The following is a 144,179-nucleotide window of genomic DNA, read 5'->3' as shown; positions in this document are numbered from 1 at the left end:
AACAAGAAAACCCCACAGTGAGCAGAAGGAAGGAGATAATAAAGATTAGAGCAGAAATCAATGAAATAGAGACCAAAAAAACAATACAGAAAATCAATGAAACCAAGAGCTGGTTCTTTGAAAGGATAAACAAGATTGACAAACCCCTAGCCAGGCTCACCAAGAAGCAAAGAGAGAGGTCCCAAATAAACCAAATCAGAAATGATAGAGGCAAAATAACAACAGACCCCACAGAAATACAAATGATTGTTAAACAATACTACGGGCAACTCTACTCCAACAAACTAGACAACCTGGAGGAAATGGACAAATTCCTAGAAAAATACAACATTCCAAAACTCAATCAGGAAGAATCTAAAAACCTCAATAGGCCAATAACTATGGAAGAAATTGAAGCAGTCATCAGAAAGCTTCCAGCAAACAAAAGCCCAGGGCCAGACGGCTTCACAGGGGAGTTCTACCAAACATTCAAGGAAGAACTAAAACCTACCCTCCTCAGACTACTACAAAAAATTCAAGAGGAAGGAACGCTTCCAAGCTCATTCTATGAAGCCAGCATCACCCTAATACCAAAACCAGGTAAAGACATCACAATGAAAGAGAATTACAGGCCAATATCCCTCATGAACATAGATGCCAAAATCCTCAACAAAATCTTAGCAAATCGGATCCAGCAGTACATCAGAAGGATCATACACCATGACCAAGTAGGATTTATCCCAGAGATGCAAGGATGGTACAACATCCGTAAATCAATAAATGTGATACATCACATAAACAAATTGAAAGAAAAAAACCACATGGTCATATCAATTGATGCAGAAAAAGCATTCGACAAAATCCAACACCCATTTTTGATAAAAACTCTCAGAAAGGTGGGAATAGAAGGATCATACCTCAACATAATAAAAGCCATATATGTCAGGCCCACAGCCAACATCATACTCAATGGACAAAAACTAACACCATTTCCCCTAAGAACAGGAACAAGACAGGGATGCCCACTCTCACCACTCCTGTTCAACATAGTACTGGAAGTATTAGCCATTGCAATTAGGCAAGAAGAAGAAATAAAAGGCATCCAAATTGGAAAAGAGGAAGTAAAACTGTCCTTATTTGCAGATGACATGATATTATACATACAAAACCCTAGAGACTCCATCAAAAAACTACTAGACTTAATACATGAATTTGGCAATGTAGCAGGATACAAAATTAACCCCAAGAAATCTGAGGCATTTCTATACACCAATAGTGAACTTTCAGAAAGGGAGATCAGAAAAACAATCCCATTTACCATCGCACCAAAAAAATTAAGATACCTAGGAATAAACTTAACTAAAGAGGTTAAAGACCTCTACTCAGAAAACTACAGGACATTGAAAAAAGAGATAGAGGAAGACATAAACAGATGGAAGAACATACCATGTTCTTGGATTGGTAGAATCAACATCATTAAAATGTCCATACTACCCAAAGCAATCTATACATTCAACGCACTTCCCATTAAAATACCAATGGCCTTCTTCAAAGATCTAGAACGAACTCTCCAAAAATTCATCTGGAATAAAAAAAGACCCCGAATAGCTGCAATGATCCTGAGAAAGAACAAAGTAGGTGGGATCTCAATGCCGGATATCAAGCTGTATTACAAAGCCACTGTTCTCAAAACTGCCTGGTACTGGCACAAGAACAGACATATAGATCAGTGGAATAGAATAGAGAGTCCAGAAATTAGCCCGAACCAATATGCTCAATTAATTTTTGACAAAGGAGGCATGAACATACAATGGAGCCAAGATAGTCTCTTCAATAAATGGTGTTGGGAAAATTGGACAGACATATGCAAGAAAATGAAACTAGAGCACCAACTTACACCATACACAAGAATAAACTCAAAATGGATAAAGGACTTAAATGTACGACAGGAAACCATAAAAATTCTAGAAGAATACAAAGGCAACAAAATCTCAGACATATGCCAAAACAATTTCTTCACTGATACAGCTCCTAGGGCAGTTGAAACTAAAGAGAAAATGAACAAATGGGACTACATCAAAATAAAAAGCTTCTGCACAGCAAAAGAAACCATCAACAAAACAACAAGAAAACCCACCTCGTGGGAAAACATATTTGCCAACGTCATATCTGATAAGGGCTTAATCTCCAAAATTTATAGGGAACTCATACAACTTAACAAAAAGAAGATAAACAATCCAATCAAAAAATGGGCAAAGGATCTAAATAGACACCTTTCAAAAGAGGACATTCAGAAAGCCAAGAGACATATGAAAACATGCTCAAAGTCACTAATCATCCGAGAGATGCAAATCAAAACAACAATGAGGTACCATCTCACACCTGTCAGAATAGCCATCATCAACAAATCAACAAACGACAAGTGCTGGAGAGGATGTGGAGAAAAAGGAACACTTGTGCACTGCTGGTGGGAATGCAGACTGGTGCAGCCACTATGGAAGGCAGTATGGAGGTTCCTCAAAAAATTGGAAATGGAACTCCCATTTGACCCTGTGATCCCACTTCTAGGAATATATCCCAAGAAACCAGAAACACCAATCAGAAAGGATATATGCACCCCTATGTTCATAGCAGCACAATTCACCATAGCTAAGATCTGGAAACAGCCTAAGTGCCCATCAGTAGATGAATGGATTAGAAAACTGTGGTACATCTACACGATGGAATACTATGCTGCTGTTAAAAAGAAGGAACTCCTACCATTTGCAACATCATGGATGGAACTGGAGAGCATTATGCTAAGCGAAACAAGCCAGTCAATGAAGGAAAAATACCACATGATCTCACTCATTCATGGATAATAAAGACCATTACAAACTTTTGAACAATAATAGATACAGAGGCAGAGCTGCCTCAAACTGATTGTCAAACTGCAGTGGGAAGGCCAGAGAGAGTTGGGGGGCAGGAGGGAGGGGAGTAAGAGATCAACCGAAGGACTTGTATGCATGCATATAAGCATAACTAATGGACATAAGACACTGGGGGGTAAGGGAGGGTAGGAGTTTGTCAAGGGCGGGGGGGAAAAAAGGACACTTATGTAATACCCTTTGTAATACTTTAAGCGAAAAATAAAAAAATAAAATAAAATAAAATAAAAAAAAGAAAAATCTCTAATTGCACATCTGCAGTAAGATGAGAGGTGCTTGCTGTGGAGGTCTGGTCATACTCTGCAACAAACAGGAATACTCAGGGAGAGAGTATTGACCGATAACTATTGGGAAGTCACTGCTGAGGAAAATGAAGCAGCCATGGGGAGGTGGAAAATGGCCTGGGAAAGCCGGCTTCTCTCAGGAGGAGGGAGTCGATCCCTTCTCTTAGTCTGGGCTGCGAGTGGGTGTTTAGCACGTGGCATGAAGAAGAGGCTGGGGTGGACCAGCTAGTGGAAAATACAAGATCAAACCTGAGAACGGCGCCATGTCCTGTTGGTCTGGTTTCAGACATGAGCCAGTTCATCTTCAAAGATGTGTTTCATAAGTAACCACGGTGGTTTCCAAATGGAAGTTAACACAGGTTTGGAGAGCAGAGGGGAGAGCAAATGAAAGGGAAAGTCTGGGGGCTGGGCCATCCCCTATCCTGTGTCTCCAGTCCTCCTTCAAAAGAGTAGCCCATCTTTTTGTTGTTGTTGCTGTTTGTTAATCCTCACCTGAGGATATTTTTCCCATTGACTTTTAGAGAGACTAGAAGGGAGAGCAGGAGAAAGAGAGAGAGAGAGAGAGAGAGAGAGAGAGAGAGAGAGAGAGAGAGAGGAGAGAGAGAGAGAGAGAGAAACATCAATGTCGGAGAGACACGTCAGTTGGTTGCTTCCTGCACATGCCCCAACCAGGGCCAGGGATTGAACCTGCAACCCAGGTACATGCCCTTGACTGGAATCAAACACATGGCCTTTCAGTGCAAGGGCTGATGCTCTAACCACTGAGAACACCAGCCAAGGCTAGAGCAGTCCATCTTACCTGTTTTACATGTTAGAATTTTGTGTCAGGTTTATTTAAGAAAAGGTTCCTTAATGAAAATAAATGAGTCACTTAACGATGGTTTCCTAGACTCCCCTGAAAACTACTGAAATAAAATCTCTCAGGAATTTATAGTTCCAAAAATGCTGCTCAATGGACCTCTTGATAGAAGGATAGATAGATGACATATGATAGATGATAAATAGATGAATAAAACACATATTCACAAAAATAGAACATTTAGAAGGATAAGAAATAAACATAATAGAGACTGTATTATTTTCTTCTTGCACCCAAGGGCTCATCTTGATTTCCCCTGATGTAGGCGCACCTTCACTAGGGCATTCTCATGGTCTTTCCTATCTGTGATAGAAAGACTGTGGAGAATAGGGGGATGACCTACCATTACTTGCAAATCTAAATCCATCTGTTTTTAATGGCCTTTGAGTCACTGAGACTGTGGTACTCCTCACTTCAGCCCATTTCCTACTCTTACCAGGGCTCGGGCCTGGGAGTAGAGTGGATAATGATGGTAGTTGTTTACTACAAGGTGGGAAAAGCTCACGTGTCTTTTTCCAAAGCAGGTGGAGTCTTCCTCCCGCTTCCCTTCAAGCACAGATGAAATGCAATTTAAGCAAATCTGGGGGTTCAAAACTGAACTCTCTTCAATCACCAGTTTAGAACAGTGAGTGGAATTATTGACATTGTAGCTGATGAAATGCCCTATAGCTCAACTCTGAAAGTCAGTCAGACATAGACGTATAGTCACTGGTATCTGGGAAGATAACTAGAGAAGGACCATCCCTTAAGAGGATCATCCCTGAGCAAAGTGGATGGATATCATCAGAGAGGAGATCTCCAGGCCTGAGCAAGCAAAGGCAAAATTCATTAACCCCCCAGGAATCAGGAGGTCTGAGACAGGCACCCGCTCTGTTTGTGTCACTTCTGTGACTCAGCTTCTATTTCAGCGACTGATAAACAAAGGACTGTTTCCAGGTATGCTATGTACGGTCAACCCTAAACTTGGACATTAATTATAGCCCTAAGTTACCAAGACTAACACTGCTCTAAACCACATTTGTTTCACACATATTGAATTAAAAAGAAATTAAAATTAGAAGCACGCACACAATAAAAAAAGTCTGTGGGTTTCCCACCCAATCTGCAAATCTCCCTTCACTATCAGCGCAGTGCAGAAGTTCTGCTTCTGTTTTGACAGCTCCTTCCACCCCAGAGACCCACTCTCAGTACCATTTCCCCAATGTGTTTTCCCACCTCTTGTTCATTCACATCCCCCCCCCCGACCCCCACCCCAACTCCATTCCCTCCAAATTCCCATGTGCCTATCTGCCCTTCCCACCCCACCTCCAGATACATGTACAGGCTTTGCCCCACGGCCTCCCCAGTGAGCAATATATTTTTCTGGGGAGAGTAAGCACTGACTCATTGCCTCCTTCTTACCACAGTTTCCAAAACACAGTCTTATTTTACCCTTGTCTCTACCCAGATCTTGGTTGGTCTGGGCCACTGGGTATGAAAACAGGCTCTTACTAGGAGGTTCCCTCCTCATCTTCTTAACATCTCTATCACTCCTCTGATGCCTGGTCTTCAAACATTCGGAAGATAGCAGTGTTTTAGGAATTGAGGCCCTTCAGGATCCATTCTTTCCTGTATCTCAGGCTTCTTGTTAACAAATGAAAACACACGTCCACTATGAAAATAAGACTCAAGATCCTTAGAGAAATGGCTCTGAAGAAGGAAAACAGACCACGGCAGTCAGGGTCATCTTAGCTTCGCCACCTGGGCAGGAAGGGGAAAACCTAATGATGAGCCATAAAGATGAGCCACTGTTTTCTCTGAGTTTGGTAGCTAAGTGAGTTTTACTCCTGTCCTCCCAGCCCCAGAAAGAAGCAGTATGAGATTTACCTGTGAGCAGTTGAAGACGAAAGTTCTCACATTTCTATGTTAAGTGTAAGTACTTTTATCTCTTTATCGGATCCATGCAAGGTAGCACATTGAAGACTCAAAAGTGAAGGTGATGAATTACAAAAGAGAAAGATGCTATTCATCAAAAGCAATCAGATTGCTTTCTTACTACTCCCAAGTTCCTATTTTGAGCAGCCTGCACTGGGTGTTCCTACCTCCCAACACTCTTTTCTCTGGATCAATCCTTTTCCTTTTTTTTTTTTTTTTTTAAAAAAGTTATCTTTATTGTTGAAAGTATTACAGATGTCCTTTTTATCCCATTGACCCCCGCCACCCCCATCCGCCCCTCCCAGGCCTTCACCAGACTATTGTCTGTGTCCACAGGCCATGCATCTATGCATATAAGTTCCCCCATCTCCCCACCCCCTCTGGAACTAGTCTTTAGATCATTCCTCAGCTGGAAAAATCAGTTTCCCAGTGACTCAGAATTAATGTAGAATACTCCCCCACACTCCTACCTCTCTCATCAAGACCAAGCCTGTTCCCTGTGGATTTCCAGCATCGACCCCCGCATGCCCTCAGGTGTCCCCTCTGCCAGGATGTGCATGGCTTTTTGATTCGGGAAGCAAGTGCAGCAGCCTGTGCCTTTAAAACTCTACAGAGCCGATGAGTCGCTCTGTGCCAGCCTGCGCAGAGGAATTCACTGAGAAACTCTTCAGTCCATTTTCCAGAAGAGGGAATGTCTTCTTGTCCTCTGGAACTTCTTCATGTCCTGATTTAGACTTTAGAGAAAATGCTATCTATAGGGTTTAGAAGGGATACCCATGCCTGCCCATTGCAAGACCGCTGGCATAAAACAGACCAAACAACAACAAAACAGAGGGTGTGTGAAACAGTTCCTTGTGGATAAAATGATGTTTCACTTGAAGTGATGCTGGCGGGACTATTGTTGGGACAGGGCCCCGGGGAAGCCTGCTTACCTAGACTGCAGGTCTCAAAGAAGAATTTGCTTTGCATAGGGCTTCCTGATGGTGCACTGCAGATCCCCTAATGCCTTGCAACATGTGCAGTCCTACTTGGGAATTAGTTTTTAACTCGGGGGAGTTTCTCAGGAGTACAGAAACCTCTTTCAGGGTTGAGCCCTGAAGATGATGTAGCCCAGTGCTAGACAACGAAAATGATTCACGAGACCATAGGCAAATCAAACCCTCTTCGGATTCTTCCTTCCAGAACTGATGAAGGAAGCAGAGCTTAAGGAATCAGGACTTCCAGGATCAAATGGTCTTCCCATCTCAACACATTTATTAGATAAAAAGTATTTTTGCTGTGAATTAAGACTCTGAGGCTCTTAGTTATATCATAATGATATACAGATAAGTAGGTACAGTTATTTGCAGTTTATGTTCTCCACCTGGGAAGGAAACTCCAAGGTGAGCCAACTTTTCTTTGAAGATTTCATTTATTCACTCACTCACTCACTCATTCATTCATTCAGTCAAGCAATATTATGTATGTAGTCATGCAGATCTGAGGATACTAGTAAACAGTCATCAATACCTACAACTCCTCTTACTTCCTTGGAGCACATAGATTATATAAGTTCCTCTGCAGCCCCCCTCCCCATTTTTTCCTAAAACCAGTGGCTTAAGTGAGCCATTGAGAATTTCTATATCCCATACAGAAGACTTCTGAGGAAGGTTAATTCACCTCACCTATGTTGTATGCTCCAAAGCCCTTAAGCACAAGCAACATAAATCAACCCTGGATTAACTGAAGTAGAAAATAAGTTTATTGGAAGGGTTTAGAGAAGTTCACAAAAGAGACAGGAAGGCAGGAGAGTGAGGCTTGGGAAAATGCAAAGACCAGAGCAGCTCCAGGGACATAGGAAATAAGAACTGTCAAGATCACATCTTAGGGCCTAGCCAGTTTGGCTCAGTGGATAGAGCGTCAGCCTGCAGACCAAAGGGTCCCGGGTTCAATTCCAGTCAAGGGCACATACCTTGGTTGCAGGCTCCTCCCTGGGCCAGGCCCTGGTTGGGTCGCATGCAGGAGGCAACCAATCAATGCATTTCTCTCACATCAATATTTCTGTCTGTCTTTCCCTCTCTCTACCACTCTCCCTAAAAATCAAAGGAAAAATATCGCCAGGTGAAGATTAACAACAACAACAAAAAATCACATCTTAGGAAGACATGCTGTGGATACTGCCAGTGGTGTAGCCATTGCCTCCTTTTAACACACTGTAAAACAGGTCAGTGGAAAATGGAAACCAGTGTGCCCCTGTGGGAAATGCCCTTGCCTCTGTGAGGTGGCCACTCCTCTCAGTACTTCCAAGGAAGGGGGAGGCTAACAAGGAAGGCGGGGTCAGCATGGGCTCTTGTATTCTGGTGGTGAAGGCGGTGCTTTGGGCTAATGGGTGAGTTTTTAGGAAAAGGGCTGAAGGGTTGGTTGGGTCCACGGGTATTCAGCGTGGCTAATATGTGTTCAGGACAAGCAAGAACTAGGCTGGAGTCATGTTGGGGATTGGCCGAGTGGCTAAGGCAGGACCACATCAAGGGGCTGGAGGAGGAACCCCAGCAGGCCAGGTAGTGGCTGATAAGTCATGGCTGAAGCCAAAGAAACCAACAGGGTAGCAAGGCAAGGATGGGGTTGAGGTCAGAGGACAAGGCTGGGATTTCATCTACAGATGGGCTCCCTCTGCCAATGGCCTCTGCCAAGCGCTGCTCTTATCAGGAAAGCTGGAAGGGGTGCCTTCCCTGGGTTAACCAAGTCCAGAGCACCCAGTATGGCAGTTCTGAATCTTCATCTACATATTATTCTTTTTAAAAAAATATTTTAATTGATTTTAGAGAGGAAGGGAGAGGAAGGGAGAGATAGAAACATCAATGATGAGAGAGAATCATTGATTGGCTACCTCCTGCACGCCCCACTCCCCCGACTGGGAATTGAGCCCGCAACCCAGGCATGGGCCCTTGACCAGAATCGAACTTGGGTCCCTTCAGTCCCCAGGCTGATGCTGAGCCAAACCAGCTAGGGCTACATATTATTCTTTAATCAAAAAAACCAAATGTTTCATTTTGAAACGAACCTTCCAGACAGTGAGATATGGTAGAAGAGAGGCTTGAGCTTTGTTTGAATCCAGCTCTTCCATGAACTGGCTGAGCGACATTAGGTAAGTCAAATTCCTCAGGGCCTCACCTTCCTGCTATCAAATGAGAAGGTTGGGCTAAATATTACCTAAAGACTCTTCCAGCTTCAGCTATGACAAGTCCACACAAGGGCTCAAGTGTATGCACAGGCACACCCACATGTGTACACATGTGAGCACATACATGCACCGTAGACATGCCCCAGGGGATGCTGCACATGTACTCCAAGAAGGAAGGCACAGAACACTCTCCTTGCTGTCCATCTCCCCTTCTCTCACACTGGCTCTAAAAGAGCCAACTTCCTCAAAACCACAGCTGTTGAAAAGGCCCCAAGAGAGTTATAATTAATTTCTGTTTCCTAACATCCTGAATGTGGGGCCCAGGACAACTGATAATGGGGTACTTCCCCCAAGTTACTAACCACAAACTGAAAAGGTGGAAACCAGGCTACTAAGGTCTTAGCCAGTGGTGGGCAACTGGCGCCAGAAATAACAATCCCGACCTGGGAGAGACCAATTCACAGCTTAAGAATGCACAGTGGTAGCCCAGCTAGGCTTTCCATTATTCCAAGACAAACCACGTGGGCTCTGATTATACGCTTGGTTATGGCTTCAATCTCCTTTGTTACTCATATCATTATTCCCGAGATTGCATTACACTAGTCGAGAGGGGTTTGGGGAGTCAGCAATTACTCATCCATTCTAACCGGCTGGCACTTACCAGCCTCCCCACTGAGTGATGAACGGAGCGTCTTGTGCCAGGCCCGCACCAGGGGTCAGGAACATCACAGTAAACAACATTGCCATGGCCCGGGCACTCATGGGACTGACAGTCTAATGTGGGAGATAGAAAATGCACAAATCAATACATACCTACAAGTGACATGAAAAAGGAAGCAGGTGCAGGGCATGGTGGAGAATAATGGGAGGAAGCAAGGGGGAACATATTTGCGTAGAGTGGTTAGAGGTCTCTCCATGAAGGTGATGTTAAAGGAGAGGCCTAATGGACGACAAGGAGCCAAGTATATGAAATGCAGGGTCAGGTTGGAGTAACATGCATGGTCTGTGTATATGTGTGGCATGTGTGCATGTGTGTATGGTGTGTGTGGTGTGTGTGGCATATATATGGGCTGTGGGTGGGTGTATGAGGTATGTTCATATGTGGTATGTATGTGTGTGGTGTATGTGCATTTGTGTGGTGTGGGAGTGTGTGTGGTATGTAGTATGTGTGTTGTGTAAGTGGGGAATGTGGTGTATGTGCATGTTTGGAATGTGTGTATGTGTAGGTGGTATGTATGTGTGAGGTGTGTTGTGTGTGTGATGTATATGGTATGTATAGCAGGTGTGGGAGGTATGTGGTGTGTATATGTGTGGTGTGTGTGCATGTGTGGGATGTGTGTGTGGTGTCAGTGGGGTATATGGTGTGTGTGTTGTATTGTGGGTGTGGGGAGTATGTGTATGTGGTGTATATGTGTGTGGTGTGTGGGATGTGTGTATGTGTTGTGGTGTGTGGGATGTATGTACGCATGTAGTGTGGTGTGTGTGGTGTGTGGGATATGTGTATGTGGTGTGGTGTGTGTGGAGAGGGAGAAGCACTAGCTTTACTGGCAGAGGAAGGAGTGAATTGGTAGAAAACTCAACTGATTCAAGTTGCTGAAAGAGTTCTATGTGGGTGAGGCAAAGAGGAAGACAATATGAGACAGGACTGGTGAATTTGGCAGAGCCAGATCATTCAAACTTTTTAAAAATCTGGTATTATGTCTTAAACTTTTTTTCTAAATTCAATAGGAAACAGTGCATTTTAGACAGAGGAATAACAATCTTAGTTGCATTTTCTGTTTATTTTGCTGAAAACAAAATAAAAATAGAAGTAAAATTTGGAGCAAGAAGGCCAGGTAGGAGACTAGTGTAGTTGAGTCAAGAGATAGTGAGAGCTGGACTAAGTTAGTGGCTCTCTGTCCTCCAGGGGGCACTTGGCAAGGTTTGGAGACACTTTTGCTGGTCTTGTTGGGGGTTACTACTGGCATCTAGTGGGTAGAGGCCAGAGATTCTGCTAAAGATTCTAAAAACTCACACCACAGCCCCACACAACAAATAATCCAGCCTCAAATGTCAAATAATGCTGAAGTAGAAAATCCTGGACTGGGTTGTGGTAGGAGAAATGGAAAGTAATTGGATTCAGGATGCATTTTTAAGCTGAAATTACCAGGAATTCCAAAGAGCTTAAATGTGGAAAGAGGAAAAATAGTACAAAGTGGCTTTCAGATTTCTGTCCTGGGTAGCATATCATGAAAATATGTTGGATGAATAGGTATCAACATTTTGGTGTAGTAGAGACTCAGTTGCTTAGCTTAAAATTCTATATCTACTATTTATCAATTGTGGGTTGAAAGATACATGAGCGATTTGTGTCTCAATTTCTCCATCTATTAAGTGGGATGATGGTGCACCTACTTCCAAAAATATGTGATGAGAATCAATGACTCAGTCATGTAAAGTGCTTCAAGTAGATTTGGTATGTGGTGAATAGTTGAGCGTAAGTCACTTTGGTTGCTGTTATTGTTATTGTTATTATTTATTTTTATTTTTATTTTTTATTGATTTTTTACAGAGAGGAAGGGAGAGAGATAGAGAGTTAGAAACATCGATAAGAGAGAAACGTCGATCAGCTGCCTCCTGCACATCCCACACTGGGGATGTGCCCGCAACCCAGGTACATGCCCTTGACCGGAATCGAACCTGGGACCTTTCAGTCCGCAGACCGACGCTCTATCCACTGAGCCAAACCGGTTTCGGCTATTGTTAATATTATTATTAGAATCTGGACCTCATAAGAGCTATCAAGGTGGGACATGTGAATTTGGGAGCCATCAACACAGAGATGGCTATGCCAACAGAGATGGCATTTAAAGCTCTGAAATGAATGTGTAGACATAGGGAGACAATACCCAGGACTGAACCCTGGCACTCTATTGGTAGAATATTGAGGGATGAGAAAAAACACCCAAATAGTGATGTCAGAGGAAGTCAAGAAAGGGAAGCATTTCAAGAAGGGGATGCTCAACTGGATTGATTGAAAGGATCAAAACATATCTCCTGAACTTCAAGGTCATGGATGACTTTGGAGTGGGATGGAAGTGAGACTGAAATGAGTTGAAGATAAAATGGAAAAAGATGTGAGACAGAATACAGGGTAAGAACTGGTGGAGGATTGTTCAATTTAAAAAGATGGGAATATTTTTCCCCTTATTTATATTCTGATGGGAATAATATGGTAGAAAGTGAAATATTAGAGATATAGGAGGGAAAGGAGTTAGTATCAAAGTCCGTGAGAGGATGAGAGGAGACAGGGCAGAGTAGCCCTGGGTTAGATGAGACACTCAGTGCTTTGAAACAAGAGGCTAGTGGAAGATGAATAGCATGCAGTGAGGTTTGCAGTTTTTACTTTAGGGAAATAAAGGTAATGAAATGAAGTTAGTTCATGTTTGGTCACTTTTTTCCTGAGTGGAGTACGGGGGGAGACACTCCCAGAGACAAGTAGAAGAGACTGTGTTTTGAGTACAGAATTGTCACCTTGGAAACTGGGAAGGCTGGACTTTTAGAGGGAAGTGGTGTGACTGCTGCACATCTTTTGAGACTCGTGATTATGAATTTTAACTGAAACCAGTGACCTTCATTCTTTGATTTTTCTCCTACAATGTCCAATTGTTCAGATATAAGTATAGAGAAGACAGAAGGCAGGATGTTGGATTCATGAAGGAGTTGGAGTTTTGCCACGTGAATAGGACACAGGAGGAGATGAGGGAGTTGAGGGTATTTTCAAGAGAATGATTATAATGGTAGGCCATGAAATCCATGCTGGGACAAGATGGAATATAAATTTAAAAAAGGGGCTGATGTGTGGGGAGAGAGTAGTGGGCGTCAACGGTTTTGTCTCTGAGTTAAAGTAAAATGACAGAGGAGGTAAAATGAAGTTGGAGGTGATGGTCTGAGAGAAGGGTGTTGACATCTAGATTTTGAAGGTCTACTTTTTGGAGAGGGCAGTGTCCAGGGAATGAACAGATGAGTGAGTGGCTGAGGTAGAGGGGAGGGGTTGTCACTAGACATGAGCAGATCAAGGAACCAAGGAATTAAAGAGCTGGACAAGTGTCCACCTGGAAGTAGAGTCACTGAATGACAACGGGATTTGACTTAGAGAGAAAATCAGAGGTTTGAGTCCTCAGAGAATGAGGTCTGACCAGCAGGCTGGGCATTGAGAAGCGGGATGGGGGAGTGAGAGAGAGGGAGCGGAAGAGAGAGAGTAGTTATAAGGGAGCATACATCTTAAAGGGATAAGAGGGAACCGTAAGACACTTCCACTTCCCCTGGACCTGAAGTACTAAGGGTAGGAGTGAATCAAGAGCCTCTGGTTGAGAGGCTGGGAGGTGAGTGGTGGACTCACAGGCTGCTAGGTCCCAGGAAGGCAACAAGGTGGAGTTCAAAGAAGAGGGCACCTGCCACCTTCATCCCCCATCTGCCACTTTTCTCCTCCTCTGCACGCAGCAGTCTGTTACACAATATGAGGTCCAATGCCTGCTTGGTCCAAGCCTTTCCTCTCCCATCCATCTCCGCCCCCCCCCCCCCCTCGCCATTTCCACTTCCAGAATAGAGGAGGCTTTTCAAAAGTTTACAGACTAAAAATAACCATAGACCAAGGTCATTAAGTGGCACCATGGTTTAAACAAAAGCCCCCACTTAGCGCCAATGTGGATTAGGTGGAGGCTGTTTTTATGAAATCCACATTGTTTTTGAGAGCATCCCTCCCTCCCCAGCAACTAGGTTCAAAACATACCTTAAAGTTTTATTTTAAATACTCAGACTAAAAACACCTTACAGGTATTGTCAGGAAAAGAGGACTTGTCCAATTAACCCCATGTTTGCTACTGCCTTTTAAATCTGATCCTCGTGCTTACACATCATGGACACCCCAAAGCTGTTCTTGGCAATTGTCCAAGGTCAGGGATAGCAGAGTAATAAACAGTTTACATTTACTGAATGCGGCCTGTGTCCCAGGCATGGTTCTAGGGAACGTTCCTCCGTTATTGCATTTAATGTTCACAAAATCTGTATGGATTTTCATGCCATTTTACAAATTAAGAAAATGAGACACTCAAGAAATAAGGGACTTATCCAAGGTCTCCAGCCATAGGGGTGGAGATGAGATGGTCTGCAGATGTAAAGTCATAAGTTCAATTTGCTGCTGGGAAAGTATTAGAATGTGAAGGGCTTAAATGAGCAACTCCAATACCTTAAAAAATGAAAGAGGAATTGTGTTTGAGGAACCATTTGGTGATATTGCCATGTGCTGAAAATATCCAGGGCACTGATCTCCCCTTTGTTGTCCAGAGCAGATACCACTGGCCCATCACTGAACAACCCCACGAAACTTGATCCCTGACCCGCTCCCATCCTATATAACAGGGGTCCTCAAACTACGGCCCGCGGGCCACATGCAAATACAAATATTGTATTTGTTCCCCTTTTGTTTTTTTACTTCAAAATAAGATATGTGCAGTGTGCATAGGAATTTGTTCATAGTTTTTTTTTAAACTATAGCCTGACCCTCCAATGGTCTGAGGGACAGTGAACTGGCCCCCTGTTTAAAAAGTTTGAGGACCGCCCTAACCAGTTTGGCTCAGTGGATAGAGCATCAGCCTGCAGACTCAAGGGTCCCGGGTTCGATTCCGGTCAAGGGCATGTTCCTTGGTTGCGGGCACATCCCTAGTGGGGAGTGTGCAGGAGGCGGCTGATCGATGTTTCTCTCTCATCGATGTTTCTAACTCTCTATCCCTCTCCCTTCCTCTCTGTGAAAAATCAATAAAATATATTTAAAAAAATAAAAAGTTTGAGGACCCCTGCTATATAATAAAAGGCTAATAGGCAAATTGCACCCTTGACCAGGAGTTTGACTGGGAGTTCGACCAGGGGTGGGCCAGCTGGCCAACCGTCCACAGCCCCTCCCCCCAGCCAGCCCTGCCCCAACTGCCCCTCCCTCTCTGATCGGGGTTGGGGTCAGCCAGACCCCATCTGTGCACGAATTTGTGCACCCAGCCTCTAGTCAGTTGATAAGTGTTAGCGCTTAAAAGGAAATCTTTCTACTTTTCCTTCTCTACATCCTCCTCCTTGGCTCCATTTTTCCTAGAAGCTTGTCCCTCCCCTGCTCCAAGTTTGGTTCTGCTTTGACTCTTACTCTCTACACTCAGCATATGGTCTTGGTCTCTTTCAAGTGTGACTCAGGCTGAGATTTTCCCCCAGGTCCCTCTGCACTTTTTCTGGTTCCTTCTTCTCCCCACCCCATCATAAGCTGTCTGGACCAGTGATTCGGTCAGTGTAGATGAGGCATTGGGCGGGGGGGTGGTTAGAGTAGGGGCAATAGGACGGAAGAGGGAAGGTCTCAGTGCAGATTCACCTTCAGAATCTGCTCTGAACCCTCTATAAAAATTTCTGTGTGAACAGTACCATCCAGAGCCTTAGATGTGGTATCAGGTTCTGAAGATCCTGCAGTTGGAGACGTACTACTGAATCACATATCCATGTCATTTAAAAGGACCCCAAAAGCCCCTCAAGTTTAGTAACTGAATCTGAAAACCTTTCAGTTTGGGAGGAAAGACTTAGATATCTGTTGTGCATTGAAGATAGCAATTGGGGGGTTGAATTGATAGCAATTGGGTTCTAAGTGGCTGCAGAATGCTGGGAAATCACTTGGCCTCTCTGGGCTGTGGCTGGGCTGTGAAGTGTGCTGATGAAATGTAGAACCTCAGTCCCTTTCAGTCCAGCATTCTGTGTCCATGTAGCCTGTGTTTCAGAGGTTCTTGTTCTTACCAGTTCTGCAGGACTACTAGCTGCCAGTGTCTCCCCAATTACTCCCAAGAGTCACCAGGAGGTGGCCCACCTGCACTCGCAGGAGTTCTGTCAGTTCCCACAGGTCAGATGGCATCTTCTCTCTCTTTCCTGCTCTGGCTCTGCCTTCTGTTTCATCCACTGCTATTTCCTGTGACAAACCTGAGTTGCTGGCTCTGTGGGGTCTAAAGTCTGTCATGTATCACCACCATCTCAGCCGTGGGGTAAGCATATCCTCATGATGACAAAGCCCCTTAAGGATATGTGCAGTCCAGCATTGAAACCGGAAGCAGGACTGCCAACCTCCGCCATCTGAACCCTGAGAGCACTGACTAAGAGGCGTTCTCAAATTACTGTGAAAACTTTAGAGGCACCACTCAAATTCTTGATGGCAGGTCACCCTCTTCTCCACTTCCACAAAGAACAGCTCGAGTTAGCTGAGCACCAAAGAACCATATGATAGAGGACTGCTGACCTCATCTGTCCCTGGAAACCATTGATATAAACCCATGATCAGAGAAGCCAGGGCAAGTTATAATTAGAACCGGGCGAGTCACAGCTCTTGGGAGTTAGCTCTGAAGTGTTCACTCATAAAACGGCACACCAGTTTGATGTCTACTAAGGCTCATTCTGGGCATCAGAATTCAGTCTCCTACAAGGACCGAAGGACCAGCTCAGAGACGAGTAAGATTCATGGAACGCAAGGGAATCTTTCTACATCCTGGGCCCAGCCTCCCCATGATAACAGAATATCAGATACAGGAAGTACAGACAAAGTGATAACAATTTTTACTAGAAAAGAAGTTCCCTTCATCAAATACAATTTCTCTTTCATTTTATAAGGTATTATAGTTGCTAATTTAAGCCCTTCACATCCTTTCCCAGCAGTGACCTGAATTTATGACTTCACTGTACAGCCTGGTGGATTCAGAAAGAATATGGGCTTTAAATTCCCAGCTCCATTACCAATTTACTGCTTATATGACTGCGAATGAAACAGTCAAACTTTCTGAACCTTAGTCCAGCTTATTTATAAAATAGGACTTTTGTGAGGATTTAAAAAAACCCACAATAATGTATGCAAAGCACCAGGTTCAAGAACCCAATTATGATGGTTATCCAATCACGGTCAGCTTCCTTCCTTCTGACTAGAAGTCGTCGGATGATTCTAGTTTCAGGCTTTCGGTCAGGCACAGAACCCGCCCTTCAAAGTGCTAATGCTGTTTCAGCTCAGCAGACACCTGGTCTCAGGAAAGCCATTAGAAACCCCCAAAGTACTATATTTTTCTCCTGCGAAGTAGCTCACTTCCCACAACTTCCTACAACTTTATATTAAGTGAACCCAACACATGAGTCACCCTACTTAACAAAAGCAAATTTGGGAGCCACACCCAAAGCAGAGGCATCTTGACTTTTCACAAGAAGCTGTCAGTACCACCAAAAGAAGGGCTTGGGGGAAACCACAGTTTAAAAAAGAACGCCAAACTTCCAAGCTACCTTCGAATTCGCATGCAAACCCAAGAGCTTACTTATTTTTTTTTCAGTGAATTTCTATCATTAAATATCAGCTGAGAATCATTGGACAACATTCAAACTTTGCCTGAACTTCCTGCTTTGTGTGGGGTTGCTGTAGAAGTCCAGGGGGTGGTGGATATAGCAAGAGGGTCCAATCACTTTCAATCTTAGGTTAACCAGAAATATAAAATTAAATTTAAAATAACACTCTAGAGAGTTCCAAAATGGCAGCAGGACAAGCGGAAGCTTCACTGACACTCTCCCAGGACCAAACTGGAATTACAACTAAAATACAGAAAAACCATCCTGACTAATCAGCTGGAGAGAACCCCAATAACCAAGGACAGGAAGTGGAGAACGCATAGAGACTGGTAGGAAGTGTGGAGGTGCCAGAGGGCTGCCCGGGTTCCCACAGACAGCAGCTGAAGTTCTGGAGGGATATCTCAGCTGTAAGGGGTTCCCACTGAAAACCCGGGAATCTCAGAGAGAAGGCGGGGGTGGGTGGGTGGGTAGGAAGAGATCAACCAAAGAATTTGTATGCGTATGTGCATAACCCATGGGCACAGACAATAGGGTGGTGAAGGCCTGGAGCGGGTTGGGGACAGAGGCAGGCTGGCAAGGGTCAATGGAAAAAACGGGTCATATGTAATACTTTGAACAATAAAGATTAATAAATAAATAAATAAATAAATAAATAAATAAAATAACACCTACTTCTTGGGCAATTTCGAGATGAAAACTTACTTATTGAAAGCATCTACCATAGCATTGAAAGTATGACTTTTTCCCCAGGAAAAATTTCAAGAATTTATTTATTATAAAAGTGCAAAAGAAGAAAGGGAGTCTACTATCTGCTAAGGTCATAGGTGAAGAAAAACGTTGCACTTGAAATATAAATAGTCCAAGTCTGTAGAAAACACTGGTGTGGTGATGGAATTTATACTACCTGTGTTGTATGGAAATCCTATCCAAGGAATTAACTTAAAAATGGTGTAGGCCTTAACCGGTTTGGCTCAGTGGATAGAGTGTTGGCCTGTGGACTGAAGGGTCCCAGGTTTGATTCCAGTCAAGGGCATGTACCTGGGTTGCAGGCAACATCCCCAGTAGGAGGTGTGCAGGAGGCAGCCGATCGATGTTTCTCTCTCATCGATGTTTCTAACTCTCAATCCCTCTCCCTTCCTCTCTGTAAAAAATCAATAAAATATATATTTTTTAAAAATGGTGTAGAACCATTGAAAGCCCTAGAAGCAGAAATTAAACAAATGATTTCTTTATAGACTTCTAAAATCCATAGTACATGGGCTTCCTGCATCATCAAAAGTAGTATAATAATAAACTATGACAGTAATTAAGAAAGAATCATGAGGCATCATGAACTAAAGAGTTAGCACCCAAAGAGCTGGATTTAGTATAACATTCTAAAAGTCAACAAATAAGTATGTTTTAAATAATTAAGGAGTTTTAAGAAAGGAGGAGTGGTAAATAAGATACAGCTGCTGAGAAAATCAGTGAACTGGAAGGTAAAATTGAGGGAACTACCTAGAATGTATCACTGAGAACAGATGGCAAATACAAATGAATAGATAGAAAATATGAAAACTAGATTGAGAAAATCCAGCACATATAAAATAAAGCTGTCATGTTGCACATTCTCATTGGTAGGACGTAAAAGAGTATTGCCGTTCCTCAAGAAATTAAAAACAGAATTACCATATAATCTAGCAATTTCATTTCTGAATATATACCCCAAAGAATTGATGCAATATAAAATGGAATTGTATTGTTACTTCCTCTTTCTGAGAATCCATTATTGGTGTATAAAAAAAGCCATCAATTTCTGGGTGTTAATTTTGTATCCTCCTGCATTGCTGAATTCATTTATTAAATCTAGTAGTTTTTTGGTGGAGTCTTTAGGGTTTTCTATGTATAATATCATGTCATCTTTGAATATGAGAATTTTACTTCCTCTTTTCCAATTTGGATGCCTTTTATTTCTTCTTTTTGTCTGATCGCTGTGGCTAGGACTTTCAGTGCTATGTTGAATAAGAGTAGTGAAAGCAGACATCCCTCTCTTGTTCCTGTTCTTAGGAGAAATGTTTTTAGTTTTTGCCCATTGAGTATGATGTTGGCTATAGGTTTATCATATATGGTCTTTATGATCCCTTTATTCTCACTTTGCTGAGTGTTTTTTTTTTTAAATATATTTTTCTTGATTTTAGAGAGGAAGGGAGAGGGATAGAAACATCAATGATGAGAGAGAATCATTGATAGGCTGCCTCCTGCATGCCCCCTACTGGGGATCAAGCCTGCAACCTAGGCATGTGCCCTTGGCCAGAATCAAACCTGGGACCCTTCAGTCCGCAGGCCGACGCTCTATCCAGTGAGCCAAACGGGCTAGCGCTCACTTTGCTGAGTTTTTATCAAAAAAGCATGCTGGATTTTGTTGAATGCTTTTTCTGCATCAATTAATCTGATCATGTGATTTTTGTCTTCCAATTTGTTTATGGTGTATCATATTTACTGATTTGTGAATATTGTACCAGCCTTGCATCAGCCTCTGAGTTTGATGAAAATGCCAGGCCCCCGTCACTGGGTTAGAGGAAAATGGAAATCACAGGTTAGGTGTTTATAAATTATGTGCAGTACACAGACTCTGCCCAATCATACTGGAAAGAGTGTATGGGAAGTATAGTAGTCATATGCAGTGGTTTTGTCAGTAATTGTATTGTATAAATTGTACAAATATTTGTGTATTTTATTGTTTGGCAACACTTTTATTTTGCAAATCCTTTAGGCAACACTGAGCCCCCAATTTTTTTAACTGAACTAAAAGTGTATGTTTAGTGAAAAATTAGGTACTAACCTTCTGTGTCTCAAGACAATTGATGAAAGTGTCATGTGCACACAGTAGGTTTGGCATTTAGTATCCAAATCCCTTGCTACCAAAGGTAAATATCCCTTATTTATTAAAGGGTGTCACAGCAATATCACCAACCGCTTGACAATCAGAAGGGACAAGTGTGCCACTGAAGAAGCATCAGCATCTGTTTAAGTCAGTGGATATTTAAAGAAGAATGTGCTCACAATGACGGCAGCTATGGAATATGCATTTACAAAGCCCTTCATAAACAATGGCTTTGCATGAAGACCAACTGCATATACCCAATTAATTTTCCTTCTTTCCAACTTACAAAGTGAAGTAAGTGGTCATTATTAACAAATGGTGACCATTGCAAACAGTTTCTAAAGGGTAAATTTTACATACCACTGTCACTTGATACTTCAACTAGTAAATGAGTTCAGTTATTTCCTAAAATTGGATTCGTGGTTTTAAAAATCCAACTCATGGCCCTAACCGGTTTGGCTCAGTGGATAGAGCGTCAGCCTGCGGACTCAAGGGTCCCAGGTTCGATTCCAGTCAAGGGCATGTACCTTGGTTGCGGGCACATCCCCAGTAGGGAGTGTGCAGGAAGCAGCTGATCGATGTTTCTCTCTCATCGATGTTTCTAACTCTCTATCCCTCTCCCTTCCTCTCTGTAAAAAATCAATAAAATATATTTTTAAAAAAATCCAACTCATGGAATCCCAGGAAAGCTTTGGGAGTTCATCCTGTCCAAAGTGAAACACGGCCTTATTTTATGTTACCATACATTTAAGTAAAATGTTTCACAGTGATGATAAACGTGTTTGCTCTTCCACTGATCACCTAACTGCAAATTTTGGTGATGCACAGCCACAAAGCAAAAACAATGTTCCTATTGAATGAAAACAGTGGAGCAGAACTGTTCTTAGAGTTGGTTGGGTACACACATAAGCTATAGATGTGTACAAACAAACAATACTGTTTTACCAATAAAAATAAAAGCTAGGGCCAGAACCGGTTTGGCTCAGTGGATAGAGCGTCGGCCTGCGGACTGAAAGGTCCCAGGTTCGATTCCGGTCAAGGGCATGTACCTGGGTTGCGGGCACATCCCCAGTGGGAAGTGTGCAGGAGGCAGCTGATCGATGTTCCTCTCTCATCGATGTTTCTAACTCTCTATCTCTCTCCCTTCCTCTCTGTAAAAAATCAATAAAATATATTTAAAAAATAAATAAATAAATAAAAGCTAGAGTTATCAAAATTTATACACACACACGCACACACACACACACACAGTAACTAAATAACTCAACTACCAAATTTTTGTGACAAGGCTAATGATGAAATAAACAACAACAAAAAAACCTTGTCATCGTGATATGAGCTTTATCTCCTTGCTTCGAATAAGCAATCAGATTTTAGACATTTTTAAACCTTTGAATTATTATTTTGTGAATCAACCTAAGTGTCCTACATGTGTTGAATTTTTATTTATTTATTTGATTGAATTTCATTTAAAAGCCATTGGAAATCTTTAATGAAAGTATATGATGAATGGAAAGCTCCCTAATGCAGCTTTTGAAGCTTACTGTTTTAAAACAGGAGCCACAGCAATGTTCTAAGCAAAGGCAATGAACAACCATGTTGTTTCTGAAGGAAGACACTTGAAAAAGGGAAATAATACCCATGTAGAATTCCCAGCATAATGCGGGAAAAATAAAGAAAAAGTCAGTTCCACTGACTCAGTTCCCTTGCTTGTAAAAGGAAAATATTTGTCCTAAAGTAGATCCCACAATCCAGTCTATGAGGTCTTAGGGAACACAGAGCCCCAATCTCTGAGAGTAACACTCAGAGACCTGCATTTTAAAAGACTCCCAGAGAGAGGAACCAAGATGGCAGTATAGGTAAATGCCTGTACTCACTGCCTCCCACAACCACATCAAAATTACAACTAAAATACGGAACAACCATCATCCAGAACCACCGGAAAGCTGGCTGAATTGAAATCCTACAACTAGAGAAGTAAGGAAGAAAGCACGGAGGCGCGGAACAGGTTGGTTTGGCACCCAAGTGGACCGCTTTTTAATTGGGAGGGAAATTGTTTCTGTGGAGGCCACCCAGAGGGGCAAGAGGTCCCAGCCCCACACCAGATCCCCAGCCCAGGGTCCCAGAGCTGGGAAAAGAATTCCCCATAACTACAGGCTGTAAAATCCAGTGTGGATTGGGGCTCAGTGACACAGAGGCTGCTGGGACCCAGCTGCCCCTCTTAAAAGGCCAGCATCATGAACTGAACTTACAAGGTCCTGCTTCCTCTGAACTCCAGCACCAGCGAGACTCTGGGGGTCACATTTGTCTGGCATCAGGGCAGGAACTTGAGGGAGGCTTTCTCCCAGACTGAGGTAGTAGCAGGCATCATTGTTCCTGTGCTGGGACCTCCCCCCCATTGCAGGTCTGACTGGTAGCCATTTCTGTTTGCTCCGCCCTGGTGATTCCCTAAGACCCCGCCTCATCCAATTTACAACCCCACCCAAGCTGCCTGCAGCAGCCTTTGCATATGAATGGCCTGTCCTTGAAAATCTCAAACAAGCTGCAGCTGGGTCAGGGAGCTCCAAACCTATCAATAAAAGGCCCAAGGCCTGGTACCAGCACTAGCCTGCCTTACTTCACAGCTGGGCCTTGTCTGGGCACTTCCAAACCGTATACAAAAAGGAGGAATCTGCAGATCTCTCTGTAGCTTCGGCTGGGTGGCCCTAGGCAGTGGCTGACTTTGCACCTCCCTGGAGACCCAAGAGCCAGTATATCCAGTGGTCAGTGGCAGACCATACTAGATTACAAATCTACACATCCATAAGCGACACACTCAAGGGGCAGACTCAGTGAGCACCAAAGTCCCACTGAAACAAGTTCTGCTCCATAGGGGTGTCTCTCACATAGCAGCTCTCCCACTGTAGTCGCAGCTGGTCCTCACAGCCAATTGGCCTGGAGGTTAATTACTCCCAGTGACACCAACAGCAATCAAGTCTCAACTACAACAAGACTGTGCTCATAGCCCACAGAGGAGTGCACCTGGAGTTCCCAGCTCAGGTGACTGGGGAGGCTGAGCCACTGGGCCCTATAGGGGATACCTACTACACAAGATTAATCTATGAACTCAAGGAGATATAGCAGCTCCACCCAATACATAGAAACAAACACAGGGAAGCAGTCATAATGCAGAGACCAAGAAACATGTCACAAATGAAAGAAATGGAAGAAAGCAAACTACTGGCATAGCATTCAAAACCACAGTTATAAGGTTATTCAAGAATCTTCTAGAAACCTCCAAGGGACTTATTGAGACTTTCAAGGATCTTAGTGGGAAGGCCAAACACATAGAAAAGGATCAGTCAGAAATTCAGCATATACTGCCTAAAATAAAGAATAATATATAGGGATTCAACAGTAGACTAGAGGATTCTGAAAATCGAATCAATGATGTAAAATATGAGGAAGCAAAAAACACCCAACCAGAAGAGCAAAAAGAAATAAGAATCCAAAAATATGAAGATAGTGTAAGGCTCCTCTGGGATAACTTCAAATGTACCAACATTTGTATTATGGGTGCCAGAAGAAGAGAGAGAGCAAGATATTGAAAAACTATTTGAAGAAATAATGACAGAAAAGTTCTCCTACCTGATGAAAGAAATACACTTATAAGTCCAGGAAGCACAGAGAGACCCAAACAAGAGGAACCCAAAGAGGACCACACCAAGACACATCATAATTAAAATGCCAAGGTCTAAAGACAAAGAGAGAATCTTAAAAGCAGCAAGAGAAAAGCAGTTAGTGACCTATAAGGGAATGCCCATACGACTGTCAGCTGATTTCTCAACAGAAATGATGCAGGCCAGAAGGGAGTGGCAAGAAATATTCAAAGTGATGAAAAGCAAGAACCTACAGCCAAGATTACTCTACCCAACAAAGCTATCATTTAGAATGAAAGGTCAGATAGAGAGCTTCACAGACAAGAAAAAACTAAAGGAGTTCATCACCACCAAACCAGTGTTATATGAACTGTTGAAGGGTATTCTTTAAGAAGAGGAAGAAGAAGAAAAAGAAAAAGATAAAAAATATGAACAACAAAATGTCAACAAACACATACCTATCAACAATTGAATCTAAAAATCAAAATAAATGAATAAGAAATCTAATGAACAGAATAATCTGGTGAATAAAATAGAATCAGAAGCATGGAAATGGAACAGACTGATGATTCTCAGAGAGAAGGAGGGTAGGGCGGGGGGCGGGGGGGGGGGGGGGAAGAGATTACACAAAGATCTTATATGCATATATGCCTTACCTATGGACAATAGGGTGGCAAAGGTCTGGGGCAGGCAAGAACTGGGTGGAGGGAGGCACTGGGAGGAAAAAAGAGGGACATCTGTAATAATGTCAACAATAAAGATTAAAATAAAAGACTCCCAGGAGCCCTGACTCATGTGGTCAGTGGTTAGAGCATTGGCCTGTGCACTGGAGAGTCATGAGTTCGATTCCCAATCTAGGGCATGGCCCTGTGGCAGGTCCAATCCCCGCCCCTGGTGGGGTGCATGTGAGCATTGCAGCTTGAGACGTCCCCTCACTAGAAAAGGTCCACTTGTAGCATGCATATTCACTTCTTTTCCATTTCTTTCTTGGCCCTAAACATTTATTGTATTTTTCTCCTGTTATACTAGTTATATAGACTTGGTAGAGAGAATTTTGAAAACAAGAAAAATAAAATAAAATAAAATAAAAATCATCTATAACATCATCTTTAAGAAAAGTTAATCGCTATGAACATGCTGGTTTGTATATTCTTCTAGTCTTATTTAATTGTATTTATACATTTTTCAAACAAAAGTGAAGTTATTCTGTATACGTGGTTTTGATTTCTTAAACACAGGGTGTCCCCCCCCCCAAAATGTATTAAACACACTTTAAACAATTTATTAATTCCAACGGGTTAAATCTGAAAAGAAAGAAACATCAATCGAGCTATCAGTTGTCACGTGTGTATACATTTTTTGGGACACCCTCTATTAGTATGATTGACATGGGCAAGAAGTGTGACTTAAACTGCCCTTTCTGCTTTCATTCTTCCTGGAGATTAAAGTGTCAAAGTAGATTTTTTTTTAACTCAGCAGGAGAGATGAGATGTCTCATTAAAACTTGGGTGAACTCTCTCTGTCACAGCTTATTTATATTAGTAGCTTTTCTTCAAATCAACGGTTCCCACTGAGACGTATACATTAGTGTCTCACAGCTAAAGTGCATTGGGAGATAAATGGCGACTCCTTCCTTATGTTGCACACACAACAAACGCTGGCTGAGCTGTGACAGCTGCTCTGAAGTGGGAGATTAGAAAATTAAACTTCATTGATAACTTCCATGAATTCCAAGTCAAAAACCAAAGCACAACCTTCTGTGTCACACGGAACCCGGAAGGCAGTGTAAGAAAGCTTTCTGAGCAAAAACTGCTGGAATCTGGGAGAATCTCTTCCTAGCAAGGACTGCCTTTGAGGTTCACTCCAAAACCAAGTGACCACTGGGGATGGTTGGTCTCATAACTTTGAGTGTTTAATGTACAGCAATCCCAGCTCACGAGCACTCAGCCTATATAATAAAGAGCAATATGCAAATGGTTGTCATGCCCTCATGTCATCACACCCACACACCGTAACTGCTCAGACACTCAAACTAGGGAGAGAGGAAGGGGACCAGCCAGGCACAAATGAGCTCTCCAGAAAGGAATGGGAACCAGCCAGGCCGCAGTCCAGGAGAGCGACAAGTCGCCCGCCCTGCGGGCCTGGTTGCCAGCAGCTGTGCCTGTGCCCCAGGAGAGGGACAAGCCACATGCCCTGTGATCCCAGGTGACAGCAGCTGTGCCTGCAGCCTGGCCCGGGAGAGGGACAAGCCGCCCTCCCCGAGGTCCTGGGTGACTTCGGCTGCAGCCCAGGCAAAGCCGCCCACCCACAGTCCCCTGTGGCTGTGGCTGGCCTGGGCAAAGCCAGCCCGGGTCCTGAGTGCCTGCAACTGGCTGTATGAGGGAATCCTGGGTCCCGGGTGTGGGGCAAGGCAGAGGCAGTTAGGGGCGATCAGGCCAGCAGGGGAGCAGTTAGGGGCAATCAGGCCAGTAGATGATCATTTAGGGGCAGGAAGGCAGAGGTGGTTAGGGGGATCAGGCAGGCAGGCAGGCAGAGGGGTTAGGGGCGATCAGGCAGGCAGGCAGGCAGGCAAGTAGTTAGGAGCCAGCGGTCCTGGATTGCGAGAGGAAGTCGGACATCCCCTGAGGGGTCCCGGATTGGAGAGGGTGCAGGCCGGGCTGAGGGACCCCACCTCTGTGCATGAATTTAGTGCACTGGGCCTCTAGTATAATCTATGAAAAAAATATATACTTACAACAGGCAACCTACACAAAACTAGAAAGATCTCTTCTCCTTGAGTGTACTGCTGGCTAATTACTTTCCGTCGTTAAGCTGGAAGAGACAGACAGTCCTGGAGTGATGCTTTGGAGGAGCACAGAGCACAGGAGCAGCAGATTTAATCATCTCTCACACTTCTTTTTCCTTTGTAGTTAATTAGCAAACATTCCTTTCTCCACCTTATCTTTGTTGAGGTCATATCAGCAATTATCTGCCCTTCAATTTATGGGAAATCACCTGAATAATTCATAATGTAGAAGAGCTTATCCACTTTCTCCCATGTTCCTTTGCCCAAGAATGATTAGCAATGAAATATTTCAAACATACAGAAAAACAAAGATAAATAAAACCACCCAGATTGAACGGAGGTTAACACTCCACTGTGCATGCTTAATATGGTTGTCATCACACTCTTTAGTCATCACTGCCACATTTACAAGAAGATTTGGCCCTTGGCTAGGACATGTCTTATGAACATACCCTTGCATGTAAGTCTCTGACATATTTCTCTGAAGTGATTGCATAGCTTTCAGCTCCATGGTCTTCAGTTTTCCAGTGTGGCTCCCTCCATAGGGTAGGTGATGAGACTGGGTGATGCAGTGGCCACAGTCTGACTTTGGGACCACCACAGATCTGAGTTCCAACCCTTCCCACCAGCTGAGTGAATGTGGGCAAGGGTCTTTACTGTCTCGTTTATAGAACTGGAATAATAATGCCTACCTTGTAGAGGTGATGTAAGTAAAGCGTTAGATGGGTACCTGACACATAGCTGGTGGTTATTACCAGCTTGTGTATCTATCGGATGTGCCAAACAACTCTCAAAAGCTTGAGCCCAATCCAACTGAAGGATATCTACCAGGAACCAGCCACACACAGTGCAGATCGTGAATGGCTCTTCATTTGTGGGCTCACTCATGCATGCCCCTTCTGCAACCTTCCAATGCCTCTGATTCTAAACCATGACATTTTTACAGAGTTTTGTAACACTTACCTTTACAGAAAGCCAAATTAGCCCATGAGGTAAGGGAGCAGTTGGCTGTAACTATGAAGCCCCCTAGTGACCATGTGCATTCTTTGGCTGTCTTTACATCCATGCATAGCTCTTCCTCTCCCTATCCGTAGGTGTACCTATGATTTGTCGTTATAGCAAATTGCCTTTAAAAGATCACATGGACTCAGTGGTTCTCAACTATGGCTGATCTTTGAATTCATCTCTGTGTAAAAAATATCTATCTATCTATCTATCTATCTATCTATCTATCTATTATCTATCTATCTATCTATCTATCTATCTATCATTGATCCCAAGGCTACCTCCCAAGATATACTGGGAATCTCTGGGACGGGGAGAGATGGGGATGGGTAGGATGAGGGTATGAGGAGTTAATGTTCCATGCAGGAGAGGCTGTTATGGATCCAAGGTTGAGAATCACACTGAGTTCACCACTTAAAATAGTATCTGTCTGAAGAGCAGTCTGACATTTGGGAATTAATCAGGGAGTCTTTTCTTCTTGTTCCAATGATTTTGTAGGCAGGATGCTGCTATTCCAAGTCTTCTGTTGCAAATTATGTCTTCCATAGGAATGAAGCATACCCATGGGCCATCCAAGCACAATGTAAACCAAAACACATGTCCACAGCTGGAGCAAACGCATTAGGGACATTTAACGGGATTCCACTGGAGTGAGTCGGTGTGACACCAGGCCCAAGTTAACGAAAACAGCCCCCTAAAGAAAGCTCCGTGAAAGAGAGCCAAAACACTGGGTTTACTGGTAATTCAGTGTTCTAAAAAAACACACACACGGTATAATGCACACACGTGTGCCCTTTTGCAAACAAAAGCACACCAGATGCCAGGAACTGGCATGAGAGTACATTGTTTCCCAGACATAAAGCCCAGACTGGAACTGACCAGTGCTTCCCCTACCCCGCCTTCACTCCCCCCTCCTCCTGATCCCCAACAGCTGTACGCTCTCAGGTACCCTGGCAGAGAAGTGCATCTGAAGATGGAGACGATGAAGAAATCACGCTTCTCTATTTATTAGTTTCCATGGTGACAGCAAAACAAAAGACAACAATAAGCGTTTCAAAGCAACAATAAAAGAAGCCACCTCTCTCTCAGGCAGGCCCCCCTCGGAGGGAAGACAGAAGCTGTGCTGCTCTCTGTGAAATGGTGGCCTGTGTCCTCCCCCCCGCCCCCCCAGGGGTATGGCTCTCAATGGGGCTGGCTACCTGTACACACACACCCCCGCAACCAAGAAGCTACTCCTAGAACGTGCTAATTTTTCTATTTTCTTTGGGGATCCTGTTGCTGAGTTTCACTTTAAATGAACTTCCAGAAATCAGACAGTGAAATCTCTGGGGATTTCTGAGCCACCCAATTCAAAGCACCATAACCAGGAACCTGAGTCGGGTCAGAATGCTGGCTGACCTCTTGCAACAACCAGGGACCCGGAATTTGGGCTTGTGAGATGTTTAGCAAGTTCTGCCCCTCAGGAGAGAGTCAGCAGGGGAATGCCCTGGGTGCCTGACACAGGCAATGCCAAAGCCAGATCCCTCTCCCTCAGAGAAACCAGGGTCACCACGCCTATTGGTAACAGGGTAGAATACTCCCCTCACTGCAACCTCATTATCATTTGTCGCCCTTGCCTTGCATTCAAGTGCTCTGACCCATGTCAATTGTGCCAGTTCGATTTCCTTTTCAATAAAGGCTCCAAGTAGAACTAACCCATTAGTTTCCACAACTATCCAACCCACTGACAGTATTCCCCTTGATTAACCTCCAAGAGCCCCCTCAGAAGAGTGGGAAATTAGAACAGTGAAAGCAGTGGTTCCGAATCACTCATTTATTTTCTTTCTTCCTTTCTTTCTTCCTTCCTTCCTTTCTTTCTTTCTTTCTTTCTTTCTTTCTTTCTTTCTTTCTTTCTTTCTTTCTCTCTCTCTCTCTCTCTCTCTCTCTCTCTCTCTCTCTCTCTCTCTCTTCTTTCTTCTTCTCTTCCTTCCTTCCTTCCTTCCTTCCTTCCTTCCTTCCTTCCTTCCTTCCTTCCTTTCTTTCTTTCTTTCTTTCTTTCTTTCTCTTTCTTTCTTTCTTTCTTTCTTTCTTTCTTTCTTTCTTTCTTTCTTTCTTTCTTTCTTTCTTTCTTCCTTCCTTTCTTTCTTTCCTCCCTCCCTCCCTCCCTCCCTCCCTCCCTCCCTCCCTCCCTTCCTTCCTTCCTTCCTTCCTTCCTTCCTTCCTTCCTTCCTTCCTTCCCTCTTTCTTTCTTTCTTTCTTTCTTTCTTTCTTTCTTTCTTTCTTTCTTTCTTTCTTTCTTTCTTTCTTTCTTTTTTCTTTCTTTCTTTCTTCTTTCTTTCTTTCTTCTTTCTCCTTTCTTTCAGGGGGGAAATTCCCTCAGTGAATTTACTTAGAGCAAAAATGGCATCTCAGCTTTGGACTTGCCCCTACGTTCACTCATGTTAGTACTTTTTTCATTTAAGTTTTTATAGAAGGTAGGTCCTCTTTGCCTAAAAACCCAAGGGAAAAACCCCAATGCTTTAATTTACTCACATCCTGCTGTGCTTTCTCAGGTTATTCATTTTCATACCACGCCTTCAGATGCAACCTCCTGGTCTGAAGGAAAAGGGGAGACAGGTCAATGGACATTGTCCCAAACTGAGAAGGAGAGAACTTCTAGGCACCTCTTCCTGGTGGCCAACACCAGGGCTGCTCTAGGCCATTTTGTAACCTTAGCAGGCTCAATCCTAGAAACAGACACCATGTCCTTCCTAACCTGTCTGGCTCAGTGAGGCATAAAGAATAAATTAAGAATATTAAGTGACAAAATCTGGTAACTCCCAGTTCCTGAGAACCCAAGAGGCAAACAGGAAGAGGTATCCTCAACCTTCAGGGGATGAAGACTATCTGGACACAACAAAAGTGAAGGGGTGATGAGCTCTGCACATTTAGAGAGAAACTGTCCTCTCATTCTGGGGGTTCCCTTGTGTCCCTGGCTCTAGGAAACCATCTGACCACCAAGGTTGACAAGTTGCCCACAAGAAAGCATAACCCTTGACCCACTTACAAGTTGGGCCTGTGGACTGGTTTTATTCTAAGGGTGATTTTTAATTCTTTTCTTCCTGTCTTATCATTCCACACTATGCCTCACCCCAGTCGGTATATGGAGGTTTATAGAAGCCACCAATGTGGGAAGAGGGGAGAGACAGTAAGGAGGGGCCATGATGCCTACATTGTCTGATTGACAAGGATAGTCATGACCTTGGGGGAGGGATGGTGGAGACTGTAGATAATACATGAGACATGACTATAAAGGCATTTTACTGTCTGACTGATGAAGCCAATTTCATTACTGTGCTGCCATACTGAATGTATATAAAACACAGGTTAAAAAAATTTGTTTAAAATTTTTTTTAGTCCCAATTAGAGAATCCATGTCCATCTCCTCCCATGCAGCCCACTTGGTCACTGTGCAGCTATTGATAAAGCACATTTCCATCGCCCTCGAAGTATGGGAGCTCTGGCCACTGGCCACTCGTAATTTTGTCTTCTGAAATCCTTCTCTCCTCCTGAGTTCACACACTCAGAATCTGGCATTATATCCTTAAACTATAAAGTCCTCAACTTTATGCCCATTCGGAAAGCCTAAGCAAGCAAGGCTAGTTAATGCAGGAAGTGGCCAACTTACTCTGAGGATCTGATCCTCTCATTGTCCGGTAGCCAGGGACCTCGAGAAAGTTGCTTCAGGTGGCAGGGAGCTCCGATGCTGCTTCTCGCTCTGTCTCTAACAGCCATGTGATGCTGGAAAAATACCTGTCTCTTCTCTGGATTTCAGTTGTCTCCTTTATAAAAACGAAAAGCTGGCCACACAGTCAATCCCTTTTAGCTACATGTTCTATGCTTTGCAACTGCAAGGTTGAATCTGAGAATCTGTGCATGCCAAAGGGCTTAAAAACTATGGCACCTAACACTTAAGCACTTCACAAGTGTTAACTCATTTATTCTCTAGAAGTCTATGAGGTAGGTATTATAATTATGACCCCTATTTTTAAGGTGAGGAAAAAGGCATAGAGAGAGCTTGAACAGCGTGACCTGTGTCCCACAGAAGTAGCATAAACTCAGGCCGACTGGCTCTAAGGTAAGTACTCAGGAACCACCAGAAATATAGAAAGATAGATTTGAGGTTGAGCCTCCTAATGTTTGCATGCTTAGAAGGTGAGAGAGGAAGTGTGAGAATCACAATTAATCGGCCAGTTAACTGCATTTACAAAGAACCCAGACTAGAGCCAGACAATGCACTCTTGACCACCTGCTGGGTTCTTTCATCACCAACAACAAACACAAGTGGCAATGGTGTAAATGAGGATGATTCTGGCAGCAAAGCCCAAAATCACTTGGAGGTGAACTATCAGCTTGGGATCTCTTTGCCACCTTGTCAGTGTATTGATGTGTTTTGGGGCAGGAAATGTTCCAATGAAACTGGATGAGGGAACACTAGAGGCCAGGCAAAGAGAGCCACTCAAGACTGTTTTCAAGAAGAAATAAGCCTCCAAGGTCTTCAAAACACAGCCACTGAGGTCCCGACTGCCCTCCCCTGATGCCCCAGCGTTGGTCTCCTCTAGTCCAGCAAGATCTTTGCAAAGGAACAGACACGTGTTTGTTCATTTTGAAAACAGGCCTATTAGGAACCCTCAAACCCAACAAGCCTCTCTGGCAGGAAAGCTCTTGTCTGTTCCCTGCAGAAAGACAGTGATGAGAATGTATGCTATCTGGATTCTCGGCTTCTTGCACCAGGGCCCAAGGTTCTGAACATGGCCTCCTTTCAATACTCATTTACTGTAGAAAAGTTTCATGGAAACATTACTGAGTGTTAGTTCAGTGCCCGTCAGGGGTTTTCCACCATTAATCCTCTCGGAGGAGGGTGGGGCTGAGCTGGGAACAATATAACCCTGGTGGCAGGGATCCTGATGCAACCAGCACTCCACAAGTTAACAGCACCTTAGGGGGTTAACCAACACAGCTGTGCAATGCGATACAGCTTCAGACTGTCACTGCTATGTACTATGGCCAACTTGGAGAGTTCTCTATATTGATACTTTCTTTGACCCTATCAACCAAATAGCTCTGTGGCATACTGGCTGTCATAGAATGAAATACCTCTCTTCCCCTGGAGCGAAAAGCATACCGAACTAAGAAGCGGTAGATTCTTTGCTACCATGTCATTGATTTACCTACTGTACTATGTGACCCAGGAGAGCTATGAGTCATCCCTCTTAACTTTCCAGCTAACAGAACAGGTTCCGTTGGATACAATCTCTTCTTTCTCTAGATTTATTTGTTCTGAATCCTGGTGCATTCCTAGGGCATTATTTCTTGCTGAAGACAGCTCTCCCTCAGTGTTTGTTTAGTGATAATTTTTATTTGAAGTTCTTTCTGAGTAGTACGCTTGCCCTTTTCCAAGGCTTTATGTTCTTAGGAATACCTGAGTCACATGCTGTCAGAGTTCCAGCATTCATCAATCACAGGCAGGGGCACATATTTTTGTGTCTTTCTTCTCTCCCATGGGTCACTGAACGGTGTCAAAATTCTGATTTCTTTAGTTGGGCTCAGAGACTATCTCTTGTCTTGTTTTCTTTCCTCTCTTTATAGTCATTATTTTAATTTCTAGGTAATGCAACAGATCATGTCTTCTTTCAAGCCCTAATTGAGGAATTACTGTGTTGGACACTTTGCTGGATGCTGGGGGCAAAGTTGAAGATGGTCTGTCCTTGAAGGAGATAAGAAAGGTCATGACTAGACAAAGCAGGAAGTGCTCCAAGGAAAGATCCTTGCAGGCGTGCAGAGCGGGGCTTGACCCAACCTGGAAGATCCCAGAAAAATCCATCCAAAAGCCAAGAAGAAGTGACGCTTGACCTAATTTTTACTTTAAAGGACAAGTAGCAGTCATTCTGGGAGGAGCCCAAACAACAGATGGACAGATGTGGATGCGGAAGAATGACATGACAAAGGGAGGCTGGAGAGTCGTGGCCAGGGCACGAAGGGCTTTGTCCCTGGGGCTGAGAAATTTGAACTGTATCTTAAAAGTAGACAGGAGCCCCCAAAGGGAAGAGACTGCAGGACTGTAATATAGAATGGTATCATGAATCAAAGGACAAAATCTCTGCTACGTTCGTTCGTACACTGTGTGTTATAAGACTGTACGTTCCCATTTACTTCATCTGACACTGCGACTTGGCCCCAGTGACTGCACACAGTGCACGGGGAGACTGATCGGAGCTTCGTGCCAATTCATGGCCCCAGCCTACTTCTCCAGGAGACTTACAGCAGTGACCACCTGTCCTCTGGTTGGCAGAGGGTTCTGGGATGGTGGCCATCCTGGAAACCTTCCTAGAATAGGAAGGACTTCTTTGCATAAGGCCATGAAAGGAGGGATCCAGATAATGGACAGCAGTGGAAATGGCACTTGTAGCTGGGAAGAGAGCGTGTGCACAGAGGCGGAGACACAAGCCCGCGAGCCTCACGTGGTCGGAGGAGGTGGGAAATGTGGTGAAAGGGACCCGGAGATCCCTGGGTTCCCCGTTTCATCAGAACATTGCTGCACAGAAGATCACACATTTCCAAGTTGGAGAAGCTAAGGTAGAAAGAAATTGTCTCAGCACAAATATGAGGCAGTAGCAAATTAAGAAGACAAATCACATGGTTTGGCTTGCTTCTGTTTCTAATCTCTGCTCTCCATGCCCACGAGCAGCCTGCCTGTCGTGCCCAGTTAGACATGCTCCCTTTGAAATCCAGCGTTCACAGAGCTTAAGGGAGTTTTCAGATGGAAATGTAATTACATTTTTTTTAAAAGGCTCAAGCGAAGTCCTACTAATCATTTATTGTCACATCTGTAGCATAGCTCACGTTCACTTAAGGCTCATCAGAGGATCTGGAAACTGCTCAGGAAAATAACCTGACTCCTAATGACCCCTGAACAATTCTTTTTTTCTTCTGGACACAGGCTTTTTACAATTTCCAAGAGACAGTTTGGGTAAACTTAATTCGGAATTTTATGAGTGCGTGGAACTTGCAGGGTTATCTCATTTCATGCCCACTGGCCTCTGCTCCAAAACCCATACTTTCCCCTCATATATATATTTCACGGAGACCTTTTCCAGGAACATGAAAGTTTAAAACTTTCACTCAAGCTGAGGTTTCTGTTTTTATTAGGAATTTCACTGGCCCAGGATGTGTTACAGAGACAAAAGCAGTTTCAAAATTGCTGGCTCTGTCACGTTGACTGCAAGTGACTCTCAGCCTAGCAAAGAAGAAAAAGGTTTTTGGCTCGGCTGGAGTGGATCAGTTGGTTGAGCATCATCCTATGTGCCGAAAAGTTGCCAATTTGATTCCCGATCAGGGCACATACCTGGGTTGCGGGTTCGATCCCATTGGAGCATGTACAGAAGGCAACCGATTGATGTTTCTCTCTCTCCCTTCCCCAAGCATCCCCCTATGCTAGCATGTAACCCCGATACTCCTAACCCCAACTTGGGTCATATTTCCTATTTCACAGATGTAAGAAGACAGGTTCTGGATACTGTCTGATGAATGTAGGTTCAGTATGTTAAATGCAATCGGTGTAATTCTGCAAGCATATACAGAAACGAGGATTTTGTAAGCACCATTTAAAACTATCTGAAGAGGGTTTTTTCAGGTAACTTTCTGTAGCTCTTTATATAAAGCAAAAGCCCTTTTGGGAAAAAACATCACCCTCCACTTCATGTGTTCTAATTTTAGGTTTTCATAAATTAATTTCAAATTTCGAAAAAAATGCTGGAGGCCACCAGCCTTTTTCATTTGTTGAGTTAAACTCCACACCAACCCAAGAGCCAATCATGCTTTGCTGTTACGCTTTCCTAAATAACAAACGGCATGTGAAAATGTGGGCTATTGAACAGAAAACTTCCCCAGAGTCAGCAGACAAGCCCAGCATAAGATCTCATGGTTCCAACTAACTAGCTCATAGACATTCATATCCAGTTCTGCTTTTTTCGTGGTCTTCCAATAAGAGTCCAATTTCTGGTTAGGAACTGAGAAATTGGTTTGGTTTCAACTTCCGTACAGTAGTAGTGATGCTAAGATACCTTGTATTAAGGGTGTTAGAAAAAAGTGGCTGAGTCCCAGGGTCTCAAACATGGGAACTCTTTATCTTCAGCCCCCATTCCATCTTCTCCCCCATGAGATTGCAAAGGGATACAATAACTGAGCAGAGAACAAGCCCAGGCAAAACAAAAAAAAAGACGTATTGTTAATGGGAATCCAGCCTCAAACCCTGATAGAGCAGATCCTGGTGAGCTGGTTTGGATTATAAACTCTTGCCAGTGAGCTATAAAATTTACAATAAACAGTATTGCATATTCTATTATGATTTGTGAATAATATATTTTGTTGTATTATATTACTGTATTACACATTTATTGTATTTAAAAGTATTGCATATTCTATTAAGTGAATTGTGTATTTTATTATTTCTATATCAGTAAAATTTCTAACAGACTTACATCTAACAGATTATATATGGAATATACATTTCTATCTCAGAGAGCTGGCTGTTAAAACATTTACCAGCACACCACTGCCTAAATCAAGAAAAATAGGTTGGTTCCTTCTTGGCTTCTATCTTATAGGTCCATGCCCTTAGCTCTGTAGTTTACTATTCCTCTGTCAAGAAAATTACAAGTAATTGTACAAGAACACAAATCAAAAGAAAAATATATTTTCCTGAAAACGCAAAGCATACTGGTATAATCTGCCCAATCCAGCCTTTCTTGATTTGAGAGAGGAAGGGAGAGGGAGAGAGATCAATGATGAAAGAGAATCATTGATCGGCTGCCTCCTGCATGCCCCACGCTGGGGAATCAAGCCTGCAATCCGGGCATGTGCCCTGACCAGGAATCAAACTGTGACCTCCTGGTTCACAGCTCGATGCTCAACCACTGAGCCATGCTGGCTGGGTCAATCCAGCCTTTCTTAAGAAAGCTGCCCTCCAAAAAAGGACAGCTATAGGCAGATTTGATCACACCTGCCATTAGGCAAAAATTAGAGAGAATCCTAACAGTGTTGGCATCATAACTTAATAAATGTCCTCCTTGAATCCACATAGATGATTCCTTGGAAGCAGAGAGGGGGTTAGAGGCATTGAGGTAGGAACAACGCAATCTTCCTGTGAAATCTGGAACACGTCTGGGGTACATGACAAAAGATCAGTTGGACATTTCCACCTTTCACCAAGCAGAATGAACATGAGCATCAGGGGTTCCTACACATTTATTTTTAAACTAGAGGCCCAGTGCACGAATTTGTGCAAGGGTGGGGTCTGGCCAGCCCAGCCCCTATCAGCAGATCGGGACAGTGCCTGTCGGGAGGAGGAGACGGCTGGAGGTTGGCCGGCCAGCCCACCCCGATCAGGGCCTGATTAGGACTGCAGCCAACTGGGGGGAGGGGCCACAGGTGACTGGCTGGCCATGGGGAGGGGCTGTGGGCTGGCTGGTCCCACCCCTGAATGGGGCCAGGGGAGGTTGGCCAGCCAGCCCCACCCCCGGTTGGTGTGTGTGTGTGGGGGGGGGGGGAGGGGCGATTGGGGGCAGAGCTGGCTGAGGGGAGGGGCCTCAGGTCAATCGGGGGCCCATCTGGGGAGGGGCCGCCAGGGGAAGGGGCTGTAGGAGGTTGGCTGGCCGGCCCTGCTGGCCCCACCCTCCAATTGGGCCAGTTTGCTGGCTGCAGTGGGTGTCATAGCCACCGGTCATACCGATGTTTAGGTTGCTGTTTTTATATATATATATACACATACATACTAGACGCCTGGTGCACGAGATTCGTGCACTTCAGGAGGTCCCTCAGCCTGGCCTGTGCTCTCTTGCAGTCTGGGAGCCCTTGGGGGATGTCCAACGGGGAGTGCGCCTAAGCCGGCAGTCAGAGGTCTTTAGTGCTGCCACAGAGGCAGGAGAGGCTCCTGCCACCACTGCTACACTTGCCAGCCATGAGCCCGGCTTCTGGTTGAGCATCTGCCCTCTGGTGGTCAGTGTGCATCATAGTTCTGCTGTCTGCTCAATTTGCATATTAGCCTTTTATTATACAGGATAGTCATTGACTTTAAAATGTCTTTCTAAAGGTGAAATAAAAATGACCAAACCAAGATGTATAGGAATGTAAAATAGTGTTACTTGGTAGTCTTGATTGGTAACTTTAGGCCAATGCCATTAGCCAATCCTAACAACTAAGGAATTTCCTTTAATGAGAGAGAGAGAGAGAGAGAGAGAGAGAGAGAAAGAAAAAGAAGAAGAAGAAGAAGAAGGAGGAGGAGGAGGAGGAGGAGGAGGAGGAGGAGGAGGAGGAGGAGGAGAAAGACATGAAACTTCAAAGTTTTCTTAAACAAAACAAACAAAAAAGGTCAGACCTGTCTCTATTCATATCAGATTTCTGACTGTTCATGTTATTGTGTTCTTCCTTGTCCAGGCATCAACTCAATACCATAATTTTTTATGATGCAATTTTTCATTAATGAGAAAGCACGATTGATGCAGGTAGACGTCTTCAGGTAAGCTGCTTTTGCTGCCTTATTTATAATATGCACAAAAGACTTCTCTGTCTTCCAAATAACAGATGAGTCAATGCTACCATCATAAAATGTTGACAATCCACCCACTGCAAAAAGGAAACTGGCTTCAGAACATCTTACAGAAAGCATGAAGCTAATCTTGACAAATGGTAACACTTTTACTCAATTGGTATGTTCTCGAAACTCAGGCACAGAACTGCTCTCAGGCCCTTAGGAGAGAAATGTGTTTAGTGGATGTCAGGCTGACACATTAAGGGGTTCTGGAGGGGAAAGAGTGGGAGAAACCTACAAGGTATGAGCCATGTGTTAATATCTTTTATGAATTAATAATTGTGTTGGTGATAGTAACAACACGGGATGGAGAAGTGAGGTGTTTCTAACAAAAACAATCCAAGGAACAGAAAACAATATGAGAAAAATCAAGGAGATATTTCTACTTACCAAGCTCTGCTATCTGCATAGAAAGAACTGTACTTTCAACCACAAAGACATTTATTAACTTAAAAATATTTTATTAGACATTACTTTTTCTATAACTTGTTATTCCAAAGTAAAAAAAATTCCCTGGTCATAACCCAATAACTGAGGTGTTTCTCTATTTGGCCTTTAATTATTAATCCACACCAGCTGCCACCTACTCATGAATCAGAAGGTTAAAGGAATACATCATTCATTAGTATTAAAACCCAGAGGACACTACATGTCAGATTACTGCATCTTTAGCCTGACTTGTTTCTATATTATTTCTATACTAGAGGCCTGGTGCATGAAAACCTCTCACAGTCCGGAACCCCTCGGGGGATGTCTTCCTGCTGGCTTACGCAGTTGGACATCCCTCTCGCAATCTGAGATCCCTCGCTGCTCCTTAGCACTGCCATGGAGGTGGGAGAGGTTCCCACCACAGCCGCTGCACTCGCCAGTCGTGAGCCTGGCTTCTGGCTGAGCAGCGCTCCCCCTGTGGGAGTGCACTGACCACCAGGGGGCAGCCCCTGCATTGAGTGTCTGCCCCCTGGTGGTCCCTGTGCTCATAGTGACTGGTTGTTCTGCCATAATGGGTGCGTAGGCTTTTATTATATAGACTAGAGGCCCAGTGCACAGATTCGTGCACATTGAAAGGAAATTAATTAGAAGGTGACTGGTGGGGTGGGACTGGGTGAGACGGGCTAAACAACCCCTGGAGCCAACTTCCCTCAGTCCCTCCCCTGCCAGCTGCACCTGGGGCTGCGTTGGGGCTCGAAGGGCGTCTGCAGAGTGAGCGGGGTCCCTTTGGCAGGTGGGTCCCTTGGCCTGGCCTGCAGGGATCGGGCCGAAACCGCAGTGTGACATCCTCCAGGGGTCCCAGAGTGCGAGAGGGCACTCTGCAAAGTTGCTGTCACTTGGCAGCTCCTGCATTGCGCGTCTGTCTGCTGGTGGTCAGTGCGCTCACAGTGACTGGTCGTTCTGCCATAACAGTCACTTAGCCTTTTATACATATAGATTCTGAAAGGAGGTGCTACTGAGTTCAACAAACTGTTTTCACTATATGAACAGAGAGGCATTTCCTCAACCCATGTATTTTTTTTACGTGCTAAACGTTAAAATTTGATGTGTTTTAAAAGAGGAATCTCTTGTGAGGCTCTGGGGTCAGCCTACCTCCTTGAATCCTGTCGCTGCCGCTTGCTGGCTGTGTAATCTTACACAAGTTAGGTAAGGAGCCTTTTGTGAAGTACTGACAATACCAATACCTATCTTATGTGTTGAAGACTTAATGAGTTAATAATACATACAAAGCATTCGGAACAATGTCTGGAACACAATAAGTTAGCTACTGCTATCGTATTATTTTATTATATTTCCAAGGTGAGTGTATATACAGTTTGAAGAGAAAAAAACCCAGGTACTTATTGAGAACTAATTCAATAATTGGAAAAATATATATGGCCCAACTGGCGTGGCTCAGTAGTTGAGCGTCGACCTATGAACCAGGAGGTCAAGGTTTGATTCCCAGTCAGGGCACATGCCTGGGTTGTGGACTCGATCCCCAGTGTGGGGCGTGAGGGAGGCAGCCAATTGATGATTCTCTCTCATCCTTGATGTTTCTATCTTCTTCTCCCTTCCTCTCTATGAAATCAATAAAAATACATTTAAAAAATATATACATATTTTTAAAAGCTACACCATCCTTTTTAAAAAAATATTTTTTTATTAATTTTAGAAAGGAAGAAAGAAGGAGAGATAGAAACATCAATGATGAGAATCACTGATTGGCTGCCTCCTGCATGCCCCACAGTGGGAATCAAGCTTGCAACCGGGTATGTATCCTAACTGGTAATTGAACCATGACCTCCTGGTTCATAGGTTGATGCTCAACCACTGAGCCATGCTGGCTGGGCTAGAAAAATATTAAAATATCTACCTAGGAAAATACAAGTCTTGTAGAGAACTTCCCAAATGATACTTAAAAAAAAAATGTTTATTTTACCAGTTTAAGCTGATTGAGGGTAAGGGCCTTTATCTACAAACACTCAGTGCCATGCACAGATGCTTTCCATTGTTGAATGAATAATGTATTTCAACATTTTCTTTTGTTTAACATTTTAAAAGTCATCTAACCTACCAAATAGGGGGATTTATTTGAAATAAAGTGACAATATTCTCAATATTACTTGTAGTCTAGGCAGTTTTCTACCTGCAAAGCAGGTCTAATATAGACTGTCACACCTTTGTAAGGTGTCTTCCATGGCCCCCCCAACAGACACCCTTGCGCTGCAGTGGCACCCTGACCCCCAGAGCACAGGCCTGGCAGCTGAGGCTGACCGTGCCCTGGAGGGGCTTCATATTCCCCAACCACTGCAGACAGATCTCTACCACCCAGAGGGCTGCCACTATTGGACCCTGACTAATAAGGTTGTCAATACAGAAGATTGGACACTGATACAGTTGCCAATATATAAGCCTGGAGCCACCAGGCTTATATATTGGCAACTGTTCAGGTAATTACTTTTGGTTCTAAATTTTGACCAGATTTGAAGATATTTATTAAAAGGAACATGTTCTGTATCATGATTTTATCCTTAGAGGAACTAAGCCCTTACATTTTTAAAGCTAATACTTTTCTAAGTCCGCCATTCAGAAGTAGAAGGTGTTAACACTTAACTTTAGGATTTCGGGTTAAGAATAGTTGCCCATAATGGAAACAAAAATCCATTAGCATTTTCTGCATACAATTATCATAAAGGCACTAAGAGAACCAATACAGGGAACATATGAATTGACTTAAGAGTGCTCGTGTATAAACACATTTGTGTTATTACTGAAGAACAGGGACTTTCAGTTATTTCAAGTGGAAAATGCTATCTGTTAATACAGAACTACCCTCAGCAGCAGCAATACAACTTAGGAAGTTGTATTCTGCAAAGCAGTGTTTGAATCTTGGCACTGCACAGACCGAGGTTCAAATCCCAAGAGTGGCACCTCTGAGCTGTGCGCCTTTGGCCAAATTACATAATCTTGGAATTTGTTTCCTTATCCTGTCTTGCAATGTTGATTGTAAAGTAGGATATATTTACCTCACAGAGTTAATCTCAATTCTAAACATGATAAACAAACACCACTGTGATTGATTTTTCCTTCTGTTTCCTCATTTTATAGCTAAGACTGCATTGAGGCACAGAAATAAGCTGTTTACTGAGAGTGCTTAAAAGACTCTTGATTTAACACTCCGGTGTGGGGTGAATTTCCCGCCAAAATATAAGATGGCGCGGGCAATTATTTAGGTTTCCCGCGCAAAATCAGGGATTTTTATGATACCTATTACCCCAATGGGTATGAAACGGTTCGCATACGCAGGTAGGTATCTTTGTGAACGGCAAACAAACAAATATTTGGTAATACAGTTACAATCGGCCCGAGTTTACACGTTTCCCGCACTCCACCGCAAATCTATATGAACCGAGTTAAGACGGCTCCCGCGGAGTACGCGCAATTCACGCGAGCCGACTTAACTCGTTTCCCCCACTCCAAGTGTTAAGTATTCAAGCTAGGGAGACAAAGTATGCATTAAATGCCAGTAGCTCTATCGAGAAGGATGGTAATTTACTAAGTACCATTCTATAACTAACTTCCTGATAAATGCCATTCCCTACCAGACTGCTGGTGAGGTTACTGATGAAAAAGTGCAGAATAAGTGCAATTTATGTAATAAAAAGTAACATCTTAGATTTATGTAATACTTTATGCTTGATCAACTGCTATGTCTAATGTCATTTAATTTGATCACAACAGCTGTATATTTTAAGACCTACTTTTTAGTGATAGCAGTAATAAAAAATTTCATAAACTAAAAAATAGCAGGAAAAAAAACAAATTATTTTAGCTGTGGCTGGGTGGTCCAGTTGGTTGGAGTGTTATTTTGTGCCCCAAAAGGGTGCAGGTTCGATTCCTGGTCAGAACACATACCTAGGTTGCAGGTTTGATCCCTGGTTGGGGCACGTACAAAAGGCAACCGATTAATGTTTCTTTCTCACACTGATGTTTCTCCCTCTCTCAAAGCAATTAAGACTTATCCTTGGGTGAGAATTAAATTTTTTTTTTAAGATTTGGAAAAAGGGAAATCATAACTAATTAATGAATTTGCTAATAAGTTCTCAACTTTTAATAAAAGTCCAAGTGTCCCTCACAGAGAGTGGAGGTTAAATTAGAATTTTAAAAGAATAGTCACTTTGCTAGAAAGAAAAAGGCTGCTAGGATTTGTTGCAGTAGATGTAAGTAAATGATAAAAATGTAAAAGTAAACACTATATGATAAACAAAAGATCACCACTATTTGAGGCTAATAAGTTCTCAAAAACTTCTTTATTCCTTATAACTTCAATTAAATGTTTCCAATTTTACAAATCTAGACCATAGCTTCCCTCCAACCCTGCTTGTCCTCATCTCTTGCAATCAATGGAGACAGTAGAAAATAAATCCACAAAACCATTTAAAAAAATTTCATTGGAAGACTACTGCTTTTGCCATTTATAAAGTTTAAATGTCTTCTAAAATATACCATTGGCTGTACATTACGTTTGCATGGTGATGGGGGCCGTGGCGTATTGTTTGGTCTGGGCAACTGCATCCCTGCTGCTGCATTACCCGACAGCACACACACCCTTACGTTCATAACCCACCACAGGTTCATAACCCACCACAGCAAGCTGACACGGCCAATACTCTTCATCTTCCCCCATCTTTAAAGCCACTTGACCTAGTGCAGCATCATGACAACTCATGCTTTCATGTAGCAAAAGCCTGCAGCTGGTTCCTGACTGCTGCCCTCTCCGTTTTGACCAGACTAATCTTAAAGGGATTCTGCATTGGTACTTCTTTCTGCAAAGACCAACGAATGTTCCCCATTGATGATGTCACATTTAAATTAATGGTTCATTCATATCTGCCACACACTTGCTTCTTTCATTTAGTCACTTCACCGGAGGCAAAATTCATCACAACACAATGTGCAATGAGGACAAATTTTCCATGAAAACCCAGATTTTTATTTTAAAATATATTTTTATCAATTTTTAGAAAGGAAGGGGAAAGAAAGATAGAAACATCAAAGATGAGAGAATCTATGACCGGCTGACTCCTGCACACCCCACTCTGGGGATCAAGCCTGCAACCCGGGCATGTGCCCTGACCGGGAATCAAATGGTGGCCTCCTGGTTCATAGGTCAACGCTCAACCACTGAGTAATGCTAGCTGGGCTGTGCACACTAAGACTTAAATGCCATTTTAATTTTTCTCCCATACTCCAAGTATGATATATTAACTCACAGCACCACCTACCTTTCAATAAAAGGCTAGGAAACTAGGTTTACTTTTAGCATAATGCCCAAATGGATGGCCTTACAAAATAGAATGTTAGGCTCAAAATGCAAAGAAGAAAAAAATATCTAAAAACAAGTTTCATATGGCAATATATATAAAATGCTTATACCAGTACACATACATTTCCTAGTAATGTTCCAAACCCAGGAGTCTGGCCAGCAACATACTAACAACTTCAATCTGACACAGAACAGTCAGTGCACAGACTGTGCCCCTGAAAGTTAACTGGAGTTGCAATCAGGGAGATGAGGGCTGCGCTGACATGAATCTAATATTCACTGATATTCCCTGCCCAAGTGGAAACTGGAAGGTGTGGTTTTCCTTAGAAGTCTTCTCAATACTTTAGTCATGTTCCCTGTTTAAATGAGAAAAAGGATGACGAGAGATAAAATCTCACTTTTCTATCCTTCCACAGTGATGCCTATCAGCACCAAAATCTATATAAAATGTGGAAGAGGCTGCTTGGGCAGCACACTCTCTACATCAGGGGTCCTCAAACTACGGCCCACGGGCCACATGCAAATACAAATATTGTATTTGTTCCCATTTTGTTTTTTTACTTCAAAATAAGATATGTGCAGCGTGCATAGGAATTTGTTCATAGTTTTTTTTTAAACTATAGTCCGGCCCTCCAACGGTCTGAGGGACAGTGAACTGGCCCCCCGTTTAAAAAGTTTGAGGACCCCTGCTCTACATGATCCAAACCACAGGCCTTTCTCAAATCAGCATGATTCTTTGACTTCACACTGAAATGGGAATCTTTTTTCTGCAGAAACGACAATTTCCTTAAATAAACCTAAGCAGTACAGAAATATTAGTCAGCATAAACGAGCATTTGAACCAATAGCTGAGAAGTCAGTCGCACCATGAGAAGCAACTGATTACATGAAAAGCTTGGTTGCGATGTTCATGAACGGAAATGTCTTAAGTTACACAGGATTTCTCCTGCACAGTTCACAACCCCGTAAGGCAGGTGGGGCTGAGGATCAACATCCCCGTCCCCCACAGGAACAGATGAATTGCGGTTTATGCACCTCAGCCCATGGAGCACGAGGCCAAGGGGCATTTATGGCGGTCCAGTGCTCTATTCCTTAGATATGCAAATTAGAAAAAAACCAAAACAATTTCAGTTAAAACTGACTAAAAAGAATTTAAAATAGAAAAGTTACTTTAAAAATAGCACTTGGCCACAACTTTCAAACGGAGTAATTGGATTAAGCATTTTCTTAACACGGGACTGGGGCTCTAATTGTTTTGGAGGCTCTTTTCTTAGAGCGTGAGGAGCTCAGCATGTCACACCTCACAACTGTGCTCAGTCTTTTTTCAGGGGTTCACGGCAGCGGACACCACCAGGAGCCTCTGTGATTGGACAATCAAATTACCATCCCATTTTGGTGGGACTACCTTGCCAGTTAGAGTAGAGTTGTTAAAAAAAACTCTTCCAACCTTTATAATTAGTAAAGTTTCATATCATCAATGGAGTAACAAGGATAGTTCTCACTTCATAAGCCTTCTTCTCTACGCTCTTTGCATTCCAAATCCATTATTTTCCTAATGCATTAGTTTTAAATGCTTCCTTTCTTCCTGTAGTGTCCCTCTGAGCTGTACCAGGGAAATTACTAATGCACTTCAAGGTTTCACTAGACTTCTGTGTCCTAACATGTAGAATACAATGGACATTTTTACATTTTCTCACATCCTATTGCATAATACAAACCTGATCAAAATGCACAAGAAACATTTTGTGTTCAAATCAACACTAATTTGAAATGTTTGGTTAGGAAACAGCATAATTTATTTTAATATATTCCAATTTAGTATGAAGGTGAGCAGTTATTATTTCTGAGGTTTAGATATCTAAACTATAGTTTACCATTGAAACAAACAGATTTTTTGGGGTCTTTCTTTATTTATTTTTGATTTTTTAAAACTTCCTTTTAAGTTCACAGTGTCACAGGAGTAAAAAACAAGACTGGTAGAAAGCACTCTAAAACATATGGCTTTATATACATAAAAATTCAATAATGTTGCCACAACCCCTAATACAATGTGATCTGTATTTACTTACTACTATCCAGAATAAACATCTGTACATATTAATTGTTCAAGTATATCTAGAGCAGTGCTTGTCAAAGTGAGGTTCCACTGCTAACTTAATGGGTGTTTCTTTGAACACATCCAATGTCAATACAATTAAATGTAATTGTAACAATTTCTTGAATATGCTCTAAAGAGCCACGCGTAATTTCCAGTTAGTTTAACACCCCCTTTGTACAGCACCAAGGTTAAAAATGGATCTAGCTAAATGTTCTCTTTCTTTTATTAGTTACAGTTTGTTTTTTATTTCTACAATATTAAGCCCACACTGAACTCTTGTGAAACTTTTACCTTAAATAAATAAACACTTCATCCATCTCATACTTGAATACCTAATTTTTTCCGTATAGTACATGTTCCTGGGTAACAGTTCTATGTTGGAGAACTAGGCAAGTCGGATAGGGTTCTCTAGGTTTGCTTTAAAACTTTCAAGAAACCTGGTGGCTAGCTCGTCATCGACTACTCGGCCATCACTTGACATGGTGACCCTGATGAACTGCTGTTGCTGCAGTTTGTCATTCCCCTCTTCATCCTGAGTGAGCTTCAGCACAGATCGGAATCTCCCCACAGCCAAGATGCAGGCCTGAGGAGGGTTGATCACTGCAGTAAACTCATCGATGCCAAACATCCCCAAGTTGGAAATACTAGAGAAAACAAAAAGCTCTGAAGGTGGCATGTTGCCAATCAAAGAAGATTTTCCCCAAGCACACATTTTCACTTTAAAACTGTCATTCACAGGTAAACTGATTGTATACATAGAAAATCTAAGACTCTACAGATAAACTAGTCAGATTAGTAAGTGAATTTAGCTAAGTCACTAGATAAAAAGGTCAATATAAAAATTCATTTTTTATTTATAAACAAGTTGCTGTAATTGGAAAATAAAATTTAAGAATACCATATACAATAATATCAAAAATATCAAGGAGCCTGCCCAATGTGGCTCAGTGGTTGAGCATTGACCCATGAACCAGGAGGTCGTGGTTCGATTCCCAGTCGGGGCACATGCTTGGGCTGCAGGCTTGATCACCGGTGTGGGTTGTGCAGGAGGCAGTCAATCGATTCTCTCTCATCATTGATGTTTCTATCTCTATCTCCTTCTCCCTTCCTCTCTGATATCAATAAAAATATATTAAAATAGCTGAGGTAAATAAATCTATTGTATTTATATATATATTTAAATATCAAAAAAAACTCCAGATATCACTCTATGAACACCTGAATGAGTTAACTAGCCAACCCTAAAGGGTTTCTACTAGCTTTGACACAAAAGTTTGTCTGAAGAATATTTTCACACAATCTGTTATCTAAATAGAGTATGTGATATTTAGCTTAAATTTTTACAGTTTCAGAAAAAAAATAAAACAGGTGACAGCTGTTTGATGCTACTTATAACTAAGAGTTTAAATTTTACCTGAAAGATCCTCCTTGGTATTCTTCAGGTAACAATTTCCCATCTCTTGCTTTCTTCGATAGAGCCTGAGAAAAATGCAGACCATGTCAAACAACACTGTATTATGCACAGTTCAGGGTATTTGTCACTTGAAATATATGCACAGGGTACAGTCTCATCTCTGAGATGCTTTGCTTTCACTTTATAAGATGTATATGTACTTTTCTCTAAAGTAAATTTTAAAATGAACAAGATAGGATACAGTCTAAAGAAGCTAAAGATGTAGTCAAAACTCTAGAAAAAGCACTTTCCTTAAAAATTGTGCACCACTACTACACCAAATATTTCGGTGTTTTCCATCTTGTCTATAAAACTTTTTCTTATAAGATATTCGAAGAAGACATTTTTGTTAATCTAATATTTTAAATAAACTATGCAATGACAACAAACCTGGAACCAACATACCAGTTTTCATCTTTCACTTTTTCCTCTTTTTTATCCATAACACATAAGTAATTTCAGACAGTTGTTAAAAAAAACCCCGAACTTTGTATTTCACTTTCCCATATTAGAAGCATCTTTCTTGTTGCCAAGTCTTTATAAATGATTTTCAAATGTCTGTTTAACATTCTAAACACTGCATCTGCCAGAATTTACTTAGTCATTTCCCCAGTGTCATCATTTGGTTCACTGATTTCTTTTGAATGATTTCATATAAATTCTCAGAAGTGGAATTACTAAGCCCCAGAAAGTGGACATTACTAGTTCTTCATCCTACAGCTGAAGCATTTCCTGGATGAGCTAGTCTAACTGACACCCCACAAAGAATATAAGGATGTAGTAATTTTATAATACTCTTGACAATACTGAGTTCTAAAAACTTAGATGATACCCTGAGAGTGAGTTTAAGAAAAGTTCTTTAAATTTTCCTCTACTTGCACTTGCAGTTAACTGCACTTCTGTTTAAGTTTTATTTTTCAGTGCTTCCAAAGCACGGACACAGAGGCTCAGTCATTATTAATATATATAATAAAAAATTAATAATGAATTTACTTTATGAGAAGGGTTGATAAAATAAATCCTGGGCTTACTTAATGTTCTATATTATACAGCTAACATAAGTACAATTACAATCACCATTAATAACTGTTTGATTTGAAACCATAAATGATTTCCACTTTGAAAAATAAAACATTCTTTTAAAATCTAAAAATAACCTCAATGTATTACTGTGACTTAATGCAATTGAAACAACTACAGACTTATTTTATTTGGATAGTTACTTATGAAGCTATTTGAAACCAAAATGAAAACTGAAGAGAGAGACTTAGACTTGTGCAGCCCGTGGAGTGTCAGAAGCAGAGAGAGTGATCTGCAGATGTGCTTTTCCTGCCTGAAGCGATACAACGGTTCACATGACTTGCACAGACACATGTCATGTGGACCTTGAGAGGCATTGCTTTAAAGGCAGATGATTTCCACATGCCCTGATGAGTTATTGCACTAACACAAATAAAAAGCACATTCATTTTAAAAACTAGGCTGCAAGCATGCATAATACACTTCTAAAAAACCTCTGTACACTCTAAAGACATCAGCAGGATATTCCTATCAGTGAACTCTAAGAACCTAAAATAAAAATAGAATCTGAGGAGGATTGATGGTTCTAAAAATTCCTCAAGAATTCTCACTGGATTTTCCTGGTAGTCTGAGAATATGAACTTAAAATCAAAGCTGGTAACAACTCTAAGCAGACAGCTGAAACAATATTATACAAGATGGCCAGCAAACATTTCCTTGGTAAACGAAAAAAAGGATCACTTATCTAAAAGAATCTGAAATTGTCAATGCTGACACTATAATACTTCTGATCAAAAACACAGAAATTATTGAGGCTGTCAAAGCTGACCTACTGCCTGTGTTCCTGCTTATTCAATGTAATATTTTTGGTGAAATCAGATTCTTCTACATTAGAGCTACAGAATTGCTTCTATAAGAAAACACAGGAAAAATGAAGTACTTTTGTTTTTAGAACACTAAGCACTTTTAGTGGTCTCAATTCTAAAAAGAAAATGAATGAACTTTTAAGAATAATATGATGTTAATAGTGAGGCCTATGTAGTACCACTTTTTTAGAAATATAGTTTTAGCTTAACTAAACTATCATCTTTAAAGTTGAATTCTAGACTTCGGGAAGTAATCATTCATCTATAACTTAAATACAACTGACCCTACTTTATCTGCAGGTTATTTCTGAAATTCTGAATGTTAAATGTTCTTAAAATGGGTCGTATCTATGCCCTGGCCAGGTGGCTCCATTGGTTGGAGCGTTGTCCTGTACACCAAAAGTCTGTGGGTTAAATTCCCTACCAAGGCACATACCTACCTTGCAGGTTCAATCCCCAGTTGGGGCACATAAGGGAGGCAACCAATCGATGTTTCTCTCATATCGATGTCTGTCTGTTTGTCTGTCTCTCTCTCCCCGCCCTCTTCCCTCCCTCTCTCCGGAAATCAATAAAAACATATCTTCAGGCGAGGATTAAAAAATAATAATAAAAAAATAAATAAATGGATCATATCTGGATAAAAACTTAAACTCCATATACACAAATGACAATCACTTGGAAATACACACACAAACACAACTGCATATACAAATACAAATAACTGCATATAGATATATGCATATCAATCATAGAGTGACCAGATCATGTCAACGCTTTATCAGGAAGTAAATTCCAACATTTTGAAAGCACAGTATTTAAGGCCTACCTTCACAGAGTCAGCAATTTCCTGTATGCCCTTGGCTGCGGCATCTTTTATGATTGGTGTTATTAAACCTCTATCTGTTGCCACAGCCACTGAAATATCAATAAAAGGCAGTTGCTTTGGGCCCTCTCCATCCCAGCTTACATTGACACTTGGCATTTGCTAGAAATAAGAAATAGAAATACATGTTACTAAAGAAGCAGCTTCAGACCAAGTTGAGTAGAAAAATAACTAAATTATTATGCTCACTGGAAAGTGAATATAGCTAGACAGAAGGAAATAAAAATTTGGTTTAAGAAATGGTTTGGATCTCTGTGTTAAATACCTTTTATATCTGGGATGAACAATTAAGCATACCATCTTTTCTGAAGCAAGCTTGAGGAAATTCTGATGCTGTACACATTTTGAGCCCTTTATATCATGGTTAAAAAAAGGCTCCCTTTGTTAAACCTTGTGGACGAAAGGGGCCACATGCTAACCTGACAAGCTCAGGGAAGGCCTGCATCGCAGTCTTGCAAACTGAGACCTAAAGTAACCACAAAGGATGGTCTGAAATCAAACTTTAACTAAAAGCAGTTATTGTAGGTCGTCACCTCCTTGGCTGCTATTTTCACTGACAAGGTCAAGTCAACATTTACCTTAACTGAGCCTGTCTTTTTGCATCTATAATAACATACCCTTTGAAATGTCTAGGTAACTTGTAACTTCCCTTTTTCCGGACCCCTTGGGGCACAACCTAATGTGCTGGGCACCAGGACAGATACCACAGATTCCTTCATTATGTTAATCATTCTTGTACCCACCTAAGAATGTGTCCATCATTTTACTTTTTATCCAATCCCAGGAGTTTCCCCCACCCCCCTTTACTTTCTCCCGCGTCTCTAGTCTGCCTCTCTAGTCTATCACCAATGGATTTCATGTAACCCACCTACATTTCTTTCCTTTGATTGCAAAGTATAAATACAGATGTAACCCATCAATATCTGGAGCATTATCTCAATTCCTTGAGGTTCTGCTTCCCGGCATATGTCGACAGTCTGGCTCAAATAAACTCACAAAAATTCTTTACAGGTTTCAATCTTTTTTTTTTTTACATTAACAACGTGATTGCTATAAAGTATTTAATGTTTGTTGTACTTCCTGCCCCAAGATTTGACCAACATGACCTTGAGAAGGTAGACAGGGAAGAGGAGTGGTGACATTTACCCACTAACTCCTGAGGCACGAAGAAAGCCTGATTTTCTAGCACAGCCCTGGGAGGTACCAGCAGGCCATTCATAAATGACTTCCTTATTTAAGAGAGATTTTCTAGCTTCATAAACATATGATATGTCCTACATGTGAGCACGTCTATATTTAATATGCATACAATACACTGAGGCTGAAAAACCAGATGAAATGGTTAAATACTTGGAAACAATGTGAATTGATATGTTGTCAAGTATCATAGCAGAAAATGATGCTGAAAAATAGACATAAAAAACAAATATCTCTTCTCAAAAATTCTTTGCTTTCTACAGAATAAGATCCATACCGCTCTTCTATAATGTAAACATAGCCATCCACAACACAATTCCTCCTACCTACCTAATCTTACTTCTGACCATTCCCCTAAGATGAATTTCCCAGGTCCCTCAGGCCCTGCCCTGTCATGCTGAGCTCATTTCCATTTCCTCACTCTTCACTTCTCCATCTTTTGAGGCTCTGCCCACTCATTCAACAATGCCACTAAGTCAAAATAAACAAGGAAGTCCCAACCTCTTAGAAGATTTAAAATATTTTAGAGACAATGGTAAAATAAAAGAGATAAAACCACCCCCCACTTGGCAAATAAATTTAGTTAGGAAGCTATTGTAAACAAAAACCTATGGGACATAAGTTGTACTTGAAGAAAAATTTATAAACCTAAATAATCTTAATAAAAGATAATCATAATGAATTACAGATTCAAGTTTTCTAAGAAAATATATCTTATCAAAATAAACCTGAGGATGTGAAGGAATACATAATAAAATAAAAAGGGAGTAAGTATACAAAAGCGAGGCAGAGTTCAGAAAACCCCCAGGTATGGAGGACATTAACATAATTATAAGCAAACTTAAGTGACTCTAGGCCAGTGGTCAGCAAACCGCAGCTCACGAGCCACATGCGGCTCTTTGGCCCCTTAAATGTGGCTCTTCCACAAAATACCATGCGCAGGCGTGCACGTACAGTGCGACTGAAACTTTGTGGCCCATGCGCAGAAGTCGGTTTTCGGCCTGGGCGAATCTATTTTGAAGAAGTGGCATTAGAAGAAGTGGGGGGTGTCGGTCAGTAGGTCGGGCATCGGGAGACGCGGCTCAGGCGGGCCGCGGGATATGCAACACGGGGGAGGCGTGCGTGATTCATGCACGAGTTGAGTGAGCCAGTCGGTCAGCAGTCTATTGTGCAGTGGTTAGTGCTAGTGATAGACGAAACAAGTATACAAGACGAGTGTAGATGGGAGAGTTGGAAGGGGTCGACCTCAGCGAACCTACCTCAATCAGATTGAGGACGTTTTTAGCAAAGGCCAGCTTAGGAGTACCCTAATTAAGTTAATAACAATGCACCTACCTATATAGTTTAAGTTTAAAGAATTTGGCTTTCAAAAGAAATTGCAATTGTACTGTTGATATTTGGCTCTGTTGACTAATGAGTTTGCCGACCACTGCTCTAGGCTAATAAGTTTGGGAATTTAGATGAAATAAGTGATTTTCTGAGAATATATACGCTTCCAAGACTGATTCAAGAAAAAGCTGAAAATTAAACCGCTCAATAATTATGGGGGGGAATGAGAAAGTTGGCAATGCTCCCGCTTCAAAACAGAACTCAGATATGTTTACTAAATTCTATAAAACTTCAAGAAATTAAAAGCTTCACAATATTAAAAGAATCACAGAGAAAGGGAAGGAAAAAAAGCACCCAAATCCATTCTGATGAATCCATTTATTTAAAAAAGAAAAGAAAAAGCCTGGAAAAGCTAGCACAAAATTTAAATTACAATTACTATGGCTCCTGATACAAAATTATGGAATGAAATTGACAAACAGCTAATGACCACTCAAGGAGGGCAAGAATAACTCATACTTAGAAAATCATTAATAATTCAAAATATTATTTGGTCAAAGACATATGAACATTTCGACATGAACAGCTGAACAGGCATGCCTATACATTCTCAATTATTTAACCGTTCAAGAAGCAAAAATACATTCTTTGTAAATGTACTTTCAATATAGCACTTACTCAGCAGCGATACAGAAAAGCAGCCTCATTCCACAAAGAAGGCATGATAGCAGACGGTGCTGAGCAGCTAGTCAGGCAGCCTGGGGTTCAGATTTACAACTCTAGTCAGACCACCTCCCTTCTTGCCATTCCACCAGAACACCGTTAGGCTTCTGAAACTTAACACACATGGTCCAAACACAAACTCGAGATTTCCTGCTGCAAATCAACTCCTCTCCCATTTTCCCAATCTTAGACATGGGAAACTCCATGTCTGTCTGGAATAATCTTCTAGCTCATACCTACTTGGCTCCCTCCCTGTCTTCTTGCAGGCTTTGTCTCATTATCACCTTGCTAGAGAGGCCTTGCTTTTGAAAACAAGTTATTTTGTTCCTGAACTTGCTTTCTTTTTCACCTGAGCACTTTCACTATCTAATATTTAGCATTTGCTTGTCTCTTCCAACCAGAATGTAAGCCCCATGAGAACAGAAAATATGTAGGCTTTTGTTCACAACCATATTTCTAAGGCCTGGGATGTATTTAGCACAAGACAGGGGGGGGCTAATTAGTATTTGCTGAATAAATGGTCATTATTCTGCTATAATTAATTAGTTGTAAGCCCTTTTGATTCTATTTCTTCATCTGTAAGACTGAGGAAGATTAAATGATAGAATGATTTTAGCAATAAAATTATAGTGCTTGTGACTTAAAAACAAGAGTTTGATCCTATCTAATAAAAGGGTAATATGCAAATTAACCATCACTCTATCACAAACACGGTGGCACCCATAGCCACAAGATGGCAGCGCCCAGTCCTCTCAGCCCCGCCAGAGTCCCCCAGTCCTGGGGGGGTGGGGGAGGGGAGTGACGCTAAGAGCCGGCTGTGTGAGTGGCCTGGCGGAATGCTTGCTTTGTCGCCGCGCCCGGCTCGGGCTGGTCAGCTGGAGCCGGAGCAGACATGGACAGGGACAAGGGGGCCGGCCCGCAGCTTCTGCGGCCGAGCGCAGGCCCGGAGAGGAGACGGCGGGCCCACCTCCCGCGGAAGCAGCGTAGGTCCCTCCCACCTCCCGTGGAATTGGTGCAGGTCCTCCCGGCTCCCGCAGAAGCAGCGTGGCTCCTGGCAGTGCACTGCGGTTCCCGTCAGCTCCTGTGGAAGCAGGGGGCAGCCTACTGGGCACAATATTGCGCGATGGGCTACTAGTTACTATATATAATCTTAACACATTGTTTGCAGGTAGTTTTTATCGCGTGCTAACAGGTGGCTCTACTACTTACAGTCAACGTAAAACGTATAAATACGTTCCCCGCATAAAACGTGTTAATTTGCTCTATCTCCTAACATCCTTATTTAGTTTATGGCATGAAATTTCTCCTTGTTTATCTATAAAAATCCAAAGATGTGAGATTACATTAGAAGTCAAAATTATTGGGACTTGCTACTTACTTTAAGGGTAACAGCTGCTGCCTTGATGATAAAATCATTTACTGACACTTTAATGTCATCTGAAAGAAAAACAAGCAAACTAAAATGAACATTCATAATAAACTTTAACATTGACCATTAGGATTTCAAACTTGTAAATTACTACACTGACAAGCAATGGTAAAAAACATGACAGGTTTTATTTGTTTGCTTATTCAGTAAGATTCCCTGATAAGAAAAACTTGTATTATATGAGGTCCTGAACAACGAGTATTAATCATAAAAAGTTTATTTCTGGGCCTTGATTGTAATTCTTTTAAACTGCTCAGATATGATACACAAGAACTTGCAGAAAGAAAATCAACTCCTATGTCTCTGAAGAGACAAATGGTCTAAGATGTACTAGTATATAAACAGGATGATTCATTTTTTCCTCATCCTTTTCAAATGTCCTTTTTCTGCATATGCTTTCAAATATACTGACTGTATTAGAACTGTGGTACACATAGTCACTTCATAAAATAAATATATATCTTGGGGATATTCAAAATTTTTTCACTAATGGGGTATACAACAAAAATTTTGGACCACTGCATTAGATAAGATCTGCTTTTTAACTTAACAAAACAGGATACAGCAAATGCCAAAGATGAGACAATGTTGGTGTGCGTCCTAGTGTAATAAGTAAAATGAAGCTTTCTGTCCAGTTTTATGGTGAGTCCACTTGAATTAATTTCCTTCCACACGATGATTTTAAGATAAACCTGAGGTCCTCTCCCTCCCCACAGAGCTGCTATAACTAAAGCATTTGATTTATACTCTTGCTTTTCCCAGTGGGTATGGAAGTGTTGGAAAATGTAAACTACACTTGATTCTTTATTGCAAGAGCTTCTAGAAGATCAAGATCTAGTCAATGATATGTGGCAGGAATCACAAATCCTGTTATTATAGTATCATGGAATTTTGTGTGAACAAGACCTCATTCCAAAGGCATGCTGAAGCTTTCAGAAAGAGAGCAGATGAATTACCATAAACATAAATACTGCCAAACTGTCATGGTAACTGTCAGCTGCTCATTTAATTCACAGCTCTTCTAATTCAGATTTTCAGAAACATACAACTTTTCTGTTTCTTTAAAATCCCTTTAGGAATAGAAATAAAAATGGATTTCCAATGCTTACAGGTCAGAATTTCCTCATGTACATAAGTGTAAAGATTCTTAGCAAAATTTTAGAAAATGGAATCAAGCAAGTATGAAAAAATTAATGATTAAATGAGTTTTATTCACTCATTACAAGTAATCACTCATATAAACAAGGTCGATTCAACATTTGGAAATCAATAAAATTCCCCATATTAATAGGCAGGAAAAGGAAAGGTTATCTCAAAAGATACACAAGAAGCATTTGACAAAATTCAACATCCATCCAAATGTGAATTTCAGTCTGAAAAAGGAAATCTACAAAAACCTACAGCTAATATTAAAGACTGAATACTTTCTCCCAAGATCAAGAATAAGGTGAGAATGTCTGCTTTTACTACTTATATTCGTCATGTGACAGAGGTCCTCAACAGTGCAATAAGGCAAAAAAATGAAATAAGAGTCAGCCTAACCGGTTTGGCTCAGTGGAAAGAGCGTCAGCCTGCAGACTCAAGGGTCCCAGGTTCGATTCCGGTCAAGGGCATGTACCTTGGTTACGGGCACAACCCCAGTAGGGAGTGTGCAGGAGGCAGCTGATCGATGTTTCTAACTCTCTATCCCTCTCCCTTCCTCTCTGTAAAAAAAATCAAAATATATTTATAAAATATATTTTTTAAAAAAAAAGAAAAAAAAAAAGAAATAAGAGCCATACAAATTGGAAATAAATGATACATTAGTTTATGCTAAAAATTCTTATGTCTCTGCAACCTGAGCTTTAATTGATTTTTGGGAGAAACATTACAAATTTAATAACCTAAAATGCACTTTGAAGAAGAAATTAAAAAATTAAAACTTGTATCAAGAAAACTGATACATAAGACATATTTATCATCTAAAACCAGTTTTAAATTTTATATTTTCTAAAATGCTGATAGCTTTATTTGAGCATCATATAAAAAAGTATGATTTACGCAATACTATGGAATCAATTTATTTCTTATAAGAAATAAACCAATTGTTTAGCACTAATATATTCCAAGATGATGAAATTAAAATAAAAAGCTACACAATGTGGATTTTATAAAGGATTTTATGATAGTTAACATGCGTATTGCATTAAGTAAATTCAACTTTACTAACCTTTGACCAGTTTTTGTCTAACTTTTAAAACAGCTCCAACGTCACAATCAGCAGTAGCATATGCATGAGGTACAGTACTTTTAGATTCAGTTAGCCTTTTGGCAATAACTCTTCGAATATTGCTAGCTGGGATTTCAGTGAATGTGCCCTGCACAGGAATAGAGATTTGTCCTTTAAACCATGTAAAATGAAAGGGGAAAAAATAAATTTCATAACAGAAATCAGGTCTCAGTTACTTATAATAATAATTAAAGATTAATACAGAAAAAGTACTATTAAAAATTCTTAGTGCCCTAGCCAGTGTGGCTCAGTTGGTTAGAATGTCTTCCTGTATACCAAAAGGTGGCAGGCTTAATGCCTGGTCAAGGCGTGTACAGGAGACAATCCATCAATGTTTCTCTCACATCGAAGTCTTTCTCTCTCTCTTGCTTTCTCTAAGATAAAAAAAAAAAAGTCTTAGTATAAGAAAAATGTAAGAAACCTGAGGAGTGTAAAACTGTAGAAAAAAACTTCGTAGTATATGAGTGTAGAAGAAAGTGGAAAAATTCTAGTTTCAGTTATGAATGAGACTTATGTTACTATGTTTGAGATGATTTTAAAATATCTAACAAATCATGAAAAATTCCTCATGGATGTGTGTGTGCATGCACATGTATAAACACACACACACACACACACACACACACACCACCCCAGAGGTACCACCTATAAGCAATTTTTGTTATAAACATGATCTTTATGTATAAAAGGATAATATGCAAAGTGTCTTTTTGGGAGTTTGATTGTTTGCTATGACATGTGCTGACCACCAGGGGGGTGGTGTGGAATGAAGAAAGGCCCCAGCCAGCAGCTGGCAGCCAGGAAAGGGAAGCCCCAGCTGGCAGCTAGAAGGCCCCGATCAGCCCTGATTGCCAGCCAGGCCTAGGTACCATACCTGTGCATGAATTTTGTGCACTGGGCTTTTAGTTTCTTAACACATTAAGCACTATGTCAGTCACCGGTGACTGACACTATACTTTCCATCCAGACCGGTCAGTCACTGGTGCCGCCAGCATATCGGTGAAATCGGATATCGAGGGCAAAACGAAAAGGAAGACAAAACAGGCTTGGCGCTTAACGTGTTAATAATACTCAAAGCAGCCAATAAATCAACAAAACTAAAAGCAATTTTTATTTATAAAAATGGCATAAAGTAGCCCTAGCTGGTTTAGCTCAGTAGATAGCACATAAGCCTGCAGACTAAAGGGTCCCAGATTCAATTCCAGCCAAGGGCACATGCCTGGTTTACAGACTTGATCTCCAGAAGGGGGAGTGCAGGAAGCAGCCAATCAATGATTCTCTCTCATCACTGATGTTTCTATCTCTCGCTCCCTCTCCCTTCCTCTCTGAAATCAATAAAAACATATTTAAAAAATGGCATAAAGTAGAAAAAGATAAGCCAATATACTGGATAATCTATCAAATTATTTGTATTTCAGTTTGTTATTTTTTTTTTAAATCACATGAATACCTTATATCCTAGAAATTCAAAATATGGAGTATGAATGAGCAATAAAATCTTCCTGTAACTTTATTGTAGCCTTTCCATTCTGTTCCTTGAACTTCTAACAAAAGCATGGGACTTAAATTACATCTAATTCCTTCCTTGTCCTTTACATCATCCTGGGATTGGGTTACAATCACTTCAGGATAATACAGAAGCACAAAGTACAGCTGATTTCCTTTTTGATAAATGCTGTCTTACAGAATTAAACATTTTAGGTTAACAAAGTACTTGATCAAACAGAATAGACAGTTCTCGGGTTACATCGGACTTGACGTACGCCGTTTCTTGGTTACGTTGCCATCTCCCATTTATTTATATTAAAAAAAAAAAGTTCCGTCATTTCGACGTATGTACATATGTGCTTTATGTTTTTTATTATTTATTTACCACAAGTAAAGGTCCGGAATTGTTATCTTTCTTTAAAATTTTTTTTTACTGTTTCACTTCATTACTGCTGTGTATGTTTTCCATGTGAGTGACGTAGGTGCTTATGTAGGTGGGTTACGACTCATGGCGAAAATCGTGTTACGTTGCATGGTAGGAACGGATCTCTGACATAACCCGAGGACCTACTGTAAATGCTCTCTATAGACTGTAAGAATTTGAAAGTGAGGTTTATCTTTCTAATCTGAATAACTTAGGTTTTAAAGAAATTAAGATTTGATTACACATAAAATTTTTGTATATGTAGTCATGTCATTAATGTACAGTAAAAAAATCTGTTTCATATGAAACTTGTACTATTTTCAATTCTTCTAAAATATTATATTAAATATATCTCCCCATTAGAAAACGTAGCAAAGGTTTGTCTCTCTGTCCGCCTGTTAATATTTTAAGTGCCCATTCAATTTTAAATAAGCCTGATTATTCTGCATTTCTTCTGATGGGAGGAAATGACGTGAAACCTAGGAAAGGAAGAGAGAGGCAAAATGGAGCAATTTGAAAACAAAAAGACTGTTACACTGCATATACCTCAGAAGAAAACGTGATTAGTCTGTGTGTCATAGTGAGCCTATCAATTCCCTTAGTCAAAAATTAAAACATGTCCACAAAAGGGAGCAAATGTCAGCCACTCATTATTAGCTAAACAAGACATGCAAAGTATCGGGACTACAGAGCATGTACATGGTACTGAAGTTGTGGAACTTGTAGTAAATTTGAATGGAATCATAATTCTGGTGTTCCTTTTGGAAGTCAGAACTGTACAAATAAATTTTGTTTGTGATAGGAACTCTGCAAAACAAAGCACTTGAAGAGTTTTGTCTTTATCTCTTTTAGCTGCTACTAAAATAGATTGCAAAAAGTACTTGTAAAACATACAGTAATGGTGCTTATTTTCTTTTCCACTTAAATCTGAAAAATAAAAATCTCCTTAGATGACATTACCGCTACGTTAGGTTGTCCAGGAGTTGAAACTGGCGGGACCATGGGCCGGGGATAAGATGGCGGGGCTGGGGCTTGTGCAGGCAAAGGTGCAGTGGGAGTTACAGGAGGGGCTGGGGTCGGTCTGGATTCCATGATCTTGCCCGTCTGCTTCAACTGGACAAGCTTGACAGCATCCCTGGATATAAGAGGGGATTAGATAACCATGATGAGAAATAAGAACTATAATAAAACCTTTAGAAAAATGGAAGGGAGATGTGGAGGGAGGATACAGAAATATATACATGTCAGAAATATATAATGCAAAAGGAATTATTTGATCTAGACAAATGAATCTTGTCTGCTGATTCATATTATTTGTCCAATCAGTACAATAATTGTACAGTTTCAAAAACCAAAGAATTAGAAATTTATTAACATACTGGCTATAGACAGTCATTTTAAAAAAGGAAATTAGTCTTTTCTCTCCCAGGGGGAGGGGGGCTATCATTTGGAATATGAGCAATTCACAAATTAAACCACACCCTCATTCTTTATACTTGTGAAGTAATTTTCACACTCAGAAATTATGAAGTTTATTGTGCCTATGACTTTCATTAGGATATTTACTAAATCACTATTTAGTGTTAATTACCTTGTTTATGGCAGAAAATCACACCACTGTTAATTTTGCTCAATAGGCTATCAGCACAACCTAATGTAATAAACCTAACCTACATCATTTAGGATAAAAAAGAGACTAGTAATAAACTTGCCATTGTATTACTGTGTAAAATAAAGGTATCTTTGTTTTTTAAAAGGATATAGTGAAATTACTAAATATGTCAAGCCTTTGATTCTTTAAATAAGCATATTGCTTTAAAACATTAACTCAATTTAAAAATTTTACTGTTACTGCCAATAGAAATGTGGCACATATAACTACAGCAGTCTTATATTAGGTTTATATGCCTATTTGACTAATCTTTGTCTTCCCCACTAGAATAAATTTCAATAGATGAGGGACTATCTATTGTAATACACTCTTGAAAGACAAAATTTAAACAAATGGAAAGACATATCAGTGTTCTTGAAAGACTCAACATCATAAAGATGCCAGTTCTTTCTAAGTTAATTTAAAATGTGACACAATCCCAATACATGGTTCCCCTGCCAAACCCTGCCAGGGGGCTAGATGAATTGTTTAAAATTCATTTGGAAGAATTAAGAGTGTGGTATTAAAAAAACATAGACAAAATAGAAAAGAAAATCTAAAAAGAGACCCAACTGTATCTGGAAATTACTTTGATTCATACAAGTGAACAAAATCCAAACAGATAAGAATAAAATTGTTTTTAAAAGTATATTTCCATGTTTTAGAAATTTAAATGTGATTGCATGTTTATTTCATACAAACGTCAAACAACACAGTTTCACTCTCCCGAACTCTAATTTTCTGCATTTATCACCATTTCCAAGGATCTCACTTAGTTACCAAATTAGAACTGTTCTTCAGTAATGCTGCAATTATTCAGAAAACAACCCTTGCATAGCATACAATTTTATTCAGACAAAAGCAATTAAAAACACAAAGGAACAAACAGTGTACTTTCTTTTAAATCATAGCTTGAATAAGCTCTTCTTTAAATACTTTGAGAAAATAATGATCACGATAAGTAATGAAATTGGTTATTACGAAAAGCACACACATACTCTTTGGTGAAGATCCCCCGAGGGCCAGTGGCTGTGCCCTGGCTAGCATCCAGTTTGTGTTTTGCCAGAATATTACGGGCAGCTGGACTTAAACGGAGCCTAAGAAGAAAACATGAAGATTAGTGGGATCAATTAATACTCCTATTTGATTGAAATATACCCTAAAGTCAACAGTTTTTCTGATAATTAAAAAAAATAAAAACATAAAGCTAAAATAGACAGTTACAAATAAGTTAATCTGCTCTAATCTTGTTTCTATTACTATCAACACATTTTCACACAAATTTAGTTAGTTACTATTCCAAAATATTTTAAAAAGAGTAAATATTCACAAGGAGAAAGCTCCTACTTTCACGTGGTTCATTCCAATAAACATACTCACTGCAATGTCCCTGGTGACTGTTCCTTTTTGAGAAGCACAGGAGCCGGTGGCCCTGGGGAGGGGCGAGGCGCTGAGGGCTGTGAAGCGGCTGCTGGGGGACCTACATCTTTGGGAATTTCAACATGTTTCCAATCTTCTCCTTCTTCAACTAGCAAACCAATTAGTGAACCTAGCCGTATATTTTTAGATCCTTCTTCAACCTATATTTTAAAAAGAAAGTAACTGCAGAGATGGAAAGGCTCACGACCTCATGAATAAGCTTATTCCTTTGTTGGATGTTTCTGTGCCAGTTAGAAAGATCAGTTAATTTGAGCTAACATCTGTTTCTAAGACAGCCTGCCTCCTCTTCCCACTCATGACCTTCCTTTCCCTCCTTCCCCCACTAATACCTTCCTTTACCACTTTTCCCCTCCCAGTTACTAATGCTATTTCCTGAAATAAAGGGAAAATCTAGAATCTCCCCTTTTTCTGACAGCCTTTAAATATATGAGACATATTTATGACCATCTTCCTTCTGATTCAATCAGTACAAATCCCAAACAAAAGACTGTGGTTATATATCTCAACTGTTTGTCTTTCTCAGAGTTCTATATAATGGCTTAGGGAATTCTAAGAACTCATAAGAGATTAATTCCCCCAATAGGTCTTATTTACTTTACTAAAATTAATTCAATGAAAAATATTTTCAGTAAGCTTAATCTAGAAAACAAGAACATCCCACTGTATAGATAGAATTGGTTAACAACTCTGGTTAATGTTAAGTGTAGTTCCCACCTTTTTCTACATATCTATTTACAAACTTGAGAAATAAAACCGCATGAATTTTTTATAAGTACATCAGAAACATGGTGGTGTCTCAACTAACCAAACACATTTCCACAGACAATGCCAATTAAAAGTGTAAGATTGAAGATAAAGCTTGAGCTAAATATATTTTAAACATTTCAGTAGCATTAATTTATTTAAAAAATGTCTTATTTACTTATTTTTAAAAAGTCCCTAGAGAACCTTCAAATGACAATATTTTGTAAGTTCAGTAATAGAAGAAAATGTCATCCCTTTAACATTTTCTATTATTCCCTTTCAATTATTATAAGTAAGGTTCATTTCGGATGTAATTTAATGAATAACTGAATGACAGGCTGCAGGATGTTCACTAACATAGTAATTATAAGTAAAAGCACAACTCCTAAAATGAGGCTGACATTTCTGAGAGATTCTAATCTTTATGCTGATCAGTATGTGCACTATTCCTAAAAGAATAGGGGTTAAGTCCCAGGAGTAAGGACACTTTCTAATTTACTAATTACTGATGGAGAAGAAACAAAACAATGCTTTGATAAGGCAAAATATATATATATGAAATGGGTATTTAAAACTCAGTAAGAACGTTTAAAGAACTGCAAGCTGTGAAAAAATACTAAGAAACCCAAGAACACTTTTTTTTTAGTTCTTTGTCACATACTAAATAGTTTTACTTCTTTGGACTGCTTGTTTGTCCTTACTACGTCAAAAAGATGAGTTAAGATTATTATTAGGTTATTTTTTGCGTCTTCTAAAAATGTCTAATTATTTGCTTATGAATTGCTAACTTAAGAATCACAAAGTAAAATGACTAATATTCTTTAAAACTTGATAGAAAAAAGCACTAAGTGATATAAAGTCCACTTGATGATAATCCCTATCAAAACTGAACCAGAAATAGGATCAATATTCAAGTGCAAAGAACATCACTCCAATGCAAAGTATTTTTTAATAAATAGGAAAGTTGTATTGGAAAAATATCTATAGATTTCTAACATTTGAATCAGACATGATATTAAATCTAAAACTGACACCTCATCTGTTTTATTTATGATAAATCATATAAATGGTTCCCATAATACCCTACCAATGGATACCTTCATAAGTAGGCAATACGTATTTAGTATCATTTCAACATTTATCACATCTAAAAATCAAATAAAATTTATTTTTAACTACTCACATTTTTTTTCCCATTAAAAAATGACACCATGAAACATGATACCCAAATATACTAGACAAGTGTATGCTACTACACAACTTGAATATATAACAGAAGTTAAAATAATATCTATTAGAGTTCCATTTAAAGTCATGGAAATCACTAAGTGAAGTTAAGATCATTTCTCTGGCTTTCTTTATCCCTGAGAAATAAGAGAACTTTTACAAGTGTGCTAGCTTCCTGTAGACTAGTGTGCTTATGTTGCAGTCGGCAAATGTTTAAAATTGGTGCAACTCGGTAAAAGAAGAGTAAATACTGCTCTTTCCAAAGTGCTTAGAAACCAAACAAGGTGGCCTTTGTTACTGCTCCCTCTGGGCTAGCACTGGGACGGCTCCACTCCACCAGAGCATTTGGAGTTCCAGGACACTTCAAACAGCCAGTTCTTTTTCCACGCACCTGCTTACTGGATAAAATTCTCTCCTACTCTTGTGTCACTGATCTCTTAATATGAATTGTAGGATTTTTATACTTAGTCCTGACAAAACTGCTGGTTAATACTGAAATATTGGATCTGGAACCTGTCATTTAATGTATTGGCCTTCCCTCCAGTCTTTTAGGGGCTCCTTCAGTTTTCATTCTGGCTCTGCTACTTGCTAGTTAGGTGACCTTAGAAAGTTGTCTCACCATGACTATCTTCATCTGTAACGGAAATAATAAGAGTAGCTACTCAGAGTTGTCATGAGGAATAAATGACTTTGAAATAAGATACAAAACAGTGCCAGACATCTAGTAACCACTACATAAATATAAGAGATGTTATTATTATTATTATTACTATTACTACTACTATGGTGTTGGTATTTTCAAGTTTTTTATTTTTTTTATTATTATTTTTTAAAATATATTTTTATTGATTTCAGAGAGGAAGGGAGAGGGACAGAGAGATAGAAACATCAATGATGAGAGAGAATCATTGATCAGCTGCCTCCTGCATGCCTCACACTGGGGATCGAGCCCACAACTGGGGCATGTGCCCTTGACTGGAATCGAACTTGGGACCCTCAGTCTGCAGGCCAACACTCTATCCACTGAGCAAAACCACCTAGGGCAAGTTACTGATTTTTAAAATAAAAAATATACTCAACATGGATCAAGACTGGACTGCAGAGGAGTGTCCTTTGGCTGAGGCTGGAAATTCACACCTTAAGGCCCAGTATCAATAAGGCTGGAAGAACCGAAGAGTAAAGAGCAAAATATGAAACAAAGGTGGTAAGGCTTCTGACAAAGGTGGTAAACTATTTTCCCACAATACTCAGAGGCTGAATTCTGTCCCAAGACATGAACCCAGTAAGGGCCTTTTTACCACAGTTCTCTGTGGTCTGATCATCACGGGCTATTATTAAACCTTACCACTAAAATATTTTATATATCTGAATTTAAAATGTATTATGCAGCAAATAGTAGAACACTATAAATAAAGAGGTAAAAATAAAAGATAACTTTATTTCAAGGAACTTAACGTTTAAGAAATCTTCATCTGTTGTAAGCAATCAAAATAAAAACTTACCACTATTTTGGCCAAAATGCCATCATCACTTGCATCTAAGGTAACCACAGCTTTGTCGGTCTCTATTTCACATAAGGCATCTCCAGCACTCACAGCTTCACCTACAAAACAAGACTGGGTTTGTTTTGTTTTTTAAAATATGAATTTTAGTATGTGAGTTGGTGTGTGTATATGTTTGTAAAACATGAATAATAAATATTCAGTGTTTATTTCTAGGGTGTGGAATTACAAGTAATTCTCATGATGTATGTATGAGTGTTTGCGTGTGTGTGTGTAAGAGTATATATGAATATACAGTGAATAGCAATGGTTGCACATCCACCTCTGAACAAATCAATTACAGACCTCATATTCCTTCCTTTATAATATAATTTGACTATTAATCCATGAAGAGAAAAGTTTTACAATTAATAGCACTTCTGGGTTAACATCATAGGTTGAGTTCAGAAAATCTGATGGCACTACAGAGCATAAATGTACAAATCATATTAAGCAAAAAGAGAGATAATCAAAGATACAATGAGGTCAAATAAGAAACATTTCTGTGCAACAGAAACAATAGGGAAACTCAAAAATGTTGAGCAGGACCTGACTGGCTGGTTTCTAGATCTAGAAGCAGATTGGGCGTAAAGTGTAGTAGTTGCTCTTAGAGAAAAGGGAACTAAAAGTGGCCTCATGAAGCCAGGGGACTTGAATCAGACTCTCAACTTAAAGCAAGGTCTGGGTCAGGGTTCCTCTACTCATAATAATAGAATGCTGGTAACAGAGGCCATCATCGCCTGCCGACTAGGACTGTGGCTTTAAGGAGAACTGTGGGTCTTGGAAGGTGGGTGAACAAAAACTCTGCCTCAATACCAGGAACAGAGCCAAGCCACCTTCTGGCTGCACTACTATACCTGCTAGTATCTCTAATATCAATAGCAAAATCCCTGACTGGAGGATGGAGGAAGGGAAGAGTAGGGGACAGGTAGGAAGACATTAAAACACAAAACCTTTCACTCAAAAATAAGTTGCAAAACAAAGTTCTAAAACATATGAAGAAATTTAATGCTAAGAAAGAAAAACCATAAAATCAATAATAGCAACAGAAACTCATTTCAGATGCAATTCGTTCAGTGAGACCCACCAAAGATTTTAAAATAAGTATCTTGAGGATGTTCAGAGATATAAAAGAAAAAAAAAGACCCATCACAAAAACAAGAGATAGAAAAAAAAATGTACAGAAATAAAATAGTATCAGGTAGAATGAAAAAATTAGAAATCTTGGAAATGAAAAATATAGTCAGTGAAATAAAAAGAACAATCGATGGGGTATATTCTAGATGAACACAGTGAAGTGAGTTGGTCAATTATAGATAGCATAAGAACTACCTGGAACTTAACACTGGCAGACAAGAAGATAAAAAATAGAAAAGAGGCATTAGACATAGATTGAGGTTGCAATGTCTGTTTAATGGAGTTCCAAGGGAAGAGACTGGAGGGAATGGTGGAGAAGCAATACAGTATATGAAAGAATAACCACTGAGAATTTCTCAGAAATGAAGAGACTTGTACCCTCAAAATGAGCGTCCTGAATGAGTTTAGAATATGGCTATCTATGGTGTATAGACTGGGAGGGGGCACGGGAGCCTTGCAGCTTGTTGGAAATATTCTATATCTTGCTCTAGCTGAATATATGTATATGTAAAAGTGAACTGAGCTTATGCTTTCTGGCAAGTAATAACTTGATAAAAGTTTAAACAGAAAAAAAAAGTATTAGAGTGTATAAACATGAATACACATAGATACACTGTAGAGAAATTGCATACTATCAACAATAAAAACACAATAATAAAAGCTTTCAGAGGAAAAAAATCAGATTACCTCAATGGGATGCCAGACTGAGAGCACACTTCTCAGCAGCTGCTATAGAGGTCAGAAGACAATGGAGAAATATCTTCAAAAAGCTGAGGAAAAATAACTGTCTAGAATTTTACATGTGGCCAAACCATCATTTAAGAATGAAGAAAAAGTATTCTTTAGACATATAAAGGCTAAGAAAACTTATCACCTATTGATGAGTTATTACAAACTATAGTTCATCAAGAAGAAAAGTGGACACAGAGGCAACCCATGGGCTACAAGAAACAATTAGCCGAGAAGTTGATAGAAATGTTAACTATTAATCATTTAAAAGGTTATTTCTGAGTGTTTATAAATGTGTAAAGCTGAAATTTTTAAAAGGAATAAGATGAATAAGGGAATGTTCAGATGACCATTAAAGCATGCTAAGAATTTGATAAAGATAGGAGGAAAAAATACCAAATAATTCTAGACTTTATTGGCAACATTTAATTAAATATGTTCCTTAAAAACTTAATAGTGTACACCAAAAACTGTGAAAAATAGAAATATCTACAATATTCAAAAAGCTGAAGAAACAGAAAATAATAAAAACGAACATCTAACTGAAGGCAGACACATGACAAGAAAAACAGAAAAGAATAAAAACAAAAAGGTAGAAATAAGTTCAAATGTGTCAGCAATAAATATAAATTGATTAAAACTACCTACCAAAAGCAGGTTATCAACAGAAGCAGAGCAACATTGAACAGAATGTTAAACTACAGTGGGAAGCCTGGGGAGGGTTGGCGGGGGGGGGGGGGGGATTAAGAGACCAACTGAAGGACTTATATGCATGCATATAAGATTAACCAATGGACACAAGACACGGGGCCGGGGGGGGGGGGGGGGGGGGGGGCGGGGGGTAGGGGCCGGGGGAATGTCAAGGGGGGGAAAAAAGGAGACATATGTAATACTCTTTGTAATACTTTAAGAAATAAAAATTATTAAAAAAAAATATATATGACAAATGTGGCTTATAACAGACCTAAAACAAAAACAATAAAGAATAAGGGACAAAAGAAATATGTAACATACAGATCACCTATTAGGAAAAGGGAGGGGGGGGCTTGCTTTTGCTTTGTTATGGCTTTCCACAATTTATGAGAAGTATCTGGTAATTAAACCCAAAGATTGTTAGCTCCTCTGATTCAAAAAGCCCCTTTTCAAATAGCAAGACAAGATAAGCTACTTTCAAGGCTACATTCTTGCAAATACCTCCTCCCTGCTGTTTTTACAACTCAGGGATAATTAGTACAAACTTCCCTTTCCCACTGTACTTCAAACAAGCCTCTTTGGAAAGCCTCATAACTTTTGCTCTAAGCATGTTTTACAGGCTTGGAAAAATACTGATATGACACCTCCCTAGGACATCTTCAAGGGCTGCCTCCTGAAGAACAAATAAAACAAACCACAAGCCCCCCCTCCCTCCCCCCCATATCTGCTCAATTTCAGGTCCCAAATTCTCCTTCCATCCTTCCTTCCTTGTTGCTTAGCTATAGTCAGGGCTTAAAAAAGGAGGCTGCCCTTTGTTTTCTTGCCCTTGTACTAATTAACAATGCACTGGCCCTTTCCCTTCTGGGGAAAGTAAAATCAACTCCCTCTCTCTTACTATCTCTCTTCTCAGTTGTGAATTCTTTCACAGCCCATATCACCAGCCAAAACCCTAACACACACCCCTAACACACACAACAAAAGACAGTTGGGTACAACATTATTAATAGGCATACTCAATAGAAGAACATGAAGATAAATCTAAAATACTAAGAAAACAAATATACCCTGAAAGTTCACTGTACAGAAACTTCTTCATTGTACACCAAAATTTTCACAGAGGTGGTTATAATACCTTAGTTAAAATAGTTCAGAACCACCAATATATACTGTATTGATGAAATAAACAAACTTATCTGTTAGATAATATTTAGTGAACACCCTAAAAGAAAAGGTGCTTGGTCTGACTCCAAAGAGATTTTTTTACTGAACAAATATTTATTGAAAACGCATTAGTGCACTGAAGATACAGAATTGAAGGGTGGGGGAGGAGTTAAGATTTCTGGCCTCAAGAAGCTTATTTACTTTCTAGTGAAAAGTTAATTGGAAATTACAATAAGATTAGGTGAACTCAGGATGCTATGGGTATATTCAGAATGGGCATCTATTTCAATTTTTGGAAGGTGAAGGACATCTAGTCTGAGCCTGAAAAGATGAGGGGGAGATAATGAAGTAAATGGGCAGTAATCCAGGCAGAAGGCACAACATATCCGAAGTCCTGGGGGCAAAAGAAAACAGAGAACTTTGGAGGGTCTTCCTAACAGTACCTGAGAAGGGTTGAGATATTAGGATGGTCAGGCAAGTAGGAATCAGCTAAAAAAAGACTGTTCGTTACATGTCATACAAAGAAAGCTACAGCAACAGATTATACATTCTTACTTCTTTATAAAACAGATGTTTTAGTAGTTAAAATAGACTGTACTTCAAAAGGAAAAAATCACACCTTTATATGTTTCTGCTGTAACCATGGAAAAAAACTGAACCAGGCAACCTAGCAATTAAATACTTCTTCTAGAGACCTAGAAAAAGAGAAAATGTTTTATCACTTGAGCTCACCTATTCCATATTCTAAATATCCTTTAAGAATCACCCATAAATTCTACTTCAGCCATAGATCAACCTAAATGACTTTGTTCCTGTTCCTGAATTCTTATCGTTGTAATTTATTTCCAATGAATCAGAAATTGCATTATAAAATGTTATGTTGTTACTATTAATTACTTTTTTAAAAATTTAGGTTTCCCTCTATCTAGCAGACTATGGGCATCTTCACAATAGGAACAGGACACATCTGAAGTATTTTATAGTCTACCTAATTCCCCAGGTTAGTACCTTACAGATAATGAGTTTGAGATTAAAACACTTTAGAAAAAAAATTACAATAATTTCACACATCCTCATTTCCTCAGAAGGTATACAGCAAACTGTCGCATTTAAAACAGCATATTATTATGTAAGAGCACAGTACTCTTAATTTTTCATGAAACTAAGGTTCTATCTACCAATTAACCAAACATAATGTAAATGCCAAAAGAAAATTCTGCGATCCAATAATGAGCCAGGAAGATTCCAAATATACTCAGTGCAGCCTTGCCCCACAATTTAGCACTGTAATTAGAAAAGCTGCAAAGCAGAGTAGTTACAAGGAACTCTCCCAACTCAGACAGGTTTGAGTCTAAGCTCTTGACCAAGTTCATAATCTCTCTGATTCTCAAAGAAGTTCTGAATGTGCAGCTATATTAAAAACAAACTCACAGAACTGGAAATGTTATGTTAACTCTTCACACACATTTTCAAATAATACTTTGCAACATCATTCCATGAAAATGTTAGGTGTGTTATTAATAACCATCAAAAACCAAGACTCATTCTAGCTCCCTAGTCCATACCCTATTATTTCAAACAGATCATTCAACAAATATTCATGTACAAGACATTATACTAAGCACTGGGTATAAATACAACAGTAAGATATGGTTCTGTCCGTAAGTTAATAGTCGAGAGAAGATGAGAAGCTAGGACAGAGCACCATGGTCGGTGTGAGGTGACAGGCGGCTCCTCAGCTGCCATGTTGATGGCTGACTGGTTGCAGAAAGAGATGACAGCCTTGCAGTGTCCCTGTGCCAACTCTTCGTGGTGCAGATGAGGTGGAGCGGGCCCGGAGCAAGAGTGCGGGCCCCAGGAGGGGCCAGAGCAGAGGCCCGCCCGGGGGCCGCTCCCCAGCACCGAAGCCAGCATCATCATCCTGTTCCTTTGTCCCGATGGGTAGCTGCCAGAGCTGAGGAACGGAGTATAAAAGGCTTCCCTTTCTCTTTAAACATTCTGGGTAGGAAGTATAGTTTTGATGAAACACAGTTCATAGTGGTGTTTATGTTATTAATGAAACATAGCCTGTGGCTTTTATAAAATAACTTTGTTCTGACAAAAATTAAGGATAAAAGTCTTCATTTAAAAGATGTGTGTGGTAGCCCTAGCCAGTGTGGCTCAGTTGGTTGGAGCATCATCCCTTGCACTGAAGGGTCACAGGTTTGATTCTGGTCAGGGTACAAACACAGGTTTTGGGTCCAATCCTGATTGGGGTGTATATGGGAGGCAATCGATCGATGTTTCTCTCTCACCTCAATGTTTCTCTCTCATTTCCTCTCTCTAAAATCAATAAAACAAACAAAAAAAATCCTTGAGTGAAGATTAAAAAAAAAAGAAGTGTGTAGTAGTCGTGGCAGGGGGGAGTTAGTTTTTATCTGTAAAACCAAGTAAATCAAACCTACTTTAATGTTCATTAAAGAAAAAATTACTTTTGTGCTATGTTGAACCATAATGACAACCATGATTAGAGACAAAAATAACTCAATTGTTTATTCAACAAATATTTACTAACTGCTCTTAGGTGTAAGACATTGTATAAGACACTTCAGTAAAAAATAGTAAGTTAGACCTGCTTCAAGAAGTCCCTAATCAGAGTAAAGAAGAGTACAAACAAGCAAGCAGCAATGCCAATTCCACCCAATCAGTGCCTACAGCAGTGTGGGAAGCTAGAGGAACAGCCCCCAGTAAGCAAGTCTGTCAACTCTTTTCATTTAATCAGACACAAGATATTATCTGCATGGCCCAAGACCCCAGGCAATCTGGCTCCTAGGCCATCTGAGGTTCTGCCTAGAGGGCTGAGGGCATGAGTAGCAGTTTGAGAAGGAAATGGCTAGGTAAAGTGATAACTCCCTTACACTCTCCTGACCTCTTATATTTTACTAGGGACACGGTGCGCAATCCGGGACTGCTGGCTCCTAACCACTCGCCTGCCTGCCTGCCTGACCACCCCTAACCACTCTGCCTGCCTGCCTGATCGCCCCAATTGCTCACCTGCCTGCCTGATTGCCCCCAACCACTCTGCCTGCCTGCCTGATCACCCCTAACCACTCGCCTGCCTGCCAGATCACCCCTAATTGCTTGCCTGCCTGCCTGATCGCCCCTAACTGCCTCTGCCTCGGCCCCCGCCGCTGCGGCTTCGTCTGGTATGAAGACCAGAAGGTTGTTTGGCTGTCCGGTCTAATTAGTGTATTACGCTTTTATTATTATAGATTGCACTGTTCATTACAGGTACCTGACCTACGTGGTGAATGGTTATTGTACTGGATGATGCAGACAAGAACATTTCCATCACCACTAAAAGTTCTACTGAATAATACTGTAACCCAAAATTCCATTCACCAATTCTAAAATAACGACATAACAGAAATACTAACAGGAGTAAAAAAGCAGTGATGGAATACTATTTACTAACAAAAGAAATGAAGTGTTGATACATACTACAATATGAAAGCACCTTAAAATCATGCTAAATGGAAGCAGTCACAAAAGACTATCTCTCTCTCTCTCTCTATTTATCTATATGTCTATATATCTATATCTCTATCTCTATCTATCTATGGTAGTATATATAGATTCTATTTACATATGTCCCGAAAGCAAAACTTTAGAGACAAAAAGCAGCTCAGGGTTAAGTCTAGTGATGTAGGAAAAGGGACTGCAACCAGGCAATAGGTATCTTTTGAGGTGATGGAAATATTCTAAAACTGGATTGTGATGATGGTTGCAAAACTCTATATATTTACTAAAAGTCATTAAATTGTGCACTTAAAATAGGTAAATGTTATGTTGTGTAAATTATACCTCAATAAAGCTGTGTTAAAATAGAAGTATACTGAAAAAATTGTTATTTGGGAAATACCCATTTCAAAAAATTTCCATTTTAGCACCACAATCACATTATAAAAACACCCCAAATAAATAAAAATCAAAGCCTCTTCTAGCAGCAGATGTCAGATACCCACACAACTTCTAGTAGTACCGAGTGATAACACTTCAGTGACAAACTCCTTCAAGACAGCTTTACTTCTGAATTTTACACACTACATTATAGTTTACAACGAACAGAACACTACCTAAACATTCCCAGTCCCATGACAGAAGGAATAGCCACATAAATGACGGGAGAGAAATAACACCGAGAGCAGCAGCAGCAACCAGCACTGAAGAAGCACACTCCGTACGTTCCAGACCCCACGTGGCTAGGTTCTCCACGTAACTGTCTCAGCCTGGCTCTGTGCCAGTGTTTCATAAGATGCTCTTAAATATCTCAAGAAAGAAAACAATGTTTTTCATACACTCAAAAATTCTCTCAGCAAAGGGCAACAAGAACATTCTCTTTTTTAAAAAAATTTTTAACAAAATTGACCTTTAATTAAACCAAAAATGTCAGAAGCACACTTTCCACCCCAATAACAAACGTGTGGGATTACATACAGCTCAACTCACCTTTCAAGAGATGCTGTGTTACCTAGCACTTCTGAAGTGTGTTCTCTACTAATTTTATGATGCATATTCTTTACTCAATCCTCAGATGGAAATGAAGTATTCTAACACTCATTCTAAAACTACTTTTCAAACAGTCATTAGAGCAACAAAGATGGGAATAATTTATATGCTATATTATTTGCATGTTTTTGTGACTTAAAAAAACAAGAAAATGAAATTAAGTTATTAGAGAATTCTAAAGCCAGGAATATATCTTACATCTCATCTAGTTCAACTCATTCCCAGATATTTCATGGCAGAGTGGGAACCCCAAAAGACAAACCATGATTCCTAGGTCAGCATTCTTTTCATTGCACACTATTGCCTTGGCTTGAAACACGTGTGCACGCGCGCACGCACACACACACACAACACACACACACGACTTTAGTAATAGTAGCTGTGAATAACAGGCTCAGATTTTCAAGAAAATTTAAAGACTGAACTGCTATCCATTAAAAGTTATCACATTAACCTTCTCTTCAAAACAAATCAGATTCATAATTAGATACAACACTTCCTTTTCATGAAAAAAATTTCAATCCTCTTAACGTTTAAAGGTCTAAACTCATTGTTTTAAATAATGGTGATCATACATTAATAAGATCTCAAGATAAATTTTAAACACATAGCTATTAAGAGAAAAAGGTATGTAAAAAGTTTGCTGCCAGAAAATAAATGATTTGAATACAGAATGACTGAACCAAGTTATTATAAATATATCAAGTACTCAACATACTTAGACATATACAATCATACCCATGTGTACAGCACATAAATGTTAAAAGCAAATTATGCTCAATTAAATCACAAAGGCGATGAACTTAAAAAAGAAGCCAGTGAATTATTGAGAACCAAGGATTAATATTGCTCTCAATTATTTGTAGTGTATTAGCAAAGAAACATTCCTCCTCAGTTAACAGGACATGGAATTTTAAGAGCAATCTCCTTGAAAATGTGCTCCATGGACTTAAAGTACATCTTGGCTTGTCCTATCTAAAATCGCACATTGTAATCAAAAGGAAAAAAGAACAGAATGATGAGACAATCTGTCTCCAGGCTCTTCATCATACTCTCCATATAATGGTTGTGAATAACTTATCAGATCACCAGTGAGCTAGAAGTCTGAGAGATAAATGTGGTCCAAAGAATCCTCTTATCTACTTGCCTATCAGTTCTCAAAGTGTGAAAAAATTTAATCTTTTATAGTAACCCTGAAAGGCTGTTCTTGTCTCAATTACTATTTAATGATACCAACACTCTATCATACTGAACATGGAAATAGCCAAAGCTCTGCCATTTATCAGGAAAAGGAAATTTAAAAATAGATTCCAAGTAATTACTTTTTTTTTAATAAAGATGAAACTTTCTTAGATACTGATAACAATTTTAAATGATGGCAACAGCCATGCAGGGCCAAATACTCAATGTTCTTCCTATTGAAGCACTGGCTGTTTCAATTATATGACATGTCTTTCTCAAATTCTAGAAACAAATTTATGATGTTGAAACTAAAAGTTAAGTATAAGGACTAAAACTTGGGAGGAAAAAAACCCTTAAAATATTTTACCATTCTCAGCTTATGGAAGGTCACAGGCTGAACCCAGAAAACTTCTGCTACACTAACATGGAAAAATTTTGTTTAAACAAACTTAACTAGAAGAGGAACCCAATTTACTGCATTTACCATGTACTATGTAATACAACTGATTTTTTAAAATTGTTTTATTGCTTAAAGTATTAAAAAGAGTATTATATATGTCTTTTTTTCCTCCCCTTGACCCTCCCCTAGCCTCCCATGTCCCCCAGTGTCTTGTATCCATTGGTTATGCTCGTATGCATGCATACAAGCCCTTTGGTTGATCTCTTACCACCCCCCAACCCTCCCCCAGCCTTCCCGTTGTAGTTTGACAGTCTGTTCGATGTTGCTCTGCCTCTGATTTTTAAAATAATCAAATAACACAAGACAGTAGTAATGTACTTGCTCACCTTCCTTTTTCAGCCATTTCACAATGTTCCCTTCTTCCATTGTCGGAGACAGGGATGGCATTAGTATCTTAATAGGATCAGCTGAAATTGAAAAAAGGAAAGATTAGCCACAAAAATATAATGCACCTTACAAAGCATCAATAGAAAGTTCAAGTAAATTAATATCAAATTCAATTTGAGAAAGAAAATATTCCAAAGTTGAAAAGACTCCCAACTGGTCAAACTAAGTATCCAGGAAATAGTATAGAAACATGAAATTCTCAACTTTTTAAAAATATATTTTTTGAATATTTTCAATTCCTTTCTCATAGTTCCCCAGTACTCTGTGCATATTTTTAAGCCAGATGTTTATAAGATTAAAAAATAGAAAAGTTGATTTATGTTTCATTTTCTCCATCCCTTTTTGCTGATGCAAAAAAATATTTACAAATAAAATGATCAAAGAGAAAGACAAGAAAAAGTATCTAGGGTTCTGATAACCTACAACAAATAATCAAGATTAGACTTTAACAAATTGGTTGTGTTTTTATTTTCCTCTAATATTATATTATTCAAGAATCAAAGGTTCTTGCTAGTATATGTGAAAGAAAAGGTATGCTTTGTCAAGCTTGACCAGGCAAGTGAACTAAGTGGTTAATAAAATTAACCTCAGACTGTGTTCCATACCACCATTCAACTGGGAAGACAAAAAGATAGACTCAAACCAGGGTGACCTCTCAATGAAGCACAGCTTTTCCTTAGATATCAGAAAAGGAGATGCCCTATATATTTGCCCAGATGTGCTTCCCAATAGTCACCCACTAAACAGGGCCATGTTCATAGAGCACACAGCTGCAAGGTCACAATTTATATAAAGTTTATACTAATAAGATTGTTAACAGCATGCTCCAGTTCTAGCAGTAGCCATGGTTAACAAATTATAGTCCATGAAATCTTTCATAGAACCTATTCTCTCCTCAGATTATTCAGCAATCAAAACACAACTGCATATCTACCATATTTCAAATGTGGAATATTTTACCGCTAATATTAAATGAAGTTAATTATTTTCTTTGGGAAACTGAAGGAATTGTACTATAATTTCAAATGAAGAGTTCCAACAGCTTCATGATAAAGGAATTTCTCTGAAGCATTTGGAAGGAAGCTTCTGTCCTTGTCCCTTTTTTCACCGCTTCCTCTCTAAAGGTCTGGGAAAAAGACCTGAGTGAATACTTGCCTTTGTCTTTTCCTCATTTTCTTTTAGGAACTGCCTACTTGGAGGGGTACCTCTAGGTACATATATCACCTTTTTCACTTTTTACATGAAATGAAAATGTTTACATGGCGTAATGAAAAACAAACAAGCACATTTGCCTACAGAATGTCCAGCCAGCCTAAGCCTGAGCATTTAATTTTTGAGAATTAGGTTTTGAAAATGAAAACCAATATAAAAAAAAACCTACAATCTAATAGCACCATGATAAGAGGCCAGCCTCTCCTTGAAAGACACAGCTTAAAACAAATCCCAGTTTGTTGGTTCTAAGAAAAAGATCAAGGCTGGCATTATGAGAGAATATTTCATAGGCACATACATATTAAATTTATATCAAATAGAGTTCCACTTCAAAGAAGCAAAATAAATGGACCTCATTGCTTCTAAGTCCAGATTCTAATTTATGACAAACACTAAATCAATTTTCTCAAAACAAAGTCTGTCTTCAATATTTTTACATCTTGGTTCTAGCTGCCATGATACAATTCATATTTATTTTGATTCTTTCTGCCATTATAATCTCTCACCTAACAGACTTCCACATTTCCATTATTCCTGACATTAAGGACTATATTATAAAACTTCTGCATTTATTATTGTTTTCAAAATTACCACATCAAAAGACGCAAAATTGTTCATATTTTAAAATAAAAAGAATATAATCATTCCTAATACAGCCAGCCTTCATGGATGAATTGAAATTGCTTCTCTGAATAATAACAATAAAATATAAAAATTGTGTAATAAATCACTACCCTTATTCTGAAATGAAGGTGACAAAAAACAAAGACAGACATTTTAGACATCTCCATTATTCAGTAATATCTTTTGATTGATCATACTGGCTTGCTATGGAAAGTAAAATGTGCAATGTATTTACTTTTTTTAAAATTCTTTATTGTTTAAACTATTATATATGTCTCCTTTTTTCCTCCATTTGTATTTTCTGATTAATCTAACCAATCTATCCTCAAACTGTCATGCTGGAAAATAATTTCAAACATAAGCATTAATTTATTAATAATGGTACATATTTCATTCTAATATATATCCTCTTTCAACTGGAACATTATACACATCTTTTTCAAATGTATTTTTCCAGTGGAAAAGTAATTATACAAGCATAATATCAGCTTTGAGTGACAGAGCTGCACATAATTAATATCCGCCCTTTATGGTTGCCATAAATTCCAGAGACAGTGTGGGCTTTTCTAGGCCTCTCAGAATTCTAACCTATACCTAATATTGTTTAATCTCAATAGAAATCAAATATAGCTTCCCTTTTCCTTTCAGTAAGCAGTACATTCTACCCTTCTCCTGTCAAATTGAGGAGGCCTTGAAATGTGCACCAAGTTATATTTCCTATGAAAAACTGGGCACACTCTTGGGTAAGAATAAAGGAAGTGTGGTCTCCCCGCCCTCCTGCTGGTCATTCAGGCTATTTCAATTAGTAAAAACGCCACAACTAACTTTAAAAAATCCCCCCAATTTTTTGTTAGAATTTAATCCCTTTGAAGTCATTTTAGTGGTCTATTCCTTTCTATCAAGCTAACAAACTACACCAATGGCTAATAAAGTCTGTCCTTCTGTAGCAATTTAAAAAATATTCAAAATAACTACAGTAATGCACATTTTCAGATTATATGTAAATTAAATATATATTATGATTTAATTTTTAATTTTAAAAAATATATTTTCATTGATTTTTAGAGAGAGAAGGGAGAGGGAGAGAAACATTGATTGACTGTCTCCCGCACGCCCCCTACTGGGGATTGAGCCCACAACCCAGGCATGCAACCCAGGCATGCAACTGGCGACTCGGTTCTTGGGTCAACACTCAACTACTGAGCCACACCAGCAGGGCTATATGCTGATTTTAAAAGTAGAGTCTCCCAAGTCATTCAAACTGTCTTAATCTTTTTTCTTTTTCATCAAATGAATAACACAATAAATTAAATTGTTTTGCTTAGCATATTGTTGCTTTACCTGCTACATCAGGCACACAAGCAATTTTTCGATCACTGAATTGTATAGCAGTTCTCTAAGCAATTCTTACATTTCTTCAAATTTGCTCTTCCAATCTTTCTACAGCATAATTCTGCCTTCCACATCAAATATAGTACACTGATAAAATTCTAATTTCTTATTCCTTAAAGTATTTATTTTGCCCTAAGAGCAAAAACACTTCTACTTCAGGCAAAATCAATTATATCAAAGCTTTAAATTGATGATCTAGATCAGTTCTAAAAGTTCTCAAGATTAAAAAAAAAAGAAAAAAGATAATATACGCATACAAATGCAAATCAAATTGCTTTATGGCTAACATGAAGCAGATCTCAGCTCCATTTTGCTGACTAGAGTAATTAAGGAATTCAGCAGTTTATACAGGGTACAGCTCGAGAGTTATTCTGGCCCATTTATACCACTAGAATCCAAACACAAAAATCATGAAATGCAGATAGACCAATGAAGAAGGAAATTACCCAGTACTTTCTTAGTATGGCTCCCTGTTCCTAACATTAATTTGCTTCTCTAATAGGGAGAGATACTGCTCATTTAATTACCTCTCTTTTCAAGGCAAGAACTCATTAAGTTTAATTGAACCTTTAAAACTTCCATACAAAGAAAACAATTCTGCCACCTGCAGGCTGAATAAAATAAAGCAGAATGGAGTATAGGAGTAATAAAAATACATTGAAAATATCAATGGATGACAATAGAAAATGCATGCATAACAGTCTGTATGAAAGTAGCATTTATAAGTCTTGGCATGGTACAAAAACATGTGAGAGATGCCCCAAACAGTATATATAGCATAATCTAATTTCTACTACCTGCTCAGCTTGTACAAAAAGACTGAAAGGATATACTCCAAAATGACAATAATAGATATGTCTAGTTGGTGATATTATTCTAAGTCAGTGGTTCTCAACCTTCCTAATGCCGCAACCCTTTAATACAGTTCCTCATGTTGTGGTGACCCCCAATTTCATTGTTACAAATTGAACATAATTAAAGCATAGTGATTAATCACAAAAACAATATGTAATTATATATGTGTTTTCCTATGGTCTTAGGTGACCCCTGTGAAAGGGTCGTGACCCACAGGTTGAGAACTGCTGTTCTAAGTGGTTTTCATTACCTTTGTTTTTTATAGCCTACACTAGAGGCCTGGTGTACGAATGCATGCACTAGTGGGGTCCCTTGGCCTGGCCTGTGGGAACCGGCCCAAACCAGCTCTCCAACATCCCCTGAGGGGTCCTGGACTACGAGAGGGTGCAGGCCAGGCTGAGGGACTCCCACTGGTGCATGATTGGGGCCGGAGAGGTTGGCCAGCCGGGGAGGGACTGCGGGAGGGCTCCAGGCGTGTCCAGTCTGTCTAGCTCAGTTCCAATAGGCCAGGCCCCAGCAGCAAGCTAACCTACCCGTTGGAGTGTCTGCCCCCTGGTGGTCAGTGCACATCATAGCAAGCCGTTGAGCAGCCTTAGCATATCATTAGCATATTAAGCTTTGGTTGAACTGCGGATTGGACACTTAGAATATTAGGCTTTTATTATATAGGATGTTAACTTTCTACAATAAATTTATCTAATTTCACATTCTCCCCAAACTTACCTAACATCTAAAAAAAAAGTGTACTTTTGTTTTTGTTATTTTTAAACACAAACCCACAAGGTCAGGGAGAAAAGAAGGGGCGTCTCTCAACTACTGACTAACCTAGATTTGCTTTGCTTAGATGATCATACTTAGCCATTACTTACCCTAGAAACAATTAAAATTAAGAAGCACTTCACTACTGTTCTACTTTAATCTACCTGTCATAATAACAGGCATGCCAATCAGTGATTCCCAACTCATACTTCCTTTTTAAAAAGAAAATGTCCAAATCACAGCCTTTGAAAGAATCTGCCCTATGTGCTCTGGTACGATTGATCTACAATGGGTCAACAGCTTCACAGGGAATCTGGAATTAGATCAAAGAGGTAGTGCCCACTTAAACTAAACTGAAAGAGCGTGGGGCATAGGGCCTGAATCAGCATTAAGGCAAGACAAGCTGACATTATAAAGAAAGGAAAGCCATGAGTAAACAGATTCGCAAGTTTACGAAGAAAAACAAAGTAAATCAAAGAAAGAGAGAAAGACGAACATTGGGAACCATAGAAGAAATGGATGAAATCATCATAGTTCCCCCATGGCCCAGCAGCACTTCATATATGTGCTACTGTATCCTTGTAATAAATCTTACAAGCATTAATTAAATTCATGCTTTGGCAGAAATACTGTACCATCAACTCTTATCAAAGAATCTGCCTGTCACTTAACTGCTATCAAAAACTCAGATGCCGCCCTAACTGGTTTGGCTCAGTGGATAGAGCGTCAGCCTGCAGACTGAAGGGTCCCAGGTTCGATTCCGGTCAAGGGCATGTACTTTGGTTGCGGGCACATCCCTAGTAGGGGGTGTGCAGGAGGCAGCTGATCGATGTTTCTCTCTCATTGATGTTTCTAATTCTCTATCCCTCTCCCTTCCTTTCTGTAAAAAAAAAAATCAATAAAATATATATTAAAAAAACACAAAAACTCAGATGCCTACAGGGCAGTGGTCGGCAAACTCATTAGTCAACAGAGCCAAATATCAACAGTACGACGACTGAAATTTCTTTTGAGAGCCAAATATTTAAAACTTAAACTATATAGGTAAGTACATTGTTATTAACTTAATTTGGGTATTCCTAAGGCTTAGGAAGAGCCACACTCAAGGGGCCAAAGAGCCGTATGTGGCTCTCAAGCCGCAGTTTGCTGACCACGGCTACAGGGAATAATCAGGTGAAAGAAATGGGATAGCAACATCTAAGGTTTTTTTCTTTAGATCTAGACATGCTTTATGTTCATATTAAATCTGTAAAAACTCTCTTCCCTTCTATACACACAATATCTGTCCTCTGCTACTTTTCCTGGTCTACCTTTTGTCTTCCGCTTTCTACAACAGATAAAGACACAAGAAAAAAATGACAACTAAAGGTGATGACATATACCAAGGCACATACAGCCTTACTGGCTGGGAAGTAGTAGTGCAAGGTGGTAAACTAGAAAGTAATTTACTACCTAAAGAGAATAATCGTTACTCAGTTTTAACTGTCACCATACAGATCCTAAATTTAAATTTTCAAGAAAAGACAAAAATCTAGATTTTTACATAAAATTTTTTTATTTTATCTATCTATCTATCTATCTATCTATCTGGGATTAATCCTCACCCAAGGATGTTTTTTCTGCCATTGATTTTTAGAAAGGGTGGAAGGGAGGGGGAGAGACAGAGAGAGAGAAACATCCATGTGAGAGAGACACATTGATTGGATGCCTCCCACACCCGACCTGACCAGGGGCTGGGAACCAACCCTGCAATCAAGGCACATGCCCTTGACTGGAATCGAACCCTCAACCCTTCAGTCTGAGGGCGACACTCTAACCACAGAAACCAGCGAGGGCAAAGTTTCTAGTTTCTAAATGTTGTCAATAAATTTAATTTTCTTCTAAAATGATATAGGTCAGTTCATTGGCTGCCAATTTGCAATCATAGTGTGGACCTCTGTATTCTTTTATAACTTTTCAGATTTTTAGTTTCCCTAGATGTTTATTTAACACCCAAAATACACAAGGCCTGTAGCTATATATTAGGCAAAAGCACTACAAAGGTTGAGCCTCATTCATTTTTCTCCTCACGTTATTTTAAATTTAACATGTTAGTCCTCAGAAAGAACTTAAAACTAATATTAACATCTTAGTTATTAAATTCAAAATCATGCCATTCAGTCTAAAAGGGCAGCGATGGAAACTCTTCAAAATTAACTGCCTAGACTAGTTTGAAAACCTGTTTACAGATGCTATGTCACTTATGTAAATACATATCTGGAATCTGGGCCTTTGCATCTGCTGTTCTTTTAGCCTGGGAGGGCTGCCACCTTTAGGAAGCCTTATGTTCTCCCGTAATATCCTCAACTTACCTCTCAGAGCTCACTACACACACTACTGAAATCATGCCATTATTCTTTATTTCCCCAAGAAGACTATACCCACCTTAAGAATAAGGCCTATAACAGAAGTTAGGGCTGCAGCTCCAGGAGCACGGCAAAACAAAAGCATGCAGGTGGAAAGGCAGGAGAAAAATTTTGGCTCAGTATTAGAAAAAAAAAAAATCCAAAACTTTCAAATAACTTGGAGCTACCCAGCAACACAATCAGCTTCCGTGGTGGGCAGAACAATGTCCACAGCCCCCCTTCACTGCCACCCCATAAAAGATGGCCAGGTCCTAACAACCAGAAGCTGTGAATGTTATGTTACATAGGTTTAAGCAGGAGCTAAAGTTGCTCAACAGCTGACCTTGACATGGGAAAGCATCCTATATTGCCCACGCGGACCCAATGTAACCACAAGGGTCTTTATATGTGCAACAGGGAGGCACGAGGAAAAGAATACAGCTCCCTTGGGGTGCAGCGTCCTCTTCCTTAGCAGAAGATGCTCAAGCAGAGGTAGAGTTCACGGTGTGGGGGGCATGGGGGAGGGTCAAATGTCACCACACATCAGATAAGGATTGCCTAAGTGAGTTTCTAAAGGCATGCGTCCTTCAACTGGGCTTAAGGAACACCTCTGAACCTGCATGAACACACGCCCCTTTCTCTGCGGAGATGATCTGGACTAGAGAGAGCATCCAAACATTCTCAAAAGGATCTGTTTACAAACAAGGTTAAGAACACTCTTCCCAGGTTATTTCCAACCCTGGGCTTTTACTATCCCATGATTTTTCTAAGGCAGTGAGTCCGTCTCAAAGTGTAGCCCAACAAACACCAACACAAAACATCAAAACTCATCCAACCCCAGCCAGCTCTCTGGGGGCTGTAGGAAAAGTTCAAAAAGTTAATAAACTTGGAGGAAAGAAAAGTCTAGACACAGTTAAAAACAAAGCAAAACATTGTTCCAAGTATTTTACGAAACATTAATCAGAAGAAATTGAAATAAGTCGTTCCCATCACCAAATCCTTAGAAATCTCAGTGTACTCATCTTACCGTGTCGCTTTGTGTAACTTTTTTTTTTTTTACCCCCCTGAGCCTCGGGTAGCCCAGAATGTAGGCAAATATCTACTGCACCTAATTTTTTTTTTAGATTAAAATTCATTCTGTGTAGTGCCAGAATGATGACTGGCAGGTTATGCATCACATTCAAAAAATGTTAGCCCTAGGACCCCGCCCCACCCATGTGTAAATAAAAAAATAATGCCTTATGCATACACGGTTAAGTACCGGAAGAATTGTTAATTATGTCAATCATCATTAATAAATGCGGGTTTCCTATAATAAACTTCATGATCTGATTTCCCCGCCTAATTTTTCACTCTTTCACGCTCACGCTTGGCCGGACCTACGGCCGGGGCGCGGGAGGCATTGACAAACCGAGTCCTTTGCCGGCGTCGTGCGGAGCAACCGAGGGCCTAGCAGAGAAGACCTCCCGCTCCACAAAGGCCGCAAGAATGAACAACAGCCCAAAGTGGCTTTTTGAATCTCAGCAACTTAGGCAGCTTTTCCCAGACGGGGAGGCCTGACGACCCTAAAGGAACCCGAGACGCGACTGGGAAGGGGCCTGAGGGAAGGGCGTTCGCGCCTTTCCAAAAAAACAAACACCCAAATTCCAAGGCAAGGTCAAGGGAAGCCACACCAACCTGGGGGCCACAGACAGAGTCAGGCTCTCCCAGCTCCCAAGGAAGCCCTTCGGGGCATGCACTTCCCAGGCGGCCAAGTCAGCTGACCCCCGTCCCGAGAGAAGGCCCAGGGAACAGAGAGCCCGAGTAGGGAACAGAGAGCCCGAGTCCCTCCGCACCCAAATGCAGGCCTTCCATGAAACAGCCCTTGCCTGACCCAGGCCCAGCATTCAGCTCCATAGAGAAGCCGAGCGAGCCGCGACCACTCACCCCGCAGCCACTGCGTGCTGTGAAGCCATCTCCAAGCAGCCCCGCCGCCGGCAGGCCATCCAGCAGCTCCCGTAACCAGCCCCAGGCCTCGCCGGGCGCCGAAGCCTAGGAGAGAGCGCAGCATCCGCCGGTCACAGCCAAGCCTCCAGGAGGCCGCCATCTTTCCGGCCTTTTCGCAGGCTCCCCACGGTGCAGCCAGCTCACTCAGGCTTCAAGCCCCTCCCAGGCTCCGCCTCTCTCCCGACTAGCCACGCCCCCTAGGTCCCAGTCGCGCCCTTGAGTCTCCGCTAAAGCCTCTTAGCCCCACCCCCAACCTCGTTGGCCCCGCCTCCCTGCCAGGCTGCAGCGCCGCAGGCTCCCCAGTCAGCGAGGCCAGCCCAGGCCCACCCCTCGCCTGGTTCGCCCCGCCCCTCGCCTGGTACGCCCCGCCCCTGTGCTGTCCTCAGATCCGCCTGATTGTATTTATGATCTCGCCTCGGTCGTCCAGGCGGGTCGCCGGGAGCAAAGGCGCGCGAATATTGGTTGAAGACCCCTGGTCCCCTTAGTCTGGGCCATGTCTGACTGTCCCGCTCTGGAGGGAGACTGTTGCTGGCGGCGAAGCGGCGCGCAGGTAGGGGCGGGGCCGCCAGTGCCTTTTATTCCGAGGAGGCGAGGCGATGGGGGGGACGCGGCTTTCCGGCGGCTGGGACGCAATCCCCACGCGACCCCCGCGCGCTGAAGCCCACGCTCCACAGGGCGACCTGCAGGCTCGTGCCGCTCCCGTGGCTGTGCTGTGTCCTACAGCGGGAGCTGGGCACCATACGTTAAGGAAAGGGAAAATAACGGAGGAGAGTCTTCAGTGTGTGTTTCAAAGCAGCTTATCATTATCATCAGGAAGACAGGCCAGTCGAGGAAACTTGCAGCCCTGGAGTGAACTGGAGCAAAGACTGAGCTCTCCGGCGTCCCTGTGCGCCATGGCGACCAGCCCGACGTTTGCAAAGCACGACCCTAGGGCCTAGGGCACACGGGGAACCTTCGCCTGGACCGGAGCTGTGCCTCAGTAGCCAGAACCTTCCCTCTGAGCAGTTTTCCTGCCTCAGTTTACTAAGTTAGTGGTTCTCAACCTTCTTAATGCCGGGACCCTTTTTTTAAAAAAATATATTTTATTGATTTTTTACAGAGAGGAAGGGAGAGAGATAGAGAGTTAGAAACATCGATCAGCTGCCTCCTGCACATCTCCTACTGGGGATGTGCCCGCAACCCAGGTACATGCCCTTGACCGGAATCGAACCGGGACCCTTCAGTCCGCAGGCCGTCGCTCTATCCACCGAGCCAAACCGGTTTCGGCATGCCGCGACCCTTTAATACAGTTCCTCATGTTGTGGTGACCCCCAATTTCATTGTTACAAATTGAACATAATTAAAGCATAGTGATTAATCACAAAAACAATATGTAATTATATATGTTTTCTGATGGTCTTAGGCGACCCCTGTGAAAGGGTCATTCGACCCCCAAAGGGGTCTCGACCCACAGGTTGAGAACCGCTGCTCTAAGCACCTCAGGCGGGCCTCTGGGGAGCTTCCTCTCACGTCCCCAGTAAGTCAGTGATGGCGAACCTTTTGAGCTCGGCGTGTCAGCATTTTGAAAAACCCTAACTTAACTCTCTTGCCGTGTCACATATAGAAATTTTTTGATATTTGCAACCATAGTAAAACAAAGACATATTTTAATATTTATTTTATATTGTTAACGTAAAAAAACCATTGAAACCTGTAAAGAATTTTTGTGAGTTTATTTGAGCCAAACTGTCGACATAAGCCGGAAAGCAGAACCTCAACTAATTGAGATAGTGCTCCGGAGAATGGCGGGGTTACGTCCGTATTTATACATTCCAATCTAAGGAGGAACATAGGTGGGTTACAAGAAATTCATTGGTGATAGATTAAGGAGGTGGGATTAAGCGAAGCGGGGAAACCTCTGGGATAGGATAAAAAGTAAAATGATGGACACATACTTAGGTGGGTGCAGGAACAATTAACATGATGATGAAGGAATTTGTGGTATCTGTCCTGGGCCCAGCACACCTGGCTGTGCCCCAGGGGCTCCATAAAAAGGGAAGTCACAAGTTACCCAGACATCCCAAGGATATGTTATCATCGATGCAAAAAGACAGATGGGCTCAGTTGACCTTATCAGTGAAGATACTGGCCTAGGACGTAACTGCCCACCATAACTGCTTTTAGTTAAAGTTTAATTTCAGACCATCCTTTGTGGTTATTTTAGGTCTCCGAGTCTGCAAAACTGCCATGCAGGCCTTTCCTGAGCTTGTCAGGTCAGCATTTGGCCCCTTTCGTCCACAATATATTTAAATGCCATTTAACAAAGAAAAATCAACCAAAAAAATGAGTTCGCGTGTCATAGGTTCGCCATCACTGCCCAAGTAGCTACCCCCAAACCTCACCATCTAGCCTCATCCTCTGCCCCAAGCCTGTTTCACAGATGACCTTGAGTTTTCTTCAGTTTCCTCACCCAAAGTTAATCCTTTCTTTTTAATTTCTAAATACCTTCCAAGTCCATCTCCACCATCACTTCCTTGCAATTTCCTTTACAAACTCTTCCCACTGCCTCCTTACTGGTCTGGTCTCTTGCTTCCTTGGTCACCACCTTCATCCTCTTCTTTCCACTGCTGTTGTATCATAAATCAGCGAGTGAGATACAAAACGCCTTAATGAGCCAACTAATTAGGAGTCGTTTATTGTGCTCGGCCCAGAGGGAGGTGTTTCTTCCAAACCTCTGAGCGAAGTCATACAGAAAGTTTCCTGCATTTATATCTTTTGAGCTTCTTTGCAGATTTTACGAAGAGCTCTGTGTGAGTTATTGTTACAGACAGTTGGTAATCTTGGATACATAAAGGACAAACATTTGGCATACGAACATGGGAATTATTATCAGTATTAGTCCATTACGTTAGATGGCTAGCTGGCAAGGTCAGACAGTTAAGTTTTTATCTTTTTCTATTATTCAAACTAAAACAGTTATTTCATAGAATAAGAGACTGTCTAAAAATGACAGAGTTTACAGAACAAGGGACTATCTAACAATAGCAGAGAATTTCAAACAGCAGTTTTTATACAAGATGGAGGTTACTGTGCTTCACTGCCACTGTAGAAATGTTGCCAACCCAAGATCTGGTCATGTCCTCTATCTGAAACTGCTCAGTGGTTTTCAAGTACCTATAACATCAAGTCCAAACTCCTGTGCATCTGCCTTCCTCTCCCCTCCATTCCACAGAACCTAATTTAGAACCAATTCCAACTATTGGAGTTCTCTCTGACTGAAATGCCCTTTCTCCTCTTTACCGACCCAGCTTATTCCCAGTCCATTAAGACAGCACACCCATCCCCTCCTGTATGAAGCTTTTCCTAACTACCGCTCCCTCCCACCCAGAGCTTTCTGCTCCTGCAATGCCCAGGATCAGCTTGTATTGTATGTTGCATTATCACTTCATAACTGTTAACAGCTTTATCAGATTATGAGTTCCTCAAGGGTAAGAATTTTATTTTCCTCTTATTCATTTCTTTGGGGCCTTCAGTAAAAGTTGATGAATGAATGAATAAGAGGGCTCCATAATTAATACCAAAAGAAAGGTACATAGAGCAACTGCTGTGTCACAGAGTCCAAGGAAGGAGTGATCCTTGCTACCATGAGAGAAGGAATATAGGTGAAGTGGGTAGGGGGCCTGGTGTAAAGGCTGACAAGCAGGAATCTGGCAGCTAGAGCTGGGATTATTAGAGATCCAGCATAAGCAATAACAGTGCAAAGACAAAGTATTCTTGGCTGGCAAGAAAATGTCTTAGTTACCTATTGCTGCATAACAAGTATCCCAGAACTTAAGCTTAAAACACAAACATTGGGTGTCCCAATTTCTGAGGTTTAGGAATCCAGGAGAGTTTAGTTTGAGGTTCTGGCTCAGGGTCTGTCATGAGTTGGCAGTCAACCTGTCAGCTGGAGCTACAATTGATGTCAAGGCTTGACTTTAGCTAGAGTGAGTTTCCAAGCCCCTCATGTAGTTGTTGGCAGACCTCTGTTCCTCACTGATTTTTGATCACAGGTCTCAGTTCTTCACCATGTGGCCTTCTGCATAGGCTGTCTATCTCGAGCACCAAGTGAACTGAAGGAGAGAGGACAACCAAGATGGAAGCTATAGTCTTATAGCCTAATCCCAAGTGATATAGTACCGTTCGGCAGTAGTCTGTTGGTCATACAGACCAACCGTGGTACAGTGTAGGAGATGAACTATATACCATGGTGTGAACCCCAGGGGGTCTTTAAGAGCCTTCCTGATGGTTGACATCCACAGCTAGGTTGAATAGAACTGGGAGATTTATGTAAAAAAAAGTGAAAGTATTTGAAAAGTTAAATTAGGGCAAGAAAGCAGAAGGACTTAGACTAAAAAGGTGGTGTTTTGCCATTAGATGATGTAAGGAGCGGAGTTCAATGATCAAAATAGTTTATTATTTTAGTACTAATAGTAGAGTGAAGGGTAAGCTGGAGAAGGAGAACTTGTAGGCAAGGAGACCAAATAGGAAAAGATAATCCTAATCCTCCCCAAATATCAGTCTCTGAAAGAATTTTTACTCGACTACTGCAAAATAAAAATAAGGACAATGAAAGAGTGAAGTTCACAAAATTAATTGCATTTCATTTTAAGGATTAGCTTTCATTCTGAGATTATCCTTCCTACTTTTCTTATTTTAAAAATGTACTTTATTACCCCAGCTGGTTTGGCTCAGTGGATAGAGCGTCTGCCTGTGGACTGGAGGGTCCCAGGTTTGATTCCGGTCAAGGGCACATGACAGGTTGCGGGCCTGATCCCGAGTAGGGGATGCGCAGGAGGCAGCCAATCAATGATTCTCTCTCATCATTGACTTTTCTATCTCTCTCTCCCTCTCCCTTCCTCCCTGAAATCAATAAAAATACATTCAAAAAAATATACTTTATTTTTGAAAGAAGGTGATAGTAATTGGCAACCTTATGTCAGTCCCTAAAATTTAAAAATACAACTACTGATCTTGAACTTCACTAGTCTGAGAATCACTGGTCCAGATTATTAATATAAGGAAACTGATACACAGAAAGGGTCACTGACCTGCCTTAGGGTCTTCTGATTTCCAGTTAGGGCTTGTCTAATGTGAAGAAGAGTTTTTAAGTGTGGCAAAGGGCTTTGAGTGGAGGTGAAGTTGCAAAGAAAACCAGTATGCACATAGAGGACAATGAAACAAATGTGCAGAAAGCAGCAAAAACCAGAGACAAACAATGCTGACAGTTTTGCTCTGTCTGCATCCAGTCCCTTCCTGAGGCCAGTGTCAGGAAAAATTGTGAAAGACTGAAATGAGCAAAGGAGATCGCTAGCTGACTTGGGGCCATCTTTGAGCTATTTTACAACTCTGAATTGTAGATTACTGACAGCAATGCAGATGATTATTGTTCATAGAGATGAAAGTTGAATTGTGGTAGCAGTTGTGACATCTTTCTGGTTCCCTCATTAATTGATGAGTTAAATAATATCCTTAACACAGGTTTATTTTACATTTGTATTAGAGTCCCCAAGAAAACCTGTCTGAGCAATCCAAGCCTCTACTATGCTGAGATTGAAACAAAAAGTAGAGGAAGGGATCAAAGCCATGGTTGGCTGCCAGGTATCTCAGTGACAATTGAGGCTGATTTCCTTAAAAAGCTAGATTGAAAAATTGAAAAAATAAAATACTGATTCAGAAACCTTAGACTTTAATGTCTTTAATATATACAAAACACTGTATGCTGGTAAATGTTCCTCCCTCGCTTAGAGTAGGACCTCTACTATAAGCAGTTGATTGTAATCCATCTTAAGATATGTCCTTCTAAATTCTTATTCTACTTGAAAACCAGATGTAACAATAATAGACAAGTTATGTCATTGACATTCAGGGGAAAACTAAATATGAAATCTTTCCTTCCTGTCAATTCTTGTTAAAAATATATATTCTGATTTTTACTTTGGACAACTTAAATGATTGCATTTTTACCAAATATGTCTCTGTTGGTTCCCCCTGCTAAGTGCTTATTCTTCTTGAAATTGTAATTTTGTGGGTTTGAACGATTGAATGAAATTGCATTAACAACAGCTGCCTTCTCATTGTTATTCCTGTAGAACGAAGCTGGCTAATTGCTATAATACCTCAGTACTGGAAAAGACAAAAGGGCAAAGGGAGACCCTTAATAACAGACCATTTTCTATAATGTTTGTAACTTGCTATGAAAATGGGTGGTTCTAAGGATTGGAAAACTACAGGAGTCTTCTCATTAGCTGTACTTTACTATATAATTAAAATAACATTTGTATCTCTAAAAAAGGAAATAGCAAATTATACAGGGTATGGATAACTTGGCTAGATTTAGTAAGGACAGATGTACAAAACCAACATAGCTTGACTATTAATTTTAATTCAAGAATTTTAACTCATTAAAATGGGAAGGAAACTAACATTGACTGTGTCACACATTGTGCTGGGTGCTTTATATTCATTTGACCTCATTTTAACTCTCATAATGTTCTTGTTTTATGGATCAGTAAACTGAAACTCAAAGTCATGTAAGCATAAAATTATGTAATGTGGATTTGAATGTATGTCCATTTACTCCTAAGACATATGTTGGATCAGAACTTAAAAGAATGTCAGTATACCCATGTTCTTAATTTTATATTTTGAATCTATTCCATCAAATTATCATCCTATATAATAAAAGGCTAATATGCAAATCGACCAAACGTCATAAGGACTGATTGCTATGACATGCACTGACCACCAGGGGGCAGACACTTAACGCATGGGCTGCCCCCTGGTGGTCAGTGCACTTCCACAGGGGGAGCACCACTCAGCCAGAAGCCGGGCTCGTTGCTGGCAAGCAGAGCAGTGGTGGTGGGAGCCTCTCCAGCCTCAGTGGCAGCACTAAGTATGTCCCCTGAGGGCTCCTGGACTGTGAGAGGGCACAGGCCGAGCTGAGGGACCCTCCCCCCTCCCCCAGTGCATGAATTTTCGTGCACCGGGCCTCTAGTTTATAATACTTACCTAAAATAAAATGTGTATGTCTAATACTAAAAGGTGAGTTTGAAAAACTACCATGATTTCAGAAATCCAGTTAAGTAGCTGAAAATTCAGTCTGTTCAACAATAATTTGGATTCAAAGATGTTTTCATCCTTTTTACCCAGTACCAAGATTTTGTAGGCAAGCTTCCTAGCTGTGCTTTTTTGCTCAGTGGGTCTATTTTAGATAGAGGGAATAACCCCTTGGAGTCTCTCGTGTATATAGCAATTTTCTGTTAGATGCCATATTTTGGGCATGCCCTAGGTTTTATCTGTGTTTCTAGCAGTTTGCTTAGCTATCAAAATTGAAGCTCAAGGTCACCAGAGTTCTGCAAATACCTTCAGGGAAATAACGGCTTTGGAACTCACTTTCCTTCCAGGTAGACTTACTGTTATTTCTTTCTTTTCTTTTTTTTAATATATATTTTTTTATTGATTTGAGAGAGAGAGAAGAAACATTGATTGGCTTCCTCCTGCATCTATCGCCCTTACTGGGGATCAAGCCCGCAACCTGGGCAAGGGTCCTGACCAGGAATCGAAATGGTGACCTCTCAGTGCACAGGACATTGCCCAACCAACTGAGCCACACCAGCCAGGGCATTCTCATTTCTTTTATGGTCTCTACTAGTATGAGACCTTACTTTTTTGACAGCTCAACAATTTATTTTGAAATATTTAAAAAAATAGCCGAACCAGTTTGGCTCAGTGGATAGAGCGTCGGCCTGCGGACTGAAGGGTCCCAGGTTCCATTCCGGTCAAGGGCATGTACCTTGGTTGCGGGCACATCCCCAGTAGGGGGCGTGCAGGAGGCAGCTGATCGATCTCTCTCATCGATGTTTCTAACTCTCTATCCCTCTCCCTTCTTCTCTGGAAAAAAATCAATAAAATATTTTTTAAAAAAAAGAAATATTAAAAAAAATAATTTATGCAGCATTTTAGTTGTTTTCAAAGTTAAGGCTGTATATCAGTGATGGCGAACCTTTTGAGCTCGGTGTGTCAGCATTTTGAAAAACCCTAACTTAACTCTGAAGCCATGTCACATATAGAAATTTTTTTATATTTGCAACCATAGTAAAGCAAAGATTTATATTTTTGATATTTATTTTATATATTTAAATGCCATTTAACAAAGAAAAATCAACCAAAAAAATGAGTTCGCATGTCACCTCTGACACGCGTATCGTAGGTTTGCCATCACTGCTATATATCATGCTGCCAAAAATGGAATTCATTGTATTTCTTTATTTTTGTTTTCATTAATTTTAACTTTTAAAAAGAGGGGGAAACATGGGTGTGCTTTTCCCTAACAAAGCAATTATTAGACTTATATAAAAATAAGGCTCCTATTTTAACTAGACTTATTGTCCTGATTATTTCACAGTATATAGAAATATCAAATAATTATGTTGTACACTGGAAAACTAATGTGTTGTATATCAGTTATACCTCAATAAAAATAAATAAGGCTCAGTCATCCCAACTGAACATACATATTTTCCTGAGCACGCCTATCTTCATAGAAATGTGATTGTTTCTGAGTAAATGGTTTCTATGTTATTTTCTTGACTTTATATTTCATAATGAGTATATATTGTTTTTATACTAAGAGAAAATAATATAGTCAATAGAAAAAATCGAACCAACACACAGAATATGAACATATAGCTGTTATAGTATATCCTAAATATAGGGCCTTCCTGAATTGCTTTGTTTAAAGAAATTCGCTAGATGACAAGCATGTTCCTTTCAACACTAAATTTTATTTTATTTCAGCCATCTCAATAGACACTTTGTAATATACTGTATACTGGACATTTCCCCACTTTGTTCTTGCAGCCTGTTTCAGTAATGGACTGTAGGCCTTATTCTGAATAATTCCAAATAATATAACAGATCCACTTTCTGAAAACTAAAAACAAAGCATGTTTTATAATAGTTTTCTCTCTGATAGTACCCTCTCTGTGGTAGATTTTTCTTAAACTTCCTTAAATTGGCTTATTAATAGAGATACCAGCTACAATAGTCACTTGATAAAATAATGTCTATTTAAAAAATCATGTTCCTCTTTTTAAGGACAAGGAACACCCAAGATACCTGATCCCAGAGCTGTGCAAACAGTTTTACCATTTGGGCTGGGTCACTGGGACTGGAGGAGGAATTAGCTTGAAGCATGGGTAAGTTTTCGGCTGATTTCATGTCTGGGAATTCCTCGTAGAAGTAGACCATGGGGAGCCTAACGCACATATGTCCAAAGAACAACTGGTGCAGTTTTATGTGACACTGAAGGTATTTCATTTCCACTTGGAGAAGTAGATATTTGCGTCACAGAGTGGAACAAGTATGCCCAAGTTGCAATATAATAAATACCTAAGGATTTGGGAACACAGTTTCTACCAATGGTAAATGCCATGCTGCCAGGTATGTTCATATGTCTGGAATTGCCAGGGTAGACAGGATGTGTTTTAAAGGTCCAGATACATATTTTAAAGCCACTTAAATACATATTACTAACTCGAAATCCTGAAAATTACATGTTATTGAGTCAAAAGAAAGGCAGTATGCCTTTCTAAGCACATGTATCATTAGTAATGGAGGTAGCACCTGCTGGTCCATGAGGCTCAGAACAAAACAAGAGGTTCTGAACTAGAAACAGGAGGAATGAATAGTATTTAATACTTCATTCAATTATTCAGTGTCTTTCCTCCAAGAGGATGAAGAAATAAGCAACTTACTGACAATGAAAAGAGAGGTTAAGGAATCCCATTCTCTCAAGTGTTTTTTCTCCTGAAATGGTTAAGAATATTATTGTCTGGAGGCTGACTGTTAAACTGAATAACTTGATTTATTTTTTTACCATAATTCACTTACTTTAACAAAATTGGATTACTACAACATTTACATGATATTGAGTATATATAGCATTACTAGGAGGCTGCCGTTGTGTGAAAGAAATGAGATGTAAAATGTAGTCAAGACATTTGGAACAAAAGGGATTTTATGGCACACTGCAAGATGAGATGATGCCATTGTAATTTCATCTGATTCAAATTACCGAGGAACTCATGAAATAGTAATTGAAGTGTGGGAAGTAATAGCAGGGGTCTTAGTCAACCACTGTCAACAGTTATGTGTGTAGGGGACGCGCTCGGTCCGGGAAGGTCACATTCTGTGTGGCGCATCAAACATTCATCTATGCCTCTTTCCTTACCATCAACCCAGTACCAATGTGTCAAGTCAGCATTGGGCAGGCTTTTGGGTTCTTTTGCCAAAACTTTTGAGATGACCTGATTCTAGCAAAGTCCTATGAAAACAACATTTGTTGTTATTTCATGCATTTAGGAGTTGAGTCCTAGCATTGGTTTCTCAGCTGTATTATTCTAAGCATCGCCCTTAGTTAACTACTTTTTATTTGTATATGCAGAAATAGTTTGTGTATGAACAAAATAGAGCTTTCTACCAAACTGAGCTAAAATAACCAGTTTTAACTGGCTCTTTAGAAAAAGAAAGAAAGCAAAGTTAAAAATAGAATGCAGATAAAGGGTCATTGCAAATCTAAAGAGGGTTTTAAAAATATATATATAGCCAAAGCAACCGTTTGACTGGTAGCTATGATGCACACTAACCACCAGGGGGCAGATGCTCAACTCATAGGCATGGAACATGGAACAGACTGATGAATCTCAGAGGGAAGAGGGATGGGGGAAGGCAGGAAGAGATTAACCAAAGATCTTATATGCATACTAGAGGCCTGGTGCACTGATTCGTGCATCGGTGGGGTCCCTTGGCCTGGCCTGCGGGGATCAGGCTGAATCCGTGCACTGGGCCTCTGATATCCCCCAAGGGGTCCCAGATTGCGAGAGGGCACAGGACAGGCCGAAGGACCCCACCAGTGCACGAATCTATGCACCGGGCCTCTAGTATAGACATAAAAGACTATGTTCTTCCTAAAAGAATTTTACTAATCCATATACTGAGTTGTGTGGTCACCCTAAAATACTCACTGACACCTTTTAAAAGTTCAGTGGCTTTTATAGCACTACAGTTCATTTGTAGGAAAGTTGCGTCATGTGAAAATTTGTCTTAGATTCTTAATGGCTGAGGAGCTCCTCCTGGGGTTCATAAGTGGAAACAGCCACAATTTTCTGGCCCTGTATTTGGAATCTTATTAAATTTGTGCCTTACATAGTAAAATAAGTAATTGTACTAAAATATTCCATTTTCCCCCCTGATACTTAAATGACTTCAGAAGCCCACATCAACTACTTTGTCAGCAATATTATTCTCCTGTTATTAGGGAAAGTCTGGTTTTCTTTGTCTGATGCTTAGGAATGAAATACATACCCAATAGATTATGTTTCTACAAAAATACTGACAATAAGCTCTTTAGGAATATAAAATTATTTATTGATTCCAAGGTTTGGCTGATACTATTCCAGATTATGCTACTGATGTGTAATACCAAAAGATGTATGTAAAAGAGCTTAAGACACATATAAGAATTAAATCAGAAGGAGGAAATGGAGGACCAAGAAAATGACAGTGAGCAAGGTAATCCTAAGATACTCAGAAGCCATTGTGTTTAGGTTGTATCCTACCATTCACATTTAGCATTTCCTGTTTTCACAGCTGTAATGTTATATGTCAAGAGATACTAATCCTGTTGCATGCTATTAGACTTAAAGTTAATAGACCCATATATAGACAAGATAATTAAGGCATAGTAAGATTCAAATGACTAGACAGTAAATAAAAATAGATGTATTATGGACTCTTGAGTTTTGTCTGTCTGCTTTACACTTAAGAAAGAGCAGGGAGTTTAGAGAAGTAAATTCCAAAACTTAATACCTTGAAATTTAAAATGCTTTTTGTTTGTGGCTTACAGCACCAAGTAAATACTTCACTTTTAGTCTTTGGCATATTTCCCTCCTAAGATAAAAGCTCTGTCATCTTTGCATTTTTATCCAGATATCTCCTTTGTAGGTGTAAAAATATTTTTTTCTAAAATCTATTTACCTAATCTTTTAATGAACAATGTTGACCAAAGTCTAAACTAATTTCCATTTTACAAAGGCAGTACTAAAAACAGGTTTGGCGTACCAAATCACTTGAATAAACAGGATAAATACCCTGGGTTTTCCTACTTTGTGGATGGGTTTTATTTACCAGCAGACTGTTTTGTACTTTACTTGGCTCTGTTCCCAGGACTGCCTAAGTTTCTCCCACATAAGAAGACCTGCCAGTCCACTTCCCACTGGGGGTCATTGGACTCCATACCACGCATGATTCTAGAGTTTCTTCCATGTGACACAGGACAAAATATTTGGATCCCTGGTAGTTGTAAAGGGCCCCATTTAACTGTGTCACCCCTGCCCACTCCCACTAGTTCTACAGCAGGCATGGGGGGGCCTTTCTTCTGCCAAGGGCCATTTGGATATTTATGACATCATTTGCAGGCCATACAAAATTATCTACTTAAAAACTAGCCTACTAGCCTTGACCAGTTTGGCTCAGTGGATAAGAGCATCGGCCTGTGGACTGAAGGGTCCCGGGTTCGATTCCGGTCAAGGGCATGTGCCTTGGTTGCGGGCACATCCCCAGTAGGGGGTGTGCAGGAGGCAGCTGATCGATGTTTCTCTCTCATCGATGTTTCTAACTCTCTATCCCTCTCCTTTCCTCTCTGTAAAAAATCAATAAAATATGTTAAAAAAAAACAAAAAACAAAACTAGCCTACTATACTTGGTCAAACATTTAATTAACTCACCCCTAATGCCTTGGCAGGGCCAGACCAAATTATTTCCCGAGCTCTCTAAGGCCCGCGGGCTGGACGTTCCCCACCCCTGCTCTAGAGCAGTGGTCGCCAACCGGTGGTCCGCAGACCACTGGTGGCCCATGAGGTCCGGAAGGTTGGCGACCGCTGGTTTAAGGAAACCTTTAGAACAGCGGTCGCCAACCGCCAACCACTGGTCCCAGTGGTCCTCGAGGTCCGAAAGGTTGGCGACCGCTGCTCTAGAGGAATGGCACTCTATGGTTCTCTTATGCAATGAAGCTCTAAAGCACTAGCTACTTGGTGAAAACAGATGTTTGAATGTTGCTCACTGTGCTTTGGATTTCACTGCCATGATCAGGCCAGGCCTTTATTTTCTAGACCTTAATTTACCAGTGGGCCATTAAAAAACCTTTCATTTCCTTACATCTTCATCAGTTCCGAGTCTATAGGTTTACTAGTGACCCCAACTTTGACAGCTGGATTCAATAGAGGCTGTCGTCCTCATTTTCACTATGAAACAGTTAGTATTTATTCAGTGTCCATGCTTCAGGGGCAGGAGCTAGACTAGAGCATGCATTTGCTGGTGTTTCCTTTGCTTGCATGTCTGGCCGCTCTGATACCCTCTGGAAGCCACTGAAACTGATAAATGAGCCAAAGGATCTTTCTTGAGTCGGAGAGAGAATTTAGAGAAGACTTTGAAATTAATTTCCAAATCAAATTTGAGAGCACCTTGTGAATGATAGGGTATAACACAACATCCTATAACAGAGCTATCTCCAGATGTAGCCATGCCTTTTACACTTGTAACTTTTGCACTTGTTTTAGCTTTTATTTCCAAATATTTTCATAAGGTAGATGTGTTTTTCAAACAGGAAGCATACTGTTCCACCCCAAAAGTAGCCCTGTTAATGCTGCAGTTTAATAAACTGTAATTTAACAAACTGTCCAGCAGAGGTCTCTGAGCTTCATGTTTTCTAATAAGAGCGTGCCAGAGGGACATCTCCTAGTGAGCATGTTCTCCCCTGATTGGATTTTAGAATAACTGCATTCCACATATGCTAGGATAAACTCTACTCATTCATGCTTCAAGATTCACAATTAAGACTTGTGTTTTCAGATTGTATTTCTCCAAACCAGATAAAAAGCCTAATTACCAATGATTTTGCCCCATGGAAAGAAATATACATCAAAAATATAGAAGACCAAGGCAACTATCAACATGTTACGCTGTCACCAGCATTACAAAAGCATTAAAGTATTTGGTATTCTTTCTATATGGCCTATACCATTAATTAAATCAAGCTGCTACTTGTATGACTTCATTTATGCAGAACATTAATGATTGGACTGCAAGGATACATTTTTCTTTGTGCAAAAGCAGAGCAATAGAGTTAATTAAATACCAATTTCTATATTTTGTGTTACCAGCAATGAAATCTACATTGCTCCTTCAGGAGTGCAAAAGGAACGGATTCAGGTATGGCAAAGGGTTCTTTTTAAACCCAGACGTCTTTTCTTCTCTACTTAACTATTGTTTTGTGAAATGGAATTAGTTATAAAGGAAATGTTAGTTTTGAAAGGTGGTAATATGATGATAATTTAAATAACTAATCAACAAACTTTTGGTGAATAACCATTAATTTTTTTTAAGGTCCCAAATGTCCTCCATGCAATCAGTATGGTTTGAATCCTCATTCAACCTGTAGAGGGCAAAAGTGAATAGCACAATCTTAAGTCATATAATAAAAAGGAATTCTAACTTTGTAGCATTATAACACCATCTTTATCAGGCTAGTAGGATAATCAGATTGATGGTCTCAAATGTATGAAGCTGATTTCTATTTAATGATGGCAAAGCTATTCCAATTTAAAGTCGTAAAACTTATTTCAAAATTTGGAGAAGACTCATTTGTATTACTGCTAGAATAATACCTAAAATCTATTTAAAACAACCACATAATACTTAACATCTGTCTGTGGCATAATGCTTCATTAATAAAACATTTGTAACAAACCCTGTAGTTTGTAGTTTGTAATACACCTGGAAAATGAAAGTTACAAGTCAGAAATATGCACACATTACTAGGAAGTGTCTTTGGCCCTACATAATTCCTTAGAACTTTCAGAATAATATACCTTATTGAGATTAACATCTGAGAGTGCCTATTAAGCATCTTGGAATAAAAAAATTTTACTCTGTAGTATTCTTCTTTTTATATTATGAAATAACACCCATCTTAGGATAATGGTTTCTTTATATAGTCTCTCTGAAATATAGTTGTGAAATTACAGGGCTAAATTGAGAACCTAAATTGACGAAATGACAGCAACATCATTGCATACATGTTAAATATTCCATATCAGTTTCTTCTTCGGATTTTAAAGGGAGATTTTTTTTAAGCTTCCTTTAGAATATTTTCATTACTGTAAAATATTTTTTATTCTCAAAATGGGTAAAATTTTTGAGAGAAATTACAGTTATATGAATATTTAAAATTATGAGTTGAATATGTATAATTATATCACTCTGCATGTGAGTGTATACTATATACAGGAATGAGCAAAAGTAGGTTTACATTTATAATACAAAGATAGTACAATAATTAATAAATAATAATACAAGAATAAACTCTTTTTCATATTCACAGCTATAAATCTACTTTCCCTCGCCCCTGTATACATAAGAAAGGGGACATTTCTGATGATATTGTGTAAACTTTTTTTCTTTTTTGCTCTCTGTAAATAGCCTGAAGACATGTTTGTTTGTGACATCAATGAACGTGACATAAGCGGACCTCCACCATATAAGAATCTAAGAAAAAGCCAGTGTACTCCTCTTTTTATGAACGCTTACACTATGAGAGGTAGGCAGAAGTGTATTTGATATAAAGAATATTTCCAGAGTAGGCTCCCCTAAATAATGCCAATTATTGCTGCAGTTAACATTTCTTGGGTACCTACTACATACCCAAACTTTCAATGTGTTAACCCCTTCAGTCCTCGCATCAGCCTATGTGGAAGGTCTATTATTAGTCCATTTTACTGATGAGAAGACAGAGGCTCTGGGAAGATTTTCCCAAAAACAAACAGCTAGTGAGCATTTTGGGTCCAGAATTCCAACCTAGATCTGTGGGACTCTAGTAGATTGTCAAGTTGACTAAAGATTATGTTTGCAATCAGGTTCCCACTCTCAGTTTGGAGTTATACCTCCAGGAACTTGTAGTAGAAGTAAATTTCCTTTTGAAAAATGTACTGTGTGATAAAAATAGGATTCTTATTTTAATTCCCCAAAATTGTGATAGAAAACAGCCTATAAAGGTTGAACATAGAGGACATTGTGAAAATAGGAAATTATAACTGAAGTACTGGCTCAGCCACAGCAGTAAAGTCATAGAACTTTGCTTTAATGAAATCAGCATTGAGTAAGTCACCTTGCTTTTCTGTTCCTGAACATTGTCAGCTCTGAGTGAAAGGATAGAACTGAAGGAGCAGCTTCTCACAGCATGAAGCTTTCCCAGCATAAAAGCTAAATAAACTTACTGACTTTTATAATATACAAGTCCTTTGTATGTAAGTTCATTACATCTACGCCTTAAAATCATCCCTTATGCTACCAAGGTACATCCTGTGCTATGAGGCCTAACTTGGTGATCAGGGGTCAGGTAGTCCTGGGTTCAAATTCAAGTGCTGTTACTACTGTCCATGAACCATGGGCACGTTTTTTAACTTCTCTGAGTTTCCACTGACCATTAAATGGTGACCTCTATGGTGATTGTGATGATGTGAAGAGATAACATAAAAAGGGGATCCCTAAGTAGGTGCCTGGCACACAGGAAGTCCTAAGTAGGTGATAGTAGTATTGTGATCTCCATGATCATTATAGCTGCACTTCAGACCATCTAAGAGATAGTTCACGGGCACATGTAAAGTATAAGGAATTGTTCTGAGGCTGGGGAAAGTGTAATTTTTTTTTTTTGCTTTCTGACTCCTCTATTAGTATTTCTATTTTCCTCCCTCCCTCCTACCTTACTACCTGCTGTCACCTTATTCCATACCTAGAACAACAAGTGCATATATAAATGTGCATTTGCACGCATGTGTGTGTGTGTGCATGTGTGTATTTTTTCTTAATTTTAAGGTATAATTTAGCTTTCACCTTACATATGACTTTTCTTTCCTCCCCAGGAGCAGGCGCAGTGATTCACACCCACTCTAAAGCCGCAGTCATGGCCACCCTTCTCTTTCCAGGACAGGAGTTTAAAATTACACATCAAGAGATGATAAAAGGAATAAGGAAGTGTACCTCGGGAGGGTATTATAGGTATTTTCTTTTCTACTTTTGCTTAAAAAATTTGAAAAGCATTTTTCCTTTTTTTTTTTATAAACAGGCTACTGATTTTTTAATGCATTTAATGAGATGTTGTGGAATCTATGTTCAGTAATACCTCACTTGATATTATACTTCCAGATCTCTTCTTAGTGACACAGATCAGATTGCCTCCCCCAACCCCTTTCACTGCAGCCTTGGTAAATGATTAGCAACATGAATAATGAAATGATTGTCAGAGCGAAATGACAAGACCTTGGCTGAGACTTCTGTAGAGATGGAAAGATTATGTCCCTACACTGAAGCACCCAGAGAGCAAGGTATCCCCACCTTCACTGTGTGCAGGAAGTTTCAGCCCCCGCAAAAGTTTTCACTTTGTTTTTATTTGGTTTCGTATTTCTAGAATCCGATATAATAAAAGCCTAATATGCTAAGTGTCCAGTCATCCAGTTGGCCGTTCAACAATTCAAAATGTAATATGCTAATGATATGCTAAGACCGCTCAACTGCTCGCTATGACATGCACTGACCACCAGGGGGCAGACGCTCCGACCAGTAGGTTAGCTTACTGCTGGGGTTCGGCTGATCGGGACTGAGCGAAACAGGCCGGACACACCCTGGAACCCTCCCACGGTCCGTCCCCGGCTGGCCAACATCCCATGTCCTTCCCTGGCCCCAACTGTGTTCCAGTGAGGTCCTTGGATTGGCCTGTGCCCCCTCACAATCTGGAACCCCTCAGGGGATGTTGGAGAGCCAGTTTTGGCCCTATGGTGGAATGACTGGTCGCTATGACACACACTGACCACCAGGGGTCAGATGCTCAATGCAGGAGCAGCCTCCTGGTGGTCAGTGCGCTCCCTCGGGGAGCGCCACTCAGCCAGAAGCTGGGATCAAGGCTGGTGAGTGCAGCAGTGGTGGCGGGAGCTTCTCCCACCTCTGTGGCAGCACTACAGATGTCCGACTGATGGCTTAGGCCCACTCCACCTAAGCCATCAGTCGGACATCCCCCGAGGCTCCCAGACTGTGAGAAGGCTGGGCTGGGCTGAGGGAAACGCCCCCCTGAGTACAGGAATTTTGTGCACTGAGCCTCTAGTTTGTTCATATTTATAAAAGTTTTATAATTATTTCCATTAAGTAGATCTCCATATTTTTATAATTTTTTAGTTAGGAAAGTGGCATAGATAGTATAGAACAAAGGCCTAGATAAAATCATATAAATTCACTAGCCCACAAAAATGTAGTAGTTATTCATACATCTAGAATATAGTGACATGAGGAAACATGTTCTTGGGGCTTGGGTACAAGCTCAGCATTTTATTTGAATGTATCGGCATCCTTACTCCTGAGTCTTCATTTCCTAAAGGGCCTTGTTTAGGGGGAAGGGGTGCCAGTTTTTATAAAATGTCCTTACAGCAATATCTTATTGTTGCTGCATGTAATAGAAAGTACATGTTTAAACGAGTATGCTGAGAAATTAATTTGATTTGATTGTAGTTAATATTTATTGTGTGCTAAAGCATTCCTCAGCACCATGAAATACCTATTTACAAAAGTTAAATATTTATATTATGAAAGTATACATACTAAAGAAAGTATAGCTGCCTTTTCCATATCTGGGTCTTGAAGGAAAGGCATTATGTGTGATATCAATTTCATCAGTATTTGGTTGCTTTGGTGAAGGAATAAAAATAAAAGAACATATGAAAGGGTGGGTAGAGGAACAGAGCACAAGCCAGAGCTTTTGAATTCTGTGAGAGAAAAAAACAGACATGAGTTTTTTTAAAAGATTCCATGTCTTATGTATTGTAACATACACATTTAGTATGTTCTTGTGAATGTTTCAGAATTTAAAGAATACAATTTTTTTTGAGACATCCTTTGTGATTTTATTTGAGCCTGGCTGGGAAATCAGTAACATAGTCATTATTACAGCTCAAGGGGGAGTGATAGTTTATCAGAGTTTGGGGAGAATCCTGAGAGTCCAGTTTTCCAAAGAAGGAGCAAAGAAACATGGATGAAGAAAGAAAGGAGGATTCTGATATTCTCTACTCTATTTTTTAAAGTCCATCTTGAGAAAAAAAAATTTCACATATCCAGCTCTTATCAGGGGAGGTTACCATATTCTATATAATAAAAGCCTGATATGCTAAGCATCCAGTTGTCCGTTCAACCAATTAAAGCGTAATATGCTAATGATATGCTAAGGCTGCTCAACTGCTCGCTATGACGAGCACTAACCACCAGGGGGCAGACGCTCAGACTGGTAGGTTAGTTTGCTGTTGGGGTTCGGCTGATCGGGACTAAGCGAGGTGGGCTGGACATGCCCTGGAGCCCTCCCACGGTTCCTCCCCAGCTGGCCAACCTCCTGCATCCCTCCCTGGCCCCAATCATGCACCGGTGGGGTCCCTCGGCCTGGCCTGCACCCTCTTGCAATCCGGAACCCCTTGGGGGATGTTGGAGAGCCATTTTCGGCCTGATCCTGCGCAACGCAGAAGCTTCCCCCTGGTGGTCAGTGCGCTCCCACAGGGGGAGCGCTGCTCAGCCAGAAGCTGGGCTCACAGCTGGCAAGTGCAGCGGCTGTGGTGGGAGCTTCTCCTGCTTCCACGGCAGCACTAAGGATGTCCGACTGGGGAGCAGGCCTAAACTGCCAGTCGGACATCCCCTGAGGGCTCCTGGACTGTGAGAGGGCACAGGCCAGGCTAAGGCCCCTCACCTCCTCCACACACACTCCTTCCCCGCACACACTCCCCCCCCACCCCTGCCCAGTGCAGGAATTTCATGCACCGGGCCTCTAGTTTAAATTAATTGCCCTTCCTTTTGGAAGCAAATGCATGTATATGGTAGAGTGGAAAGAACACAGTTTGGTAATCAAGGACTAGCCTTGCTCTGTCCTCTGTCCCTCATTTAACTGGTAAGGATTTGTGTTCCAGCTTTAAAGTGGGTGGCCTGGTTTGAATTAGCTTTCAGGTCTTCTTTTGCTGTGAAATAATTTTGCCCCTGAAAATATGTCTGACTATTCAGTATATGCTAGAGGAAAATGTAAGCTTGTGGTTTTCCTGGCTAATATAAGGAAAGATTTGGGACTAGCGATTCATTCTTTCCATATTGAAGGATATTTTATAACTACATCTACTTTACTTAAACGAAGTAACGAGCAACTCCATACTGTTAATAATAATGGTTGGCCAAGTTACACATGACAGCCACTTAGTCTGTACCTGCCCTAACGTAGCAATTTCTGTTAATGCTGTAGCAGAGCTTTTTGATTAAGTTTAGCCATTACAGAGGAAGTGAAAAAGCAGATGTTATATTACCAAGGCAAGAGAAATTCATGTAAAAAGGAAACATGTCTGAGTTTCAACTGGTTATAAATGACCTCAGGGATAGACTTAAACTTTACAGTAATTAAGTTATTTGCTTAAATATTATTACATGAATAGAAAGAAACACACATTCTGATTTCATTACATGTATGTACTTAATTAAACAAGGTGGAATAAATGAAGTTCTTAAGAATGTTCTGAAATGGTATCAGACCTTTAATAGTGAACTCCAGAAGTTTCTTGCTAGCCCAGTGCCACAGACCACACCTGTATTTATTGGTCTGAGACACTTCGGGTCCTACAGAGTTAAGTAAAATGTTTTGTATCATTGAAAAATTCCTATTTCATAAGTAGTTCAATTGTTAATCCCTCCTTCAGTTCTGATTCTGAAATCTATCATTTCCCATTTCCTGTTGAATATATTTTGATTGCCTCTGCTACATGGAAATACTTGTATGATCTTGATAATTTTTTTTGTTAGGTTTTGGTAACCTATACAAATTTCTGCCACTTAGTCTTGGGATTGGAATAATGCCTGCTAAATTCCCAAGGCATCTCTTGATACAGATGTTTGTGCAAGATACAAAGAATTAACATGCAGCATCTTGTTCATAACTTGGCGTGGCTTTCCAGATACAAAGAGGATGTCTAACTGGTTGCTTGAAAAAACTGTAAATTTTACATATGAATACTTTTGTTTTAATGGGGGGAAAAATGGCTTGTTTCATCCTGTAGATACGATGATATGTTGGTGGTACCCATTATTGAGAATACGCCTGAGGAGAAGGACCTCAAAGAACGAATGGCTCGTGCAATGAATGAATACCCAGACTCCTCTGCGGTACTGGTCAGACGTCATGGAGTCTATGTCTGGGGAGAAACGTGGGAGAAGGCTAAGACCATGTAAGCATAAATCAAAGAACATTTGGTTCAAGTCACCACACTCTAAATGTGAAAGAGAACAAACTATGTCTTAAGATTTCAAATGAAGTGTGATTTTTTTTTATGTGTTATTGGTCAAATTGATTTAAATTTAAATATTTTTTTATCGTTTCTAGATATTTGATTTGCATTGTGTATTCATTTAATAAGGAATATTTATTGGATGAACTATTATTTGGAAAGGCACTATGCACTTTGATACAAAAAAGGAGTCAGATCTTGTTCTTGGAGTTTAAGGCTGGAAGGGAGAATAGAACAAATCCAAGTTATAAAATGGTTTGCTACATTTATTTCAAAAAGTGGCACATAGTAACAAACTTAAATTTATGTAAGTGGTATATTTAAAATTCCCTTTTATATCCTGAGAATTATATAATATGGTTGCATGGTTCAAGATTGACCCTTTCCATGTTTTAACAATGGTGGGGGCAAAATAATAAAAATGTAGCTTGAAACTGAGAAAAATTTCTAACCCAGCTAGAAACAGGGTTAACTTATGGAGAGGAGACATGTGATGATTGGGTTTGGATAACTCTGTTTCTCTATCGATCTTAAGTCCTTTTTGCTTTTTCTTTCATAGGTGTGAGTGTTATGACTACTTGTTTGATATCGCCGTATCAATGAAGAAAGTCGGACTGGATCCTACACAGCTTCCAGTTGGAGAAAATGGGATTGTATAAGCCAAATGGACGTTTATATACAGAGACAAAGCTTATCTTAACTGTTACTTAAATGAAACCTGACTTTTAAAAAATTGAACCTGCTGCCATTAATTTGCCACTAAATACTGCAGATGACCACCCTGAATATCTTCTGACACTGGATGGTATTTGCTTAAATTCTTGTCATTTTAAATGACAATGCAGTAGAATAAAAATTTTATAATGAATGTTTCTGTTTATTTTTAAATTCATAACAGCAAAATATTTCCCTTTAAATTAATTCCCCTTTTTATATACACTCCCAAAGAATTCCTCTTATTCTTCAAAGTTGCTGGTAATAATAGAATTCATTGGGAAATTTCCACTTAATTATGAGATGAGCACATTGCTTTTGCCAAAACTAGTGGTCAGTTCTCTGTATTTTACTTGACTTTACAGTAGCATGACTAGTGATCACTCCCGCCTGAAACATTTTTCTCTTGGCTTCCAAGACACTAGACTGATGTGATTTTCTACTTCCCCACCCATCGCTTTGTGGTTCTTGAATTTTTCTCCTTTATCAGATTTCAAAATGTTAGGGGGCATCAGGGATCTCTGCCCTTAGCCACATCTTCATCTACACTTCCCCCCCCCCCTAGGAAATCTTATGCAGTGTCCTACCTTTAAGTACAGTGGGGCCTTGACTTACGAGTTTAATTTGTTCCGTGACGGAGCTCGTAACTCAAATTACTCGTATGTCAAATCAAAAAGTGAACGAGTGAGACACGTGATGCTGGGCTGATGTTGTGGCATTCACTGTGACGTTCGCTGTGCCAACTAGCAGTGGGGTATCTGAAGCTGGCTCGTAACCTGAATTTTAGCTCGCAACTCAAAGCAAAAAATCAGCCGAGAGACGGCTCGTATCTCGAAAAACTCGTTAGTCGGGACACTCATAAGTCAATGCCCCACTGTATTATCTATATGCTAATGCCTGGCAGCTTTCAGCCCCTGCCCAGATATCCCTACATTCCAGACTTCTCTCCAACTCCTACTTCTCAGCATTTGGATGCCTAATTGGCATCTTAAACCTGCCAGTGCCTAAAACAATGCTGTTGACTTTTCTTCCCTATAAACAAATACCCTCCTGTCACCTCCAAACATTTTCTGAATGCTTATGCCAAAAACCTCTGGGAGACAGACCTCTGTTTTGTTCACTATCACTAAGGAAAATCCTGACACATCATAAGCCACTCAGTAAATTCCCGTCTCCTGGGTTCTTGGTGGAGGGTCTTTCATCAGGGAAGAATCTCATTTTCCTTGTTTCTAAAATGGAGCTAATGAATGGGATAGCATAGATGAAAGAATAGTCATTTAAACACCTTTGTATGTTTCTTCACTGAAAATGCAGATTTTACAAAAACCTGATTTAAAGGTGGGGGAGGAGGGAATGGCAGGTGGCAGTCTATGTGCTACTTGGGTTTTTATTCAGGAGAAAGTGATCCCTACACTGCAATTGCTGGGAGCTGAGGTCCAAAGGTGAATACAAACACAGCCCTGGGAGGGCTTATTCTCAGTGCCTGGCACATGGTGCTCAGTGTGTGTTTGTGGAAGGGGGCAGCGGGCATTTTCCCCATGCCCTTCTGACTTGTTCTCTGGGTCAGTCCCCTTCTTTAAATAAGGGGAAATGTTATGAATGAAGGATTAAACTGGTAAGAGATCTAGATCAAACACTTTTATTCCATTAAGTGCAGGACATTCCTCTCTCAGACTGAATAAGGGATTAACATATTTCAGTCAAGAGCCCGTGTCAGTTGTTTCTGAAATGATTTTAGAGCCCTTTGTTCCCTCCCAGGTCTCTTTTTTTGGATGTACTTCAAAATAATATAGTTCCCCAGAGAATGTCCCACGCAACCAGAATGGCAAGGTCGTGACCTTGTGGCGAGTTTTATCTTATATTTCTGTGTGCTCAACGATTTCCCTTTCGGTGAAGAAAACTGCCCTTTCATCAGCAGTTCTAGTCAGGGGGTCGAATGTGGGACTAGAAACATTGATAGCGTTTTTCAAGAAGCAATTCAAATTCTCCCACCACGATGCCGTAAAACATGGCCGCAAGAGAGGGAAGTTGGTTTTCATTTCCCTGGTCTGTGTTTCTAATCACTGAATCCTCATGTTTTGGGTGATAATCACTGAAATAGGAGTCCTTTGTGATTAGAAATTAAAAGCGGTGCTCATCTCTTTTACAGTTCTACTGGTGTGATTTTATTGTTTGAAAGTATAGTTCCTGAAAATTATACCTGACCGAATGCATAGGTATAGTTTTTGTCTATTTACTTCCTCCTTGTTTAAATTTCTGCAAGGTTTTCATTATCAGACTTCTAGAGGCTAGAAAATAAGCAAGCCAGTTTTTATCATGAATGCTGTATCAGTCTCCTCTGTGATGGTTCTTGAAACTTTCTGAGTTAGAAGTAGTTAAAGGTTAAGAGGATAAAATGAATTCATGTCATTAGATCGGCACCTAGCACAGGCCGGGTGTAATTGTGGTCATCCTAGCAGTCTGTTCTTTAGGAGCCCACGCACTGTAGTAAGGACCTTTAAAAACAATCCTTTACATCTAATTCTTATAATAACGCTTGAAGGTATTACCCCATTTTCCAGATGAAGAAAATGAAATTCAGAAGTCATATTACCCAAGTAAAATTTTAAATTTTACCAAATGTCACTCACTGAGCCCTCTGCACGTTCCTGCATTAGCTCAGCTTTACCTCATCAATATGATACTATTTGCTCTAATGAGTGTAAAGAGAATGTCCTCTTAGAGCAGTGGTCGGCAAACTGCGGCTCGCGAGCCACATGCGGCTCTTTGGCCCCTTGAGAGCGGCTCTTCCACAAAATACTGACTTCTGCACATGGGCCATGAAGTTTCAATTGCACTGTACATGCGCGCCCGCACGTGGAATTTTGTGGAAGAGCCACACTCAAGGGGCCAAAGAGCCGCATGTGGCTCGCGAGCCGCAGTTTGCCAACCACTGTCTTAGAGCATACGTGGGTACCGAGACAGGCATTAGGGACTTAGGGCTCCAGTAGAATTTTTGATATGTCCACAAAGAAGCATCTTTGGCTTTACCAACCGAATGTTTCCCAAAATTTCTTTGGAGACCACTTGTTGGTGATATATTAGGTTTCTTTTTATTATTGAACTGTATGATTAATTTTTATTCTTTTAAATATATAGAATTCTGTTATTTTACTTATAATTTTACTAAGTACCTTTTACTTTCCTACTTGATACTATTTTGTTGTTAATCCTCACTCTAGGATATTTTTCCAGAGAGAGTGGAAGGGAAGGGGAGGGACACAGAGAGAGAAACATCAATGTGAGAGAGAAATGTTGATTGGTTGTCTCACACACAAGCCCCAAACAGGGCCGGGGATCGAGCCTGCAACCGAGGTACCTGCCCTTGACTGGAATGGAATCCCGGGACCCTTCAGTATTCGGGCCTATTCTCTATCCACTGAGCCAAACCGGCTAGGGCTTGATACTATTTTTTACTACAATGAGGGCCATATCTTTGCAAATAAAACCAAGGACTTCCTTTTTATAAACTAGAGGCACAATGCACGAAATTCGTGCATGGCAGGCAGGGGCCCTCAGCCCACCTGTGCCCTCTTGCAATCTGGGACTCCTCAGGGGATGTCCTACTGGGACCCCTCAGGGGATGTCCAGTTGGGCCTAAACTGGCAGTCAGACATCCCTCTCACAATCCAGGACCCCTTGTTCCTAAATGCCTGCCTGCTTACTCCTTACCGCCCACCTGCTCACTCCTTATAGCTTGGCTTGCTGCTCCTTAGTGCTGCCGCAGAGTCAGGAGAGACTCTCACCATCACCGCTGTGCTCGCCAGCTGTGAGCCCAGCTTCTGGCTGAGTGGCGCTTCCCCTGTGGGAGCTCACTGACCACCAGGGGGCAGCTTCTGCATTGAGCGTCTGCTCCTTGGTGGTGAGTGCATGTCATAGCAACCAGTCATTCCGGTCATTTCGGTCATTCCGCAATAATAGTCGCTGGGCTTTTATATATAGAGATAGTACAGTTGCATCTTAGGTTTGAAAGTTAACCAGTAAAGTGAAAATTTTCAATAATCATAAGTACCATAAAAAATCCTTTAAATCACCCATACAGTACAGTACTATATATGTGATTTGTGAATTTAACCTAGTTCCTTTCATTCTTTCAGGAGGGTTATCTCTGGCTCTCAGTTAATAATAGTTTTTTCCTTTCTTGAGGCTATAGATGAAGCCATAATTGACCACTTATCTACTATTTGAGTGATGTGTTTTAAAATCACAATTTTTCTATTGGTTTCAGACTTAATTGCATCCATCACATTTAATATAATTAAGGAAAAAGGGATATTGTCCTGGTATAGAACCCCTTTAAGTTACTTTAACATGATTCAATACCACTGTGATTGGAACTCACTAGCTAGCTAAGATTATTTCTCTTTTCTCATGCATGGTTGAACTTTCCAATTAACAAACTTTTCTTTCCCGTGCTCTGAACATAAAAAGATTGTGTTTGTGTGTGTGTGTAATCTTATGTTCATTTAGGCTAGTATTATTTTATAAAAACCGAAAAGCAAAATGCCCTACCCCAAGGAAATACAACATATTAGTGTAACAAGTAGTCTCTTGAAGCAGGTAGTTAGTTGTGTTGGTGTTAAATGAAGGTCTCTCTAGTGGAAGCACTGATGACCATCTGTAAACTTATCGGTTTGATGCCAATGTTCTAAAAGAAACCACAAGGATACAACAGCAAGAAAAAATGGCGTAGACATCACCAAGGCACTGAATGTTCCTGGGTGGGGAGTCTTTACCCTTCAAATGATAGCTGCAAACCTAGGATAGTAAGTAGATGTCAGTAGAAGTTGAATGAATGTTTCCTGGCCTCCCAGCAATAGTAAAACAGATGGCTCTTCCAAGTAAAATGGAATGTCTGCCTCACCTCCCAATTCCATATGGAGAGAATTGAGCCTGGGAAGAATAACTGTCACGTTAGCTTTTATATTATAGACATAATTGGTCATGGTGCTGAGTGGAATAGCACTGCAAAAGTCTTAAATCCCTGTTTAGGACAGAATTAAAAGGGGAAGTTATAAATAAATAAATCAATAACATATTACATTGAAAAGGAAGGGAAGAATAGGATTATTAAATAGAGAAAAAAAGCTTATCTGCTATCTATTGAATGTCTTTATTTTTTTAGTCTTCCCATTAGCAAACTATGAGTCACTTTATTCATTAACTGTATTTAATAATAAATAATAATTACATAAAATCTATAGTTTAGTAAACACATTGATTCTTCTCATCAACTTCTCAACAAACCCATGATTATAATGTTATTACCATTTGCCAAAAAAGTATAAGCATCTGGTGAGCCAGGTGGCAATGTTTTATCAATTTCCATACCTGTGCCCACACATAGCAGACAATTAAAATATTTGTTTTCTGAATAAATCCCCAAGTTACAAATGAAAATGTCGGTTCAGGAACATTAACTTGCCCAATGCCTATGAGTGGTAGAGGTGGGAATTTGTCTCTAAATTCCAGGCCTTTGGCTCTAAATTCTGTGGCATTTGCCCAACCTGGATAAGCAAATATCTCAGCTAATGCCGATCTATGCATTTGATTGGTTAATTCTTAAATTGTTCAAGATAATGTACACAGGGACATTTTCAGGGTGATATATCTATTTTCATTGTTTATATAAATTTCTGGTATATTCTTTCTGACATTTTACTAAAACTATAATATGTTTAATATAAAACTAAAACATCCTATATATTAAAAGGCTGCCAAACCAGTTTGGCTCAGTGGATAGAGCGTCGGCCTGCAGACTGAAAGGTCCCAGGTTCGATTCCGGTCAAGGGCATGTACCTTGGTTGCTGGCACATCCCCAGTGGGAGGAGTGCAGGAGGCAGCTGGTTGATGTTACTCTCTCATCAATGTTTCTAACTCTCTATCCCTCTCCCTTCCTCTCTGTAAAAAATCAATAAAAAATATATTTTAAAAAAAAAGGCTAATATGTAAATTGTCCCCTTGACTGGGACTTCAACCGGAGTTCGACTAGGGGGCGGGGCCACCAGCCAACTGCCTGCAGCCCCTCCCCACTGCCAGCCTGGCCCTATTGGCCCTGATCCGGGTGGGCCAGCTGGACCTTGCCCATGCATGAATTCATGCACTGGGCCTCTAGTGTTTAATAAAACATTTTAACAATACTTATAGAGATGAGTAACATCAAAATATTAGAGTATTAGGATATTATTAAAGAAGAAATTATTTCCCTACCTCCCTCTTCAATCTTAAGAATGAATTTATTTACACACACTGATGAGCCTGCACATTCCTGCCTTTCCACTGGGTTCTAGTAGTTGTTCATGGCTAAGAGAATCCTGGTAACCTCTGCCTCATGGAACTAGAAAAGTGTTGATTCTGTTTTCGATTCAAACCTAAGGGCTTTGCACCTAAGTGACACTTTCCAATAGCACTTTAAAAAAAAAAAAAAGCCATTCCTTTTACAGAATATCAGGTAATTCTGCCCTTCTAATTCCCTGGTGTTTAGCAATTATTGCAGTTCATTTAATTGCTTGGCATCTCTAAGTAGTGATCTTATCACACAATGGAATGAATTAACTCATTTTGATCTACATTCATTAATGTCATATCAGCAATCCATGTGTGCTTTTTATAGCAATTCTTTGAAAAAGACTGCTTTCCTCCGTTTTCCTGAGTTTCAGAACCTATTGTAATTTTCTCCCTTGCCTCTTCTGATCCACTTCAAGCGGCTGATCTCCCTTCCCAGCCTCCAATGACATTGTTAAAACCTTACGTTGTGAAAGCTGGCATTGTGAAAGATATTACTTTGCCCCAGGGAACTTCATAAGAATTGCCATTTAGCACTTACAATCATTCTGACTCACCAAGCTTACAAAAAAAGTGTGATTTTAACCCAGGCCTTAACTACTTCTAGCTGTTAATCTTCAATCATTCAATGTCATTCACATATTCTTCAGGCATTTTTCTTGTTTACTTAAGAAACAAATCACCACCTATAGATCCAATATGAAATAAAAACATTACTGTAAACCAAATCCACATTACCTGAAAGTATGTTATCGCTTGTAATCTTTTTTAAAGCTTACACATGCCCTAGCCAGTTTGGCTTAGTGGATAGGGCGTCAGCCTGCCGACCAAAGGGTCCCAGGTTCGATTCTGGTCAAGGGTATGTACCTTAGTTGCAGGCTTCTCCATGGCCCAAGTCCTGGTCAGGGCTCCTACAGGAGGCAACCAATCGATTGTGTTTCTCTTTCTCTTTCCCTCGCCCTAAAAACCAATGGGAAAATATCTTTGGGTGAGGATTAACAACAACAAAAAAGCTTTCACACCCCTTACTGAGGTTTTCGTATTCGGTTTCCTTTTCACCAATTCCTTCTGCTCATCCACTCTTAATTAGGGTGATTTTATTCATTGCTTTATTACTTTTTTCTCCCTTTGCCTTTTCTTGTTTCTCTTTCTTTTTATTCTTTAAACATATATCTTTTGTTTTTTTACTTTTATCTTTCTGCCCTGACATACTTTCTCTCCTGACACCTATATTCTTAACCCATTAGCACTTTGAGTATGTTTGCATTGACCTTGAGCAGAATCACTTAAACTTTCTTTCTTTTTTTTTTTTTTGGCTATTTCCTAAGGATCTTTTAATTCCTAATTTCAGCTATTTTTCTTTTATACTTCGTATTATTATACATATTGGTATTATGTAGTAGTAAATCGTTGTTTTCCCCTCGTTCATTGAATCTACTTCCACCCAACCTCCTATTCTATGAAGTTCTGGCATAGCTGCCAATCACAATGTCCTGCCTGCCCTCTGGATGCAGGTATAAGCACATGACCCAGGCTTGGCCAATCATGGCACACCCATCCCCTGCCCACAGAGATAGTTTCAAGTATGAGGTTCCTGATTCAGAGAGAGCTGTCAGGGCCCTTCTCCCACACTGCCAGGCACAGGAAACCTGTCTCCCGCTGAAGAGATTGAAACCAACACACAAAGAGAAGCAGGAAAAGCTGCTATAGAAATAGAGTTCTAATAGAGACGTATCTATGGGAAAAGTGACGTTCTGCACCTAGATCCAGCCAAGCCCTTGAATTCACCTTCAGCCTTTGAGTCAGAAGGGATGAACAAATATGCTTTTTTTGACTTATTGTTTCAAGATGGGTTCTTTCCTAACAGTCTTAGCTGATAGAAAAGCCCAACTCATAGATGCTATTCAATGACACAAAATAAAAGGCTAACTCACATTAATGTAGATGAGATCACAGTCTTTTAGGCACTTCATACAGGATTGGTAAATAGATAAATGATGTTGATATATTGGCATCACTGAAAGTGGTGTGGGTTCATACACATTTTTTCTCAGCACATTGTGTTAGAGCCATCGGGGCAAGCTCTCACAATTGAGAAAGCTTTAGAAAATAGGAAACCTGCCCAGCCGGTGTGGCTCAGTGGCTGAGCACCGACATATGAACCAGGAGGTCAGGGTTCAATTCCCGGTCAGGGCATATGCCTGGATCTCAGGCTCCATCCCCAGTGTGGGGTGTGTAAGAAGGCACCTGATCAATGACTCTCTCTCATCATTGATGTTTCTAGCTCTCTCTCCCTCTCCCTTCCTCTCTGAAATCAATAAAAATATATTTAAAAACACACAAACACACAAAAAAACAGACTTTATTTTAGAAAAAGAAAAGAAAATAGGAAACCTTGGGGGTGGGGGAAGCTGAAAATCTGCAGTTTTTACTTCATTACAAAATGAATAAATAAAAAGGCTCATTTAGTAACTTTGCAAACCCTCGGTGTTTTCACTCTGCTGAGCTGTCTGGAACAGCCATGGATGAAAACACTAAGCAGACAACTTCCTCCCCTCTCCCTCACATCCCCACTACTTAGAACAATGGATTATGAAGGAGGCTTCAGATGGAATTATAAGGAAGTAAGTGCTTAACAGTGATACTAAGAGCAAACACTGGAAGAGAGCTAACTGCTTTAGCATTTTTATTAGTAATATTAGAGACCCGGTGCATGAAATTTGTGCATGGAGTTGGGGGGGGCGGTCCCTCAGCCTGGCCTGCACCCTAAACCGTCAGTCGGACATCCCTCTCGCAATCTGGGATCACTGGCTCCTAACTGCTAACCTGCCTGCCTGCCTGATCACCCCTAACCACCTCTGCCTGCCTACCTGATCGCCCCTAACCACCTCTGCCTCAGCCCTGGAATTAAGCTTCCCTGGGCACTCAACATTAGGCTGCATTTACCCACTGAGAGTGGTGATACTCCCACCCTCAAATGAGCTACCATTTGCTTAAGATGCAGAAAATCTTCTCCATCTATGTCTACTTAGCAAGGATGCCATTCGGTAGCTACACTGAGACACTACCTAAGGAGCTCAAACTCATGTCATTGGAAGGGAGCAGGCTTCTATTACTGGTATTTCCTGTAGGAGGTTTATAATCCACCTTGGTAATACAGCTTCCTCCAAAAGGAAAACATGAAAGAGTTAAACTGGTGTGGTTGCCCCAGCTAATTATTAAAACCCCCAGTAGTTCCACCAAACTCTTACTACCATTTCATAGCAAGGGCAGGACACTAAGGTGGCAATATTCAGTGGATAGCTGAAAATATGGGTTTAGACTTTGGGAAAAACAGTATCTCAGCAGATGAGTGATTCATCCATCCATTCAGCCATTTATTTAGTCAAAAATATTTGTTGAATACCTACTATATGTCAGGAACTCTGCAAGATGTTCAAAATTTTCCAGGGAATATGACAGAACTGGTCTCTTTTATCGTGGTATTTAGAATCTGGTGGTATTGTCAAAGTGTTAATTGAAATTATGAGTATAGACAATCTTTCCAAGGTTTGAAGAAACACTAAGCTTTGGGGCACATTCTAGCATGTAAAAAGGAGAAAATAAACCAGCAAAGGAAGTGGAGAAAGAGGAAATAGGTGGAAAACTAGAAGAGCATAACATTTAGTTTAAGATGTGAGAGTTTCAAAAGGAAGAAAGAAAATAAAACATCACCTACTGCGAAAAAATCAAGAGTATGACTGAGGGGGGAAAAGTATAGTATAATATTAAGAATATGGATTATAGCTTCAGAAAAACATAACTATGAGTCCTACCTTCACCACTGATTGTTGATATGATTTTGATGGGGATGAAAATGCCTCCAATAGGGTTACGTAAATGAGATTATGTATACAAAGTGTCAAGTATACTTCCTAATAAGTAGAGGTTTAGTTTTTCAGCTTTTTAAGTTTTGGGGGGCACCTTTGAATTTGCAAAAAAAGAGAATTGGTGAACCCTAGGAAATGTGCCTAATGTCTTTAAAATCCAACAAACATGTTCATAAAACCTGCCACTGTCTATGTATCTCACTATGCACCCTTTCGCTGTGCACCCTTCTGATAAGACGTAAGAAGAAAGATAATAAAGGGGAAATTTTGATAGTAATTTAGGGCCACCAACTAGTGCCCAGATGCCTCAAACTTTTCGCTGAGAGCATGTGGTCAGTCACACAGCTGGAAATTTAAGCAAAATATATACTCAGGCTCTCAAAACTCAGAACTTGGGGCTGAATTGACTCTGTCTTCCACAGCATACAAATCAATCAATCAATCATCAGAGTCAGCCAAGTGAGAAGGCTACAAACCATTTTCCTCTTGCCCTTAGTTGGACCTTGGAGGAAGGGATAGTAGTAGGGAACCTTTAAGAGAAACATCAGAGGCAACTGTAGAATGTCCTGGCAAGCCCAGATCCAAAAGGGGAGATGGCTGAGCTTGGGAGGACTGAAAAATGGAAGCCAGATGTCAGAGGGTAAAGGAGAAGACCTAGAGACATATGCACAGACCACTCACTGGAGAAGTTTGGTAGTAAAAAGACAGAGACACAGGAAATTCCGACTGTGCAACTGTCAACTTTAACCTAAGCCAGGGGTGGGCAACCTTTTTGTGAGTGCATGCCAAAACCAGCAAAATCTCTGACTCAAAATTCTTCTGCATGCCAACCCTAATTTTTTGAGAACATGTTACACCTACTTGATATTTCTTAAGGTGTATGTATGTGAAGAACCTTGAAGAAATAATAAAATTCATTTGAGCGACAAAAACACAGTATATGATGATGAAAATACATTTATTTTTTAATGTATACATGTACACTGCTAGTCCGACAGGAAACTTTATGACTCGGTTTGATATTAGCAGTGGGACTTTTGCTGCTGCATCACTGATGACAGAGATTTTACATCAGGTATATATTTCGTGACCTTCAGAGATATGCACGAGCTACTACTTTCATCCGTCAGGCTACTCCTATTATGAGACTTAACGAAATTCATCACTGAGAACAAAGATTCACAAGCATATGTGGATGAAACCAAAACACTGGTCGGATCTAGGAAGCCAGGGAGAGTTAAGGCAGAGGCATAGAAATTGCTCTTCCCCTCTCTCGTCAATCCATGTCTATGGTCTTTAAGATAACTTGTTATGTAAAATTATTTATTTATCTAAGATGCACCTACACTGAATTTATCTGAAAAATAAAAAAGTTGATATTAAGAAAAAAATTGTAAATGGAAGATTATAAGAGAGGGTTTCATGTGCCAGCAAAAGTTACTGGCGTGCCATGTTTGGCACACATGCCAGGGGTTGCCCACCCCTGACCTAAGCTTAGACCAAGTACTTAAACTAAGTCCTGTTTGATGAGTTGGTTTCTCAAGCAAGCAATCTGTCTCGGCTTTTTCCCAGGGCCTGGCTTTCTCAGGTCCCATAAGCAGAAAGGATCATAATCCCTGTTGAGATGTCAGTGGAGACGACTCCACTTTCTGGTACACCCAGCCTGCAGATAATGATCTTGACTAGAAGATTGCAAAGCATTTAAGAGCAGTTAAGGTGCCAAGTCACACTGTCTTTTTTCCACCTGGGGAGAGATCATTCTTTCTATGCCTTGGCTTAAACAAATAAAGCAATCACTAAAAGTTCTAGTCTCTGCAGTAACACCAGGTTTCATGTCACGTTCCGGGATGCACATAGGGCAACAACTAGGTCATCTGTATGGATTTAGCTTTCCCAGTTACTGACAGGCTATGAATCACTCTAGGGTCAGATAACTTTCTTGAAGAAGGGCTGCACGGTGGTGGGGGTCAAAGACTATGGTTTGACTCAACATTCTTAAGACTTCTGTCCCATTCAAATCAATTCCTGAGCAGCTTCTACTGTGTCACAATGGTCCTAACTTAGCCCCTAGTGAACACGGGGAGACTGGACCTTCCATTTATGCTCCTCTCACTTCCAATCCCTGCCCTAGTTAGGAGGAGTGGCTCTACCAGCCTGTGTCCACATGGGTCTGCCTTTGATCTGCTGTGTGTGCATATATGATAGCCAGAATAGTAAGGGAAATTGGCAGAATGGTCAGAAAGCATGATGACCAAATGTTTATGGTGATGTCTGGCTGATGGGTTTTAAAGCCTCCTAAAGCTTGAGATTTCAAAATTTAAGTTAATCTGTGTACTACTCACCTCATGGTCATACAAAGAAATTTCAAGTGGAGTCCTTGCCAGAGCTGCTTTGTGAGTACATTGATACTGGGTATGGTCCATTGGCTGGCATGGGGCAGGTGAATCTCTCAAAGTGATAAGATGAACTTGTTCTACAGATTTCATTGTTCAATTTAAACAAAACATTCTGATATTAGGTTACTGGGTGGTAAGGAAAGGAATAAAGCAAAGCATTATTTTTTATTTTTTGTTCGTTCTTCATTCCACATGTATTTGTTGAGCACCTACTATGTGCTGGACACTGTACAAAGTGTTGGAAGTGCAATATGAGCAAAACCGGTCAGGTTCCTGCCCTAATGGAGCCAGAAGAAGTTGTCAAATCATTTTACAAGTCAATAGAAAAGTGTAAATGCTACAAAAGAGAGCTATGGGGTGCCATGTGAATGAAAGATAAAGAAGTTTGACCTGATTTTGGTGGTCATGATGATGGAGTTAAGGAATATCAAAGTTAATTGCCAAGAACACAGAGGACATTCCCAACTCATCATACTTGGAAACCTTGGGAAAGTCGTAGCTATGGTGTCCCTCCTCTACTCTTCTTGAGTTGTTTAATGTTTCCTCTGGATGGACAGGGAAGACTAAAAAGTATCCACCTAGGTTTAGGAAATGTATTTGGATAAAGAAGTAATCCAATAAGAGAACATGCTCTATTATTATTGTTGTTGTTGTTGTTATTGTTAATACTTACCTGAGGATATTTTCCCATTGATTTTTAGAAAGAGTGGAAGAGAGACAGAGAAAGAGAAATACCAATATGAGACACATCGATTGTTTGCCTCCTGCATGGGCCCAACCAGGGTCAGGGATCAAGCCTGCAATCGAGGTACGTGCCCTTTAATGGAAATTGAACCCGGGACCTTTCAGTCCTCCGGCTGATGCTCTATCCACTGAGCCAAGCCGGTTAGGGCAAGAACATGCTTTCTTGATTTACTAAATTCAAGGCAGTCTATACTAGTTGGTACTTCCTAAATTAAAAACTATCAGGTAGAATTATAAGAAGTTGATTATATTCAATCTTTTTGTACCATAAAAGCAGCAAATTCAGGCTTTGGGTTAAGACTTCAGATAAAGAACTTTAAAGTGTGATATTGAAGAACAGGACTGACCTGAAACTACACAATAGGAAACCACACCCAAATGATACTTTTGCGAACAAGGGACAGTAAAGCTCTGTGGTAACAGAAAGGTGTAAAAGAGAGATCACTAGACGGGGTGTCAGGAGACTCTGGTAACCCCAGCAAGGCCACTAACATCTCCTCTGTGACTTTGCATAAGTTGCTTTCTATCTCTGAAGTGGTAGCTCCTTATCTGTGAAATTATGGGGTTTGACCTATGATATTTAAGGTTCCACCCCTTCAAGACTCTTCTTTTGCTACAAGAAAACTCAGAGTAAGGCAGCAAGACTCAGAATAACAAGTTTCTATAATCCCCAGCTTTACTTCCAATGCTTCTCTGTAGGGACAGGTGCAGACAAGTGGCAATATGGCCCATATCTTTCTACTCATCGCTTGCGCTAGGCGCCATGTGGACAAGATAAGAATAGATTCACCTTTCTCCGTCAGACAGTTTGTGAGTTAAGAGCTCAGATTTGGATCTGAGCTCACTAGCATTAACCTTTTTCTACCTGTGGGATCTGGGTAACTTATTTCTCTTAGACCCTATTGTCCATCTATAAAGTGGGGATGACCATCACCACCCCTCTGGGTGTTCATGTGTCTGGAGGTAGATACCTTTGTCGTTATGTGAAAAAATGCTAGACTCAGACTCCTGGGTTTGAATCCTATAACCAACCCTTTGTCAGGTTACTTAGCATCACCGGCATTTCACTTTTCAATCTGTAAAATGGACATGTTAATTGTAGAGACATGTCTCAAAGGCAATAATCCATGTAAGCACATAGAGCAGTACATGACTCTTACACCTCAATGACAGTTCATCATTATTATTAACTAGAGGGCCAGTACATGAAATTCATGCACGGGTGGGGGGGCAGGGGGAGGGTCCCTCAACCTGGCCTGTACCCTCTGGCAATCCAGGACCCCTTGGGGGATGTCCGACTGCCAGTTTAGGCCCTATCCCAAAGGGATCCCTGTGGGATTGGGCCTAAACTGGCAGTCAGACATCCCTCTCACAATCCTGGACTGCTGGCTCTTAACCGCTTGCCTGCCTGCCTGATTGCCCTTAACCACCTCTGCCTGCCTGCCTCATCGCCCCTAACCATCTCTGCCTCGGCCGCCGCCTGCCACAGCCCCCGCCACCGTAGCTTCGTCAGGAAGGTTGTCTGGAAGAACATCCAGAAGGACATCCAGAAGATCGTTCGGCTGTCCGGTATAATTAGCATATTACGCTTTTATTATTATAGATAAATGGTAGCTAATATTTTATATTTCAGAGTACATATTATTTATCAAAAATGCCAACATTCAGCAGGAAACCATTATTGAGGACATGACTCAAAGCATCTGAGATATAATTGACCCAACGACTAGCTAAAGCAAACACAGATTAATTACTAAGCATTTTGTTTTCACCTTGGATGAAACAGAGATAGTATTGTTCACCACTTAGGATCTGAATCCAAAGGAATGGGACTGGAAATGCTTTCTGAAGTCCAGCCTGGTCACTGGCACACACCTCCACTCTGCTGGCCAGGGTGGCCATGTGGCTGCAGCTGAGCCCTCGCATTTCTCAGCAAAAGGGCCAGTGGTGACCACACTTGCTGAGAGTGAGGTCATGATTCAGGGGTTTGACACTGTCAGGCAGAGCTGACAAAGACGCACTGTTTTCCCTGACAGCACAGAATCATATTACTGCTCACACAAGCGTCTCACACCTGGGAAAGATGAAATTACACTGAGCTTAATCCTCCGAAACCAGCTCAGCAAGAAGTCACTTAAACTTTTGGGATAGGAGTTGTCTCCTGGCAAAGAAAATATTGCAGGGCAACTGGGCAGTGTTCATAATTAGAAGGGCCTGGCCTTGTCAGTTGAAGTAATCTTTGATCCTTTATTCTCTTTATTAATTAGACCTTGAGAGGTCTGAACACAGACTCTTTTAAATGGGCACACAGTTCTTCCGCACTCACCTTCTTAACTGAGGGCATCAGTCCTTCAGGGAGGTTACATAAGCATATTAGAGCAGCGCAGATTGATACCAGACACTCACTAAAAATAGATATATGAATTCATTCCTTTCAGCCACACTGAGCCTTGCTGCAATTAGGGTCAGCGAGGATTATGTGCATGCCAGAATGTGTCAGTGAGCACAAACCCAGGGCTGTAACCAAAACTGAGGCCAGGAGAATTTCACAACCTTTATCTCTGGGCTTAAGTAACCACAAAGCCAGCCTTTGGGAAGGTGTTTAAATAAAAGTCCTCCAACAAGCTCTGCTGCACATCTTCCCTGGATGCACCATCTCTCCCACCGGCCAGTCCTGCAGGGAGGCCGATGATTGAACCTCACAGCAGGAGGTGGACAGAGCAGCCACCTCTCCAAGCCAACTTCAAACCAAGACTCCTGCTTATCATGGCCACACCCTTCTCTTCTCTCCCTCTCTCAAGAACATAAGTTAGTCTGGAGTTTTATATAAAACTAGAGGCCCGGTGCATGAAATTCATGCACTCAGGGGGTCCCTCAGCCCGGCCTGTGCCCTCTCACAGTGCGGGAGCCCTTGGGGGATGCCTGACTGACGGCTTAGACCCACTCCCCATGGGGAATGGGCCTACGCCAGTGATGGCGAACCTTTTGAGCTCAACGTGTCAGCATTTTGAAAAACCCTAACTTAACTCTGGTGCCGTGTCACATATAGAAATTTTTTGATCTCTGCAACCATAGTAAAACAAAGATAGATATTTTTGATATTTATTTTATATATTTAAATGCCATTTAACAAAGAAAAATCAACCAAAAAAATGAGTTCACGTGTCACCTCTGACACGCATGTCATAGGTTCTCCATCACTGGCCTAAGCCATCAGTTGAACATCCTTAGTGTTGCTGTAGAGGCAGGAGAGGCTCTTGCCACCACCGCTGCACTCGCCAGCCTGTGAGCCTGGTTTCTGGCTGAGCGGCACTCCTTCTGTGGGAGCCCACTGACCACCAGGGGGCAGCTCCTGCATTGAGCATCTGCCCCCTGGTGGTCAGTGCGTGTCATAGCGACCAGTCGTTCCACCCTTCGGTCGATTTGCATATTAGCCTTTTAGTAAATAGGATTAAATCTATGACACGTATCAATTGATCCTTCTACCAAATGCATCACAATGCAATGGTTTAAGATGAGGCGTGTCAACCCAACATTTTAAAAGTTAATTCAAAATAAAATAACACATGGCAAAAAAAAATTTTAAAAAGGAAACACATGGCCCAGCCGGCATGGCTCAGTGGTTGAGCATCAACCTATGAACCAGGAAGTCACGGTTCAATTCCTGGTCAGGGCATATGACTGGGTTGTGGGCTCCATCTCCAGTGAGGGGTGTGCAGGAGGCACCCGATCAATGATTCTCTCTCATCATTTATGTTTCTATCTCTCTATCCCTCTCCCTTCCTCTCTGAAATCAATAAAAATACATTAAAAATATATAAATAAATAAAAAGAAAACATGGTTTAAAAAAACTCGAAAGATACCAAAATCATACTATGAAAAGTATATCTTCATAATCTTTCCCAGCTACCTAGTTTCCTTCCCTAGAGACAAATGGTGTTATCAGTTTCTTCTGATTCTTCTAGAAGCATTTAATGCATATTCAAGCATATATATATATATATATATATATATATATATCCTTAAACACACATGCACATACAATGGTAACAAACCCAACCCACTGTTGTGTACTTTGTTTTTTTCACTATATATTGAAAAAACATATAGTTCCTTCCTCATCAGTACATATAGCACAGACTTGCTCTTCTTAAAGACATCGAAGAATTCTAGGGAGTGGTATGGACTTAGCCAGTTCCTTAGTGAAGGACGTATTCTTATATGTACAACATCATGTCCATGTGTTAGGATACCTGCAGAATAAACTCCTGAGAGTGAAACTGTCAGGTTAACAAGTGTGCACATACGTAATTTTGATAGATGTTGCCCAATTGCCCTCAGAGGTTGAGCCAATTTACCCTCCTACCAGCTACGTATGAGAGTGGATGTTTCCCCAAACCCCGGCTGGGCTAGTGTGTCATCAAACCTTTTACCTTTGCCAAACCAACAGTGACAATTTTATCTTACTCTTATTTTCATGTGCATTTCTCTTATAAGTAGGCAGAACACCTTCAGAAATGTTTACATGCCTTTTCTTTGGGCTATCTGTTCATGTCCTTTGTCTCGTGATTTGTTGGTCTTTCCCCCCCTTATTTATTGTTTTTTGACAAAATTGACCTATAACATTCTGTTAGTTTCAGGTGTACAACATAATGACTCGATATTTGTAAGTATTGTGAAATGATCACCACAATGAGTCCAGTTAACATCCATCACCACACATAATTCCCTCATTGACTTGTAAACACACTTAGTAAATTGAGAAAGATTGACTGTATTGTGCTGAGCAAATATTTTATCCTAAGTTATTATTTGACTTTTGACTTTGTGTCATTTCCTTCCCTGCATACTAAAAATCTTCTTTTGCATAATTAAATTGAGAAAGCATTTCTTTCATGGTTTCAAAGCAGTAGAAGTTGGGGGAGGCCATTAACATTTAACCCACCAAAGTCGAAACTGACTACAAGCCAAACTCCTCAAGATCACCAAGGGCTTACGTTTTTCTTGCTTTCCTTTCAACTCTGATCTCTACACATCCTCTCCAAGCACATCAAGTTCCAGCCATGTAGATTATTTGTAAACAAGGCATCATATCTGTGTTTGTTTATACCTATAGACTATGGCATAGGCTCTTCTTTCTATTTGGAATGCAATTCTTCGTCCTATACTTCAAATTTATCTGTTGGGCAAAATCCCGTTTCATACAAAGCAAGTCAAGTATCATTCAATGTCCTCATCTGTAAATGGGGATAATAATAATGCCACATAGCACTGCCTTGAGAATTAAATGGGTTAATATTTGCAAAAGTATTAAATAGCACCTTGTTGAGAACAGTACCCGATACACAAAACACTTATGAAATAAATAAAAACATATGGAACCCTGTGCCAGTTCAAGCAACAGAGAATAATCCTCCAGGAGGCGGCCATGCTATAATTTACCTGCTTTCTTTTCTACCTTCTTTCCTAGACTGCAAAGTCTCGCAGGAAGTGGGCAGACACTGTGCTTCCCTCAACTTTATCCCAAGCAGCACGTGGTAGCTTCGTTGAATCGATAAATGAATGAATAAATGCTTTCCCTTTCAAAGTTCTCACTTTAGTTTCAATAGAACATAAATACATAAAATAAATGTAAGAAAGCCCTCAAAAATAACAATAAAGGAAGGTAAGGGGTCTATAACACAAGCAAACACAACGCCCTCCAATGTGTGATTGCTAAAGAAATAGTCAAGGAGACCAGTGGAACAGAACAAAGGAATGTTCTTGGGGAGTTTCCTTTAAACCAGTGGTTCTCAACCTTCCTAATGCCGCGACCCTTTAATACAGTTCCTCATGTTGTGGTGACCCCCAACCATAAAATTATTTTCGTTGCTACTTCATAACTGTAATTTTGCTACTGTTATGAATCGTAATGTAAATATCTGATATGCAGGATGTATTTTCATTGTTATAAATTGAACATAATTAAAGCATAGTGATTAATCACAAAAACAATATGTAATTATATATGTGTTTTCCAATGGTCTTAGGCAATCCCTGTGAAAGGGTTGAGAACTGCTGCTTTAAACGTTTAAATCAAAGAATATGGGTTGTAGAGACAATTAAACCCAGGGAGGGGAGACGACCCACCCACCCGGCCACTTGAAGATCCTCTTTAGTATTAGGCAGCGCCACCCATATCTTATCAAACACATTCAATATACCCGCATCCACCATCATTTTGGGACAAAAAAAAACTTGAAAAGTATTTTCTAATTTGACTTTCTCGAAATTATTTTTTTATGAGTAATTCCTTTGATTTACACTAGATTCTGCCTTCTCAGCAATCACGGGGCACCCATGAGAAATATTAAGAAAATCTAACCCACAAATTATTTCTAATTGTAACGAGATGCGTATAAATTTTGAACTTAATAACTGATGAAGATGACGTATGCTATAACTTGCAGCTATGTCACTAACATTTTAAAATTCTTATTTCACAATTCCATATTTAGGAAGCAAAACATTTCCTTCTCCTCTTTTTTTTTTTTTTCCTCCTAGGTCTAAGGTATTTTAATCAGCTCTTGAAATGTTCTTGGGCCCCAGCCTAGGCACTATGCCTATAGTGCCGAATGGGCAAAGTAGTCCTGTTTGCTCAAAGGCCCAAGAGACAAGTGCAATCAAGTTTTATGCTGAATGTGGCAAACTTATTTTCTCTGTTGAGGCCAAGTATTTATGTGGAAGATTAGTTGGATGCATACTTCCTAAGAGAACTAGCTGTTTTTGTAAGTAGGCACCCGTTGCAAAAAGAACAAAAACCCTGCTTTCCTGCAAGAAAAAGAGACCTGGAGGTGAGGGGAATACATCACTTTTCTCATCATCTGCCAGCAACGCCATGCCCTTCATTTCATCTCAACACCAGACACAAGCTATGGGGTCTAAAGTACTATTTTCTATCACAAAGCCAATGATGACATCTTTTCCAGAACAAATTCTCACACATTTTCCAGCTTCTTTGGCGCCACTTAAGACTTTTTCTCTTTTTTCATTCCCCCATCCCCCCATCTCCCTTGTGCCAGATGTTGCATATTACAACCCTTGGTCATGGACATGGATGAAAGGACCCATCTATGAAGGGTGAACAGGAAAAGGTGAAAATAGACTGAGACTAGCAACATCATTTAACCTGAACCAGGTGGTGGGACGAGAACACTAGAACGGACTATCCAGAAGGACATGAACACGGTTTTTACAGGCACTTGTATGAATGGCCCCATTATAAAGGAATCAGGGTTGGTGCTTTGCACAACTCTAGGGGGCAACATTCACATAAGGTCATGGTGCTTCCTGGAGTTGTGCACACAACTTCCATATTTAGGAAGCAACCCTTGTGGTTCTAAAAGCAATGGTCACATGCCTCTCAGTTCCAGGGAAATAAGGAGCAAAATGGCCAAGGAGAAGAGAGGGAGAATATCCTACCAACTGGCATGTATGCTACAAACATTCCAAACTGCAACCGATTTCATGCTCAACTCTTGATACACCTAAGATTTGCATAACCTGGGACTGGGGAGGTTTGGGGGGAAAACCAGGATTCCACCCTTGAACCCAAGCCAAATCTTCAATGACTAGAGACTGGGAACACTGCTGTTTTCCATTTTAATCCAGTTTCTCTTTCCCAATAGCATTTAAAGGACAAACGTGTTCTGTTCTGCAGCCCTGGATCTCTATTCATGGTTCAGTCATTACCCATGAGGACTTTATAAGGGTTATTGGAAGTTTAGCGTCACAGTAAATGTGGTGTAATTTACACAATAAAATACAGTCCTTTGCTTAATCACTTACCTCACCGATTGGCAGTTTTTCTCATTTCTCAGGTCAAGGTTTTTACTTAAGGCCATAACTACGGAGTTGACATTGGCTATGAAACACTTTTGAACCCCTAAGAATAAGGCTTCTTGACTACACCTAAAGAGCAACTCGCCAAAAACAATGAATGGTGTTTCACAATCTGAGTGGGTGTACTTCACCCAACTAATATGTAAATAAAGGAGTGGTGAGTGAATAGCTCAAAACTGGAGGGGCCTCTCCAGAAAGCTCAGCTACCAGAAATCAAGGGCAACTTCACTCAAATCCTGTGACACTGGAATTTAGGCACAGCGAGGTAGTTGGGCCTGGACCAAGGGGAGGACAAAGGGTTCCTTTCTCTCTCAGGAGCTCACCCATGTCCATAGAGATGGGACGCCAGGAGGTGGGACTCCGGGGCAGATTCTGAATCCTCCCATGTAGTTTCTATTCTGGACTTTGTTTTTCCCTATTTAACCCCTAGAGTGCTGGGAGCGCTATCAAAGCTTCGAAATGGCGTCCAGTTCTAAGTCTGCTTTTATTAGTGATGATGATATTGCTAAATATGTCAATGTAGTAAAGGTTTCCTTAAGTTTTTGAATATGTAACTTCATTTACTTGCGATTCATAATTTTTTTTCCTAAACTGCTGTAAAATCAAAAATGCCTTGGCAATTTTAGCATAGTTCCTAGGGTATTGGTTGGCACTCAAAGGGTTAAAATCAGCAGGGATGCCCTAGCAGGTTTGGCTCAGTGGCTAGAGCATCGGCCTGAGGACTGAAGGGTTTGATTCCAGTCAAGGGCACATAACTCGGTTGCAGATTAGATCCCTAACCCCTGGTTGGGATGCGTGTGGGATGCAACCAATTAATGTCTCTCTCACATTGATGTTTCTCTCTCTCTCTCCCCGTCCCTTCCACTCTCTCTAAAAATCAATGGAAAAATATCCTCAGGTGAGGATTAACAAAAAACTAATTTTTTAAAAAATGTACTTTAACAAATAAAATAAAATCAGCAGAGAATTATAGAAAGTTACAGAGAAGAAAAGATCAATGCTGCCTATCTGTCTTGCCCTCTGGCTCATGCCAGGATTAGGCCCAATAGGCCAGCATGGCCTGAGGGGGCAGAACCACCCAGTCCCAACCAGACCAAGGGAAGCAGGGATCTTGAAAGAGGAAAAAATATTTGTAGATACTAGTGGAATCATTATAACAATAACAATTCACATGTCAGTAGCTAGCACTTGCCCACACTTACGTGAACACGAGGCAACAGACTCTAGAAAATTCTGCCCACTTTGCAAGGTTTGTTCCATAGGCATTCACATACAAGCCGGCTGTTTTCCATTCTAGCTCGGTGCTGACAATGTCTGGTTCCCAAGATTCCCCCCATGGTCTCCATGACAAACCTGGTGTCTGGGTCAAGGCTGTGTCTCATGGTGCTACAGAGCTGCTAGCCAGAAAGGGGCCAACTTGGTACTATCTTTTCACCTGGGCATCAAAGCATACCAGGTCTCACAGACCCCCTTGTGAAAACACCTCCTTCTTGCCTCTCTCTGGGAGGGATCAGACAGGAGTCCCCAGGGGTCAGACTGGTCTGTTTGGGAACTGATATCTGAGATAGATATGATTCTTTTCTCTTTCTTCCTCCTCCCTTTCCCTACCCCATGCTTTCCCCCAGCCATCCCTCCACCCATTCTGTTTCAATATATCAGAGTGAACCCCAATAATCTACATTTTAACTAGTCCCTCTAGAGACCAGATACCACCTTCTGAGAAGCAACACTGTGTTCATGAATAGCCTGCTAGCTAAGGCTGTAAGTCGCACCTAGTTCTGAATACAGGCTCTACCATTTACTTTGTCCTTAAGCAAGGGACTTAGTCTCTTTGTGGTCCAGTCTCCTCAATTACCAAATGGCTATAGTAATAGCACTCAGCTCATAGGGGGGTGGTTAGGATTCCACCTGATCATTCATCCATGCCTTTCTTGTATGAATACTTTACTGAGGGCCTGTAATGTTCCAAGCACTATTCTAGATGTTAGGGTTACAGCATATATCAAATATATAAAATCTCTGTCCTCACGGAGCTTAAATTCTAGTTGGGGAAACAAACAATAAGCATAAAAATAATAGAATGTTGGGCAGGGATAAAATCCATAAAGCATAAAGCCTGGATAGGGTGTGGAGAGTGACAGGGAGTCTATTTGAGAAAGAACAGCCAGGATGGGCCTCTTGGAGAAAGTAGCATGTGAGCAAAGGTCTGAGTGTAAAACATTAGCACAGTTCAAGCATAGAGTGTTAATAAATGAGACCATTAATGCATTACTTTCCAGGTTTCCATCTTTAAGACTGTGTACCTGGAAATACTATAGGCTTTTTATTTTATTTAAACAAAAATACATCTATAAGCAACATTTAAAAAAATTATCAGCTCATTGCACAGACATAAGCACTCTTATTTTAATTATTGTATCTCATTAAATCTTCGTTTCTTATTCCTGGTGGCCTTTCTACTGGGTGCCAGAGCAAGGTTCAGATCTGGGTGTTTTGACCACTGGTCCGTTACCTGACAAGTGTCTGTCAGTCCCTGAGAAGGGCAGCAATACACTTTGTAGAGTGGAGCCACTGTATGTTTGCTTCTGTGGAATCTGGACTATAGATGGGAAGGAAGTAATGAGGAAGGGAGTGAAGCTCATTCAGTAGACAGCACTGCACTTCACTCAGGAACATAATTCTATTGGTGGTGAGTAAGCCAGCATGATATCACTGTAGAATATTCAGCATAACATCTCTGAGAACCACTGAAACCTGGTATTGCTGGCAGACAGACTTTTCTACCGTCTTTTCCTGGGAACTATTGTTCTATGGATTCTACCTTCAAAATCTTTGGGAAAGACTAAATTTTTCTCCTGGAGATTTACAAGACCTATTAACAGACTAGATTAAAGGCTTTGAGAAGTTCTGCAGTAAAGAAATCGTATTATTTATTTTATTTTTTTAAAATATATTTTTGTTGATTTCAGAAAGAAAGGGAGAGGGAGAGAGAGAAAAAAATATCAATGATGAGAATCATTGATCAGCTGCCTCCTGCATGCCCCACACTGGGGATTGAGCCCACAACCCAGGCATAGGCCCCGACCGGAATTGAACTGTGACCTCCTGGTTCATAGATCAATGCTCAACCATTGAGCCACACCAGCTGGGCATTAACAGTAACGTTTAACACACATGAAAGTGCTATAGATTTCGAAGGATGTTTTACAAAAATGTATTAGGACAGCATCTGGGTTAGCCTACTATCATTTCACTCTTACTCCATTGCAATGTCCTTTCCTGAGTGGGAGGGAAGGGTGGGGTTACAGCCGGCCTGCTGGGAAGTGCACATAACCCGCAGCCTCTCTTATGGGTGCCCAGGGGCACGCCCTTGGGAGTGTGTCAGGCATGTAGATCTTATCTGTCATGTCTGTTATCTGATGGCAGACATGCTGAACCAACACAAATTCCACATTTTACAGATGAGAACATGAAGGCTTAAGAGAAGCAAAAGAACACACCTAGGTCATTCAGCCAGAAGAAAACTCAGTAGAACTAAAACCCAGGCATTCTGTCTCCTGGCTCTGAACAACTTGGTCTTTTCAGAAGTACCTGTCTCAGGCCGGGTTTCCTGGACCAGAGCCTGAGATGAGAGTTCTACTTTAAGAGATTAATTGGAAAAGTGTTGTAGACCCCACTCAATCTAAGCTCCCTCTGTGTTACCCCGAAAACCACCAGTATCCCAGCGTGGAGCATGCTACCTCCTAAACTGAACAGGCCTATCAAGCACTGTGCTTCTTTCTTTTTTAAAATATATTTTTATAGCCCTAACTGGTTTGGCTCAGTGGATAGAGTGTCGGCCTGCAGACTGAAGGGTCCCAGGTTCAATTCCGGTCAAGGGCATGTACCTTGGTTGCGGGCACATCCCCAGTAGGGGGCGTGCAGGAGGCAGCTGATCGATGCTTCTCTCTCATCGATGTTTCTAACTCTCTATCCCTCTCCCTTCCTCTCTGTAAAAAATCAATAAAAATATATTTTAAAAATATTTATTTTTATTGATTGCAGAGAGGAAGAGAGAGGGAGAGAGACAGAAACATCAATGATGAGAGAGAATCATTGATTGGATGCCTTCTCCATGCCCTCTACTGGGGATTGAGCCCACAACCTGGACATGTGCCCTCACAGGAATAGAACCGTGACCTCCTGCTTCATGGGTCAACGCTCAACCCTTGTACAAGAAAATGGACCTTGATTTTAGAGAGGATGATTCAGCATGCCTTGGATCACTGGACACCTAAAAACTGCCCCAATGGGGCAAGTCACTGAATCTTTGTAGTGTTTATCTTCCATCCCTAGAAGCACATGCATGTTGCCAAGGCATCCGGTGAATTGGCCACCTCTCATCAGGTTTGGATAACATGGTCTCATCATTACAGTGGACCGAGGTGACGTTCTGCATGATTGTCAGATGGTGTAGGTTCCTTTGGACTGCATCATGACAGAGAGGGCAGAGGAGAACACAGCCCTGAGATGAAACTGTGAACGTATCTAGTTGTTAATGGCATATATATGTCCGCTCCTTCTGAACCTCCTTTCTGGTAGGAACTTAAAACTGGAGAGCTGAATGCCATATACATTAGGATGTGTTCATCTCTTCTAGTAAAAAGCAGCTGCATCTGGGGGTATTCTTTGCCTAAGTTTGCAGCAGTCCACTGTCGTCCCCAGATATGGATTATCCATAATATCCTGTTACATCTTTGCTCCTGACTCAAAATAGTTGGTATCTATGACTGTCTCCCTGGCTCTACTAATATTCCTTGAGGTTGTGTCTTATTCATCTTCATATCCTCAATAACTAGCACTTAGTAGAGGCTCCATAAATATTTGCTGCATTAATTTTGTTGATTCTCCACACCCCCATGCACACCACCAGATTATCAAATGCATTTAAGTGAGAGGCAACTCTTACAGGATAAAGAACATAGTCTGGGAATCAGACCCGAGTTCTAGTCCAGGCCACACCGCATAACTTTCAAGAACTATAAACTTGGGGTCATTACTCAACCTCTCTGAGCTTTTAGTTTCCTCATTTGTAAATGGAGCTAAAGCTCCCAACTCAAAAAGCTGTTTGAAGGATTTAATGAACTAATTTATGTCCCTGGCAGAGTTCCTGGGACATAGTGGATACCCAGGGACTATTAGTCCCTTTAGTAATAAATTATTGTAAAAGGTCATACAAGGGTTGGCAGGGCTGGGCAATTGTCTGGGCCTTGATAAGGAATAAAGTCTACTGCCCCCTGGGGGTTACAGGAGTAACTTTGACTCTGCTAGTGCCATACACAGCTCTCAGTTGGAACCCTCAGTGGTCCCTGAAGGGGGCATTGGGTGACATGTCCTAGGATGGGACCAGCTGAGAACCCACCACCAACGCCTTCTGGGGCAGCCACCCCGGCACGCTAATGAGAGGGACTTGTATCAAAAGTACGCCCAGGTGGACAAGAGACTGAGATGGCCCTGAATAACAGCAGGAGTGGCTGTAAGAGGCAGTCCCTGTGTGGCTAACACATCTGTGTCTAATACAAGTCTGGGCAGAGCTGGTGCCTATGGTCAAGTTTACCTCCTCCCGCTCCTGTCCTGGAGCACAGTCATCCTAAGGCCTCTAGTCTCTGAGGGAAAATGCTCACAACACTGGAAATCAGATGAAAAGGAGTCGCTGAACAGCCAGCTTAATGGCCAAGGAAGGGAAAAGATGGGATTTAGGGGGTCCCAGGACTCGGGGAGTGAATGATTTGGATGCCTCCAGAGGAGAAAGGTTCCCTGAGGGGCCAGGAGAGGATAAGCCCTTCAAATGATGGCTCAGTCAGGATGCATTCCTGAGTCCATGACAAAGGTGGGTCCGAGGGATCACAGTGGTCAGCTTCAGACACAGGAAAGAGCAGTTCTTTATATCCTCCTGAGTTCACCATTAGTTACCAGTGAAATATCGTGGACAATGGGCTGTGCCTTCCTGCCCTTCTGATGTTAAGAGCAAAGTCAGGACATTTGGCAGAAACTGCTAATTGTTCTCTGATATTTCTTCTCTCCTCCTTCCGGAGCAATAGGTCCCCACTCCACATTTTAGTTGAACTTGCAGCTGCTCAGCTACTCAGACTACATTTCCCAACCTCCCTTGCAGCTCAGCTCTGCCATGAGACTAAGTTCTAGCCCAGTGGTTCTCAACCTTCCTAATGCCGCGACCCTTTAATACAGTTCCTCATGTTGTGGTGACCCCCAATTTCATTGTTACAAATTGAACATAATTAAAGAATAGTGATTAATCACAAAACAATATGTAATTGTATATGTGTTTTCTGATGGTCTTAGGCGACCCCTGTGAAAGGGTCGTTCGACCCCCAAAGGGGTCAAGACCCACAGGTTGAGAACCGCTGTTCCAGCCCAAAGGATGAATGCAGCAAGTGCGCAATGTCCATGAAATGTTCTTAAAGACAGGAAGCATGCCCTTCTCCTTCCAACTGACTTGATGCAGGCATGATGGCTGGGGCTGGAGCAGCCAGACTGGGCCATGAGGTAGGATCTTCATGTTGAAGTTAATATGCAACAAGCTTAAAGGATTTTTGCTCTTTGGAGACTGTGCCATACTAGCTGGAAACGCATACCATGAAAGGGAAATAAACTTGTACCTCTTACCTCTTACTTCAAGCTTTTTTTTAAATCACTCATAGTTAACCCAAATCTTAACCAATACAAGGGACTCCACAATAGTTTCAAAAGCCCAAATCCTCCACTTCCCTGGTGAAAAACCACATAGGTTAATGATACTGAGTAATATCTGTTGAATGCGTACTATGTCTCAGACACTGTCTTAAGCACTTTACGTGCATTAGTTCACTTAATCCTCACAATAATCCCATGAAGTGAGTGCTATGTTATTCATGTTTTATCGATGAGAAAACAGGAATGAGGAGAGTTAACCAGCTTGCTCAAGTTCACATAGTAAGTAGTAGAACTGGTATCTGAACCCAGATAGCCAGGCTCCAAACCCAGACTCATAACAACTGTATTAACTAAAAGTTAGTCATATCAGAGGTCCAAATCAGAGGGGATTTGGTTGTTCCCTGTCCTGCTTTCCATCGCCCACCATTGTTTTTGTCTTTTATTACTTTCACAATAGGGAAAGACATGCATTGCTTAATGTAGCAGTTTGAGAGGACCTTTTTAGAAACATGGGACTCCTATGGAAATGGAAGTGTGGGTGTGAATTGATAAAAAGGGGTCCTTTTATTAATTGGGTACACCAGCTCTAAATTAATAGTCTTCAAATTTTCTGGAAGTCATGACCTACAGTAGAACATGTGGGGGCACACTATCCTCAAAGAGAGAGAGAGAGAGAGAGAGAGAGAGAGAGAGAGAGAGAGAGAGAGATGAACATATACTACTCTATGAACAGATTCTTAGGTAGATACTATAGTGATCTGTCTAGACCTCCTCTTTAGAGCTGTTGTCTCCATCTCCAGCATCTGGGAATATCACATGCTGCATTCCTCACTGGAAACTGCTCACCCAAGGTCATACCTTCCCAGGCGTGGTCTGCAGCCAGTGACTGACAGATGGGGATACAAAGACCCAACTCTTTTGCCTTAATTCAGGGCTACTCTACAGGGCCGTCCCAGCTCTGGAATCCCTGTAGGATGGCTGAGCCTCTGTTGCATGTGTTCAGGTCAGCTGCCCCTTCTGCCCAATCCTGCCCTCCTCACTTCCTTACAGGTGTATCACCTGAGACCACTCCACGATAAACCTGCACGCAGCTCCACATTTTAGAGTCTGTTTCCGGGGATCCAACCATAGACAATTATGTGCATTGTCAAATATAGCCTCAAATGAAAACTCCAATAAGGATGAGGTGAAAATAAATAGAAAGAGCTCTGGTATTTTCTATTTACACCCCAGAAGTTGCCTGGTGCCCCCATGAGCTATGCCTGCTCACTTTGGAGATGATTCCCAAGGCTTACAGTTTAAAGCACTATGCACATTAATTCCAGCCCAGGGATAGGGGCAGAGGAACTGTAGGAGGGTGGCAAGGAGGAGGAAGAAAGAAGGGAGACCTTCCCTGACCTTCCCCACCCAGTTAGGTTTCCTATTGCTTCCCCTTTGGGACATTCATCACACTTGAAATAACTTGTTTAACCAGTGTCTTCCCAAAGATTGGCGATTAATGAAGTCAGGTTCTGTGTCCATTTTGTTCATTGTTGTATACTTGATACTGAGTAGTTCCTGGTATTCAGTAGTTGCTCAATAAATATTTGTTATTGTGAAGAAAAGATGTAGGGATGGGGGGTGGGAGAGAGAGAGAGAGAGAGAGAGAGGAACAGAGAAAGAGAAGGGAAGGAAGTAGGGAGAGTAAGGGAGGGGGAGGGGGGAGACTCTATCAAGAGCCATTCATCCCTCATTCTCAGCCCCCAGTGGTACATATAGGCTAAGTAAGCCCTTTCCAAGCCATTTCCATCCAACATGTCCTAGGGATTGCCTTGAACCTGGAGGGCCCTCTGTGAGGAATATAGAGGGAGGATATATCCATTGATTCATGCAATAGATCCCATAAAACTTACTGCTCATCAAGCAACCTGCTCTGCTCTGGAGACATAAAAGTGAGTGAGCACAGACAAAGTTCCTGACCTTGTGCAGCTCGGAGCATGGAGTAGACATCAATCAAACAAAAACACAGAAATATAATGAGAGACTCTGTTAAATACTCGAACGGAAAGAAGGTGCATGCCCTGAAAATGACATAGTCTAGTGTGCATTGGGCAGGGGGGGCGGAGGGGGTGGGTGGCCGGGGGGTGGTACGGGGGTGGGGGTGGTCTGGGGATGAGGATGGCAGGAAACCTGGGTCCAACACAGCTTCCCTGGGGGAGAAAGTGATGCTTGAGCTACAGTTGATGGATGTGCTTAGCTGGGCCAGTGTTTCTCAGCCTAGAAACTATTTTTTTTTTTTTTAATTAAATCTTTATTGTTCAGATTATTACAATTGTTCCTCTTTTTTCCCCCCATAACTCCCCTCCTTCCAGCTCCCACCCCACCCTCCACCCTCACTCCCCACCCACTGTGTTCATCCATAGGTGCATGATTTTTGTCCAGTCACTTCCCGCATCTCCCACACCCCTTTTTCCCCCAAGAATAGTCAGTCTATTCCCTTTCTATGTCCCTGATTCTATTATAATCACCAGTTCATTCTGTACATCAGGTTATTTATTCACTTGATTCTTAGATTCATTTGTTGATAGATGCATGTTTGTTGTTCATAATTTGTATCTTTATCTTTTTCTTCTTCTTCCTCTTCTTAAAGGATACCTTTCAGCATTTCATATAATACTGGTTTGGCGGTGATGAACTCCTTTAGCTTTTCCTTATCTGTGAAGCTCTTTATCTGACCTTCAATTCTGAATGATAGCTTTGCTGGATAAAGTACTCTTGGTTGTAGGTTCTTGGTATTCAGCACTTTGAATATTTCTTGCCATTCCCTTCTGGCCTGCAAAGTTTCTGTTGAGAAATCAGCTGACAGTCGTATGGGTATTCCCTTGTAGGTAATTGAGCCTCTTTCTCTTGCTGCTTTTAAGATTTTCTCTTTGTCTTTTGCTCTTGGCATTTTAATGATGATGTGTCTTGGTGTGGTCCTCTTTGGATTCCTTTTGTTTGGGGTTCTCTGCGCTTCTTGGACCTGTAAGTCCATTTCTTTCACCAGGTGGGGGAAGTTTTCTGCCATTATTTCTTGAAATAGGTTTTCAATATCTTGCTGTCTCTCATCTTCTGGCACTCCAATGACTCTGATATTAGACCGCTTAAAGCTGTCCCAGAGGCTCCTTACACTATCTTCACACTTTCGGATTCTTTTTTCATTATGCTTTTCCAGTTGGGTGTTTTTTGTCGAATCTTTGGTTTGATTCTTGTGCTCCTCTGGTCTGCTATTGGGTATAATATTCTTTATTTCAGTCCGTGTATGCTTACTTTCTAATTTCTTTATCGTAGCATCGAGGGTCTCATTAGTTTTCGTGAGGCTCTGCACAAATTTATGGCAAGCCCTCAAAATTGCGATTCTTAGCTCCATATCCTCCATTTCTGTCATGTTTTTTTGTCTCCGCATCTTTTATGCTTTCTTGGTGCACCCCCTTGTGGTCTCTGTGCGCAGTCTTGTTCTAGCCAAGCCTTAATTGTTGTAGTTAACACTAGAGGGATTTGACCCCCAGGCCGACTGGCTATAGGAATCAGCTGTAAGGAAAACGTCTGCCTTCTGGGGAGGCGCTAATCCAGCCTTTGCCTGAGGCGATCGGCAAATGGCTGTGCGCAGAGTTTGGGCGGGGCGGGCTCAACAGGGCGGGCGGAGGGAGCAGTTATGGCCACGCTCAGTCCCGTTCCCAGAGGCTCTGCGTCTCAGAACCCCGGCAGCCGCTGCAAACCTCGTAGAGAAAGCTGCCCTCAGGTTCCAACTGATGCCGGATAATCCCGCTTCTCCCGTTTGAGTCTGGGTCCCTAGAGACTCGCCCGGATCTGGAGCCCAGAGTCTGAGACTCACTCCCGACAGAAAACGACAACCGCGCCCTCAGCCACCAGCCCGCTTTGCGCGCGCACCTCGGTACCTTTGTATTTTCCACACTGCGCCGCCTCTGAGCCTCGATTTGCTGTTCTCTTTCCTTCTAGTTGTAGAGTCTCTCTTCAGCCAGCCTTCCTGTGGTTCTGGGTGATGTCCGTTCAGTCTTTTAGTTGTATTTTTGAAATGGTTGTTTGCGGCAGCGGTCTCCGGTGTTTACCTACGCCGCCATCTTGGTCTCTCCTCTCAGCCTAGAAACTATTGACATGTGAGATCAGGTAACTATTTGCTGTGTGGGGCTGTCCTGTGCACAGCACAATCTTTAGCAGCAGCCTTGACCTCAACTATTTCGATATGACACGTCCCAGGTGTGATAACCAGAATGCCTCCTGACATTGCCAAATGTCTCCTGCGGGGCAAAATCACCCACAGTTTAGAACCAGTGAACCATGGAGGGGGCCGGTGCTTGGGAACTGGAGAGGGGCAGAAAGGGAAAGGCATGCCAAGGGCAAGGAGCCGGATCTGCAGAGGCCCCTGTCGGGGGGCCATGCATCTGGAGGGGCTGGCGATGCACTCTGAGAGGCAGACAGGGCCAGACCCTGCAGGCTGAGAAAGAAGAGACAGGTTGTCTGCTCCCTGGTAAGGAAAACAGAAAGATGCAGAGAGAGAGAGAGAGAGAGAGAGAGAGAGAGAGAGATGGGAGCCTACAGGGCTAATGACAGGATCTCATGACTCTAATCACTGGGATCCAAAAATTAAGAAATAAGCCTGCACAAATCCGGAACTGTGAGACAATATTAACTGAGCCGGGTTAGCACATGTAGCCCATCCACCCCGCTCTCAGGGCTGACGAGGGGATGACAGGTGAACCCAGAGTGGGCCAGGAGGACCTGCCAAGAGCTCCATTTAATAAATCAGCTGACACTCCCTGCATTTGCATTGCTAATGGAGGGACCTAAACCCCAGGTGTTGCTGCAGAAACTTGTCCCGAAGCTGCCTCCTGATCTGCAACTTCCCAAGGGACTTGGCAAAGAGCAGCAGGGTACTGGGAGGTTAGGTCTGAAAGAAATGTGAAAACCAGCCTGGAGCTGGTGGGCAAACTGTCCCACAGATCCGGCCACAGATGTGCGGGCCCGGCGTCCTAATAAGCACCTCAAAGCCTGGGTCACAGGGCCCCTGAGGCAGAACTGCGTGGGGGTGGGACGCCAGGCATCCAGCCCCCAAATGCATCCTTCTCAGGCTGTTGAGCTCCCAGACAGGCCGTCAAAATTCATTCACTAAACAGCGGTGACCTCTAGTGAGTGAGAGTTAACCATTTTGGGTCAGTTTCCCTCATACATGTTGAAATTTGTGTGTGTGTGTGTGTGTGTGTGTGCGCGCGTGTGGGGTGGATATTGGGGAATGCTGAATAGCAGAATCATCTAGGGAGCTTTTACATTCCCATCAATAGTGTACTGGGGCTCCAGTTTCTCATCATCCTTGCCCACACTTGTTTTTCTCTTTTCTTTTCTCTCTCTCTTTTTTCTATAATAGGCATCTTCATGATTGTGAGGTGGTACTGCCTCTTCAATTTTGTACCAGAGAGGGTGTCTCACTCCTCTCACTGTAGTTAGTCTGTCACCTGTCTCCTGGTTACAAATCGACATCTAATGAGCCTCTGATCCTGACAGACGTGTTGGACATCCCACAGTGGGCTGGTGAGGAAAAATACCCCGCATTTGAATCAGAGGCTGGCTCGGCCACACTATACCTGTGTGACCCTGGGCAAGAGACTTAACCTGCCTGTGCCTTAGTTTCCTCATCAGTAAAAAGAGGATGACAATTATATTTACCTGATAGGGTTTCCAGGAGAATTAAGAAGTTTAACATATATATATATGGTATATGTCATATATAGTGTGTATAGCATATATAATATGTGTATATATATATACTAATCTACTATATATGAAGCTCTTAGACATAGTAAGCCTCTTATCTAAATAAGTGGTAGCTATTGTTATCATAGATTTCACCTATGAATGTAGCTGTCTTGTTTTTTAATACATTTATCACTTTGAAATAGCTTTAGATTTACAAAAATGTTGCACCGTTAATGAAGAGAGTTCCTATGTGTTCTTCACCCAACTTCCTCTAACGTTAACATCCGACACAACCATAGGACATTTGCCAAAACTAAGAAATTAACATTGGTCCATTATTATGATCTAAACAATGTTATTCCCAGTTCATTGGTTTTTCCTTGATTGTCCTTTTTTTTTTCTGTGCCAGGATCTAAGCCAGGATATCACATTGCATTTAGGTTGTAGCTGGTTTTGTTTGTGTTTCTTTTCTTTTGCCTGAAGGGTGTTTTTAAACGCTGGAAATGGGATGCCTTTGGATGGGGCATGGTTCTCCATTCTGCCACAGCCTCCCACCGCTGCCCGCTGCCATGCGCCTGCTTCCTCAGTCTGCATTCACTGGAGACCCGTGAATGTGTGAGCCTGGACTAGCAGCCAGCTCAGCTCTTCCCCTCGGAGGAAATGTGATTTGGAGACTAATTGTTTGGTGTCCCCAGAAATTTTCTATTAAAATTCAAATACTGTCAGGTAGCTAATTTCTGTAAATTAAATCACAGATAAACTTAGCAGAAACGGGTTGACAGGGAGGAAGGCCTGGTGGGAAGAGTTAGTGGAAGAGTCCCTGGAGGTGAAAAGGTGATGGGGGATAGAGGGACTTCTAAGGAAAAGCTGTCCAGGTGGTTTTTGTTTCTTAGAATATATTCTTTATTGATTTCAGCGAGTGAAGGAGAGAAATAGAAACATCAATGATGAGAGAGAATCACTGATTGGCTGCCTCCTGAATGCCCTCTACTGGGGACTGAGCCCGAAACCTGGGTGTGTGCCCTGACTGGGAATGAACCGTGACCTCCTGGTTCATAGTTCAACGCTCAACCACTGAGCCACGCCGGTTAGGAAAGGTGTTAATTCTAGATTTATCTTATGTGTTGGGCTGGACCCTGCTGACATGGGCCCTGACTCTTCCTGCTCAGCTATGTTAAGCCCTCACACCCCCACCTCCCCATCCACCCCAGTGCTCCCTGGCATCGGGGGTCTGTGGTGCTGTTTTGGGCCATTCCCCTGGCTTTGCCTCCTTCCTCTCCGGGATGTGGGAACTCAGATCCTTGGCCGTGGATGAGAAAGAAAAGCTAGAGAAAACGCAGCTTCCGGAAACAACTTATTAAGGACCTGATTGCTTGTTTACACAATACAGGTCTCACACTGGAAGCCCATCTGCTTCACTGCCTCCTGAAATGAGACTCAACAATGTAGCTGAACTGACTTACTTTCAGGAATAAATGACTGAGTCGGTGAAATATGGAGCAACCTACCAACTTTGCTTCTGGAATGTAAACCTTTATTAAGTAAAGGGCGGGCCTGAAGGGACCCAAATTCTGCCACCTTGAAACTGCTTTCCCTGTCCTGCCAAGAGGTTCAGACAGAAAACAAAACAAAAGCAAAAACAAAACCCTGCCTCCAGAAGGAGACCTGAGGATGTCCCTCTTAGACAGACCTGATTAAAGAATAGTAAACAAAAGGGCTTCGGGCAGGTGACACCCCTTGGTCCTGGGAAGCCCTTCCACCAACTGACTCTGGGACACTGGGAAGTCGGTCCCTCCCTCCATCACCTGGTTCCTCCCTCCCCGCAGGCCTTTAGTTACTATCATTCTTCTTCTCATTTCCAGGTCACATCTTTTTAACCTTCTTGTCCAATTTGTCGCCGCTGGGATACAATTCCATGCCCAGATGATGATGCTTCAGGGATTCTAGCCCACCCCCTACTTTAGAAGAATCAGCTCACAGCCTCTCTGGTCCAGTCTCGGGTCCCCTTCCCTTGTCTCCCTCAGGTCAGTCAGGGAGAGCATTCCAGACCCTATGCAGGCAGGGACCACAAGCCTTGTCAGCTGGGAGAAGTGACTGAAGACATACCTTTCCCCCTTATTGCCCCTAAAAGATGGAAGTCTCTGAGGCAGGACAATCAGCTAGGAAAATTCCTTGGCAAGTGGAATGGGGAAACTGAGGCAGATAGCTGAACAAACTGACAGAACAATTCACAGCCAGATCCAGAAGATCATCAGGGCAGAAAGCCCTGGGTGCCTAGCAACAGACAAAACAGGTACCAGACCTCACCCCCAGGGTGGCCTTTCCTCCCCTGGCTTATCGATGGCCATGCGGTTTGGACACCCCCTTACCTTTCCTCTCCAGAGATAACGTCTAGGCCTCAGTTGTATTTCAGCTCTAGGTCCAGAAAAGCAGCAAAGCCAGGCAGGCGATGCCAGGACCAGCTGCAATAGCTCATGAACCCTTGCCCTGGTGCCGACCAATCAGTGGAGACCAGGACCCTGAAAGGTTGCACCTGGAAAAGCTGATAGTCTATTGAGATCCTTCCCTAAGACCTTCCCTAAACTTGCAGCCTTTAAAATCCTCAAGAGGAAGAACCTGGCATGCTCTCTCCCTCCTGGGAGCATGCCCACACCTTTCCTTTTCCCCTGTTCTTCCCCCACAGGCATGCATCTCCCGGGACCCCACGAGACATGTAACCAAGGGAGCAGTGGGCTGTGGCAGCTCTTCTCAGGCTAACCCCGTGAACCTGTCTCCAAGGCCCCCTTTTCTCTGACTTCTCGGTAAGCTGAAGCAGCCCAGCCCAGGCTCTCCTGTTGCTTCTTCTGTCCTATGCCCTTCCTTGTTTCACTGTCCTCAGCTTTAATAAACACCCTCAAAAAGGGGGGGGGGGGTCTTCT

At 41.0% G+C, this 144,179-nt stretch overlaps 2 protein-coding genes across 2 annotated transcripts; one reads left to right on the top strand and one right to left on the bottom strand.

Moving 5' to 3' along the window:
* Positions 1-43,185: 43,185 nt before the first annotated feature.
* On the bottom strand, positions 43,186-85,609 carry PDHX (pyruvate dehydrogenase complex component X). Its single transcript, XM_070427779.1, has 11 exons — positions 85,425-85,609; positions 76,212-76,292; positions 65,937-66,037; positions 62,404-62,603; positions 62,022-62,120; positions 60,333-60,507; positions 57,401-57,548; positions 55,141-55,199; positions 50,457-50,615; positions 47,706-47,770; positions 43,186-46,935 (listed from the first exon to the last, which is right to left on the bottom strand). Exons 1-11 carry the CDS (start codon positions 85,582-85,584, stop codon positions 46,677-46,679), a joined length of 1,506 nt encoding a protein of 501 aa, XP_070283880.1. The 5' UTR covers positions 85,585-85,609; the 3' UTR covers positions 43,186-46,676.
* Positions 85,610-85,868: 259 nt separating this feature from the next.
* APIP (APAF1 interacting protein) lies at positions 85,869-107,777 on the top strand. The gene is made up of 7 exons (XM_070426480.1): positions 85,869-86,034; positions 94,602-94,702; positions 99,725-99,773; positions 101,043-101,160; positions 102,482-102,617; positions 106,682-106,849; positions 107,469-107,777. Exons 1-7 carry the CDS (start codon positions 85,978-85,980, stop codon positions 107,566-107,568), a joined length of 729 nt encoding a protein of 242 aa, XP_070282581.1. The 5' UTR covers positions 85,869-85,977; the 3' UTR covers positions 107,569-107,777.
* Positions 107,778-144,179: the final 36,402 nt, after the last annotated feature.

The sequence above is a fragment of the Myotis yumanensis genome, unplaced genomic scaffold (genome assembly GCF_028538775.1).
Source record: "Myotis yumanensis isolate MYYU_CA2020_CCGP unplaced genomic scaffold, mMyoYum1.0.hap1 SCAF_10, whole genome shotgun sequence".
NCBI lineage: Eukaryota > Metazoa > Chordata > Mammalia > Chiroptera > Vespertilionidae > Myotis > Myotis yumanensis.
This window is presented reverse-complemented; position numbering and strand designations above follow the sequence as displayed.

What these genes read in the sequence shown, in the direction of transcription:
- PDHX (XM_070427779.1), bottom strand. Translation starts at nt 85,584, where the DNA reads ATGGCGGCCTCCTGGAGGCTTGGCTGTGACCGGCGGATGCTGCGCTCT. An exon ending in AAATTGCTGACTCTGTGAAG is followed by an intron (nt 47,771 to 50,456) that starts GTAGGCCTTAAA and finishes CATTTTTCTCAG; the next exon opens with GCTCTATCGAAGAAAGCAAG. An exon ending in TACCAAGGAGGATCTTTCAG is followed by an intron (nt 46,936 to 47,705) that starts GTAAAATTTAAA and finishes TGTTTTCTCTAG; the next exon opens with TATTTCCAACTTGGGGATGT.
- APIP (XM_070426480.1), top strand. Translation starts at nt 85,978, where the DNA reads ATGTCTGACTGTCCCGCTCTGGAGGGAGACTGTTGCTGGCGGCGAAGC. An exon ending in TGCAAAAGGAACGGATTCAG is followed by an intron (nt 99,774 to 101,042) that starts GTATGGCAAAGG and finishes CTCTGTAAATAG; the next exon opens with CCTGAAGACATGTTTGTTTG. An exon ending in TGGGAGAAGGCTAAGACCAT is followed by an intron (nt 106,850 to 107,468) that starts GTAAGCATAAAT and finishes TTTCTTTCATAG; the next exon opens with GTGTGAGTGTTATGACTACT.